Consider the following 140,447-nt stretch of genomic DNA (forward strand, 5'->3'; position numbering starts at 1 on the left):
ATCCTGTCGTTAAGCAATAAATCCTTTACAGAGGAATTAGAAATGTGTTTCAGCATTGCTTCATCTTCATGCAGCCCTACCACACACCACCTGAGCCCCAGTTCCCCACCCAGAGAAGACACTGGGACTGGAGAGCTCTGCAAGGTTTCCTGCAGTTTCTGCCTGGTTTCTGACCATGCCTTGCCCCTCTTTGCCCCCAGTGTCTCACCCGGGTGCAGGAACCAAGCCGCAGCTGCTGGTCGGGCAGGGTGCCTGGCACAGGGCTGGGTGCACTGGGGCACTGGAAGCGATGCCAGAGGAGGGATTAGGAGAGCTGGGCAGGCTCCATATCCACGGCAGAGTTTGTTAAATGGCCCCAGCAGTCAGGGAAATCCTGGCACTTTGTCTGACAAAGACTGGGAGATCAGGCCCTCCCTGTGACTCCACTCAGAGTCTCTCTCTGCCGTGATTTTGGTTCCACAGAGGATCCATGCACTTTTCTCAGAGAAAGCTCCCAGGGGCAGCAGCTCCCCAGATCCCAAATGCCTCACCTCTGTCCAGCCAGGGAATTCTGCCAGGCAGATGTGCTGGGGGCTCCGCAGTGCTCACCCCTGCTCCTCTCACAGAAGACAAAATGCATTTGAACATTCTGAGGTGCTTTTTGTGTGTCTGTACCTGGTCAGTGAGGACCATGGCACTTCTCTGTCCCCCACCTTGGAGGAACTGCTGATTTCAACAGATTTGTATTGGTTTTTTCAGAACAAATTGTGTTTTCTTGCAGTAAATTTCAGTGGCATTGATGGTGGTTCAGGCATCCAGACCCCAGCTCAGCCCACACCCCAATGCCTGCCTTGCATCCCTGGTTTTACTTGTTGTCCCAGATAAACGTTGCCTTTATCCCAGATAACCTGCCCTGATCTGGGGGTCCTTAGGACAAACAAGCTTGAGTCAAATGTTCCAGCTTTCTCTTTTGTGATCAGGAAAGCTGGAACCCCCTTAAAATGGGAGCTGAGGGTGTTTCATAGTTACAAGACGTCAGCAGCCAAGAGGTTTAAGAAAAGCAGGAGGGAGAGAGGCTTCCAACAAAATCCTCAGGGCTGGCAGCCTTGTGCCTGTGCTGCAAATATCTTGTCCTGTGGCTCGTCTGCAAACTCTTAACATCCACATGACTTGGCTTATGCCATGATTACCTTACCTGCCAGCCGGCTTCATCTTAAAAAGAAACAGAGAAGTGCAAAGGCATTTCTGCACCAAGCCCTGCAGGAATGCTCTGGGCTCCCTGTTCTGCCTGTGCTGCTAATCACCAGGGGAATTTGTACCCTCTGCCTCAGCTGCCTGCTCTCAGCAGCCCCTGGAGGATTTAAATTGCAGATGGAGTTGCGAAGCTTTTACCAAAGTTGGTCTGACCTACAGAGTGGCCATTAAGCTCCCAAAATGCCGCTGGCTCTGGGCACGAAGTGGGACAAGAGAGGGATTTGTGGTCACCCTCGGGGTCACAGGCAGCGCTGTAATGTCACTGGCACCGTGGCGTGGCCGTGGCTCAAGGAAGGGGCAGCTGCTCACCACAATCGTTGGGTTCCCTTTTTTGGGTCTGTATCCAGGGCTGGCTGAAGAAACAGGAATCTGTAACTCTCCTCTTGACCTTGAGCAGCCTCTAGGTAGCTACAGCGGCGATCGGCAGCAGGCAAATCCCTCTCCTCTCCCAGTGCACACACAGCCCGGGCAAGCCAGCCCTCCTGTGCCATGGTGTGGCACTGCCATGCGGGCACAGCCCCCAGCAGCTGTGCTCCCCCAGCCTCTGGGGGCACAGCAAAGCAGGATAGGGGCTTCCTCCTGTTCCTGTGGCACCCAGAGCCCGGCCTCAGTCCCCAGACAGGCTGTTGTGTCCCTCCTGTCACCGGGCAGGAGCCTCGTGCTGCTCTGCAGCCAAACTGAGCCAGAGGCCGCCCTGTCCCTCCTCTCGAGAGTTCCCTCCTGTGCCAAGGTGGGTGCCTGGGACAAGATGCCATCACAGCAGCAAGGGGCTCATGGCTGTGAAGGGGGGAACATGAACCCCAGGAAAGGTCCTGAGGAGCCACACACACCTCAGGCTCTCCAGGCTCAGGCACCACAGGTCCCAGTGTGCAGGATTTGGGGTTACTGTAGCTCCTGCAAGCGCATTTTGTTCTGCTCTGCTATGCAAATCCTGTCCCTGCTGCCAGTCTGGGGGTGCCCCAGCTGTGGCTGGTGAGGAGGGTGCGCTGCTGCTCCGGGAGCTGTGCCGCGCTGGGGCTGGGGAATCCCGTTTGCAGCGAGCATGGCAGCGAGCCAGGGAGGCACAGGGCGCTGCGGCGGCCAGAGAGGCTGCGGGGGGGAAGAGGGGAGGAAAAGACGAGCTAGAGAAAAAGCAGTGACAGAGGAAACAGGTTTATCATCTCTCTGCAGGGCGCTGGGGCACAGCCACAAGGGGTTTTCTGCGGCAGGATCCAAAATTGCACCGGGCTGCTGCATGTAGCCATGAATGAGCTCTGGGAAAGCCTCGTGGCCGGGCCCAGCAGCCCCGCTGGGGTGGGCAGGGGAGCAGGGACTGCCCAGCTTCTGCTTTGTCCCCTGCGGTGGGTTTGTGAGCTCAGACGTGAATGCAGCAGCTGGGAGCAGCCGTGTGAGCTGTGCAGGGCTCAGAGCTGCGGGCAAACCCCGGGGCAGCCCTGCAGGGCACCCAAACGCTGCACAAGGCGGGGGAGAAGGGGACAGGCTGGGCAGGAGAGGTGGCATGGCTGCTCCAGAGAAAGCAGAGCCAGGAATACGTCTGGGCAGAGGGGGCAGAGACTGTGCAGGAAGTGCAGGAGGGTATCTGCGGGGGAAAAGTCCAACCCCACCTCTCCCCAGTGCAGGATGCTCAGCGACCCTCAAAGAGCTCAGACGGGGGTGACCAACAGGGACAGGGCTCGGCAGGTGCCCCAAACCCTGCCCTGGGGCTTGCTGGGTGCTCAGGACCAGCCCAGCTGCATCAGGGGACAGGGAGATGGCCCAGCTCGGGGTGCTCTGGGGCAGGATGTGGCACTGACTCAGGCCACTGCAGGAGGGCTGGTCCCACAGTCAGCTGTCCCTGGCCAGCTGCCAACCCAGCACCCCGCCCCGGAAAAACCTTCATTTTTGGGTGGCAGAAAATCGACATCCTCCTTTCCAAAAGGTCACATTGAGGCAACACAGCGAAGTGTGAGGGGCAGAGGGGACCTCCCGAGTCCTCAGCCTGGCTCTGTGGGACATCCCCGCTAGCCCTGGTGGGATTCAGAGCCCTCCAGAGCTGTGGCAGCTCACAGTGGCCAGACAGGGAAGGAGAACAAGGACCAAGGTGTTCAAAGGCTGAACTTCAAGCCCTGCTGCCCTGGCCACTGCTGTCCAAGCACTTCTCTGGTGTGGAGTGCTCTGGGCAGGTGCTGCAAGCACAACCCTCCACACCACTGGGACATTCACCCACGGCAAAACAGCTTCCAGAAACCATCTGTGGCCAGACTGTCCCTGGGATCCCAGAGGAAAAGATGCTGGAACTGGATCTTTCTCAAAACCTACTCAAAAGTGGGGTTTACAAGTGTGAGGAGCTGCTTCAAAGCAGAAGCAGCTGGTGCCCAAGTCAACACAGAAACTAAAACCCTCCTTCTCCCAGAGTGGAGCCAGTGCAGAGAGCAGCCACAGCCTGTGCCAGGTGAGACCTGGTTCATACCTGACAGAGTGGCTGGAGCACCCAGCCGGCTTTTGCCATCCTGGTGCACTCTTCCTCTCCACTCGTGCCCCACCCCTGGTAGGTTTGGCAGCCTCTGGGAACCAGCTCTGCCTGTCTGCTCTCGCTGTGTCACTCAGGGAGGAAACCCCCATCACCCAAACCCGGCGTGCCCAGTGGTGTAACCCCCAGTGGGCAGTGGGGCACACGGACACAGCCATGTCCCTGGTACACAGCCCCTGCTCCCTGCAGCAGGCACTGTCCCAAACAGCACAGAGACACCCAGGGGTGCCCCGACCTGAGCTGAGGGGTGTCAGCCGCCAAAACTGACAGCTTTTGACCTCCGTGCTCACATGATGAGCAGAGCAGCTCCCAGGACACCCTGCACGAGCATTTTCTTCTTTTGCACTCTGCGTGTACCCCGTGCCAATATTTCCCCAGTGCCAATGGGCACAGTGCAGGAAAAGGGAAAGCTGAGCTCAGCTCTGCTCTCTAAACCCACCCAAGCAGAGGCTCAGGTGCTGCAGAGCCGCCAGGACGTTGCTCTGCTCCCAGATCGGCCCCCTCTGCTCCGCGTGTGCCCCACACGGGACAGAACCCCTCGTGTCTGCCAGGCTGGGGGGGACAGGCGCAGCAGCTGGGGGATTGCCCAGCGGACAAAGGCTGTTCAGAGCCCCTGGAAGCACAGGGGGACCTCAGAAGCAGAAATCGACATGAAAAGCGCTGCCTAGGCGGTGACAGGCAAACGCCCTGCGGGAAGCGCCTCCCTCCGTGCCGGCCGCAGGGCGGGATGAGGCCGGGCAGCGCCGCCCGGTGCGGGGCCCTCGCAGGCACATCCCCGGCCTCACGGGGAGGCTGCGGCTCTTTGGGGACGCCAGGGCATGGCAAGGAGCTGGGGGTGCCCTGAGGAGGAGCTCCCTTTGTGTCCGCAGCCCAGCCCCGCGCAGGCACTGCCATCTGCAGGCAGAGCCGCGGGCCGGCTCCGGCCCCGCCGCACCGCGACCCCCGAGCCCCCGGCAGGACCGGCCACTGTCCCCAGCGGACCGACCACCGCACATGCCCCGGCACCGAGCCCCTGCTGCAGCGGGACCTCCATCCGAGAGCAGCCCTCACGAAACACACGGAGAAAAGGGCAGCGGCCTCTCCGCCCCTCTGCCCGAGCAGCCGGACCGGAGCTGAGCTCACACCTGGCTGCGCAGGAGGTGCAGAGACCCCAGCAAAGCAACACCCTGTGCACACATCCCTCGCACGGAACAGTATCAGCAGCACCCTCCCCATTAGAAAGGGGGCTCCACGTTTTGAACGCAGTAAGGAAATTGCTCGTAAGGTGTTCCCTGGAGGCCCAGGCTGGCCTGTGGGAGAGGAGGATTCCTGTCACCCCTCTAAGCAAGCGGCACTCGCAGTTCCACTCGCAGCTCACGCTGGCACAGCCCACGGGGGACACACATCCCACTCATTCACTCCCAGTTTGTGCTGCTTGAACAGCGTGGCCACAAAACTGTCCCCATAAAACTCTGCCTGTGCCAAGGAGGTTTCCTGGCAACAGGCAGAGATGTGCCAGCAGGGAGAGACCCCTGCTATAACCTTCTCTGGCACAAGATGGTCAAGATCATGTCTTTCAACTAGCCCTGCCTCCAAAAGGGAGCCCTTATCCCAGGTGGTTCCATCTATGGGGTCTTCACCCTCCTGAGAAGGAAGGAAAGCATCCCCCAGGGTCACAGGAACGAGACACAGGACACTCCACGCCACAGAGGGGATTTTTCAGAAGCATTTATTTCCCTGCTGACACTGGGGCTGCAGAGGGCAGCGGCTCCCTGAGCTGCCCCGTGCTGCAGAAACATCACCCCCTCAATCACAACAATCCATGGACGGTCGGTGTCTGAGCGGTAAGACCTTCCAGCACCTCCCTTACACAGACCTACAGCACTGGGACATTCACCTGCTAGGGACACCACTTAAAAGGACTTAAAATCATTATAGTAATTAGAATAAAGCAACCTACAAAGTAACACTTAGAGGCATCATGCAGAAACCGGATTACTTTAGACTATGTGGCAGCTCAGAGTTGCTGGGTTCATCGGTGGACGAGTGCTTGACTGCATTCTGCCAGTCCAACAAGGTGCCAAGCTGGGCAGCATTCCCAGACAGGACAACAGCTGTGCTTCCCATCCCGTGGCAGGAAACACTTCCAGGTCACAGTTTATACATCCAGAACTACACAAGGTTATGTGCTTATAAAAGGTGCTGGGAAGTCCTGACACTTCCTTCTGTGACACCACCTGCTTCCTCTACCAAGTGGCAGACATTTGAGTGCAGCAGAGTGCCTGAGTTGTGGGGTTTCTTTTTTCTCTCTCTCCTTTTTGGTTTTTTTTTAATAAAACCAAAATCTGCTAAAATGTTATTCTCAGCACAGGTGGACCAAAAAAAAATTATTAAAAAAAATCACATTACACTGGTGATATAGAGATTGGCCCATAAGAAAGAAGAAGCTCTATACTACTGCCCCATAATGAGTTTTTCTTCACCTACAGTTTCAACTTCCCAAGTGAGGTAGGGAGAAGATGACCACGGGTAAAAGAGGTGGTGTTTCTAAAGGATTTCACTGTTTTGAAGTTATCTTAATCCTTCATGTAGTGTTCTTTACAGGAACACTGCCTTTTCTTCACAACAACATTCAGAGTTTTGGTTTTTTGGTTGTTTTGGGTGAGGGAAAGAGGGAGAAAGAAAACAAGGATCCCAGAGATGAAATGCTGGCAGTTTTGACACATTTTGGAAGGAAAGCACAGTTATAAAAAGGAAGGAAATAATGTAGTGAATCTGCAGCTAGAAGGGAAAAATAGAGAGTGCTGACATAGTTTGCACTGTGCCCGTTCCAACGGCATTGAATTACACACCCTGTTCATGTGGAAACATACTGTCACACACAGCTGTCAGGAGAGGGAGAGTGGACACTTAAAACGTGGAGTTTAACTTTGCAGAACCAGTTAATACAGAAGCCTTCCACTGCCCCTCCTAGTACTGGACAGAATGTGTTTTAAGGCATAGTTTAACATCCATTTCTTCCTAAAGCAATTTAAAGTGTAACAAGCCAGGATGTCAGACACAAAACACTCAACAGGTATTCTGACAGAGGTGAAAGCTGGTTTATGTACAGTGAAATACTTGCCTGCAAACAGGGGAGTCTTGAAAAAGAAAGAAAGAAAAAGAACTGCAGACCCAGATTCTAAAAAAGCAAACATTACCAACACAAGGAATGTTCATTAGAGTCCAGTTCCCACTAGAGCTACTCAGCAGGAGGATGTACAATATGATTATGCTAAACAGCACTGATTGACTGTTCCCAGAGTGCCCCGGGAGGGGGAAGAACCTTGGGAGGCCAAATTCTGCAGTATCCCAGTGCAAACTGCCTCAGAGGAAAAGCCTGCACTCAACAAGCCTTCACACCTATTGTTAGGCTCCACTAAGAGATGCAGTAGCCAGGTGTCACCTAACAACTCCAGGACACTCCTGCGAAGGTGATGGTCCTGTGTGGATTCTAATGCACATCCCCCATGAGCAGTGTCCTGCACACATTCACCTGCCAGGCCACTGGCTTTCCCTCTTCCATGGCTGGGCCAGCTCACAGCCACCAGAACCTCACATAGACAATCAGCATGATGAAGAACACGGCTACGGCCGCCAGCTTGGCGTACGTGGAGCGCATGTTCAGGTACTTGGCGTCCTGGCGGTACTTCTTGGACAAACTGGACAAGTTGTTGGCCTTGGAATCAAGAGCTGTTCAAGGGAAAGGGGAGAGGGTTTAGGTTTAACTGAGCATTCCCCAAATGTTACATTAAGTGTACAAGTTTCTCTGGAGCAGCTGGAAGCACAGCAGTTTCACGTGGCAGTGTGCCCTGTGCCCCCTGTGCCCAGGGCTTGTCCTGCTGGGATGAGAGCTGTCCGAGCTGGAGAGGGGCTGGCGTCCCCCACAGCAGCACCAGCACCCGCCAGCTGTTTCAGAACACAGCTGATCCAGCTGGAACACCCACTGGGTTCACTGCTTTTCTCAGCAGGGTCAAGCGTTTCCCTCAGGACGCTCTGCCCACCCAGCTGCCCCAGGAGACAGCACTGTGTGCCAAACCCTGGCCACTCCCAGTACCTGACAGGGCCTCTCCTCGCTGTAGGACCTCCTCAATGTTGGCCACCATAATCCTCTGCACATCCTGCAGCTCTGTGTTGATGGAGCCCAGGTTCCTCCTCGCCCGGCTATCAATGTAGAGCTTCTTGGTTTTCTGGATGTAGGTGTCTGGAAGGAGACAGGGCTGTCAGGGGGAGTCTCACCTAGCACAGAGCTGCCTGGCTGCAGGAGTGGGAGCACTGCTGCGACAGCCAGAAGACTACACGCAAATATTCACTTGAATGAGGCCAAAGACTAAAAGTAGGAAATCTGAATCTAAGGACATGCACCACTTCCATACCACTTCTCTATTCTCCTGCTCAGAACACCCATGTCTCTAGTGCCAAGGAGAATTTGAGCTGTCAATTCCACAGGACAAGCTGCAGAGAATCCCATGGCCACTGCTCCCTCCCAGATGGAAGTTTCCTGACTAGCCACAGGGAGAGGGACCTCACCAAACTCGATGAAGGAATAGGGCCTGGAGACTGTTGGAACCTTCTTGCCATGCTGCTCATCAAACTCTGAGTGCAAGTCTTCCAGGTATGCAAAGGCCAGCTTCTTGGGGAATCCAGCTTCACACAGGACCAGGTAACACACTCCTTTCTCGATGATGTAGCTAAAAGAATGGCAGACAGAGCATTAATCAATCAATTTTGAACCTATCCTGTCAAACACCACCCTGCACGCCTCTATTCCTATGAGGTGATGAGAACTGGGTACAAGAACTTCTGCTTTTCTATGTCTGGATCAAGTGTAAACCTTTCTGCAAAGCAATGGCTTATCTTTTCTTTAGCCAAAATAAATTTTCTTGTAGCCTCAGACCCTACACCCATGCCAACAGTCCTGGGCTTTGACTTCAGCTGAACAAAAGCTGGTCTGTGAATACCATTAGCTTAACAAAATACGAGCAACAAAAGAGTTGTAATTTTGGAGTATAAAAAAGAGAACACCCTGCAGTCAGGAGGAGGGGCAGCACAAGAAAGTTTGCCAGCAGAGTAGAGGGGAAGGTGGCCAACACATCTCTAAGGGGCAGCACAGCCAAGTACCTGAGGCCCAGGAATGGGAAGCTGAGGCACTGACATGAGGAGACACACACAGGAGTTTGGTCTCAGTGAGCTGGGAAGGCACCCAGTCCCTGCCAGCTGTCCCTCTCCATTTCAGAGAGCTGGCTATCCCCTTCCTCACCCCCACCAGCCTGCTGGAGGCGTGCTGCCCTGCACATGCATCACCACAGGGGCAGCTGGGGAGGGGCACTGCTGCTAGGTGGGTGCTGGTGACCTTACAGGCTCACCATGGGTGGGTGTGACCATGCCACCAGTTCTCCAAAGAACACAGTGACACTCATGCTGCTGTGTAAAGCTGCTTGGTTTGCCCCCTAGCTGAGGGCAAAGGGGTCCTCTTCTCACCCACCACCAACCCTGAGATTATTTAGGCTTCACTTTGTCACTCTGCTGCTCCACATTCCCAACTGAATTTTCCTCCTCACTTAGCCAATATAAAAATAAAGGCTACAATACTCCCACCAAAAGCAAGGGGGTGGAGACAGTAAACAGCCCTGTAAACACTTTTGAATGCTTATCTATATTCTTCAGGGTGGAGTGTGAATGCTACTTTTAGGTTACCTTCCTTTGACTTTCTGCATAATGCCATTAAGCATTAGTCTGGTTAGCATAAAGATTAGCAGTGTACTAAAGAAAAGATCCAGTCCTGAGGGCACTGTAGTAAAATAAGCAGCTTAAAATTTTGTTAGTAGACACATCAGGCTTACAAAACAACTTCACCCCACTTCCCACTGTTTTTCCAGATACCCCAGCAGGGCCATGTCCTTTAAATTAGCCATCCTGACCTTGTTCCTGGGCTCAGGACTATCCATTCCTCTTGCCTCTATATGGCCCATGTGTGAACCCTGGCAGCCTTCAAACAACAACAGATTCACCCCAACCAGAAGAAGAAACTCCAGCTGCCATCATCCATTCCACAGTATTTCCCCATGTGCCCGTGGCCTTTGGTCCTTTTTATGTTCCTCAGCTTGGACTGCATCACTTCCCTTACCCCTGGAGACCTGCTTGCCACATCGGGGTTGCTAAAGATCATCACCCAGAGCTTGATTTAGCCACTGCCATGATGAGTAAGACTTGAGCAAATCTATTGAAATGAGGAGAACCAGTGTCAGAAGGGAATTCTGGCAGCACTGCTGGAGCAGCACTCTCCAGGTGAGAGCACTCTGAGGAACATGTCCCTGTTCCTGCTCTGTTTATCTCTGCCTGGAGCTCTTCAGCTGCATTTCCCACTTGCTTCTCCCTGGTGTGATATTCAGGGTGCTGGGTTTAAAGTTGGTCTGGCAGCACCACAGGGAGCCAGCTCACCTCGCTCTGCCCCAGATTCAGACAATTTTGTCAACTTCAGACCAGAGTTCCTGCACAGCTGAGCCTCTCAGTTTCATACTTTGTGTGCACCTCCAAGCTTCAGCACAGCACCTGGCTGCATGTCCTCACACAAGGGGCAGATGTGGCCACTTGCCACTGTTAACTCTGCTCTGAGTGCAGCCAGCAGGCCTCCTGTAATCACACTGGGCATTTTGAGAGAGAAAAGCTTTATCCTGGTAACAGTGGCAAAGGCCAAGGGTTGCTTTTAAATGACAGGTAGGAGTCACTTCAGCCATTCATCAGGCAAAGGTCACCTGCTCCCTGAGAGCACAGCAGAGCTGTCGGTGCTCCTGTAGCTGCACAGCCCCAGTGCTGCTGCTGCAAGGCTGACACAGCTCCTGCAGCTGCAACCTTGGCACAGCAGTTGGCAGAAATCACCCAAGGGCTCACAATTTTAACTTCAAGCTCCAGGAAGGCTCGGCTCTGCTTTGAACTGATGAAGCTGAAGATGTTCAGCAGCACCTCAGCAGAACAGCTTCACCCCACTCCCCAGCAATACCCTGGGCTGTGCTGCTGACTCCCCCCAGAGCTGAATGCTCTGTCCTGCTTTGTGCTGCCCTCAGCACTCACAGCTCTGGTCTGGCACAAGAAGATTGGTGAGCAGCCTGGCCATGGGTCAGCGTTATTTCAGACTAAATCTCAAATTCCCCTGTCAGCTCCCCTCCCTGCAGAGGAAAGTTTCTGACCTGAAATTGCTCTTTCCACACAGGTCCTGCTGTAATGTCCCACCTCAAAGGAGGCAGAAGCAAGTGCTCTGCAGCAGCAGCTGTCAGTGGCCAGCAAAACCCATCCAGGGACTAACTGAGGCCAGGAGGAGGAACACTCCTGTCCCAGCCAGGTAACCTGGCTGCTCCTTTGGGACAGCTGCCCAAACAGGCCTGCCCAAGCCCTCCCTCCTCTCACAGCTGCTGTCAGTACAGCCACACTAAGAGGCTTTGATTTCCTGGGCAAGTGTTGCCACCTTCCCTGCTTGCATCATGGAGGTAACTCAAGAAGGGATTTACTGGGATCTACACAGGCTCTTTCCCAAGGCTTCACTGCCAGGCAGAGCTACACCCATGCTGTGCCAAGGGGACACTCAGAAACGAGGCAGCTTTTAAATTCTGTGAAGATTTAACTTCAGGAAAAGCAGCAGCTAGCACTTAACTCCAGCAACAACACCCAAGTCCAGCAGGAGATAAGGGTGGCCAGGCTAGGCAGGGCCATGCTCTGACACTGTAACTCCCTATCAAAGGCAGCCAGAAGCCCAGAGAAAAGATTTTTTTATAAATCTTGTCGCAGTTAGCAGACAAACGACAACCACAAGAAAAGCATCACCCCAAACCTCACGGTTTTTGCCAGAGATTGCCCATCCAAAAACCTCCTGTTTTCATCTCTTCACACCCCTGAATCTCTGAAGAAAGGGTCAGGGTGGGAGGTTTTGCTCCCGTTGCTGGAGCAGAGGCCCAAAGCCAACCTTGCCCTGCATTCAAAGGCCACGTCCCCCTCACAGACACACACCCTGCCACAGAGGGATCCTGCTGAGGGTGGCACCGTGGGGATGCTGGCACACCCCTGCCACAGCTGCACAGCTCTGCCTGGAGAGCTCACCTGGCCCCTGAGCCCTCCAACAGCCACTCCTGTCACGGCACAATGCTGATTCCCACAGGATCCTGACCAAGTGCCAGGCAATGACATGGCACAGCAAGAGGCATTTCCCTCCTCACACACGGCCTTCCCTGCCTTCCAACTCCCCCTCTGTTCACCCTGCTATTGAGGAGCAAGGATGTCTGAGCTCTGCAAGATTTCCTTGTTTCATACCCAAGCTCTCTTGCTCTCTTCCATACTACTGGAAAATGCCAAAAGTGCTTTCAGGTCAAGAGCTCCCAAAGAGTTAAGGAAATTCATTAAACACACCCAACAAATCTAGCAACAATAAGATTGAATTTACTGGATGAGAGAAAGAAGTCTGTCAGGTATTAAGACAACAATAATAAAAATATTCAGAGATGCTCGATGTGCTTGTAATTCATGAAAAGCTGAGCTCTCACAGGGCACAGAGAGGACAGTCCTGGGCAGCAGGAGGGCACAGTACAAGGACAGATCTCTTTAAACACGAGACACAGGCCGCCCAGAAGATGCAGTGAGGGCACAACAGAGAAAAAGGCAGGGAGGGAACAGAACCTGCACTGTCTGCGGCACAGGCAGAACCACGAACCGGGATGAAAACCAAGCGCCAGACACCTGTGCCAAGCAGTGCCAGCTCACACGCTCTCCCTGGGCAGCAGGGCTGACAGCAGCCCCGTTTCCAACAACGCCCAGCCCGGCTCCAGGAGCCCCGGCCGGTTCCCGGGAGCCGCGATGCCGCAGCGCTGCCGGTACTCACTGGAAAGCCATGGCTCCCGCCTCCAGCGTGCACCGCGTCGGGGACTGCTCGTTCAGCTTGCGGAAGAGCTGCTTGGCCTGGCTCTGGTACTGCTGCAGGTCGCGGCCTGACTGAGGAGGCAGGGAGGGAGGAGAGCGGCTGCAGGGCCGGTACCGGACACACCGGGGGGCTCCGGGGCTGCCGCCACCGGCCCCACAGCACCGGCGGGCTCTGCCCGTCCCACCCGCCACCACCGGCAGGCAAAGGCCGGTGCCGGAGCCGCCCTGCTGTGAGAAGGGACTGCGCGCCTCCCGGTAGGTCGCCCCCCGCCCGCTCCTCACGGACACACCGGCCCCTCCCCGCCCGCGCCCCGCCGGCCCCACCTGCTCGTCCTCTTGCATGGAGGCGGCGAGGGGGAGCCCGTCCGCCACGCGGGCGATCATCGTGAGCAGCACCATGGTCGCGCCCGCCCTGCCACGGAGCCGCCCGGAAACTGCCACCGCCGCTTCCGGTGCGCGGCCGCCGCGCCGGCGGCACTTCCGCCCGCCCCGTGCGCGCATGCGCCAATGCGAGACCACGCCCCGTCATAGCCACGCCCCCCCCGCGGGCGCGCCTCCTTAGAGCAGACGCGGCCCCTCCGCACGGCCGCGCCCACCAGGCTCGGCATGGCCACGCCCCCTCGGCAGCACCGCCCCGTTCCAGCCGCGCCAAGTAAGCCCCGCCCCCCGCCCCTCCCTCCTCCGCCCGGCCCCGCCCCGTGACGCGCCCCCCGCGGGCGGGGCGGGGCGGCGGCGGCCCGGCGCGGTGGGCGCGCGCCAGGGCGGCGGGCACAGCCATGGCGGCGGCGGCCGAGCGGAGCCGCCTCAGCTTCCCCGGCGGCACCGGGGCCCTGGGGCGGCCCGTGCCTATGAACCTCTTCGCCACCTGGGAGATCGACGGCTCCAGCCCCAGCTGCGTGCCCAGGTAACGGGCGGGCGAGGGCGCGGACCGCACCCCCTTTCCTCCCCGGCTCCGCGGCTGCCTCCTGGAGCCCCGTTCCCATCACCTGTGCGAGCCTCCCGCAGCCGCAGGGCCCTTGCCGCCCCTCGGCGCTGCCGCAGCGGCGGGCACGGCTCCTCCCGTGCCTTTCGGGATGGGTGGCGGTGCGGGGCTCCGGCGGAGGGCGGGGGGTGCTGCCGTGTGTCCGGGCTGTGCGGGGTCACCTTCGCCGTGCGTGTCCCCGGCAGCCCCCGGCGCGGGCCGGGGCTCCCCCGGTACCGCGGTGCCGCCGCCTTTCCCGGGCAGTGCCCGCAGGGATGGGCTCGGGGCGCGCATCCCTTCTCCGGGGCTGGTTCTTCGCCCTCTGCCCGTGTCCCTCCGTTGCCGTGCCTCTGCCGTGTGTACACACGCGGCCGTGCTCCCTGCCCGCGCTGCTTTTAGCCCGCATGGCAGGCATTCCTCTTAGTTTTTAAAAATTTTGCGCTCTTCAAGCCCAGCTCAGAACAGAATGCCTCTGCGGATTTAAACGTGCCGGAGACAAACCTTTGCAGCGCTCCTCTTTATCTTTGTTTGTTTTGTTTTAAACGAGGACGTAGCGAGCGAGCAGAAAGGAAACAGAGTCATCAGGCTGACCTGGCAGGAACGTGAAGCTCTGCAAGCTTTACAAACCCCCCCAAATCCCTCTGTCTGCTGCGCCATCCACACAGCAGGCTGGACTCGGTGGCCATGCCCCTGTATTGCAGGGACGAGTAACTATCACAAACACTGTAGTGGTCTGACATCGTGGGCAGCAACAGAAGCAAACCCGAGTCCTGCTATTGCAGGTAATCTGGGTTTATAGGGGTTTATCTGTGCTAGCAGCGCCTCGGGCAGCAACTTTTTCAGCTTGTGTCTCGTTCAGCCTTTCTTTTCTGCAACTGGAGATCTTGGAAAGGGTCTGGCACCCGGGGGAATGTGCCTGTCTTCAAGGAGTCCCTTTGCTGTGGAAGTTGTCACTTGGATGGGAATAGCTGGAGGAGCAGTTGGTGCTTTTTCATTTTGCACTAGACAAGAAAGTGTCCCTGCTGCTGGCAGGGGGTTGGACTTAAATGATCTTTAAAAGGTCCCTTCCAACCCAAAGCATTCTGTGGTTCCAGTGCAATTGGCCCTGTCCCTGCCATGCAGAGGACACGGTAGCACTGCTCTGAAAACACTTCTCTCCACTGCACCCTTTGCTACAGGAAGGCAGCTGGGTTTCCATCCCACCCAACCTTGTACCAGTGGCTGTTAAACAAATAAAAGCCCAAACCTCTGACACTGTCAAGGACTTTTCATTCTGCATTATCATTTATGCTGATACTTGCAGATCTGCAAACGAGCTCACAACATAGCCTGCTGGTTTGCAAATCTGTGGATGACCAGAAAATGCAGTGTAAGGACACTGACCCTGCCTTGGTGGGCAGCACAAGGGTGGGTCCTGGGCGCTGGAATTGTGGTGGGCAGCAGATGGGAGGCAGCTGGTTGAGGTGCCTGGTGGAATGTGGGGAATGCAAAGCCCATGTGGGTATCTGGGCAGGTGGGGCAGAGCTGGGGTTTGAGGGGGAAAGTCTGGAACTGCTGAAGCAAGCGGTGAAGGAGGGCATGATAAAAGTGCTCAGATTGCCTGCCCTGAGGAATTGATGGAAGAACTGGGGCATTTGGGACCTTGTAGGAACAAAGCTTTTGGTGGAGGGAGTTTGGTGTGGCGGTGGGTCCCTCTGCTCTGGCCCTGCTGTTGCCATTACCTTTGCTTGCTCTTCCTGGGTGCCCTTTTTCCCTCAGCCAGGGGGATGAGCTCCATCCAGCTGCTGCACCTGCTGCTGCCAGCCCTGTGAACCTGCCTGTCCCCAGATGTGGAGTTTTCTGCTGGACACAGAGTGGGCAGCCCACAGGCTGGGCACAGGCTGCTGGGTGGGTTTGTTAGCCCCAGGTGAGGTCAGGAGCAGCTGAGGTTGCAGGTTCTGTGGGGATGTTGGTCCTGTGGCACGGGGAGGTGTGTGCTGGGCAAACACCAAGTTCTGCAGCAGTCAGTGCTGCTGTTTCTGACCATTGATCATCATGCTTTGCATTTCATTACGGGCTTTGCAACAGACCTTTCTGTCAGACAAAGCAGGAGTTTGAAAACCTTAAGTTAGGCCACTGCCTCTGCCTTTTAAATTCACATGGTGATGATTTTTACTATGGCACAATGACATTTAAGGTTCTTTTATCTTAAAGCAAGAGATATTAGAATGAAGTGCTCTGCGTGGGAAACCATATCCCAAGTGAGTTTCTTGTCCCAGCAAATGTCTGTTGGGACGTGAGGGGCAGATGTGGAGGGCCTTGCTGTGTGGTCAGGCACTGTGGAACTGCCTTGGCCTCTTCTGAGATTTCCACCAGTTCCCTTCTGGGTCTCTGTTGGCAGGACAGGCTTTCCAAGCAGAGAAGAGATTTGAACTTGGCACAAAGTCAGAGGATTCACGGAGAGGACCGCGTGCTCGGGGAGGGAATGTTGCTTCCTTTCCTTTTGGTTCAATAAATCTTAGCCCATTTCTAAGGTGTTTCTGCTACCATGGCCTGGAGCAGGAGGGGCTGGGTGGAAGCAGTGCCTGGAGTGGTCCTGCCCTGCTCTAGGTTGTGTGGGGGATGCTTGTGTGGATGTGTGTGTGCTTCAACTCACTCTGGTGGGTGATTTACTGAAAGTCCACTCAGCTTGGATGGGGTGTCAGCAAAATCTGGAAGGCTGCCTTGGTGCATCCATGGAGTTTCCTTGTGTGAGAAGGCTGTGTCTAAACTTAAGGAAGAATAGTAGGGAAGAGTCATGGTGGTGTTCTGCAGTTGTGTGCTTAGTGTGAAACACGAGGTGAGGTGGTGTTTTGCGTTTGTTCTGGCTTCTCTTACTCCTCTGCCATCTGCAGAAGTGATTTTATGATTTATTCTTCAGCACACGTAGCTCCTGGGAGGCTTGACCATGGCATTTCTGAAATGCAGCTACTTTCTTTTAGTCATCCCAGAAATGTGACTCAAAATGTCTCACTATCTGGGCGTATCCACTGCATACCAGAAGGGAGAGATGCCTACCTTCTCCTGCTGGTTCTTTCTTCTGTGCACTGAAAGACTTTCCTTTGAGGAAGGTTACATTACATAAGCTTCTCCCTACCACCTGTAAACACTGAGAGTGATCTTCTTGCTGCATGGCAGCGAGAGAATCAACATCTTTTCCTCACACTGAAAGAGTAGAAGTAAGGATTATTCTGTGGATTTTGGTGTTGGTTTCTTTACCTTCCAATCTTTTGATGAATCTGTGGGTGTGAATGGCAGGCTGCAGTACTGTCCCATGTTGAGGTAGTCTCATGAGGAGATGACACCATGTGGAGATTGTCCAGAGGAAGAGAGGCCTTGGGGGAAAGGTTTGTTGGAAGGGTCTGCTGAAGCAAGGGAAGGCAGCAATAGCCACTATTCCCATTTGGAGTGGGTTTTGTTTCAGGCTACTGCCTTAGCTGTCACAAACTGGTAAAAGTTGCTGCTAAGCTTTGCACAGTAGAGTGGATTGAGAGCAAGCTGGATGTGGGGCAGGTGTGCCCCAGTGTCCCTGGGGACTGAAGGAAGAAGTCTGTGGAGCAGAGCAGTGCAAAGGCAGTGCCAGAGGGCTGGGGCTGCTGCCTGGGCACTGCCTGAGCATCTCCCCTCTTGGCTCACTCTGTAGCTTGCCTGCTGGGTGAGGAAATGCAGAGGGGTTCACACACATGCCCTGGGCCCACAGGAGGCTGGGGGTGTGGGGATGTGACTGCTCAGTGCTGTGGCATGGCCGTGCAGCACTCGGACACACACAGCAGCCCTGATACGGACATCCCCGGGGGCCATGGAAAGGGATGGGATGAGATTTCAGATCCAGGCAGCTGAGTGGATCCTAACAGTGTGCTGGTGCCCCAGGCTGTGTGCTCCTCTCTCTCTGCCAGCTCCCATCTTCTTCCACTGGCCTGTCTGGCTGGCTGCCTCCTGTGGGCTGATGAGTGGCAGAGGGCTCTGTGAGCGTGGAGAGGTGACAGCACTGCACATGTGCGACAGGAGGGACACAGGGAGGACTGCTGGGGCATGGAGCCACTCCAGCAATCTGCAGGTTTGCACCCATACCTGGTAATTCCATCTGCTAGCCAAGTGTTGAGGGGCTTGTGACCTGTGTGAAGTCCACAGCTGACTCTCCCTGTGAGGATTTGCCACTGATTCACCCAGGAGTGGAACACTTTGCCCTTTGGTGTGAAGGATGCATGCCTGCACTGGGAATGGGAACTTCTGGCCAGTGAGAGCATGTTCTGGCCTGGCTTGAGCAGTGCCAGCTGTGCATCATATCATCAGAGAAAGGTGAACAACTTGCTAGAGTAGTAATTATGATCAGGTGATGCTACATAATTAAAAACACTGATTAATTCAGGTAGGGAGAGATCTAATGTAAGTGTATCTTAACCTTCTATTCTGTCGGTATGTTAACATTTAGGAGAGAACTCTTCCTGGTTAGGATAACTGCTGGCACATTCATTGGGAGCTGACAATAGACTTTCAGTACATTTGGAGCTAGGAAAATGTCTAATTACTCAGATGACTAGGTACATTTCAGAAGTGCTTATTTGGAGGCTTTGTTTTGACTTTGTTTGAATAGCATGAAATGCCTAACATTTTCCCTCGAAAGGAAATGGAATACAAATGAGGGCACAGGACAGCCTTTAAAAATATCACTGAGATGATGCTGAATGTGTGAGATGCATGAGGAAAAACATCCACGAGTGAGCAATGGAGATAAACTGCTTGGAGTAAAGCACAGTGGCCAGAACCAACCCTTCTTCTTGGAGCTAGAACATCCTATTTGTCCTCCTTAGTCTTTGGGGAAGAGATCAAACCTGAGGGATCCCTCAGTGTTCCCCATGTAAATCCTATCACTTTGTATGATCCTGCTGAATGTAACTTGGGTGCTTGTCTTATTCAGTGAAAGTGTTCTGTCTAGAGGCTGAGTGGTTTGTTGGAGTCAGAGTTCCAGTGAGACCTATTTTGAGTCTTTTTTTAAGGTGAAGCTTGTGCATGTCAAGAACAGCTCTGAAACAGATCTTAGAGCTGCTAGCCAAAGTCTCTGGATGGGATTTTACATGGTTTTCACCTGGGTGCTTTGTGCATGCAGAAGGGTGGTGGGAGCAGAAGGAATGGGCTGCTCTTTTGAAAAGCCTCTTTCCTTGCCTTCCACCAAGTGAGGGTGCCCAAAGCATCTTCCCTTCGTGTCCCCTGGCAGGTCTGGCCTGTGCTCCTGCAGCCCTGCTTGGCAGGAGGTGACCCTGCAGCTGCTTGTCCAGGAAATAAAAGCTCTTGTCAAATGGAGCTGTTGATGCTCCACCTTTCATCAGCTCTGAGCAGGCGGACAATTTCTGTGGCAAGCTTGTGGCTGTATCAAATTAGCTATGAAATGATTTGCATAATAGATTAATCAACTAGCAACCAAACATCCCTCTTTTCTGCCAAGAAAAGAAAAGCAACAACTCAGCTGTTACAAGAGGCCATTATGTTCCTTGCAACCCTTAATCTTTCTCTTTTCCAAGAGCGCTCCGTGTTTTGGCCTCACGCAGGAAGCTGGCCCTGCTCGCTGCCTTCATTTGCGTCACATCTTGGCAGCTTTTTCCAATTCTTTTGGGCCAAATTTTGCCACCGTTATGGTGACCTTCTAGGGAGGGTATTTCCTATGGAACTAGTGGCTGGCTGCCAGACGACTCTGTGTTGCCAGGTCCTCTATTAGCTTTGCCTTTCCATTGAAATTCCTCTGGGCCCCTTGAGCTCCTTCAGAATTGACCCATTTCCTTGGGAAGTCGGGGAGCAAGTCACCTCAGCACATAACTGTGAGTGGGCAGGAGCTGCTCACTGTGCTTTGTTCCTCCTGTGCTTCTACCTCCATATAAGCCAGCAGTATGGGTTTCCTAGGCTGTATGGTCCTCCTGCTGCTCCAGATGTGACATCTGTGTGTCCTTGCCTGGCTGAAGGATGCCCAATCAGTGTTGGGGGAGTTTTCAGTCCGAATGGATCCCAACGTGCAGATGATAAGAGGCTTAACTGGCTAATTGAATGTGATAGCGTGAAGCTTCTCTCATGGTGAGGTTTAATTGGATTATGATACTGTACAGTGATGTGGAGGCTTGCAGGGCATGCAGCCAGCTTCACTAGGAGAGAGTGGATCCTTGCTAATCACTCATTTGTTTAAAATAATGAGTTGCCTGGAGAGCTCTAATGGGCCTGCTCTGCTTGCTGCAGCCAGTATCCCTGGAGAAGGGGATCCCTAAAAATCCAGGGGCTACCACACATGTAGACCCTGTCCTTGGGCTGGTGCAGCAGTGGTGGAGAGCCTTCAGGTGAGGCTCCTTTTGTTGGAAAACAGATGTGTGGGCTCTGTTTGTGTGCTGGAGCCTGGAACACGCTTCCTCCTCGGGACCCAGCTCAGCCTCTCCCGCAGCCTGTCTGTGCCTGTGTCGTTGTCACAAGCTGTGCCTTTCTTTTGAGGTGGCCTCCTTGTTCCTTCTCGCCTAGCAGCTGCCAGGCTGCAGCCAGGCTGCCTTCCAGCACACTGACTTGCAGGGCAATGACTATTTTCGATCAGCAGCTCAAATGCTTCCCCTGCCCCAATGGGAAAGCAGTCTAATTTTTAAAGTACGCAGCAAAAGTAGAACTGGGAGCAGCAGCTTTTGTATGCTGTGAATTTTGTTTGGTGGAGGCTCTTGTGTGCATAAAGCAAAGCTGGGGTCTGCAGGCCAGCCAGTGTTCGGGGGCTCACCTGGCTCGGGGTGTGTGTGCCAGGACCGGCGTTTCGGGTGCAGTGCCTGGGGCTTGAGCGCTTTATGGAAGTCACCGACCGAGCTGCTGTGCCTGGGAGTTGTTGCACAGAAAATAACAATGTTTGGTTTACTGATGTTTCAAAAGGGTTTCAAACCGTGCATGATTGCTCAGATCTGATTTCAGAAGAGTTGTCAAGGAAAATAGCATTTGTTCTCCTGTAAGCAGATGGATTAGCATAAAATATCAGCTTTGATGTAGTGTGAAGTGTGCTCCTCATCCATAGCCTTTGTACTGGTTTGGAGAGTTAACTGTTTGGCTCCTCAGTGTGGAATGGGCTGGGAAATACCCCAAGGATGATGTGTGCCCTTGGGCAGGGAGCAGCACCTGGGCACTGCAAGCTTTTGATCAACTTGTCCTGCTTCTTGCTGTGGCTCATCCAGACAATCAGATACATGTGATCACTTTGCTGTTTCTGGGAAATGGCAGCTTAGCCGCTTTCCCCCCAGTGCTCTAACGTGTGGGACCTCCCTCCCCGAGCTCTAGTTTGGTGTCATGATAAACCCGCTCCCCTCTCCTGCTTGTTTGCTTTTTTGGCAGTCAGGTGCTCTGGAGCCTGTAGGAGGAAAGTGAAAGGCAATAGCCAAGGGGGAATGCTGGTATTTAACCAACACCTACATAGCTCTCAGGTCCTTCTGGACCTCAGGGAGATAGTTGGTTTTGTTCTAAAAAGAAAAAAAAAATGAACAAACCTGGTGATCTAGGGTGACTTCTTTTTTAATTATTTTTTTAAAGCACGTATTGCTGGGGAGAAGTGGAGGTTTGAAGGTGGGAGGCCGTGAAGGAGCAGGGCATGAAGGGTATGCCTGCATGTGCAGGGTGAAACATGTTCACTGCTCAACAGAGCACTTTATTTTGCTGTTTAAAACCTTCTGGAAAAGACACTGTCTGCTTTCATCAGATCCCTTTGCTCTGTGGAGCTCAATTGTTCAGAATCTTTTCCTGCTCTTTTTATTTTTCTACAAAGCCATTGCTGTGCAAGGGCTTGGAGGCGCTCCTCATTGCTGCTAAGTAAATATCATGGGCAGGAGACGGATTGCTAAAGGCATCTTTACCTCTGCAAGGAGACACGTGGAAGGCTGTAAATGGAGACAGGGGAAAACCATGGAGCTCATAACGTGGTTCTGGCCTGTGTTTCAGGGGTTTCTGGTGCAGGGCTCTCATTGATGGCCGAAGCGAGCTGCAGCTTGCACATGTCTGGTACGTGTTTCCCAACAGGCTCCAGGCCAGATCTAGATATAGAGCAGAGAATAACCCCCATGGGGAGATTCTTAGGAAGCCTTATCTATATATAGTCCATATAAGTCTGTATCCCCTTTCTGCTGGGAGGACAGCCTGCCCGGGAGCGTGGTTAATGCGGACACGCCCCAGCTCCGAGAGCCAGGGCTGCGTGTCCTGGCTCCCGCCGCGCTGGGTGGCACCGGGAATGCTCTGCCGAGAGCCCCAGCTGCGCTGTCCCTGCTGGGGGGCAGGCTGGTGGCACGCTCCTGTGGCCAGCTAGGCTTGTCCTGTGTGGCAGCACGAAGGGCAGAGGGAACAGCTGGGGCACATGGCTGATGGCGCTGTGCCTTCCAGCACGCTGCTCTGCTGGGTGCCCTCATTAAAGCAATGAGGTCGTAGCTTGGCACTGACTTGTCATGAAAGAGCTTATGCAGGGTTCTCATGCCAGTACAGTTCCCTTTCTTGCAGCTGCTTACCAGGATATTCTGTCAGAGGGACCTGCACGGACATTCTGCTGCTTTGGGAATGAGAAGCGATTTGCAGTGCTCAGCCCACCTGCAAAAAACCTCAAACAAACAAAAAAGCCATGAGCAGGTGTCTTAGATCAGAAGTGGGAACACACAGTGAGGTGGACAAGGTGCCCTTTCACGCAGCAGTGTGGTCTCCTATTCACTTCTGTATGGTTTCACCATTAGGATGTCTGAGGCCATTCTCAGCCTTCCTTTCCATTTAGTCCATGACTTTTTCCAGCTGGTGCACCACCATATTTCCTAGCTGTCCTGGCAGCTGCTGAGTGCCAGCCATGGAGGAGCACAGCCTTCCTTCTACTGCAGAGAGTTTGCTGCCCGCTTAGCTGTTCTGCAGCACATCCTGGAATCACAGAAGTGAGAGTCTGGGGAGCTTTGTACCAACTTGAAATGTCAGCAAACAGCTCACAAGGTTCTGTTGGACCAGCTGGAGACGTGGCTTTCTCTTTGGATGCATTTGGCTTTGGGATTGTGGGCCTAGGTCTTCAGAAAGCAGCACCATCTTCTACACTGGAGACATGGATTTCTTTCTCTTTTAGGGAGCTGGTCTGGTGGTGTAGCTCCTATGAATGTAATAGGGTTGTTGGAGGACATCTCCTCACACACGATTTTACAAATATAGCAGGATCGTTTGAGGTCACTCAGTCTTGAGTTTCTTCAGGGATTGCACACTTCAGCTGGAGGCTGTGACAGAGCTCAATTTGATTGCCTCTGGAGGGGCTCTGCTGAAAATGGGTGTCTAGTCTCAGTGCAGTCCTGCAAACTTCCCAGATCTTATGTGTGCAGTGTTCACTTCAGCTTGTTGTGCGTGTCCTGATTTCAGTGCTGCCTCAGCTGTGTGACTGTGATGTGTGTAACAGAGATGGGGCCTTGCTGTTCTCAGCAGAGCAGTTGTGGTTCCTGTTTCCCAGCATCAGGGCTGTCTTCCTCCTGTTCCATCTGGCCAGTGTGTGTTTGGGGCTGTAAGACACAAGCATTTAGCTCTTCTGCCAGGTACAGCAAGGCTCCAGCAGCTTGCTCCCCGAGGAGCTCTCTCAGGTGTGTGCAGAGCTGTTGTGCTATCCTGACACCATCCAGGTAAAGGTTAGAGGTGGCTTTTAGCTGCTCCTCCCAAGCTGGTGTGCCTGGTGGCTTTTTGTAAACTACTCACTTGGGCTGCTGCTGGCCAGCACCTTCTGCCTTGTGCCAGTGCAAGCATTTGAGAGTTCACGTGGTGAAGGGGATCATCAAGGTGGACGTTCACTGGGGGAGGAGGTGAGGAGATGGGCTGTGCTCAGTTGGCTCAGTTCTCTGCTGTGCCTTGCATGATGGACCAAATGGTTGTGCAGTAGAGTCTGCAGGTGAGCATGGAGCAGGTAACTCCCTTAACCCAGCCCTGCACCACCTTTCTAATTCGGTGGAGTTTCTCTTTGGCCAAGGAAATGACTTTGAATGACTGTGGGAGGAGAGGTCCAGCCCCTTGTTTAGAGGCTCTGTGCTGTAAACCCTGGGTGGTCCAAAGGCCTGTGTGTGTTCTCCAGCTCAGGGCTGCTGCTGTCAGAGCTCAGAGCGGGTCAGGCTGAGGAGATGTGTGACCGTGTTCACAGGGGTTTTTGGATGAGGGAAGAGATGAGGATCTGACTCCATGTTTCAGAAGGCTTGTTTTATTATTTTATGATATATATTACATTAAAACTATACTAAAAGAATAGAAGAAAATACTTCATCAGAAGGCTAGCTAAGAATAGAATAGGAAAGAATGATAACAAAGGTTTGTGGCTCAGCTCTCTCTCTGAGCCAGCTGGGCTGTGATTGGCCATTAATTACAAACATCCAACATGGGCCAATCACAGATGCACCTGTTGCATTCCACAGCAGCAGATAACCATTGTTTACATTTTGTTCCTGAGGCTTCTCAGCTTCTCAGGAGGAAAAAATCCTAAGGAAAGGATTTTTCATAAAAGATGTCTGCGACAGAGATGGTTGCAGTGGAGGTGGTCTTTCCCTGGCTTTGGCTCTGCGGGGAAGAAGGCTTTGGGAGCTGGGCTCTTTGCAGTGAGATTGTCAAATAGACACTTTCTAACTTGAGTATCTGACAGTGTAACCAAAGCTACCGGAGATTGCTGGGGATGAAACTGAATCTTTCACACCGATTCTTATGCAAATTTAAACATGTGCTCCTGGCTTCTAATGGGACACCTACAAACACAGCCGGCTCCATTCAGAAACCGGCATCTGTGGAGTGGATCCTTAATTGCTCGTGGCTTTATAGTCAGGCTCACAGAACTGCATCTGTGCTGGTTTCTCAGTGCTGTCCTTCCCTGTACACGTGAAGTTTCCCTGTAGATTCTGCCCAAGTCACCTGTTGTGGTGCTTTGGTGTGTTTGTTGTTGACACTGCCCACTGCCACACTGCTGTGGCTCAGGAGCAAACGAGCCTGAACGTTTCAGTGCTCTTTTCCTCGCTGATGTGTTGGGGCTCATTAGAGGTAAATTAAATGACCTTGAGGTCTGCAGAAAATAATTTGGTGTATTTTACACTGAGTGCAAAATACACTCTATAAGTTTCTATCCAGTAAATCTATAACTGTGAGTTGATGAGCCCATTAAAAAAGTATTATTTATTGGGGAAGATGGGTGTCTGCAAGCTCCTGGTGGAGTTTCAAATTCAGGCTTGTTTTTTTTCATGCATGTGCCACGTGGTAATGGAGCTGTTGGTCAGAACCATGTGGACTTAATTTCTTTAAAGTACAAACAGCCTAGAAATGTTTGTTTACGTACAAAATAATCTGCCAGCGACTGTAAGCATTTCCATGTTTCTGCAAGAAATGAAGGTAATTATATAATCAGCAAAGATTCATATGGCTTAACTTGTCTTCCATCTGGCATTAGTTAAATTGATGTTTTCATCTGCATGACCTTTCAGGGTGGGGAGAAATTATGAAAATGGAAAACATGGCTGAAAAAGACCTTCCTTGCACATTTAGCCCATGTAAAGGCTGGAACAGATCCCCTGAGCAGCCCCTGACAGCTGCTGAGGGGAGCAACTCTTTCTTTTCCCTCTGCCATGGTCCATGTTACTGGGTTGGTGTTTTATGAGCTTTGAAGTGGGTGGTTTCACTTGACTTGAGGAGTTGCCTGTTCTGTATGCAGTCCTTCCCCAGTGCATGAAAGTATGGGCAGGCTAACCAGATTAACTACAGCAGGAAGAGCTTCCTTCTTAAAAGAAAGCTATTGTTAGAGCATCACTTATCATAAATCTATAGCACTTCTAATCCTGCCCTCCTCCCATTTCCGCTCTTCCATCTGCCTGCTGGTTTACAGTTTGCAGGGTTTGCTCTGAGTTTCTTGGGGCTGTCCTGCAGCCTTTCCCCTGTGATCTCTTCCTCTCAGATGGGCAGTTTCCAGCACCAAAAGGATCCCTCCAAAAGGACCCCTTTAATGAAAATATATCTGCGTGCTTTCCCGGTGGTAGAAAGATGATATGCTGCTTTCCCGATCAAGTTGCACCCACTGCCTCAAAATGAAGGATTTGCAAGGAAAGCTGAGAACTGCAAGAACTGGATCATATATATTTCATGTTGCTAGTGGATGGTTAGGGGCTGAACTCCCTTTTATTTGCTCTTCTACCTCTTCCCTATGTGCCTGAGAGTGTGCCACAATTCAAGGTGCTCCCAGTTCTTTCAGGCTGGGGAGATCAGTGTCTTCTTTCTGCCACGATTCTGCTTTATTTTGCTTAATAGAGCTGAAGACCATTAGTGTAGACTTTGTCCTTGCTTCACAAATAGACTTTGGGTGTCTCCAGGTACTTGGATAAGCTTTGCCTGTTCATGTTCAGTCCCAGTGAGGATTTGAGACAGCCACTGGCAGATTCCAAAGCAGATCAGAGGATTTTTCCCTCCCAACACATAGCATTCAGCAGCTCAAGTGTAAAGCTGCTCACTAACACAAAACTTTGGTGGCTCCTTACCCTTGGCCCAGGGGGATGTGCCTGAGGATCAGAAGCCTGGATAGTGCTAGTTCAAGCAAACACATGCAGCTTTTTCCAGGGAGAAGGGGTTTCAGAGCTGGATTTTCTCAGTTCAGCCTTCAGTCAGCATGCTCCTGTTTTTCTGACACCTAAATGGCAAGTCCTGCTGGGTGTCTTTAAAAAAACCATTTCTAATAAGCTTTTATTGTCCATTCAGTTGTTTCCTTGTTCCAGAATCAGAAGCTAAATGTCCGAGTGGCTGTTTGTGTTCCTGCTGCACCTGCATTCAAGGCCAGCTTTCTGCTGCAGGCCCCTTGCTGTGCATGTGTGGAGAGCAAAGCTCAGCTCTCCCCACAGTGCTGATGCACTTGGACCACACATCTGCCTTGTCTGGGTTTGCATGCTGAGGTTTGCTTGGCACCATTGCTCTCCTGCAGGCTCCAGTAGCCTGATTGCTGGTGTTGTGCACAGCCCTTGGGATCCAGGGGATCTCTGGATTAAGAAAACAGCTGCACCCAGGTGCTGGAGTACAGGATCTGCTCTGGAGCTGGGTTCTGGGTAGGTTTAGCCCAACTCCACCAATGTCCCAACCACTGCCTCCAGTGTTCTGTGGTATTTCCTTCTGCCCTGGCCTCTCTCAGCATTGCCACTGGCCCCTGCTGCTGCTTTCAGTCCCAAAAGCAATGCAGAATGGACAATAAACCCACCTGGTGAGCATCAGTGAAGCTGTACTGTTCTTCACAAGCCTTCTGGGGAGGCCTGGAAAGGTGCTTTGGGTTTTGTGTACTCCTATCTTATGTAAACAGCTCTTGTCAGGAGAGCAAACAGGATTCCTGCTTTGCCAGGCAGCGTGCTGGGCCCTGGGCAGGTGCTTGTGTCAGGCTGCCACCACGGTGAGCTCTCAGAGGTGCCTCTGGGCCCTTGGGTTTACACACCCCTGAGGTTATTTCGCTGTGCTTTGCTTTGCATCCACCAGGTTGCTGTATTTCTCTCTGGCTGTGGTCAGATTTGCTGATGGTTCATATTTTAGCTGGGAAAAATGCCCCTTGTTGGGATTCTGGTATGTCTGTATGCAGAAAAAAATGTTGAGTGGGCTGGGAATAGCTTCCAGCAAAGTTGTATCGGTTTCTTGGAGCTCTTTTGTTTGGTAGGAATTCCTTTCTCTTCTCTCCCCCTTCGCATGGCCCTGACAGCCCACCTCTATTCTTCAAGGGCTTGCTGAGGTATAATTCACAATTGAGTGATTGAAGTGAAATATGCACAGCTGCAAATCCGTTTTTAAAATGATGCTTCATGGTTAAAGCATCTCTCTGACCAGGTTGGCAGCTTCAGTGGCCATCAGAGCGCAGTAACAAAAAGGATTTTGTTGAAAACAGCTGACTTTGATTTTCACCAAGCTCTGAGAATGTATTGACCACTTGCTACTTTTGAGTGCAGATAGGAAGTATCTGGAGCAGGGGAGATCTATGCTAGGGAAATATGTTAGATGTGTCCCTGAGAAAAGGGGATGTAGCTGAGTTTTCCTTTGCTCTCCCCACATTGTGTTGTGGAAATCATATGACAGCTGGAGTATGATAAAAGACAAAAGTTAGAAAAATGCTACATGCTGCAGCTTTCCTCTGCTGTCCGGTTGAATGGAGAATTTTTGCAGCTCTGTTTCCCTCTTTGGATCCATCAGATGCTTTTGTGATTCCTTGCTTTTCCTGGAGTGTGACAAAGCCCAGGGAGGGGACTGCAGGCACACAGTATCCTGTTACAGGCACAATGGCCCAGGGCTGCCAGGATTTGTGTGGGGCTGCCTGAATCTCAAACATACCAAGATCCAACGTCTGTTTATCAATAAGGTGAAAGGATTTATCAGTATCTAGGTACTTGAATGAATACTTGGCAGAATTTAGTGTAGTTTAATGTAAACAATTCTCTAATATCTGGAAATTCAGCATTTTGTCCTGTCTCCCACAGTTCCTGACTCTTGAGCAGTGAATTGAGGCTCCTCTAGCTTTTGTTTCTCTGTTCTCTGTCCTCTGCCAGCAGACTGCTGCTGCTCCTGCTAAGTCTCCTGGGCCTATCTTGCTTCCAATATTATCACCACATTTTCCAAGCTATTGCATGAGTAACGTTGGGCTCTTCTCCTGTGAGTGAATTCACTCTCCATCAGCTCTCCAAGAGGACCTGCTCTGAGTGGAAGCTAATCTGTGTTTGAGGTGGTACATCTGCAAACAGAGCACCCCACCGAGGACCAGTCATGGGGAGCCACCTGTGTCTGCAGTGTTCTTCTGATTCAGGGGTGAAAACAGAGAATGGCTCGGTAATTTGTAATTAGATGGACATTTATGTGTGATTACTTAACAAATGATACACATAACACACCATGTCTTAGTGAAAGGTCATGCCACTACCACTGCTTCAGTTCCAGGGTTTCCCTTTAGCCAGTTTCAAGGTGCTTGCTGTGAGCAGACCTCTGCTTCACAGGGATGGAAAGGAAGGCTCAAAATAAACACCCTGGAAGTGGTGGAGGATCTGCACTGGTGCTCTAGAGAGGCTGGGCTCACCAGGATTGTGCTGAAACAGATAATGCACAGAAATACATTTCTGTTGTATGATTAGCCATAGATCCTAATGCAAAGGTTGATGTGCTTGGTATTACCTGTAGTCACTGGTGAAAATCAGAAGTTGAGTGGTCCTCTGAGTGAGGACAGCATAAAATCAAGGAAAAATCCCACCCTGATGTTGTGGTACTCGGCCTTGTCTCATGCCCACTGATGATCCTCAGCTGTTTCTGTGATGGAAATGCTCTCTGACAGGCTGAGTAAGCGTGCCTAGCTCCAGATGTGCCATGCCTCATCCATGAGCACTGCCCAAGAATGATGCTGATATCTATTCCTTGCTCTTAGCATCACTGTCATGTTAGCATCAGCTGATTGCCTCAGCAAAGGCATTAGAGGAGAAGGTTGTCAGGGGACTGAGACTGCTCTGGCTGAGGAGTTTGGTCTCCAGGAATGATCTGATGGTGTGATCTTGTTCACAAATGGAGTCACTATCACTTTCCTGCATAGGCTTCTTGGTAATCCCTCCCTGCAGTGAACCTTAATATCCTGCTGGAGAAGAGCAGCCTCTCATTCAAACTCAGCTTGTTCATGCCTCATTTACCTCAGTCTGCTTATTTTGTAGAGCATCTACAGTTTATCTTGATAAATCCAGTTTCAGTGAGAACTCACAGGCCTGATGAAAGGTTCTGGGGACTGAATGGATTATGATTGTTATAAATTGCTTTTTGTTTTATTGCTTGTGTTCAACATTAAAATAATCCTAGAGGAGTCTGGAACAAGTTCTGAACATCTTGGAGCACCCTATGTCTTTCAATGCCCACTGTTTTGCTGGCTTACACAGGTCACACTGATGTTTTAATAAATATTCTTGGCAGATTGAACTAGCAAGTTCAGGCATTTGGTTTGCTTTGCTGCTCCCTTATTGCTTTCAGGAATGAAATATCACCAGCAATAATGCTGAAGAACTGTAATCTCTACATAATATTGAATTTCTGCTTGCCAGCTCAACTTCCCATGGCTGCTGAAGAGGTTTAGAGTATTAAGGAAATGCAAATGTTTTTCTGGAGCAAACCACTGTACTCTGCCTGCCACAGCAAGTGTTTGGCACTGGGATTCTTCTGTACTTTTTTAGTAAAAATTGTGGTTGCTTCTTTCACTGATAAACTTGAAGGTGATGTTAGCTTTCAGAAAAGAGTGTAAACAGAGTCTGAGTTGCCAGGTTTTCTCCCTTTTTCATGAGGAACACAGAGAAATCTCAGTCATGAGGGGTTCTACAGAGAAGAAAACAAACAGAAAACCTTGTGCTGAGTTATTTCCAAACAAATGCTTTCTTTTTCAGTAGTGATGCTTTAAACTAGAGCACACAGGGTATATTTAGATGTAAAGAGACGTACTGTGGGGGAAGGCATTTTTCAGGTTTTGTTGAGAGACATTTTGAGATCACCTGGAGATGGGGATTTTCCCTAAATGAAGCTGCTCTCACTGAGAGGGGATCAGAAGTGGCCTGAAAATCGGAGCTGTTTGCAAACCAGCTGGAAGTGCTCGTCCTGGCTGTCCCCCAGCCACAAGGCTGGCCTGGTGTTGCAGGTGCCTCCCCTCTCAGGGCATGGGGAGGGTTTCTTGCAGTCTTTGCCAGGGCAAAATCTGCTGCTGCTTCTGTGTAAGGTCACCCCCACGGGTCAGCTTTAAAGCCTACAAGAGATCCCATTTCTGGTGGGTTCTGCAGTTTTCAGGGCTGTGTTTGGAGAGCTCGTGTTGTGCTTGGCAGCAGGCTGGGCACTGCACCCTCTGTGAGCCTTTTTAGTCCAGTTCAGCTGGTTTTGGAAGTTAAAATCCTGCTGCTAGTTACTGCTGAAGTTCCATCCCTGGCAGCAGCACTGGTAGTTTCACTTCAGCCATCTCACTCTTGCATCAGCTGGGGTAATGTGTTCAGCTGTTTGGCTTTCAGATTCTCGCCAGATCCCTTATTTCTGTCCTCTGGTGATTTCCTTCCCAGCTTATCTGTGCTCTTCTGAGCAGGCAGTGTGCAAATGAGCAAGTGCTGCCCAGAATATTTGATGGAAAAAATGCAAGGGATATGCGCTGGAGCACAATGTAGCTTCCATCAGAGGCATTTCCTTGCAAGGAGTGCTGAATGCTTTGGCATTTTCAGACCTTTTTTGACCACTGTTAATATTGGAAAGCTCCTCTCAGTTTGCCCCTTCCTTTCTGGGGAGACAAATCTGCAATGGACAGTACCTTTCAGCTGCTCTACCCTCAGTGTTTTGGTCCAGTTTGAGGGCTGTTCATCAGTGTTTCCAGCAAGTTAATGCTGAATGCCCCAGCTTTAGTGGCAGGATTTAGAGTCCTTTGTGAATTATATTTAGTGCTGATGGAGGCTGCTTTGTCAGCTGTGTGTCGTTGCCATGTAAAAACCAGCACTGTTCAAATAAACTCTTCTGGGAAAGAACCACCTTTCTTTTCTAACTGTTTTAATGTGTTGGGTTTGGGAACATCCTTTGAGCTGTGGCCAGAGAACAAATGGGTTGCCAGTGTTGCAGTCCCACAGTGAAAGCACCTGTGCACAGGTGAGGCAGGGCTGTGGGGCTCAGAGTCACAGTGCACAGCTGAGGTGCTGTGAGCATTACACAGGGTGTTTGGCACAGCTGTAGCAATTCTAGAAATTGCTCTTTTTGGAGCTGGTCTTTCTCCTAACCTTCCTTCTTGACCTGCTGTTGAATGCATTGGGGTTTAGAGTTTCAGTTCTCCTGCCTCCTTCCCTGTAGTTCAAGTTGTTAGTTCTGTATTTTTGCATGCTGGAGAGAAAAAAATTTTGGGGGGTAAATAGTTCTCCTGTATTTTAGGCACAATGGGAATTGTCCAAAACAATTATGTTTCAAACTTTGGTGACTAATTTTGTTACTTCTTTGGTTGTCAGACCATTCATCTCTGGGGTCAGGGGAGAAGGGGGCCAGCATTAAACATGGGGCACTTGAAGGAATAGTGCAGACCTTGGCTCTGAGAGGTGTTGGGGTGGCTGGCTGCACATGCCTGTCTGGAAGAAGGCCAGAATGGCAGGCTTGGACAGCCTGGCTGCAGTGGGAATGGCATTGGGGTCTGTGAAGTGTTCTAGCCTGAAAGCAAGCCTGCCAGCAACATGCTTTGCATATTTGATTGCTGTGCTGGCTAATACCAAACGTACTATCAAAGTTCACAATGGTTTTCACTGCTTACAGCTGCTCTGCCTTTACTTTTACAGGACACTGAGTTCTCAGTAAAGAAGCAAACAGCATTTTGGGGTCTAAATTATGCCTGTATGGCTCTCCCAGCTTGTATATGGCAAAGTTCACAAACAAAAGCCTCATCACTGGTACTTGATGCAGCTGATTTTAATCAAGGTTACAGAAAGTGATTAGGAATGGTCCACCTGCCCTGGCTTTGCTGCCTTGGGTCCAGATGGGTCAGCAAAGGAAAAAAATCAAGCTCAAAACCAACCATAAAACCGATCCCCAAAATGAATTTTAAAAATCTCCTACACCAGTTTTCAGACAGTCTGTTTATTTGTAACGGTGTAATGTGGTTGTCTTCCAAAGAAGCACCAAGTCTTAGGAATTACATGACATCAGGATCTTGGCTTTGAGTGGGAGGCCTGTGTGCCTGACTTGCTAGTGAGCTTGGAATTGTTCTTGGATGGCTGAGTGAGAAGTAATTGGATGTGACCCATGGTGTGAGCCAGTCTGGTCACTGGGGTTCAGCTCACCTCTGTGTCAGGTGATGTTGTGGGAGCTATTGGAAGGGGAGAGAAATCAGGCAGAGAGATGGCACACTGTTCATGCCCTGAGAGCAGGTTCAGCTTTGGCTACACCAAGAAGCCATCTGTTTTTCCTTGACTGCTTTCCTAGCTGGAGGCTTCCTAGTCCTACTTTCTCCTGCTGAAGAGATCACAGTGATGGATAACCCAAGCAGAACTGAGCCTTCCTTACAAGCTCTTCTGGCTGAGCCTGAAGTTCAGGCTCCTCTTGGCATCATTTTTTCCTCTTGGTGGCTGATTTACCGACAAAGGGGAAGATCAGAATGTTTGTGCAGAGTCCTTTTTCTCTAGAGATTTGTAGGCCCTGGGGACAGTGTGCTGTGACTGGGCCTGTGCTGTCTCCTCAAGTGGGACAGGAGTGTGCAGAGCACGGTGGGCCTTTGCTGTGGGCTGTTCAGCAATGGGAACCAAAAGCAGAATGACACCGGGCATTTTGAAAGTAGAGTGCAAGAGTCCTTGGAGACCTGTGCTTCCTGCTATCGAAAGGGAAATACTGAATACTGAGCCAGCCTGGCTGATGGAGTGCTGCCCCCAGAACGGGCCGGCCCTCGGCCCTGGCGGCGGCGGCGGGGAGCGCCTGGGGCAGCACCGAGCGAGGCTTTGCCTTAGGGCGGCTCCGGAGGGAGCGAGCAGCCACAAGCCGTCTGTCTGTCTGTCTGTCTGTCTGTCTGAGTGCTGCTTGTCGCACGGCTGCGGAGAAGGCGGTGACGTGCGGCGGTTACAGCCCCAGTTGCTGTGGAGATGTTCCCGCTCCCGGCCCCGCTGCTGCTGCCGCTGTGTTTGAGGATGCTGTGCTCGGGCTGAGGCGTGGATAGGGCAGGAGGGCGAGGGGTATCCGGGCAAGGCAGGTGCTGAGAAAACTGTGCTTCGAGGCACTTATTTAACCCTTTCATCTGCTGACACCTCTAACAGAGCTGGCTGCCACAGGGAGGACTCCCTTGGGTGTGTGCTGGAAGGCTGGGTGCTGCCTTTGTTCTTGCAGCACTGGCAGCTTGGCAGGGGGATGCTGCTCTTCAGCAAACCGGGGCAGATGTGCTGCTGCTGCTGCAGCAAACCGGGGCAGATGTGCTGCTGCTGCTGCAGGCTGGGGCAGATGTGCTGCTGCAAACCATGAGGTGCATTGGACACGGCAGGAAGCCTTTAGCTCCCATGGTCCTTCTCAGCTGCTGGTGACTTCACGTGGCTCCTGCTGGTCCAGGAGGGCTCAGGGCAGGTGGGAAGGCGGTGGGCAGGCAGGAGGGCTCTGCAGCATGCCTGCAATAGGCAGTCCCGCTGCTCAGTGCTGTGTGACAGGCACTGCTGTCTGGGGCAGGTTGCATAAGGAAGGCACGCAACGTGAGCCAGGCTGCTGGGTTTGTTGTGGCTGCCAAGGTCTCTCCCCTTCATTCCCTGCCCCCTGATTTGTTTTTTTGAGTCTCCTTTCGGTCTAGGGCGTGATTCATTTGCTCATTTGTGTATGTGTTTCTTTGCCAATGTGGGAGGCATGTGGTGGGAGCTGCCCTCCGCCCTGCTGGCTCACGTAAACTTTGTGGGCTGTGCCTTTGTTGCCGACTAGCTGAGAAATGAAGCCCTAGCTACAGAAATGGCTTGTCCAGCCCACATCCTAAAGGCTCCCCCTCCCTGACAGTGGTGTTTTGGTGGAACTCATTAGTGCTCAAATGGGAGATCGGCATTTCTGAGCTCTGCTGCAGTCCATGGGTGTCTCCTGCAAACTTGTGAGTTCCACAGCTGCCCCAAGCCTTTGGTCTGATGGGTGTGGATGTCCCTGGTCTGCCTCCATCTCCTTCCTTGGTGGTGCCTCTGGCTGCTCCAGCTACTACTGAATGAACCCAACAAATATCAAATGTATTAGTGTCATCTGTAATCTAGAAAATGTCATCCTGATGTCTGTCAAAGGAGCCTTAACCGTGAATCAGCTTTTCATTATTTGCTGACTTTATTCTTTAAAGCTAATAAAGCATCTTCCTACTGCCTCAAAACTTTGAAAACATTGGTCAAACCTAATTCACCAGTAGCACAAGCACTTTCAGTGATGCTCACTTTGGTATCAGGATGCTGTGCAGTCCTGTTGTTCTGGATGCTGGGTTTGGAAGAGGCAAACCAGGAGAGATGTATTTAACCACATTTGTGCCCGTGCCTGGCTTTGCAGGCTGCGTGGTGTGAGCACATAGGTGAGTTTGACCAACTCCTTTATACTCTGTAGCCTGTTTGAGAAACAGATTTAATCCCTGTTTTGTCAGTGGTTGGGTTTTTTCCTTCCTCTACGTCACCCTGTAAAGGGATTTGAAATCATCAAATTGAAGAGTAACCAATGTATAACAATGTGTGCAGGAACTGAGATCCGACTGAGCCCAACAGATGTGTGAAGAGCTACCCCTGTATGTGTGAAGAGCTACCCCTGCTCTTGCTGAGATGATTTCCTAAAGGGAGAGGAAGCTGCTGGTTCTCAGTAGCCCAGTTCAGAGCACGTAGCTGGAGGTGAGCAGTTGGTGTCAGACTGATTCCCTGCAGGTGTGACTTGAACATGTCACGTCTTGGCCAGGTGGAACAGTTGTGTGTGACACAACTGCCACAAGAAATTCTGCTTGGCTCTCTGAAGAGTGTGTGGAGCTGTGGAGGTTTGGCTTTAACACCTGTGTGTCTCAGCAGTGCCCTTTCCTTCCCAGATTACTGAAGCACTAAGAGATGAGGAGTGCCAATGGAATATGTAAACTCTGCTTTTTCACTCAGGGTTATTTGGCTTGCAGGGACCCTGATCCCTCTGTGCCCTTGGTGAGTCCCCTAGAGCCAGCCAGCAATGTCTTGACCTACTGAAGGAAGGCATCTCTCAGCATTTTCCAATTGTCACATTGGATTAGAGTATCTAAGCCCAGATGTGCTTTACTACTTGGTCATATTAACTTCAAGTAGCAAATGTGCCCATGTGGAGTTCTAGGATCTTGTAAAAATTCTGCAGATCTGCAAAATTTTAACACGCCCACCCCCTTTTGCTTGCTCAGTTTGGAGTAGGCATATATGTAATTTATTTGAAGTGAGCAGGACAGTATTTCAGGTATAAAAGGATAGTGTCTGGCTGTTCATGTGTGTCCTTGTGAGGTCCTGGGTAGAACCTGTTGTGTAAAATAAGCTGCCATCCTCCTGCCTGGCTGAACAAGACCTGCTTGCTCCAGCATTTCTATAGATCTTAGTCTCCAGAATCTTAAGAGCTTAATTCTCTGTATGAATGCTGGGAAGAGGATTTCAAGATCCTTGAGAAGAAGAATAATGAAAATACTGGCTCTGCAATTGTTCCCTGGCTGCTTAAACCTTACTCAAATGGATCTAGAGCCAGAACAGCTGATTAAAGGTCAGCTTAGTGGGAAATGTGAATGAAGGACTATTAGGTTTCTTTGCAGGTTACTCAGGTTATGTTTCTGTGCCTGACCTCTGCCTCCTCTTTTGATTTCACCTTGCCTGGGAGCTTCCCTGACAATGGGACCAGGATTAGATCGTGTTGAGGGAGTTGTCTCATTCAGCTTTGGAAAGTGAGGAAGCATCTTCCTGAGGCTCCTGCTGCTGCCCTTGACCAGAGCCCAGACCTGGTGTGTCAGTGACATCAGGGGACAGTACTCCTGCCCTGCCTTCTGCCCTGGCTGGCTCCTAGGCCAGTACAGAGCCCTGCCTTTGGCGTGTGAGTGCAGCAACAGGTTTGTCTGTGTGCTGTTCTTTTCTTCCTGAGAAACTGCTGGTGCAGCTGGCTCTTGGTGTGCTGCAGACATCCATAGCTTCCTGAAGCAGCTGTGTCCCCAAAGTGCTGTGCAGGGCTCCTTGCTGGGCTTCTCCTGCACAGACACCCTTAGCTGTGTGCAGAATGGCTCTGTTTGTCTGGGCAAGCAGTGTAGGGGGGTGTCTCCCTCCAGCTCTCCTTCCATGGCTCATGGTTTATTTTGGGACTGATGTGGGTGTAAAGTGTCGGCTTGAAGCAAAACACTCAGCGTGGACATTGAGAGCACCGGGCTGGGAGGCTGCTTGCTGTCCTGAAATGCTGAAATAACTTGGATGAGGTGAAACTGTCCAGTGGCCAAATGGAAACCAATTCCTTCCTTATAGCCATGGGCTGATTGAGGTTTTCAGACCTCAGAGGAGAGTGCTCCTGGCATGGAACACTTTCTCTAGGAACAGTTCTTCACAGCTCTTAACCTGGACAAAGGCTATCTGTGTCCTACAGTCTTCCTGCCCCAGCTCCCATCTTGTACTTGGAGTCTCCTATAACTGTGGTGCATCCTGTTATTATTCTCTACTTCTGTGGGGTTTAATTAAAATGCAGGTCTTTAATTTTTAATTTTTCCTTCCTGTTGATTCGACTGTCTCTGCGTGAACGAGGTCTCGGTGCAATTACTGTGCTCCCCGTGGAGAAACAGACATTTAATTCAGCAAAGCAGACTTTTTCTTGGAGGGGGTTTATTTTCCTGATCTTCCTACTCAGAGGGATGCAAAAGCAAAACATCTAGTGAGTAAAGAATGCGACACTTTATTTGGTTGTTCTGGACACGTTTGCTGCGTCTCAGTTACCAAAATGTTGTGTTCCTTGCAGAGAGCTGCCTCCTTAAGCAAAGGGCTTGTGATGAAGCTGCTCAGCACAACTTGGATAGCAAGGCGAGTTGAAACCATTGGGGCAGGTGGAGGTTTCTCTTCACAACTCTGTTCTTGCAGCAGTGATGTAAAAATATGGAGTTTTATTGTAGCATTAAGGTGTATGATTTGCTGACCTGAGAAGAGAACCAGGCAAAAGTACCTTGTGCCTGCTTGTTGTGGGAGCCAGAGGAGACAGAGGCTCCTGCTGCTGTTTGGGACCCAGCTGAGCTCCTGGCAGGGAGATCGACTCTGAACTTTCAATAAAGGGTGGAAATCTTGGCTCTCCGATTTCCATTGTCCTTATTTAGGTCTGCTTCAGCTAACTTAGTGCTTTTGCTAACTGAACTCTCCTTGTGCAGCTGTAGGTCACTGCTGAAACATGCAAAGACAGGATTTCTCTGCACCTCCTGAATTGCTGTCCCAGGCTTTCAAAATACTTCAGGTTCTTTCAGCTCCAGATCTGAGGCTTCCTCAGTTCCCCTTGTGTGTGCTAGGTTATTTGCTCTGTGTTCACAGAGATCATATCTGTAGGTATCAGACCCTTCCAAATGCAGCCTTGTTCTTTCTCCATGTCTTTCCAGCTCCAGCCGTGTCTGTTCTGTTTGACTTACCGGTGTTTAACCTAACAGCCTTGTTGATAGAAGTGGCTTGTGAGGCTGATCCCTGTGCTGACCCCTGAGACTTGCAGGGAGCACAGTAAAACCTTGGTGGAAGATAAGTGCAGTGTTACCAGAGGCAGTTCTGGCACACAGATCCTCGCTGTACCTGTGAGTAGTTCGGGATCCCCATGCTGGTGGCAGGGACGCACTTGGCATGTGCCTTTTGGTTGTGATTTGAGTAAGGTGTGGCCCCTTTCTGCCCATGTTCTGAAGATTGCTTTGATTTGTAAGCTGCCAACTTAGACTGAAATAGTGTGTTGAGGGTAAGAGTGATTTGATGGGATTTAAACAGATTTTTATCCATCCCCCACACACCCTGCCCCCCGCCGATGGAGAGGATAAACATTCCATTGTTTTTTGTGTGAAGTGCCTTTTAGTACCAGCAGCCCAGCACTGGGGGATGAAGAAAGCAGATGTGTCCCATGTCTTTTTAAACTGCTTTTGTTTTTCTGATCACTGTAAAGGAGGCTTTTAATTTTTTTAATTTTTTTCTCCCCCAAGCAGCAAGTGCTCCACAGGGTTTGATCAAAGCTCATAAATGATGAATTGAAGGAATGCCCGGCGGAGAACAGAACGCCCTCCTTGTGCTCTGCTCTGTGTGCTGAGAACACCATTGTTTCTTCCAGTACCTTTTCCATCCTCGAGCTCGGGGCTGCACAGAAAAGGCCTTTGTTCCTTGCCTGTCAGCTGAGACAATGCCAGTGTGTTGTCCTACCTCTGCTCTCAGCACCTGACTGGCCGGAGCTCTGTGGGTTTGGGCAGGCTGAGTGCAATTGTCCTCCAGCTCCAGCATTACAGAGAAAACAAACGGCTTCACAGCCCCCCTCCTCCAGATCCTGGTCCACGTGTGTGTGTCTGTGCCTGCTGTTTCCTTTGGGATGCACAGGAAAAGCCAGCAGCCTCTCCCGTGCTCCAGGTTGAGAGGTGCAGCTTCACCTGTCTCCCAGTGCACTCAGGGGGACAGGAGGGGACAGAGGCCCTGCCACTCCTGGTTTTTCCACCTCTTTGTAACTTCTGCAGCATCTCTGGTTGTGCTGTCTTGTGATGCAAAGCTCTGCAAAGGAGAGAGCTTGTAGTCCTCTCTTGTCTTGGTTTTTGGGGGTTTTAGCAGGAACAAGAGCTTTGCGAATGAGAAGGGAGAACAGATGGCATGGGGTGGAGAGGAGAGCAGGGACATGTTGTCCTGGCAGGGACATGTTTGGGGAGATGCTGGAGTGCAGACCATGAGCCTGGCTCTTCCCTGCTGCTGGCCCTGTGTGAGAGACCAGAGTTCAGGCAGAGCCACGGGTGCTTCAGGATGAGAGCAGCAGTGCTTGCTTCAACACCTGCCCCCACTCCTGTTGGGAGGAGCCTTTAGCTGCATCTCTCCTGCTGTTTTACACCCAGGCTGATCCTGCCTGCCCTCGGGCATTGCAGCAAATCAGTGGAAAAGGTGGTGGAGGTGCAAGTCAGCCTTGCAGTGCTGCATTGCCAGGCACCTGGCACCAGGGTGAAGTACTGTAGTTCAGGTGCAGGCCTCAGTCAGTGGCACTTGTGCCAAAATCCAGCATCAGCTCCTCTTTCATTCCCACCTCCTGCTGGACTTCACCCCTGCATGAGCAGCCCTGATGTTTCACCTGATCTGGGAGAAAGAGCTCGGCGGTGGGTTTGAGAGGAGCAATGCTGATGCCTGCTAACATTCCATGCCAGAGGCCAGAGATACCCATGCCATGGAGTAAGGACCTGACACAAAGGCAGTGCTGGCTCCGGGCCAGCGTGACAGATGATGTCTAGTCACTACAGCCCGCCCAGCAACTTTCTCTGGCCTCTGCTATCCTCAAACTGAGCTGTCTTGGCTTCAGGTTTATCTTTTTCAGAAGTTTGTTTATGGGTATGCATTCTGAATTCCCCCAGCTGGTGGTAACTTCTGTGAAACTGTGACAGCCCCAGTGTTCCCGTTACCCAGAGCCTGAACTGGGCTGCAGAGACCAAATTCCATCTGCTCCCAAGCTCCCCGTGCTGGGAGGCAGAAGTGCAAACAGCTTTAACCAGAACAATGTAGCATTGCCTGGGTGAAGAATGTGATTTACTTGCATATGTGTGGCATGTGAACACCAGGGCCAGAGGGCACCACTCGAGTCCTTTCCTTTCTCTTTCCTTTTTTTTCCCTGCCCTTGCCTGAGCCACTTGCTAGCACTTTTGTTTGGGGGTGAGCAGAAGAATGTGTGGGTTGACAAGAAGAGGTGGGAGCGAGATCTTCAGGAGCCAGAAGTCTGAAACTGAAAAAGCCAACAATCTAGGAAAGCCTTGTAGACAAGTTTAAAATTAGATTGACCCTATGCTTTCATATTGCTGGAATTTAATTCCTCTGACCCTGAAGCTTTTGGTCTGACTCAAAGCAAGGGTTCCCAGGCTGTGGGCAGTGGAGGCCAGTGCTGTCTGGGGCTCTCGTGTGGCCGTGAGTCTGTATCAGAGACAGATGCACCCCCTGGCCACCTCCTTGTATTTATGAAAGGTTGGAGAAGTTCAGTCTTGAGAAGCCAAGGAAGCCTCATCTATTTCTGCTCTCTTTGTCTGTATCAGCATGGGGCTTGTGTCTGGAGCCTGTTCTCCCTCAAACTGGGATACTGCTGTGTGTAAAAGCTGATCAGAGCTTTTCCTTTTTCAGACATGATTTCTGTAACTGTTTATCTTCTGTTCCTGTTTGCAGGTTGTGCAGCTTGACATTAAAGAAACTGGTAGTCTTAAAGGAATTGGATAAGGAGCTTATTTCCGGGGTCATTGCTGTCAAAATGCAGGTAATTACTGCCCAGGTCTAAGAATTGTGTTGTTTCACTAAGAATACTGGCAGGTGCCCAAACTGAGCTTTACCCCCACGTAAGGATCCACAGACTTCTTCAGCTTCTGCAGCTTCCTCGTTGCATCCACAGACTTCTTCCCAAGTCCATCAAGGAGTTCTGGATCTGTGTAGACTCTTTTCTTACCCTTCTCCCACATTCCAAACTCATTTCACTGTTGTAAGTGAAGAATATTGTTCACCGGTGGCTCAGCATGAGCTTATCTGCATGTAAAAATGCTCTTCACAGATCACAGGTCCCCTTTTCTTCCTGAGCTGGCACTAAATCCAAGCCTGGATCTCTATTTACCAGTCTAGGGCTGAACATCTTGGTAACTGGGTCTTGCTTTGGGGGAGTCTGGGCCTTCCCCTGCTGCTGGGCAGCTCTGCTGTCGAGTCTGTAGCCAAGACTTGTCAGTGGGTTTGTAGGGTGCCTGTGCAGACTAATTGCTTTCCTAAAATACAGTTGTCATCCTAAGTAAATAACCCACTTCACAGCAGATGTTTGTTCCATTTAATGAGGTGCCTCCATGTAGGTCACTCTGCCTGGAGGGGGGAAGGAAGGGGCCCACGTGCTCCCATCACTGCACACCCTAAAGTGCTTAACCAGGAAAAGCCTAGCAGACCTATAAGTAGAACATTAACTGGGCTGAGAAGCTGCTGCTTTTCAAATGAAGAGCTAGGCAAACCCCTGCAGAGAGCTGGTTGTGTCAAAGCACGCAAAGTCTCGTTTGGAAGGTGAAATCAGAAGGAAAAACACATAGCTGAGGATTTAATTGGTGTCTCTCATCTCTGAGTGGTCCAGCTGGGATAAAAATGTGCCACTCTTAGGTTGGAGGGCATTTGTGCACCCACAGCAGAGGGCAGAAAGGCAGGGAATTGCTTCACACACCTGGATTTGTGGCAGCCCCAGAAGAAGCACTGCTGTGGGTTTCCAGGCTGTCAGATACTGCTTATCAAGGCTGAAAGCTTTCCATATGTTTGTACTCCTAGATGATGAATGCATCACTGTCAGCACCTGAGGCTTGTCAGAGACTGATCTGTGCCCAGAGAGTGCCAGACTTGGGTTGAAGAATTCAGAAGCTTTTATTAGAGCAAGACCTTCTTTTCCTATCCAGACTACTGCTGCTTACACTTTCTGTAGTGAAAGCTTGTCCAGACCCACAGATCCAAAGGGAATTTTAACACATGGGAGTTTCACATCCCATTTTGTGTGTGGGTTGTGGTCTGCATTGCTGCAGGGTTCAGACACTGGAACCTGAGCAGTCCTCTCCACACCAGGCCCTGCTATTAAAAATCCCTTCAGAGCATGCAGGTTATGGTGCTGATGCTGACAGGCTTTTCCAGGGATGCTTTATTTGCCAGCACTCAGGTTTCTGACATGGCTCTTGTTTGAGGCTGGTGGCACTGGATCATCAGATACAAGGTCTCTGTCAAACAACTGCCTTTGTGTGGGGAATTGCACTCGAGTTGTCAGACACCAGAGCCCTTCCAGAGGGGATGACTGAATTCAGACCTAATGAGAGCATCTTACCTGCATCTCCCATGTTTCCTTGCAGCCTCCAGAGCGGATATGTTCAAAGAGTTGTCAGCTGTGTTTCCCGAGCCGTTGCTCTGTTTATCTGCTGCAGTCTTTTAAAAGCAGCTATATTTGGGCTTTCATTAGGTTTTGGTTGCGTAACCAGCAAAGCAAGATCGCTGCCATCAGGAGCTTTGCACAAATGGAGCAGCTGCTGCTGCTGCCAGCGGCCAGGCTGGCTGTGCTTCACTGGCACGTGTGCTGCTTGTCCTGGGGGCAGCCCGTGGGTGCCTGGCTCTGCTCTGTGTGTGCTGTCACATCTGCTGGGGCTCAGGCACCTCGGTGTTCCCAGAGAGGAGCTGGAGCTGTGCAGGGCTGAGGCACCGCTGCAGATCACAGCCTGAGCCGTGCCTTTGGGGAGGAGGGGATGGAGACGAGGCTCTCTCTGCTGCTGTCTCATCTCCTGATGCTCTCTGAGGCTGATGGGGCAGACCACATTTCCCCCTGGATGTAGCTTGGAGGTGTTTACCCCCCCAGTCTGTCTCTGATTTCCCAGATGCTGCTTTTTCGAGAGCTACAGTTCTGTGCTTCTGGGAGATCAGCCCGTCTGGACAAAGCCAGATCTGCAGCCTCAGCAGAACGCTGAGCCAGAGACCTCTGAAACTTGCACTGTGTTTGAACAATGCAGAAGGGTTTGCTAGGCAGCAGTCTGTCATGTTTTCCTGCTAGTTTTCCTTCAAACATTGCCTGAAATGAAATGCTCACACAGTAAATAGCCTGGTAACTCTGTTAGCATAAGGCAACCCACACACAGGGTTGATTTGGAGTTGCCCTGTGATACATTAAATCTCCAGACTCCACTGAGATGCTTAGTGAATTTTTTCTTTAATATCCCTAGCTACTGGCAATTGTTTAAACAGGTTGAAGTCCCCATTTTCCCCGGGGAAGGGTGTGTGCACAAAAAGAAAAGCCCAGTCTGCCATGGCTAACCCCAGAGATTTAAGCATGATGCTGCAGCTCCAGACCCAGGAGACGAGGAGCCTTGTACCTATTGGCTGAAGTGAAAATAGGAGACTTCGACTCCGGGGAGGGGGGTTGACTCGCAGCTTTTCAGTGCTGGGGTTTGGCAGAACAAAAGCTGCATTGTTGCAGTTAGGGACAGTAAATATGCCCAAATCTTTATTAGTCAAATATCTCCCTTTCATCTCATTAATATTTCACAGAAGTACAAGGTCAGAGCCATCCGTTCACTTCTCTGTGGTAGTCCCTGACAACGTTTCCTGGTGTGCAGTAAACAGGGCTGGGATGGGATGTGAGAGGTGCCTTCGGGGCAATTCACCCGCTGCTGCTGGACTTTGTTTCCCTGCAGGGCTCCAAGCGCATCCTGCGCTCCCACGAGATCGTGTTGCCCCCGAGTGGACACGTGGAGACAGAGCTGGCGCTGACCTTCTCTCTGCAGGTAGGGCTGGGCAGGGCTGCTCCTGCCGGGGCTGCTGCTGCTGCTGCTCCCCCGGGCTGGTCTGCAGGGAGCAGGGCTGCCTGCTGGCTCCCAGGTGATGCAGGGCTGCCTGGTGGTTCCCAGGTGATGCAGGGCTGCCTGCTGGCTCCCAGGTGATGCAGGGCTGCCTGGAGGCTCCCAGGTGATGCAGGGCTGCCTGCTGGCTCCCAGGTGATGCAGGGCTGCCTGGAGGCTCCCAGGTGATGCAGGGCTGCCTGGAGGCTCCCAGGTGATGCAGGGCTGCCTGGTGGCTCTGAGGTGATGCAGGGCTGCCTGGAGGCTCTGAGGTGATGCAGGGCTGCCTGGTGGCTCCCAGGTGATGCAGGGCTGCCTGGAGGCTCTGAGGTGATGCAGGGCTGCCTGGAGGCTCCCAGGTGATGCAGGGCTGCCTGGTGGCTCTGAGGTGATGCAGGGCTGCCTGGTGGCTCCCAGGTGATGCAGGGCTGCCTGGAGACTCCCAGGTGATGCAGGGCTGCCTGGAGGCTCTGAGGTGATGCAGGGCTGCCTGGAGGCTCCCAGGTGATGCAGGGCTGCCTGCTGGCTCCCAGGTGATGCAGGGCTGCCTGGAGACCCCAGGTGATGCAGGGCTGCCTGGAGACTCCCAGGTGATGCAGGGCTGCCTGGTGGTTCCCAGGTGATGCAGGGCTGCCTGGAGGCTCCCAGGTGAGCAGGGCTGCCTGGAGGCTCCCAGGTGATGCAGGGCTGCCTGGAGGCTCCCAGGTGATGCAGGGCTGCCTGGAGGCTCCCAGGTGATGCAGGGCTGCCTGGAGGGTCCCAGGTGATGCAGGGCTGCCTGGAGGCTCCCAGGTGATGCAGGGCTGCCTGGAGGCTCCCAGGTGATGCAGGGCTGCCTGGAGGCTCCCAGGTGATGCAGGGGCTGCCTGGAGGCTCCCAGGTGATGCAGGGGCTGCCTGGAGGCTCCCAGGTGATGCAGGGCTGCCTGGAGGCTCCCAGGTGATGCAGGGCTGCCTGGAGACTCCCAGGTGATGCAGGGCTGCCTGCAGGGCCCAGGTGATGCAGGGCTGCCTGGAGGCTCCCAGGTGATGCAGGGCTGCCTGGAGGCTCCCAGTGGCAGGGCGCTGGAGGGTCCCAGGTGATGCAGGGCTGCCTGGAGGCTCCCAGGTGATGCAGGGGCTGCCTGGAGGGTCCCAGGTGATGCAGGGCTGCCTGGTGGTTCCCAGGTGATGCAGGGCTGCCTGGTGGTTCCCAGGTGTTGCAGGGCTGCCTGGTGGTTCCCAGGTGATGCAGGGCTGCCTGCTGGCTCCCAGGTGATGCAGGGCTGCCTGGAGGCTCCCAGGTGATGCAGGGCTGCCTGCTGGCTCCCAGGTGATGCAGGGCTGCCTGGAGGCTCCCAGGTGATGCAGGGCTGCCTGGAGGCTCCCAGGTGATGAGGTGCAGGGCTGCCTGGAGGCTCTGAGGTGATGCAGGGCTGCCTGGTGGCTCCCAGGTGATGCAGGGCTGCCTGGAGGCTCTGAGGGGGCGGGGCGCCCCTGGAGGCTCCCAGGTGATGCAGGGCTGCCTGGTGGCTCTGAGGTGATGCAGGGCTGCCTGGTGGCTCCCAGGTGATGCAGGGCTGCCTGGAGACTCCCAGGTGATGCAGGGCTGCCTGGAGGCTCTGAGGTGATGCAGGGCTGCCTGGAGGCTCCCAGGTGATGCAGGGCTGCCTGCTGGCTCCCAGGTGATGCAGGGCTGCCTGGAGACTCCCAGGTGATGCAGGGCTGCCTGGAGACTCCCAGGTGATGCAGGGCTGCCTGGTGGTTCCCAGGTGATGCAGGGCTGCCCGGTGGCTCCCAGGTGATGCAGGGCTGCCTGGAGGCTCCCAGGTGATGCAGGGCTGCCTGGAGGCTCCCAGGTGATGCAGGGCTGCCTGGAGGCTCCCAGGTGATGCAGGGCTGCCTGGAGGGTCCCAGGTGATGCAGGGCTGCCTGGAGGCTCCCAGGTGATGCAGGCGCCTGGAGGCTCCCAGGTGATGCAGGGCTGCCTGGAGGCTCCCAGGTGATGCAGGGCTGCCTGGAGGCTCCCAGGTGATGCAGGGCTGCCTGGAGACTCCCAGGTGATGCAGGGCTGCCTGCAGGGTCCCAGGTGATGCAGGGCTGCCTGGAGGCTCCCAGGTGATGCAGGGCTGCCTGGAGGCTCCCAGGTGATGCAGGGCTGCCTGGAGGGTCCCAGGTGATGCAGGGCTGCCTGGAGGCTCCCAGGTGATGCAGGGCTGCCTGGAGGGTCCCAGGTGATGCAGGGCTGCCTGGTGGTTCCCAGGTGATGCAGGGCTGCCTGGTGGTTCCCAGGTGTTGCAGGGCTGCCTGGTGGTTCCCAGGTGATGCAGGGCTGCCTGGAGGCTCCCAGGTGATGCAGGGCTGCCTGGAGGCTCCCAGGTGATGCAGGGCTGCCTGGAGGCTCCCAGGTGATGCAGGGCTGCCTGGAGACTCCCAGGTGATGCAGGGCTGCCTGCAGGGTCCCAGGTGATGCAGGGCTGCCTGGAGGCCCCGAGCTGCAGGTCCTGGTGAGCAGCAGCAGCACAGCTTCTCTGAATCTCCTCTCAGGGCTGGAGCAGGGTGCTGGCTCCCAGCTCCTGCACAGGGCATCCTGGAGCAGGAAGGCTTTGCAAGCTCTCCTATTCAAGGCATAGCTGTGGCAAGAGCTGAAGCAGAGCGAGCTGGCTCCTTTTTGCCTTTTGTTGCCCTGTTAATGAGCAGGCAGTGGAGGATGGCAGCCGTGAGGCTGGTGTGGAGTGTCAGGCTGACAGAAGGCAGTAGTAGGAATGAGTCAGGTGAGTCTCTGGTTTGCAGTTGCTGAGGGAGGCACCATTTGGGGAAGCAGGAGCAGTGTGCTTGTAGTTACTCCTGGCTCTGGAGGCACAGGAATAGCTGTGACTTGGAACAACTGCATTTTTTGGTTCCTCTTTTCTTCAAAGCCTGCTGCCCTGGTACTGCCTCCTGAGCAGGGAAATAAGGTAAATAAGGGCTGGCTTGCTGAGAGTGAGACAGAGGATCCTGCACACATAGAGCAGAGCCAGACAGACCTCAGGAGCATTCATACCTGGATTATCTTTGTTTTGTGACTGTGGGTTAGAGCTTGACTTGAGGACTTTGATGTGGTAAGGAGAAAGGCTCAGGTGATGATGTGAGGCTGGTTGTTGCTCAGACCTGTGCAGGGCTGCAGCAGGAAAGCTTTCCCTGCAGACAGATGATAACCCTGCAGCTGCCCAAGCAGATGGCTGGGTTAACTGCAGCATTGCATCCCCTGCTTTGGGAACAGGAATAACCAAGGATGCCAGGAATATCTACCTGGATCCTGTGGCTGCAGCATTTCCATGGCTGGGAGCAAAGCTGTAAGACAAGCCAGGTCTCCCTCTGCCAGTCCTGTGTCAGCAAGGAGCAAGTCTGCAGCTCTTTTTGGAATTCATTTGGATTATGGTGTGTTGGGTTTTTTCCTGGGGCTCAGAGCAATGCTGCAGCAGGATGCAGAGCACTGCCTTTAACTCTGTTTCCCCTGATGGGGCTGGGGATTGAGCCAGAGCAGGGGAGAGGAGTCCCTGTGACGCTGAGCCTGCAGCAGAGGTGAGTGAGCTTAAAGCAGAGAAGTGCTGCTGGTCTCTGACTGCAGGAAGGCTTGGTGGTCTTGGATGCAGTAAGGCCTGGGAAGCATTCAGGAAACAGCACAGCTGGATTTTTATAGCAACTTTTACTGCTACTTAATTGGACAATGGCTGAGAGCTACTTCTAGCTAGCAGCCATAGCTTAATTCAGCTAAATCTGAATTTAGTGCCTGGGATATATTTGAGAGTGGTGATGGGCCACAAAGTAAAAGCATGTGGGTGTCACAGAGCAGGGTTTTGTGTCTTGCAGCAGTCAGGATCTCCATATTGCACGGTCAGCTCTCGACACCGTGTGCCTGGCTCTGTGCTGCCTGCCTGGATTTGCAGCCCCTGTGCCTTTGTGCTACCTGCCTGCTCAGTTCCTTCTCCTGGGTGACACTGCTGTCCTTTGCAGGGAGGGTTCCCTTGCCAGAGCTGAGCTAGGGGTGTTCAGCTAGGGTGAGCAGCCCCTGGTGTCTGGCCTGCCTGTGCTCAAAGTGAAGGGAGGAGTTCCCTGCTGCCCTGTCACACAGCTGGGGCTGGAGTCTGTGCCCTTGCAGTCCTGCTTCCCCTCCCAGCTAGGGCTAAAGCTGAGCCAGCAGGTGAGCTGTCATCACCCTTCCTGCTGGGATGTCTGCTTCTCCTGACCCACGCTTCTGTGGGTTCACAGAGCCCAGGGAAATTCCCCTCACATTCCAAGCACAACATCACAGCTCTCTGGCATTAATTAAGAGCTCTGCACTTAATTCCTGTCCTTAATCTAATAAACCTTTCCAGATGGGAGAGATTACATTATTGGGGCTTCAGAAAAAGTCTTGCCCTGACTCTCACTGTTCTGGTGTGTGCATTTTCTCATCCCTCAGAGGTGCCTTGTGGTGTTTGATGCTCCCTCTAAAAGCTTTCAAACGTTTTGAGCCAAACTTTTCCTCTCCAGTCTCTGTCATGGACTGACAATCACTGAAAAGTTTGTGTTGAAGCAATTCTGGAGAGTTGGTAAGTCATGGCTGGTGTTAAAAAAGCTGGACTGTGCTATCAGATAGCTCATCTTTTCTTCTGGAGGGCCTTGCTCTTGGTGGAGGAGCTCAGTGGCCTGAGTCTCTCTGTTCCTTCCTTCACCACCTCTGTGAATGCTCATCAGAGGAGGCCAGGCAGCCCAGCTGAGAAAAACAGAAACTTGTACATCTATGGACTTGGGCTGTTTAATCCCAAAAAACTGGACACATTCAAACTGAGCTGGCCTGGCACCAAGGGTGACTTGGGACGTCAGTTCTAGGTTTGTACTTAGGCAGCCTTGGTGTGGCTCAAATGCTGTGAACTGAGAGCAAGGAGTCCCTCTTCTCTTCCCTGCTGCCCTTCCGACATGTAGAAGGGCCCCAGAAGCAAGGAAATGGTAAATTTGAGTGTGAAAGGTGCCTCTGGCCTTTTGAGCCCCTCCTGCCCCTTCTCTCCAGTAACTTTATTCCATCCTTCTTTAGGGATGTTGCACATCTGTGGGGTCACAGGCTCTGTGTGTTTTGGGATTGTCTTTTAGTCGGGTGGATTGTTATTCCTGTCTTTGCAATGCCTCTGCCTCGGGCAGTGAGCAGTAGATCCTGCCCTTGCAGGGCAATCAGCTAATTAGTATTCTTCTTGTTTGGGTGTCACTGCTCCCAGCTCCCTGCAGAGCAGTCAGGCTTGCTCTGGACTGCAAATTAGTATCTCAGGGGTTTCTGGGGATGCTTGCTATTTGATTTTATCAAGTGTTTTGGTGGGCAGGAAGTTAATTTTCATAATGCCCCAAGGAAAAAAAAAGAAAGTAGTTCTTCCCTGCAAGAGAAGCATCCTTTGCTTGAGAATGTCCTCTTTGAGATGCCAGCAATTAGGTTCTACTGTCTGCTGGCTATTTAGTACTATTTATGTTGTGTATTTCGAGCACATGTCCCAGTCTCCTCTCTTCTTGGGATGAGAACTGGTCAGGTTGCTGCTTTATCTTTCCTTGAAGACTTTTCTTCCTTAGGACAGCTTCTCCTTCATGGTTATGGTTATGGTTAGCCTTACTCATTCCCTAATAGTCTCTGCTTGGCTTCACAGCTTTCTCTTCCTGGGGGCTTCCTGGAGGAGGTGTGTAAACAAATGTATTTTCTTGTATGGAACGTGCCTTGGGAGGATTTATGTCTCTGCAGCATAACCTGGCAGTAGGACAGGGTTTTTTTCTTGACTTAATGACTTAAAATACAACCAATTGAGAAGTGTCTTTGTGCTGGAGGCAAGGCACTGTCCTGCCAGGAGTGTGGGCTCTGTGGCTGTCCCTGCCATGCTCGCTGCTTGTGCAGGGCAGCACTGAGGCTCCACTTCTGGGCATCTTCTGTGCAGCTCTTGGGGAAAGTGTCTCCTGGAGGCTGCTCATCTCCCTGGGCCCAGCCCTCCCCAAACTGGGCAGCTGCTCTGTGTGCCTGGCTTGTGTTTTTGGAGTGCCTGTTGAGCTGTTTGAGTCTTCCCCAGGATAATGAAGAGCTGTGCACTGAGTGTGAGTGAGCTGCAGAAAAGTCCTGGGGCTGTTCCTTAGGAATGCAGGTTATCCATGAAGCTTGGGAGATATTGCCAGGAAGCAAAATGAACTTTTCCACTGTGTTTCCCACCTCAGTACCCTCACTTCTTGAAGAGAGAAGGCAACAAGCTCCAGATCATGCTGCAGCGGCGGAAGCGCTACAAGAACAGAACCATTTTAGGCTACAAGACCCTGGCTGTGGGATGCATCAACATGGCTGAGGTGAGCTGCTCTTCACAGGCTTTGCTTACACACCTGGACATCTTCCCTTCCCTCCAAACCCACTCTTGTCACTTGCCTCATTGAGAAGGACCTGACAGGATTTCAAATAGCTGCAATCTTAATAGCTGCAATCAATATTCACAGGGCAATATTTTAACCAGATTTTATTACTGAGTAATAATATCGAGCATTTTCTGCCTCATCTCTTAATAGCTAAAGCTTTCACAAGGATAGCTTGTGACCTTTTGAGGGTTGTGTTATTGTTTTGTGGCTTTGTTAGAGTTAGGGGGTCCAGATCAAAAGTGCAGAACGAGACAGAGTCACTTGGGCAAGTCTTCCAACCCTGGGAAGTGGTAAAGTTAAAGCAAGATTTGCTGTGCTTCTCAGTGCCACAGTATGAGAGTTCAGGATTAAGCAATTTCTCTCATTTTGCTTGAAAAACCCTTGGCCATTGTTATTTCATGGCTGTTGGTAATTTAGGTGGAGCTCTATTCATGAGAAGTAAATGATAAAGTTAATGCTGGAGTCAAGTATGGATAAATTATTCACAAAGGCTTTCTGAATGGCATAGCTCCATGCTTTGTTACTTCATGCCCTGTTTAATCTCTGCTGTTTCAGTGTCTGAGTGTTTAGAAATGGGCTTAGCTGTAGCAAGTTCAGTTTCACACCAATATTTTTCATCAGACTGCATTCTGTCAACAAATGACTTTTATCCAAAATAAGCCAGTGTTACTCTGTGGTGAGTTATTATTATATGAAATAATTCACTCTAAAGAGTGCTTCTCTTGTGTGAGTGCAGCTTCCCTCAGCCTTGCAGTGAATGGTGAGCTCCTTGTTTGAGTTGGCCAAGTGCATGGTGTTGCAGCTAACATTTTTCCTGCACTGTTTGATTTGTTGGACAACCAGAAAGTAAATACTGCTGTAAGGCAGAAAACATGTGGGCCCATTAATTAGAGTCACTGGTGAACTTCTAAGTGTTGGGCATTTGCTGCTGCTACATGTGGTTTTTCTTATGTCTGTTTGTAATGTCAGCTGACTGGGGTTAGAAGGTCAAAAACGTTCAAAGGTTCACCATGTTAGGAAATAGTTGTTTTCCAGCTCATCTGGAATATTTATGAAATTGAAGTCTTCAGGAAAACTGATTTTACAAGCCTCCCCTCCTCTTTGGACTTTATAGGATGATGACCCCTAAACTCCACTGACTCATTTCTTAAAAAAAATATAAAAAGTTCTCTTAAGCTGTTGAAACAAAGCAGTGAATTGGAGTTGAGAGTGAGCAGTGTCAGAGCAGGGGGACATATGTTCCTCATCAGCTCGGGTCTGTTGAGGTCCCTGTGAGGAGGCACAGAGCAGCCTGGTGTGTGCTGCTGTGCAGGTGAGGGGATGTGCTCACTCACTCTGGTGGGGCAAGAGAAGATCACAAGATTCTGGGGAGAAACCTCTGAGCTGGGAGTGGCAAAGGAAGGAGAAACCTGCACCAAAGTGTCCCTCTGCCTCCACCACTGACTTGTTTTTCATGACCTGCTGCTTCATTGTCCCGGGATGGTGGCCAGTTCCTCTGAGATTTGTGTGTCAGCTCTCCACAGCAAGGATATTTTGCTTTAGGAGGCATTTTACATCTGTATCTCACCAAGAATTTTTGCTTTTACCGGCTCTTTTGCTTGGTTTTAAGACAATATCAAGTTCCTTAATTAGGTGTTCAGAAGGTGGGTAACTTGATAATTCAAATCAGTACTGTGCTGGGGAAGCAGATACATAATAATGAGGTAGTCAAGTACTCTGCTTCCAGGGTGAGCTAATCAGCTCTTAAGCTCAGAATGTTTTTTGTTTCCTTCCATCACTTTCATTAACACTTAGATAAAATCTCAGCTAGCCTCGTGGATTGCCTGCAAGTGGCTCCTGTGGTTACAAGGTCCTGGAAATGTAGGGTAACTCCATTAACATAAATAACTCTTGTAGTATGCAAATGATACAAGTTTAAATACGCTTGAATGCAGATTTGTTCTGCTTAATTTCTGTCCCAGGTCATGCAGCACCCTACAGAAGGTGGCCAGGTTCTGAGCCTTTTCAGCAACATCAAAGAGGCTCCAGTGAAGGTGGCAGAAATCTGGATCTTCTCCTTGTCAAGTCAGCCAATCGACCATGAGGACAGCACTATGCAGCCCAGCCAGAAAATCAAGTCTACAGGTGAGACTGCAACCACGTTCTCTGAGGACCAGTGTCTTCCTGAGCTAGGTGGAGTTAAATTACCCCACCTGGGCTTGGATGCTTCCTGGGACAAATGAGGACTGGTCTGCACAAGTTGCTGTGTCTTTAAGTGATCAGTGCAAAGAAAACCCACTTTGCAGAAGTGCTGCTGTGCAAGCAGGGAGTGTGACAGGGGTACAGGAATGAATTGTCAGAGCTTTTCCTGCATGCCACACCACACCTGAGCCATCCAGCAAGGGTTGGCTGTGTCCTCACCAGTGCTCTCCCAGCATTACTGGTGGATGTTTAGAGAGCCTGTAACTTCTCACCTGGCTATCAGTGTTCTATTCAGGAGATTCACATTTAAGCTACTCTTCCATCTTCTTTTTCCTTTGAGTATACTACAATAAATCTCATTAACTTTAGATGAGACCTGCAAGCCTGCAGCATGTTTTGCAGGAGGTGATGGCCTGGCTTAATGAGTGTAAATCCATGATGTTGTGCACTGTATAGGGAAGTCACTGGGTTTAGATTTGTGGTGATGTTTTTATGTGGTACCAGCCCTCTGCTCGCTGCTGGAAGAGTGACCTGCTGAAGGTAGTGCAGGTGTGGTGTTTGTTGCTGCCTGGGGCCGGGGAGCTCACCTGAAGGGTCATTTCCATAAAGTTTTGTCGTGTTTCACTTGCCTCTTTAAGTCAGTTATGCACATGTTAGGGGGAAAAGTAATTTCTCTTGTGGAGAAACCTCTTTACTTGCTGCTGTCTACCAGGTGGTTGGTGCTTTCCAATGGGAGGAAGTTTCCTCCTCTTATTAAGAGGAGGAGGAGCCTTATCTGTGTCCTGGTCCTTCTTTCTTACTGGGTGTGTTTCTTCTCATTCCTTTCCTCCAGACAATTCCCATCTCGCTGGTTCTAGCACGGATAGATGCCTGCTAGTTTATCTTCTCCTTGTGTGCCTCCTTTCTTGATTTGTGCCTTCAGCTGGCCTTTTCTGCTCCTGAGATGAGAGCGTGCCCTCACCTTGAAGGAGTTTCACAGGATCTTTCCCCTCTTTCCTTCCCTTTCAGACAACTATTCCGAGGAAGAGTACGAGAGCTTCTCTTCTGAGCAGGAGGCCAGTGATGATGCCGTACAGGGCCAGGTACTGTTCAGGGCATGGCTTCTCCCTGAGAGGGCTCAGTGGAGCATGTGCACTCCCAGCTCCTGCTTGAAACTAAAAGCCTATTTCTGTATCTAAACCACGCCAGTGTGAGACTGTTACCAAGTGTTCAGCTGCACTGGAGAGGGCCTGCACAGTAACCCATTTCTTCTACCATGCTGTGATTTATCTGTTCACGTGTTTGGACTTGAGCTCCCTGGAAAAACATTGGCATCCTTGTGCTTCTCTGCTTAATGGTCAGGGAGTCATTTAATTGCTTCTATAGTGCTCATTGGATTCAAAGAGCCCAACTGGATCCCCAGCTGTAATTAAAGGGCCAGTGGGGTTTGAGGCAGCCTTTAGTCTTTAATACCTTTTTCACAATAGGTCCTTATGGAGAATCCCTGACTAGATGTGAGATGCTTTTGAGTTTGGGTCTTACTTGCCTTCAGACTCTGGCATCACCTATCAGAGGGTACTGAGAGAGGGACCCACCAAGATGTGGGGCTGTGACTGTCCTTGTTCCTTAAATGTAGAGCTAGAGCTGTTTTGCTTCTCCAAGCTGTTATTCCTGTCCCTGCAGACCTGTCTCACTTCTTTTTCCCTCTACCATCATAACTGCAATTAAGGCAAATGCTGGATGCCTGGAAGACACAGCAGCAGGTTCATCTACATAGAAAGAACATTTTGACATGCTCATGTGTCTCAGAATGACGAAGGTAACACGGGAATCCTCTTTCTGTTCAGGATTTGGATGATGATGAGTACGAGATGGGAAAGCCCAAGAAGCAGCGGAGATCGATAGTAAGAACGACGTCCATAACCAGGGTCGGTGGAAATCAGTTTTACTAACACTGATGGGCTTTGGCCAGGATGTGCAGTGCATGTGGCTTGTGGGACACCAGGCATGCTGGCCCAGCATGGAGCTTGGGGGCATGGTCACAGCATATGAAGAGCTAGAGAAAGCAGCCACTTCAGGCAGGGGGACCGTGCAAGGTGTGTGCATGTCTTGAGTGTCCCTTGGCTGCAAGGTTAAGGAGCTCCAAAAATCATGCAAGTGTATGAAATTCCATCCCCATGAAGAAGGCAGTGCAGGATCCATGCTCATGTAAGTCCTGAAAGTGGCTCTAAGTGGAGGAATGCTCTCCTATTTGTACTCTGCATGGGAGATGCCAGTGGAAAGCTCTCAAAATGAAGTGGCTTAGTCAGGGGTTGGAGCTTGATGTACAAACTTCAGGTGGTGCATGTGGTGCTGAGGCAAAAGAAGTAGCTGGAAATGATATATATAGAAGCTTTAGAAAGATGCATGTGGCTGTCCACCCTCCCCCACAAGCATGGGTGTGCCTGCAGAGCTGCACTTGTGTGGAGCAGAGACTTGTACTTCACCACACCATGGTCTAAAGCTGTTTCTGAAATCCACGTTTTGATAAGGTCTGAAATAAACCCTGTTTTGACCTGAATCTGTCACTATAAAGACCCTTCCTGTGAGACCAGGAGTGTGCTAGTTCATACCCTTGGTGTCTGTATTGCTTTGAACAGTGACCAGGCAGGACAAAATCCACCACTTGGTATTAAGCAAGGAACCCATAAGAGGAATGCCCTTCCAGCCTTTCCTCTGAACTGATGCTGGAGGTCCAGCTGGTGCAAAACTGGGTTTGGTGATGCCAGTTAAGTTACCATCAGCCCAGCTCCAAACCAGATCTGCTCTCTATGAAACCATTCAGGCCAGCAAACAGCTCTTGCCATGTCCCCCTGGCTGCTGCATGCTGAGTGTCCCCCCTCTGTGGGCTGCTGAACTGGCCCCAGGTGTTGTCATGGATGGGTTTGCTTGAGCCAGAGCAGAACTGTCACTCTTGGGAGAGCATCTCCGCCTCAGGGATGCACTGGGGATGGAAACAGGGCTGTCTTGGGACAGTGTGCTGGATTTATTTCACCTAAGCTTCAGCTGTGTGGAAGGTGGCTGCAGGATAGGAGCTCAGAGATAAAGGGTGCAGTCTCTGTGAAGTGTCTGAGGCCAGAGTTGGGAGTTGGCAGTTGGACTTGCAGGACCTCAGGAGAGTCAGCAAATGAGGAACTTTCTTCACCTCAGAGTGGCCTGGTGCCAGCCATTTCCTTCTCCCTTTCTCCTGACCCAAGGATGCCACCTCAGATGCCCTGTACCTGCACTGAGACCTGGGCCCTTCTGGAGGATGTGCACAGCAGGTTTGTCAGTGACAGGCAGAGGAGGGCTGGGCAACCTCAGCTCTTTGATCCTGCAAAAGGGGGAGCACCTGGGGGTGAGCAAGCACAGAGGGAGGGCAGCAGTTTGCCTGGTGTTGTTCTGGCCTTGGTTCCTGCTGTGCCCAGGATCTGGGAGTGTGACTCAAAAACATTTGTGTGATGGGGCAAGTGCTGAGGATAGGTGCCACAGCTTTTCACCAGTGCTGCTAGTGAAATAAATGAACCTACCATGCAAACTCCTGCAGAAAAACCCCATGCTTTGGTGGTAAAAATCACATTTGTTCTTGGGCTCAGTGGGTAGTTGTCTGTGTTGGCTCACCCTTGGTAAGAATCAGAGAAGTTGCCTGTCAGGTGTTTTCCAGGAATATATCAAAAAGGCACAGGGAGGTGATCTGGCAGATAAAAATTGTTATCCATTGTGTGTCCAACCAAAAGTGGAGTGCCATCTTTCAGATTTACAGTGCTTGTTGGAGTGGGACCTACCATTGGTGGTAATGAAGTTATCCCAGGTGTGGAAAAGCTGCTTTGAGTGTAAGGACAGCAGGGAGGTGGTCTGTGGTGCCCGGTGGTGTTTGATTTTAAACAGCAGAGCAGCACCACTGTCAGATGTGTCTGGCTTCTTGCAGGCTGGGAGAAAACAGCTCACTTAATGCTTTACTTATGTAAAAGTGTCTTTAACTTGCAGCAACAAAACTTCAAACAGAAGGTTGTGGCATTGCTGAAGAGGTTTAAAGTGTCTGATGAGGTGAGTAATTCCTTCTGTAAACCTCCCTGCCTTGTGTGCTGCCCTCTGCTTGGTGCATCTTGCTTTAGTCTTGAGGAACACTCCTGTTTCCTTCTGTTCCTTTCATTTTGTTTTCAAGTCCACAGTGGATGTGACCTTTCCCTACACCCTGGCCTTGCAGGGAGGCTTGAGGGCCAACTTCTAAATGTCAACAAGCATTTTGTAGATGCAGTTTTATCAAAAGCAGATTTTGGCAGCTGTGTGTGTACCCATTAGTTTTGCAGATTACTTTGAAATTGTCTTTGACCCGTTCAAAGGCAAGCAGTCCAAATGGTGTGTATTGCTTGTGAGGTTAAAGCCCAGCCTGTTTGATCATCTTACTAGAGCAGCCAGGCAAGACATGAAAAACTTGGATGGGGAGCTCAATCTACAAGAGTCAGCTGCTTGGTCAGAGCAGGAAAGGATGAAACAGGTCCAAAGCCCCAGAAACCTGTGTAACAATAAGTATCCAATAAAAACCAGTTAACATCTCCTTTGGCTGCGGGGCTGTGTGCTGATTTTGTGGCTTGTGGGAAAGAGTGAGTAACTCCTGGTGCTGCCTTCCTCTTCCAAGCAGTCCTGTTGGCTTTGCTGCTCTTCCCAAGTCAGCTCGGCAGAGTCAGCACCCACAGCTGGGAGCTCAGGCAGCCGAGCTGCTGCTGCTTTTTCTGGAGCTGCCCCTCCGAAAGCAAGCTCTGAACAGGGCACAGCCCCCGCTTGCTCCGGGGTGTGTGCAAAGCGAGTTCGGTGGGAGGTGTTTGTTCTCCCTGCCTCGGCCGTGGCAGCCGATCCTCCCCCAGGATTCAGGCGCCTCCTGTGGACATTTCTGGGTATCAGATCAGGAGGGGTCAGGGCAGCTTTTTCAGTAAAAACCAATACATGCTACGCTGTTGGAAATAGTGGAATTTTGTGCTGGTTTTAGGAAGACTGAGATTCCTTTGGAGCTTTAAAGCTTTGTTTATAGAATGGCGTTGAATAGTGGAGATAACCAATGGCAGGCTCATGGATGCCTGGTCCAACGTGTAACTCCTGCTTAACCAGGCATTGACAGGCTTGATCCAAGACAAGCATTTCTCATGTCCTTAATGTTCCTTGGATATAGTATCCCAGCACCAGGAATAGAATCTTACTGCCAGGACTGGTGTCCTGCAGTCCTGGGGGGAGCAGGGGTGGTGTGGGATCAGTCTGGCTCCTAGCAGAGCTGGTGATGCCTCTTTTTGTCCTGTGTAGGTTCTGGATTCAGAGCAGGACCCAGCAGAGCACGTTCCAGAGGTGGAGGAGGATTTGGACCTTCTGTATGACACGCTGGATATAGAGAACCCCAGTGACAGCGGGCCAGAAATGGAGGATGATGACAGCGTCCTGAGCACTCCAAAGCCAAAGTTAAAGTAAGTGGGAGGCAGCTTATGCTGGGCCAGAGAGATGGCTGGCAAACCCCATCCAGTCTGCTGGGTAGCTTGTAGCTTTGTCAGCCATGTACAATGTCAGGTGTTGGTTTTATTCCCACTCTTCTGTGGTTTTTTTTCCCCCTCCTGACGTGGTGGTGTTAGAATGGGAGTGATCTAGAGGTGTGGGGGGTCTGACTTCCCTTCAGTCCCAGCTCTTCCTTGCTCCCTTTGCAGGTGTTCTGCTGCCCTGCCACCTGAGCACAGGGAAGGTAGACACAGGAAGGAAATGTGTGCTAAGGCAGGAGTAGAGGCAGGGATGAACAAGGCACACTGTCTTTCTGGAAAGACCTTTCCTGTAATAACACCCTGTGTGGAAAGAGAGTCTTTGCAGGGATTAAGGAAGCAGAGCTGCAGGAAACAAGTGGATTCCTCAGGGCCCAAAGGCATTGGCTGCAGCACACGTGGATGTGCTCCAGCCTGCTCTTAAAGAGCTCCTGTGGGTCAGTCCCAGCGCTGTGGGGCTGAGCTGGGGGTTGCTGGCTCGGGGTCTCGAGCAGATGCAGAGCCCTGAGCTAACACAGCTGTGTCACACTGTGCTCAATGAAGGCTGAAAACGTGAGACTGAGCTGACTCCTGCTTCTGGCTGAGGTGTGGTTGCAGGCTCAGGCCCTCAGTGTGTGATGGCTCTGAAACAGAGAGTTATGGCACTGACCACTGCAGCTGGTCAGTACAGCATCTGCTAAATCTGCTAATTACCAGGTGTCATTATGGCCTCATTAATGTTGAATAACCTCGTTGGGCTGGGAACAGATTCTGGGTCTGGAGAGAGCTGTTCCCTGTCAGTGAGCCAGGAGATGCCAAGGATAGACTGGGGCAGCAGTGGAGATGGTGGGGCTGCTGGCATGTGAAGGTGTTTGGTGCTTAACCCAAGATTCCAGCCAGCTGGTTGGCCCTGCCATGAAGGGATTTGAAAATAGATGTGTTGTGGTAAGCACAGCTTTGGAACAAGCCAAAGTGTTCCACTCTGCACACAGAGAGTTCATATCCTGTTCCCTGGAGCTGAGGAGCAAACTGTGCTGGGCTATGTGATTGCTGGAGTAAGAACTTGCTGTGTGTGGTCCTGGGGAGACGCTCTGTAGTTTCCTAGGTCCAGTTCTGGTGTTCATATCTTGAAGAGGATGTGATAAATGTTGATGCCTTTGAGGCAGGTTTTTCCCACAACAACAAAAAATCAGTTCCTTACGTTGTAATTGTCTTGTAGCCTGATGTGATGAGCTGCCTTTGGAGTGGAAGCACAATCTGATTGTGTGTGGTACCTTATCTTACTGAGCAAATGTGTAATTGGAGCCTAGGGCTGGCAGCCAAATCCAGATGCAAGCTGGAAACAAAATGTATATTAGCCCAAGAATCACTTACCCAGGAGCAGAGTGTTGGGGTGTGGGGGAAGCAGTAATTCTACTTGCTGTATGTCAGTCAGAAGCTAAATTCAGTAATGCCTGGACTTTCTGGCTTTTCTTACTGTCCTGGACACCCTCCTGACCTTCAAAAGTAGCCTATTTTACTGGAACCATTGGGGAGCAGTAAGATGATCTGGGAACTGTTGTGCTGCTTTGCTGTGAGTGTGGTGGACTTGCTCTGTCAGTGTTTTTGGTAATGAGAAATGGGTTTTACTTTTCTTATTCAGACCTTACTTTGAAGGACTGTCCCACTCCAGCTCTCAGACAGAAATTGGGAGCATCCACAGCATCAGGAGCCAGAGAGAGCCACCAAGTCCTGTAAGTCACATTTCAAGTGTTACCTCTCTGCACTCTCTCTAATTGCATGTGTAAATTGAAACACCCTCTCTGACACCCCCAACATCCCAAAGATTTGGATGCAGAGATACAAATTTTCTGCTAAGAAAACTCATTTGGACTTTTTGGGGACTGGAGATTTTTTTTTTTGCCAGTTTTGGGGGGGGAGTTTGTTTGGTTTTTTGGGGTAGTTTTTTTGGGGGGGAGGTTGTTTGTTTGGGTTTTTTTTTTCATTTGTTTTGGGGTTGGTTTTTTTTGGTGTGTGTGTTTTGATTTTTGGGTTTTTTAACGCAAATATCATATTAACTCAGGCATGCATCTTCAGGTTATGTATTGAATAGTTGCTGATGGTGTAAATAGCTTCAGATTCCCATGTGCCTGAAATGACTGCCAGGATGGGAGATGTTGCCTGGGAGTTTTAGGGACTTCCTAGCACTCTGTGGAGGAAGCTTTTCTTTGCTGATGGTATTTTTCCTGGTGGCTGACAGTGAATGGTCAGGGGCAGCTCAGCTGCTTTTCCATTCCCTCCTGAATGGGCATAAAGTGTCAGTCCCATCCCAGAGGATTTCATTGCCTCTCCTGTGTGTTGTGCATCAGCTTTGCCACATCCCACGGTGATGTGTGCAGTCCTGGTGTGAGCAGGGAGCACTGCTGGCCATGCTGCAGAGCTGTGTGATGTTTAAAAGGAGAAACCTCTCTTCTGAACAGCCTGACCCAGAGAGCATGGCTGGAAACTGTGCTGGTGCTAAACCTCCTGAGGATTTTTCTTCTCTCAAGCAGGTAGAAGTGCCTGAAAAGACAAAGAGTCTTGGAACCAAACACGCAGCGGCGACAGCGTTTCTGACACTGTCCCTTATGTAAGTTGAAAATGCACTTGTTGACCTTCCTGCTGTCAGTTTGGTGTCAGCTGTGGGCTGCATTCTGTGGGGTGCATTTGTCTGTCTGTATAGCTGCACATGCAACACAACTTCCAGAGTAAAATCAGCTGCAGTGAAGATAGCACTGAGTTCTCCCGCTGGCCTTAGTTTGGAGCTTCTTGTCTTTCAGCCTTTTGCAGGTGAAATGCTCTATTTGACCTTTTGATCAAACAGCCTGAGGAGGAAGGCTGGCCCAAAGTTTGCTACTGAGCACGTAAAGGATGCTCAAGGCATTCCATTTGATCAGACAGAAGTATTACTTTAAGCTGAGTTGGCAGAAATAGAGCTGGTCCTGGGGTAGAAATCCCAAAGCTCAAGTTGCTCTGCTGGGAACATGGGGTGTGTAACATTTCTCTCATGTCTTTCTCTCTTAGCTAGTTCATTTGGGTAAGATGAATTCATCTGCATTGCATGAGGAGGCATGTCCCTGGCTTTGAGCTGTGAGAGTGCCTGTTCCAAACAGCAGATCTGAACACCTTTCCTCCCTCCAGCTCCCTTGTGAGGCAGAGCTGGGAACAGGTAGCCCCAGACAGCCACTCCTGGTTCCCCCCTTTTGGCAGTGAGCAGGATGTCTGGAAGAGGCAGGCTCAATGTGCCCCAGCCAGAGCTAAGCTCCCAAGGTGAGACAGAGGGGAGGGTTTGTTCCTGCTAACTCTGTTCCCTGTGTTTTTGCAGGAGTCTAACCAGCAAGCTGAGGTCCAGGAGGCTGAGCTCCCCACTCCAGATGTGTTTGTGGAGAAGCTCCCACCCAGTGGGAAGATCACAAAGACAGAGTCCCTCATCATCCCATCCACCAGGTAAAGGGGTCAGGGCTGTGCCTGCTGCAGTCATGGACAGTGTGCTAGGACTTGGTCAGGGTGGCCTTAAGGCACTAAACTGCAAGGATATCCTCCCTGTGCTTGGGCACTTGAGTGATGGGTCTGGAGCACTTGGTAAATGATTGCCCAGAGGTATTCTGGGCTGCTTTGGGTGTGTGACTGCACTTTGCCTGGCTGGATCTTATGATGCTGGTGTAGCAATAGCAGAGAGGGGGTGTGGGTTTTAGCACGGGCTGTGGAAGTCATCCTGGACTCCTGGGAATGTGCTGAGCTGCGAGCTGTGCTGTCAGAAGCAGAATCAGCCGGGCTCAAGCTAGCTCAGATCTCCGTGCAGAATTCCCCAGTGCTGGCATCACTGAGGCTGCCAGACGGGTGGTGGGGCTCTGGGGGCTGTGTCTCGCTCAGAAGTGTGCCTGCCCTGGCAGTGTGAGTCTCCCAGCAGGTCTGAAGGGAAGCAGACGGGGCGCCGGGGCAGGAGCACGTCCCTGAAGGAGCGGCAGCCGGTGCGGCCGCAGAACGAGAGAGCCAACAGCCTGGACAACGAGCGCTCCCCGGACACCCGGCACCACCTGCAGGTCAGCTGGCACTGCTGCCCTGCAGCCACTCAGCGCTCCTCTTCTCCACTCTCTCCTTGTCCTTCTCGTTCGGGCTCTGTCCCTGCTGGGAAGGAACTGGCCCCCACAGTTCAGGAAGGAGGGAATTTGTCTTGGCTAAAATTTTATCTTCCATCCAGTCTGCTGGGGTTTGCCAGCTTGTAGCTTTGTCAGCCAGCCATAAACTCAAAACACTGGAACAGATTGTTAGAATGAGAAATGAATAGGGGTGTGTTGAGGAATTACTCTTTTGAAATAAGGCAGATTGCTAGGGACTGTCTTGTGCACAGCATATGTGCTGTGCTTTTGTTAGCTGTGGGACTCACTTATTTCCCTCCTTGAAGGAGATTGTTCCTGGCTTTTATGAATCTTAAGTTCCTGGGTTGCTGTTAGTTGGTATAAAGTGATGTAAGTAAAAGTGCATGGCAGAAAGAGTAGTGGCCCACAAATCCATGGTGGCTAACACTGAGGAAGCTGCAGAGTGTCAGCAGCCCAGTGTGTCTTTGCTGATGGGGTGACTGGCCAGCATGTACATAAATTGCAAACACTGGAGCTGGAGGCTTGATGGCTAAAGCTGACACCTCTTACTGTTCCTTCTCTGTGTCCTTATTTCCAGATCCCCAGGAAAACAGTGTATGATCAGCTGAATCACATCCTGGTTTCTGATGACCAGCTGCCAGAAAACATTATCCTTGTCAATACATCTGACTGGCAAGGCCAGGTAAGGGCAGGAGACATTACCTGGAGCTCGGTTCTCCTGCACTGTTCTTCCTCAGGAATGGACAGGCCTTGAGCTCTGCACTAACCAAGCAGGGTCTGCTGCCTGCAGAGTGCTCAGTGCCCACAGGCTGGATTTCATCTGGCCAGGAGATGCTGGAATCTTATAAAACTTTGCCACCTGAGCCTTTCCACAGAGGTGTTTTCTCCCCCAAGCATTGCCACTCCTTCTGGTTAGCAGCACACTGAGAATGTGGCTAAACCCTTGCACTCAGAAGCCCCCTAAACTGTGGTAGGCTGGGACAAAGGAAGGTCTGACCTTGTGGTGGTTTAGGCTGAGATTTCTGAGCACAGGTGGTGAACAGGAGAAAATATTTTGGATCAGCTCTGTAGCCATGTACACGTGCCTGTGGCTGTTGACTGCAGGAATCACCCCGTCCTTGCTGAGTGATGGTTGTTTTAAGGAGAACCTGAGCAATACTTTCTTTTGCTGACAACATGTTTGTTACGAATTTGGAACAAATTTTGCTCGTTTTTGAACCTTATTCTGAGAAAGCAATGAAATATGTATGGAAGAGGACCAGTGAACATGTGCTGGGTGGCCCTTGCCTGGGGAACTTGTGCCAGGCTTGTGGAGTTACATTGTCTGCTTTGGCTTTCTGTTTCTGGAAGAACTAGGGTCTCAATGTGTGAGAGAGCAAAAAATACCATCTGAGCTACTGGTTCCACTTTCTCTATTCTTGGAAGACACAGGAATGCCTTCTAGAGATGGACAGAAGATGATGTAGATCACCTTCCAGGGGTTCTGGCAGCTTGTGCCTGCAGTATCAGAGGGCATGAGGGATATGGACTGGGGTGTATAGATCAGTCATGCAGAAATTGAAAGTGTGAGATAATTACTGAGTGCCATAATTATGTCCATGTGTACCTGAGGTGTGTGGTGCCCCCATCAGCTCCATGGAGGGGAAACAGTCCCTCACAAGGAACATGGGTGTGGTAGCACCCTTCCCTTTCTTCAGTGTTTAAGGGTGGGCAGAGCATTGCATTTCTTTAAAATGGAAATCAGAGAGCTGCAGCTGCACTGCCAGAAGCAGGCAGGTGAGCAGTGTCTGCTCTTTCCCAGGGCTGTCTGCTCAGTGAATGCTCTGCTGGCCCTGCCCTCTGTGGCTGTAAAAACTGTGCTGCATCTTTGGGGCATGGTGTTGTGTCTGTCGAGAAGATGCTTCCATTTTTCTAGGAGAACTTTCCTTTGGCTGCTGTGCAGGGAGGAGGCATTTTTGAAATAGCCACATCACCTTCAGACACAGGGAGAGTGCCCAGGAGTGGGTGTGAGAATACCCAGGAGGTTGGGGAAGGCACATTTTCTTCTTGTGACAAACTCTACTGAAAAAAATGACTAAAAATGTTCTGTTCTCTCCTCAGTACCTTTCAGATGTCTTGCAAAAGCACACCTTGCCAGTGGTCTGCACGTGTTCCTCTGCTGATATTCAGGCAGCTTTCAGCACAATTGTCTCCAGGATACAGAGATAGTAAGTTCTCACCTAAAAGCCTCTCAGCTCCTGTGCCCCAGGACTCGGCGAGTTCATTTCTCAACTGCTGCATGAAACCTTTCCAGTCTGCTCTCCTGAAGTCAGAATTGAATTGTGTGGCTCTTCAGCACTCACCACCTCTGCTGTTCTGCCTTGTGTGGGGCATGCAAGTCACCAGCAGCAGTGATTATCAGAGACTGTGCCTTGGAGGCTGCCTTGGGGGTGTAGTGCGTGCAAAACAAATAAAGGGGTTTTAAATAGTTCTTGGTCTCCCTTCCAAGCAATTCCCAGAATAATTCCTCAGTTCCTGAAGGCACTCCCTGCTTACCTGCTGGGGGCTGTGGGTACCAGAGTGTGTTCTCTGACCCAGCAGTTAGTAGGTACATCCTAACCTAGACAGTTGAGCCCAGCCCTCTAGAATATCAAAATGTGCAAAAGAAGGAGCAGGGAGACCAATTAAGGAATTACTGAAGAATGTTGTATTTTATTAATAATGTTTTAAGCTGCTGAGAATTGTTGCAATATTGCCTTGTGTATTGAACAAACTCTCTTCTGCTATAATTGTTATTAACCAGTTTTGGGTTTTTTTGCTGCTTGTTCTGAAATACGTGGTTGAAGGCACAATTACAAATATGTTTCCTCTTTTTCTGTCTAGCTGTAACTGCAATTCACAGCCTCCAAACCCAATTAAAATTGCAGTGGCAGGAGCCCAGAATTACCTCAGTGCTGTGTTGAGGCTCTTTGTAGAGCAGCTGTCTCACAAAACCCCCGACTGGCTCGGCTACATGAAATTTCTGATCATCCCTCTAGGTAAATAAGGAATGGTGTTTCTTCACAGGGAGGGGAATGGGTGAAATGTGCTGTGTTCCCTCAGGAGAAGCCTTTCTGGAGCTTTGGCTGTAGGTTAAATGAGGCAAATTGTTACATGACTGTGCAGTGCTGGTGTTGCTGCTCTTGTGGGAGTGAATTTCACCTCTAAGTTCCTGATGGCAAAGTCTGCTTGTAAGCCTTTTGTTTGAAGCAAGGGGTTCTGTACTTCCTCCCCATACAAGGAGACTCTTATGCACAGAATTGTTCTGGAAACCCTTTTCCCTGGCTGAAATGTTAAATTCAGTGGGCACCACGTTTCCCAAAGCAATAACTGTTCTGGCCTCCCTGGGCTTGATTCAGAAAATGTTAAGAGGAGGGGTTGAAAATTTTTAAAAGGCTCTGAAACTGCTGAGAATTTGAATTATTCAAATTACATGCATCTCTTGACCTTTACTTTTCGTGCTGGTCTGCTCAGGTTTTTCCCTCACTTTATCTCTGCCCGTTCAGCAGCTCAGCAAACCTGCCTGGGCTGGAACATTCCCCAGCTTGGATTGCTTGTGGTGAGGGAGGTAGAGTGCACTGATAGCAGCACCAGGGTCCTGGTGTAGTCAGGAATGTGATGGTGGCAAGGCCTGGGAAGCAGGGGAGTCACTGGTGCAGTGGGCAGGGACGTCTGGGCACTGCTAGTGGGGTCCAGGCCTTGACTTGTGTGGACAGAGCATTTAAGAGATGTAAGCCACAGAACACTTGAAAAGCACTTTTTTGCCAGTGTTTTTCAGTTTTCTGGGTTTGGGGGCAGCTGATGGAAGTTCCTGTAGGAATCAGAACCTGCTGCCCAGCACCATGAACACTGGAGTTAGGCTGTCCATTCAGTGGTGGCATTTGCTAAAGTTAAATAAAAAAGGCAGAGGAAAAGAACTGGATCCTTCTGTAAAAAAAGGCATTTAGTTTCCAAAGTGGTTGGCAGGAAGAGAAGAGAGAGCCCTTTAGGGAGTAAAACCAAAAAATATTAATTTCTGCAAGGTTAAATGTGCTTTGCATGAGAATCTGTGTCTGAGACTTTGCTGCTCACTTGCTGACTGTCTCCTGGCCTCAGAAGAAGTTTTCTGTCCTGCAGTTTTTAATGATCTGAAAATACTCTCTCTTTGAAAGTGAAACACAAGGTTTAGCTAGTGTTTGGGTTTAGGTTGGTTTTTTAATCTTAAAACTTTGTTTTGTAATCAAAAAAGAAAAAAATGAACCAGGCACTTTGATAATGAAATGCTTTAGAACTGCGAATTCTTTTTAGATTCTACTTTAAATATAGAACTTCTCTAACAGGATCTTTTCCACAGAAGTCTGCAGTATTTCCTGATTGGATCAAGTGCTTATTTCTGGCCAGCTCTCTGGCAGTTCATTAAAGTGATTGAGGAGCCACCTCTCATGTCTGACAATTGAAAAAGCACCAAAGACAGAATGGTGACCATGCCATAAATGTCTTAAAGGAAAAGCCTCTCTGCTGCTTGCAATACCTTTGAAATGGGGTTGGTGGTGAACTAGGGTTTTTCCATGGATGGTTTTACCTTCTGAGCCCACAGCTACACACTCTGGTGGCAGAAGGGTCAACCCTCAGTGGTTTATTAGCAATCAGAAATGCTCAGTGTCTGTAAATACATGAACTGGGAGATTCAGTCCTGCTCCATGCCCCTGATTCCATGGCTGTAAGACTCCTCTGCTGTCTAAAACACTGTATCATAGCTGAAAAGGGGAAAATAAAATGTTGAGGGGTTATTTTGGCTGTTTGGGGTATTTTAACATTTTATGTAGATCCCATGGGTAGGACTTCTTGGGAGCCTTGCTATGATTGCTTGTTCCCATGTGCAGTGTGTGGGAAAGCTTCTCCAGCACAGGGTGCAGAGCTGTGCTGTGTGCCCTGCTCAAAACTCCCCTGCAGGGGAAATGTGGGGTCCCAGCCTCTACAGACCCTGAGGGCAGCTCAGAGGCACCTCCTGCTTTCACCTCTCCTTGAAGGCTGGAAATCAGCTTGGAGGGTTGGAGCACTGAGACAGTGGGTTTATTGTTTGGGGTTTTTTTTCCACCAGAAATTTCCTGGGCCATGGTGAGGGCAGTTAAGCAACTGGGGTTGTCTTGAAGGGATTTGTCAGGTTTCCAGTTAACTCAGCTGTCTGGAAGTGTGGCTTGATGGGCAAATTTGGTGTGCAGGAAGGATGAAAATAATGTGATTTAGAGGAGTTCTGAGGCTGCTTCGTGGCTGAGTGTAATTGTACAGGGCTGGTGCTGAGCCTGACTGCCAGGTTGGCTGGGCAGGGTGATCCTGGCACACCTTTTGTCCTGTGTTCAGAGACTGTAGAGGTAGTGGCTAGGGGATGATGTCTGTTTTGGGGACACAGATGGCCTAAAAGGAAGGTGGCCTGACACAATGAACCCTCCCAGGGCAGAGTTTGTCACTTGAACACCTTCCCTGTCCTGCTCAGTGTAAGTATGCAGTCAGATCTCCATGCAGGGCTGGAGGCTGGACACACAAAGCTTCTGCAGGAGGTCTTTCCGTGCTCATGGAGGAGCTGGGCCACGAGGCTCAGGCAGAGTAAGCAGGGACCTGCTGCACGTGCCAGTGTTCACTGGGTCCTGTAATCCTGGGCTCTGCTTCCTGCCTCAAATTGCAGCCTATTTATTGAGCTTATAGCCCTTCTCCACAGATTAAACAAGCCTCCCTGGGTTGTTTTTCCTGCCTGGGGGCAATTGCCTCTTCTCAGTGTTGCAGAACAGCTGAGGGGTACAAATGGTGCTTGGAGGAAGGGGTCTGGCCCCTCCTGGCAGAGGTGCAGCCTGTGGGCAGGAAGGGCTGTTTGGGAGAGCTGCTTGCAAAACTGAGAGACATGGAGAGCTGTAGAGCCTTTGTGCCTTCCAAATAATTTATTTCCTCAGCAGTTTCCTAGTCCCGCTTCCTATGGCCTTTTAAAATTTAATTTGGTAGGGGGAAGGTTCAAGTGAAAGATAGCAGAGTGTTGAAGCAGTCTGCACTGGGAAGTCTGTTTGCATGCTCCTGTAGAGATAAGCTGGACTAAATGACTTGGTTATAATTGAAGAAGTTTATTTCTGAGGTGTCTAGTGTGGTTTTGATTTTGGGGTTTAATTCCTTACCGATCAAAGCCATGCTTGTGTTCAGTGCTGGAGAGCACAGCTGTGATGTTTTCCTTTCTTTCTTAGGCTCTCATCCAGTGGCCAAGTATCTGGGGTCTGTAGATTATAGATACAACAACTTCTTCCAAGATCTAGCCTGGAGAGATCTGTTCAACAAACTTGAAGCACAAACCACTGGTAAGACTCTGTGTCTGTCTGGCCTGTGTGGGATGAAAAGCTTGAGTGAGTAATTTTAGCAGAGGTCAAGTAAATACAAGAGGAAGCAGACAAGTGGTTTTGTTCCTCTTTTCTCCTCACTCCACCACATTCCCATTTCAGATGCTGACCTTTCTAAGTCTTGCCCACGGTGGTTTGCAATCAGTTATGGGCTCTCAGAGGCATTAACTAGCTGCCTGTGAGTCATGCTGTTCTTACCTGGCTCTCAGCTTTGTTCTTTGATGTGGAGGTCTTGCTCCTAAGTTCAGTACATTGCTTTCCTTCAGGAACTGTGCAGCCTAAAACGTTTGGAAAACTGGAAGCTCTGGGAAGATTAACTTCTGTTAGTTATGTATGAGAAAGATCCTGCCAGCAGACTTGAAAACATTCTCATTAAAGAAGAATTTTGTTCTTCACCAGTGTGGTAACAAGTGGGAGCTGCCCTAGGTCAGACCAACAAGTTCCTGTTCTGATCTGAGTTTGTTCTAGGCCAGATTAAAGCCTTACTTCAGTTAAAGTACTAATTTGTTTAAAATATGAATGCTTACAGTTTCTTCCTCCATTTCCTCAAGAATGGAAAGGAACAGGAGAAAGGAGGATTTGCCACATTCAGGGCTACATGAAGGCTTGAGATTTGATGCTGTTGTGGGCAGCATTGCCCACACAGAAATTTCATTAGAAGGAAGAAGTTTTGAAGTTTGTGTAGCACCATGAGTGTTGCAATGTGGTTCTCCCTGTTGGAATTGCAGAGTTCCTGAGACTCCCAGGATGCTCCTGGAAGTCCTCTAGCCATGAGAGGAGGAGAGAGACCTCTTCAGGGATAATTGTTCAGAGCTGTTTCCAGCAGATGGGGACATGGCTGGACAAGGCCTGGGGCACCCTGTTCTGAAGGTGAAGTCAGCCCTGTTTGGAGCAGGAGGCTGGATTAGAAATCTCCTAGTGTGCTATCCAAGCTACACTTTCCCTTAATCCTGAATTCAGGGAAGAACTAGTGTATGGAACTGGTTTCCTTTAATTACTTGGTGCACTTGAAAATGCAGAACAATGTCAATACAGACTTGATTTTTGTGTCTGAATTAGGAATACTTCATTGCCTGTAGAAACCCAGAAAGAGCCATATCTGTTCCTTAGTTGATTGCATGCTATAAGGAAAAGTCCACTTCATTTTTGTATAGTGCAGACTTTGTACATTCTGCATTTTTGTCTGTGTGGTGGCAGCTGCACAGGAACTCCATAATGGCACAAGAAGATTTGGCAGAGAACCATAAGTCTTACCAGTTCACTGTTCAAATACAAAGAGTCTGGGTTGAAATGCCCATTTTAAAGTATGGAAATGCCTGTTGAAGGTCACTTGTGTTCCTGGGATCTCACAGTTGAGGCTCTTTGCTTGAAGTATGGAAGGCATTTAGGAAATGTCTTTGTGTCAACTTGAATGAACCACAGTCTCACAAAATCACGGGATCTTTGTGCTCTTCCTACCCTTGTGTGCCCCTCAGTCTTTTTGCCCAAGTGAGCAGGGCCATGAGTTCATTAGAAGAAACTCAGGTAACTCAGTGCTGGTGTAAGAGCAGCTCACCTGGGAGACATGGCCAGGCACTTTCTTCAGCAGACACCTGCAGCCAAGGCATGAAATGTCTAAAGCTGACTCTGGGCAGGGACAAAGAAAAGCTTTTAATAAATCTAAAAGACCCCAGATTTGGTCAGAAATGCTGAGTACAGATTCAGCTTTACTGCGCTCTGGGATAGGCAGAGCTTCTTGTGCAAGGTGCAGAGCTGGCTGGGCAGCACCAGCAGGTGAAGAACAGGGCTGGCAGTGGTCTGAGGGAGGCCAGGGCTGGCAGTGGTCTGAGGGAGGCCAGGGCATGGTCTGAGCAGTCACTTGAATGCTTTTCCCTGTGTTCTCTGCAGTTTCGGATGCGCCCGACGTCGTGTCCCGGATAACTCAGTACATTGCAGGGGCAAACTGTGCTCACCAGCTGCCCATTGCTGAAGCCATGCTGACCTACAAACAGAAGAGGTATGGCCCCCTCGTCCTGCTGGCTCCCAGCACGAGCTGCTGCTTGACGGCAAAGTGCTGTTCTCATGTCGTGCCAGCAGTCTGAAAACCAAACAGCAAAGCCCTTGGGAGCCTGCACCCAGCAGTGTGTTCCACTCAGGGAATCTACAGCAGCAGGGTTACTTTAAGTGCAGATATTCTGCTTTTTTTGAAGATGTAAGAGGTTTGGGGAAGTGCAGGCTAAGCAGGATGGGGATGGACAGGTTTTATGTGCTTAGGTTCCAGAGATCTCTCACCACAGAGACCTCAGGTGGGTCAGACTGGACCTTGGCATTCTCCCACAGAGTATCTTCTGTGAGACCTGACCTTTTTTACATTGGCATTTAGGAAACTAAGCCCCTTTCTTTTTGGAGTGTAAATAGCAGAGCTTCTTGCAGGAGAGACAAAATCCTTGTTGATTGGCAGTTGCAAGCTACCAGGACTCCTGCTGGGGAGGGCTGACATTCACCAGATTTCATTTCAGCTTTTCTTAAGGGATAAGCAGGCTGTAGGAGGGAGGACTGGGGCCTGAAAACAAGACTCAGGAGTAAGTGGGGCCTCCTGTGGCCATGGTCCAGGAGGAAGAGTAACTGTCACTGAAGGGTAGAGAAGCACTGTTATCAAGGGACAGAGGAGAATGATAGACTTGAACTCAGCTGATGTGAGTTTCCTCAGTTAGGGACTAGCAAGTCCCTGTGAGACACGGATGTTGTTAATTTTTAATTAATTCTATTTGATTTTTCATTTTTGGTCCATTAACATCCCTTATTAGTGTCTCCTTTGCCTAAGAATTGGGAGAAATTGAAAGTGTGGGTAGCATCACTTCTCCCCCTTCTTTTTGGAAATTCTCATAGTATATTGCTTTTGCATTCCTGTGGAATTCCTGTCTGCTCTCACATTACTGTGCAGAAATGATTCAGTGAAATTTCACCCATTCTGCGTGTTTTTCCTGTATTTCCAGACTGACTAGTCAAGTAAAAGACACTAGTCTAGTCTCTTCATGTATTTGTGGACTTCTGTTAAAGTTAACATGATAATAAGGATGAAATTTAAAGAGCTACAGAGCACTTGAAGCTCTTGCCTTCAGTTCTGCATTTAGTTTTTGGTGTGAAGGCTTACCTTGGTTACCAGCAGGGAGCTCAGACACCCCAGTGCAGTGGGAATCCCTTCTGAGGCTGCCTGGTTCTTCCTCTGCACCCTTCAGGTGCTGGGTTCTGCACTGCTTTCCACTGCCCCCTCCATCCTGTTACAGCTTCATTTGTGTCATTAAAACACATTTAAAGGTTTTGACTTTTTAATGTGTCCAGAAGGTCAATTCAGCACTTTATTGGAAAACAGCTGAAATGTATTTGAGCTGTATCCCTCCCAGCAGTGTGCAGGACTGCTTTACCAGGCTGATCTGATCCATTTGGGTTTGACACCCTTTGGACTCTGGTGCCACGCCTGAAGCTGTTCATAGTTTTCATTTAGGAGGTTATTGGGAAGAGAGATTGCTGAAACTCAGTCAGACTCTGGCATAACCTGCAATCTCTCAGTATTTCTGTGTGTCTGCCCTAAAATAACTTCTGCTTTCAGGTCAGTGCCCCGAGAGCAAAGGAGGGTGAGTCAGAGGCTCTCAGTGGAGCATGGGCAGTTGTCTCCCGTGTGCCTTCCGTTAGGAATGGGGGTCTCTGTCCCTGGCAGCAACTTAGGGAAGGGTATTGTTAAATTGTGTCTCCATTAGCACTATTTAAACAAATGTATCACTTTGTTGTAAGTATAATAACACATTTATCTTTTTCTTTGGTTGCTTGCTGAAAAGGAAAAAGAGCTTTCATTTTGATTTTACCATAAGGTATCAGTTCCTTTTAGGTTCCCTCTCCCAGCTCCTCTCTCTTTTCCCAGTGAACTGGTGATTTGTGCCTTGTTTAACAGGTCCTGCAGGTCTGGGATGCACAGTTTGTGCTTTGGGTTGAATTCTGCTCACTGCTTTGAAACCATGGCATCTGCTGGCAGAATGCAGCATTGAAAGTGACTGCTGTGCCTTTGGACCACACATTTGGGTTCCCAGGATGTCAATTGAGTGGGAATGAAGGGGTTGTTCAGAGAGTAGCTTAGAGCAGTGCAGCATGGAGAAGGTGGGTTTTTTTCTTGCCTTTTCCCTTAGCCATCAGAATATAGAGCATAGCTCCAGAAGGATCAGGATTGAGAAAAGGCTTTTCAGTTCCCATCTGTTGGAGCTGGAGTGCTGTAGGTGGCACTCAGTGGCTCAGGGTGGGGATCAGCTGTGCAGTGTCCGAGCGCACACCAGCAAATCTCCTCCCTGTAATCAAAAATTTGAGAACCGGTCTCTTACTGGCAGAGAACCCCAAACATATGGGACTTCTCTGAGCTTAAGAAAGAGAAGACAGATGTGTGCTGGCAGTGGAGCTGTGCTCTCTGAGCTGCCTCCAAACCCCCCATGCTCTGCAGGGTCCCCTGCTTTGAATCATATGATTATTGGGCATTTTTTATTTTGTACTCAGCACACAAAGTTACTGCAACTCCCTCCCCCCTGAGGTCAGACTTCTCCAAGGCCAGCTTTCAAGGCAGTGGTCCAGGTAGAAACAAGCAGCACTACCTACAAATTCATTGCAAAAGAATTCTCCCAGAATCCTGGCATTTGCTCTGTTAAACAAGTCCTAGTGGTGCAAGGAAAGCCCAGCCAGTCTCTAGGATGTAGCTGTATGTGATGAGCTGCTTTACAACTCTCTTGCCAGCTGTCCCTGTTCTGACCCTGCTCTCTCCCCGTGCCCTTGTTCTGTTTGTCATGGCAAAGGTTGGCGCATGAACTGCCTGTGATGGACTGCAATGGTGCCAAAGCTTTGTCCTGGTCTTCTGCAGCATCTGCTGACCTTACCTGAAAGCACAGGGCCTGGCTGTGAGGAAGGGGGTTCACAAAGGAAATGAAGTGCCATTGCAGCTCCTCTGAGTTACACTGGGTGACTGACTATCTGTGAGCTCTGGGAGAAGCCCTGGTTACTGAATTCTGAAGGAGCAGTGCAATCCAGGCAACACCTGGAGAGCTGAGACCCTGGGGATGGGGTGGGCCTCTCACCAGGACGGGCATGTCACTGATGTGTCTCTGCATTGCTTTCTTGAAAGAAACCCTGTGGTATCTGAGGCCTGAGAATCAGCTCTCACACATTCCCAGTGCAGCTGGACTGCTGGGCTGGTGTCACCCACTGTAATTCAGTGCCCAGCACAGCTCATGCCTTGTGGCTTCTGGATAGCCCTTGCATGAATCTGGGGAGCAGCCTGGCTGCTGGAAATGGAGGCATTGGTCACTTGTCAGGGCAAGGGCTGGATCACTGCCTGCCTGGTTGTGTGTTTACCAAAAGGTTTTGGGAGCACTTCCCTGCTCTTGCTCCCAGTTCCCTTGGATTGGAGGGCTCCTGGGCAGGAGCACAGATTACACTGATCCTGCCTGCTGTGTGTCTCAGTGGCTGAGCAGTCCAGGTCATTGCTCTGAGTGCTTCTCCTCAAACACACCCTGCAGCAGCTGCTGGACCTGAATCTGGCTGGCCAAGAGGGGCCTGGTCCTTCCTCTGGCTCAGCAGAGCTCATCTTATCTTGCTGGTTACTGCAGGAGACTCCTTGGGCAGCTGCTGGAAATGCAACAGGAGTGCAGCAGAGGAGAGTCAAGGCTCAAGAAATGATGGATGTCCTGTTGGTTATGTCCAGCCCACCACAGGAAAGTGAAGATGCTGGAAAGGAGGTTTTTGGGAAGGCTAAGAGGAGACTCATGTGATGTGTCATGAGGACCAGGTGTTGCTTTGTCCCTTGTTTGGTTTGGCCCTGGTGGAAGCAGGACAGTGTTAGCCAGCTGACAGCTGGAGTTGCCCAGGGGGCAGGACAGATTTCATGTCATAGGTGAGTGGTGGTGGTGCCTGGCCTGAAATGGCCCAGAGTCCTGACAGTCCTTCAGTGACAGAAGTCCTCTCTTTTCTGTTGCCTTCTTCAGGACTTGACTGGAGTAGAGGTGGTGCCTGAGACCCTCCTGGTTAGAGAGATGACACATCTGTTATTGCTAAAAATCACAAACTTGGGCCAGGTCTGGCTTTAAATTACCGCTGAGGTACCAGGGCCTTCAGAAGCCCTGTGGGTAAAATTAAAAAAAGCCTTGGACATGTGGAGTTAACCCTCTGCAGCCTGGGAATCTGTGCAGCTGAGGTAATGAGGGGAAGCTGCCTTTCCAGAGATGGGAGATATTTTAGGTGCAGGGCTGTGATAGGAGGAAGAATCGAAGCAGCTGTTACTGAGGTGAAGGGATTCTGAATTCATGTTTTGGGATCTTGAGATCCTGAAGAACAAAAATTGGGAAGAGCATCAAGGAAGAAATTAAGAACAAGCATGGTCATCTCATCTTTTCTCTCATCCACAAGAAGAACAGCTGTTTTGATAAGCTGCATTTCCAGAGACACATGTGCAAGAGCAGAGTTCCCAGGAGGATATGTGACAGGACTAGGCTGGCTGAGCTGAAATCCAGCTGGATTGCTTCAGGAACAGCCTGTGCATCTCTGTGGGCCCTGATAAATGGTGGCTGAAGCAAATGATGTATTTCAGAGTTGCCCCTGAGCTCTCTGCAGTGGGAATCAGAGCTCTCAGGGGAACGAGAATGAGTTTTCTGCTGGAACTGGACATGGTTGATTTGTTCAGAGCTCGGAGCAAAGCCATCCAGTAGCTGAGAGATGACTGGGTGGCTGTGGTGCTTCCCTAGCTTGGTGAGTGGGACTCACTTTTTGCCAGCCTCCAAGCCCAAGGAGCTGAAGGAAGGAGAAGAGAGCTGAGCCTCTGTTCTGTGCCTCTCCCAACAGCTCTGTGGTTTTCTCCTTTCCCTTTGCAAACCTGGAGCTGGAAACATCCTGTTTGTAGGAGATGTGTTTGCAGAGGTGTTTGCAAAGATGGGACCTTTCTGCCTTCCAGCACGGAATCAGGGACTTGGTCACTTTGTCCTGTGCTTGAGGAGAACAGCAAGGGTGCAGTGCCTGAGGGTGTAAGGTAGGAAGGGAGCAAAGGCCCTGGCTTTGCCTTAAGGATGGATCAGCAGAGCTGAGCCAAAGCGAGAGGCTGTTTGCAAAGTCGTGTTCTGCTTCGGACCAGAGGGAGCTCTGGCTGAGTCATGTTCACTGCAGTTTGATGGCATCCATTCCTTGGGGCTTAGAGCAAAGTGTCCAACCTGTGCTGATCACACAGGTTAACAACCTTTGTGCATTTGGTGCATTTCTGATCCATGCTGGAAACAGCACAGAAAGACCTGCAGTATTTATGCTACTCCCAGCTAAATTCTGGATGAAAGCAGTGCTGGATGGATTTTTCTGAGCACTGGGGGATGCACAGGAAGAGAAACACGAGAAGTGTTTGTGTGCTTCCTACCTGTTTCCTGTGCTCAGTCACTGAGAAATGTGTGTCTTGCCTGTGCAGTCACTTCCCTCTGCTGAGCTGTAGCTCCTCCAAACATGTGGATGTGCTCCTGTGGTCTTCTCCTCACCCTGTGGGTCTGTCTCTGACCTCTGTTGCCACTGAAGGGAGCAATGGCTCTGCAGGCCCTTCTGGCCTGCCTTCCGCCTCGCTCATCTCTTCCTCCTCTTGTCTTTGCCCCCTAATTCCTGCTGGGTTTGACTCTGCTTCCTGGCGGGGCCCAGAGCAGAGTGGCTCTCCAGATGTGTGTGGTGTTGTCTCCAGCTGTTTCTGGGTTTGGTGTGCCCTTTGCTGGGCTGGGCCCGGCTGTGGCGGCGTGTCCCGGTGCCGGGGCTGTGCCCGTGGAAGCTGCGGCAGCAGGGAGGGCCTGAGGGCGGGGCCCTGAGGGCGTGAGGGCCGTCCCGGTGCTGTGGCAGAAATGGCGGGTCCCGGCTTGTAACGGGGCAGGGGCACGGCTCCAAGGGGGATGTGCCGGCTGTGGCACAGGCTCCATGGGAGATATGCTCCATGGGGGATGTGCCGGCCGTGGCACAGGCTCCATGGGAGATGTGCCGGCCATGGCACAGGCTCCAAGGGGGGACACTGGGAGGCCGCGCGGGCACAGCGCCCCAGGCTCCAGTAACACCCAGCACTGTGTGTTGTGGTGGCACAACAACAACGCACTTGAAGGGCTTGTTGAAGAGATGCCAGAAAAAAACAAGTGTAGAAGGTCTTTATGCCGAAATAATGAAGTTAGGGAGGAATATTCAACCGACCACTTGTATCTGTGAAGAGCAAAGAGGAGGGATTGAAGCAAGTTGTGGCCCTGAAGTTACAACCAATAGCGCAAAAGACACCCATCGCTCTGTGTTGTGGTGGCACAGATCCGTTTCCTTGCAGTTGGAGGCCGTGTGTCTGTGGTGACTGCCATGCCATACAAGCATGTTTCTCTGTGGAGCGTGAGGGAGTGAGGAAGAGCCTTCCCCCCGAGAGTGCCGTGGGCTGTGCTCCCCCGCGGGCTGTGCTCCTGCCGCCCCTGCAGGCTTCCGGTGCTGGCAGGGGCCTCGAGAGGAGGCTGGACTGGTGCTTGCATCCTGTCCGTCCCTGCTGCATGCTGGAATGCCACCTATGGAGTGAGTATGGTGCGGGGTGGAGGCGAGCTGCTAACAACTCTCTTCTCTTTGCCTTTAGCCCCGACGAAGAATCTTCGCAGAAGTTCATTCCCTTTGTCGGGGTGAGTGTTGTCGTGGTGATGCTATCTCAAGCAAGCTGGAATATGTTCTCAGGTGTTAATCTAAACTTACCAGGTTTCTGGAGTTGAGCAGAAGCCATTGGGTGCTCTAAGGCAGATGATCAGCATGAAAATCTGTCTCGTGGTTGGATGCAGCTGCCTGATATTTAAGCAAACCTCTAAGACACTTCAACAAACTACAGGGTGTATTTTACTTCTCAGGCAGGAATGTGATGTGTCCCTGGAAACCTGATCGTAGGGATGCTGTGCCCAGCATTGGTCTGGTTGATTGCTTTGGCCAAATTTGCTATTCCAGTGTAATTTCTCTGCATGCTTGTCACTTATGGTCTCCCATCCTCTTAGCATCCCATCTGTTCCTGGGAAGTAAAAAGTACATCCTGACAGGAAGGAAATTGATACCCCTGTTATTTATTTGGGATAGTTCTTCATTTTCCCCTTTTGTCCTTAAGTGTTCCCATCTGAGGTGCAGAGTGTCTGGACAGGGCCATGTTTGTTCTTCTGTCACTGTATTTTGTGCACTGTGTGCTCTTTGCTTTTTCTAGCCCCCCTCCCCTTATTTGATCATGCTCTTCAATTCATTAAGTTTTAGGTGTAAAGTCATTGACCTGCAGCCAGAAGAAATCCCTTGGCTGCTCTTCAGCTCTGGGATGTCCTCTTCCCAGTTCCTGCTGCTGCCTTGCCCACTGGCCTTGCTGTGCCTGCTCAGTGTGACCCTGACACGTCCCCTCTGTGTCCCCTCTGTGTCCCTCAGTGCATCAGAACTCCTCTGAAATCCCAAGGCATTTAAAGAGCTTAGTCTCTCTTGCCCTCAGGCTGACCCTGCTTTCACTCTGGTGTCTCCTCAGTGAGAGTGTCTCTCTGCAGTATTCCTGAGATGACAATCTGCTTTTGTTTGTTGATGGAGAGAGGTCTTCTGCAAGGGCAGAGAGACACAGCTCCCCAGTTTGTACCCTGCTGATGAGCTTTGCTGGCAACTTGTATCTCCCATGAACTGCAATTTCTACTGATGGACTGTTCTTACAAAACAGCTGTTGCACCTTTCCCACTAACATGGAAAGCCTAGAGGACTTGGAACATCCCAGACTATTGTGGGGCTCTGCAAGCTTTTTTTCAGAACTGATTTAGTCCTGTATTTTGTGCAAGCTAATGGGGCTCAGAGTGTTTATCCAGTTTCTCTGAAATGACTGTCATCCTGACATTAGCACTGCTTTTCCAGTCTGGATTTGGTTACCTGAAAGTGGTGGAATTGCTTTGTTGTGTACATACCATTGCCAGCTCCCCAAAAAACTTGCCTTGAAAGAACAGACAGACTTCCTGTGTCACTGGTGATGAGGGTCAAATCAGTGCTGCTTGCTCCTGATTCTGAAGCATTCCTGACACAGTAATGCCCTGTGGAACACATCTGAAGGGAGTGAAAGGCCAATTGCAGGTGTCTCACAAAGTCTGAAGCTGGACATGAGCACTGAGGCTCTTCCCTTCAGCTGCAGCCTGCTCAGAGCTGTTGGACAAGGAAGAGAGGGAGCCAGTGACTTCTGGGTTTGCAGCTGATGTTGGCTGCACTTTTGGGCTTTTGGGGTGCAAAACCTGGTGTCCTGCAGCTGGACTGTGCAGTCTCTGACCCAGAAATGGGCAGGGCAGTGCCACGCTGCTCAGCTGGGCTCACAGTGCTGGGAGTGGAGCCTTACAAGGGCCAGGCTCAGGCTGCCTCGGGCTGACAGCCAGTTGCCAGGAGAGTTAACAGGATGTGCCTCTTCCTGGAGGGACAGGGGCCTGGCTGCTGCAGCTTTCCTGGATGGAGGCCTGCTGGAACTGCAGTGTTGTCGTGCATCTCCCCGAGTGGAGGGAAGGGAAAGTGTTTAACCTTGTGTTCCTCCCATGTGTCTGAACTTGAGCATCTTCAGTCAGCCAACAAGGAGGAAAAGGCCAGAAGAGATTTCCTGCCTGGCTTGCAGATCAGGGTGGCTGCAGGCAATTTTCTGTGTTGTTTGTCCCTCCCCTAACCCTGTTCCCCTTGTTCACAGCCAGTGACAGTTTGTGGAATATCCTCTTGGTGTTCAACACATACAGCACAAATGGCAGCTGCACTGCAGAGCCTGAGTTGTTTGTTGCCTTTTGGGTGGAGACTGGCCAAACTGAGCTGCAGCCTCCTCTCCCAGGCCAGTGAGCCCTCAGGGAGCCTGTGTACACACTGCTGAATTCATGGTGGCTTTTTCAAGACTGGATCTAAATGAGAATCCACCAGAGAGCCTGACAACTCTCCAGGATCTACTGTTGAGCATATGTCTCCCTGCCCTCCAAACTCTGCAAAGCATTTTGCTTCTAAGAATTAACTTTTTTTTTTTTTTTTTTTTTTGGACCCCATATTACAGAAATGTGCTCCCTAGAGATGTGGTCCAGACATGGTCATGTCTGAACTTAATGACCTTCTGTTTTCAAACCACACAGCCTGTGTGACATCGGTGCTCATTCTAAAGCAGTTTTTATTGACCTGAGCTCCCTTGGCAGCTCTTTCCCATTTGTCAGCATTTGTGTAGGGTAGACATTAGCCCTGGAGACAAGTTTCTTAAGAACCCTAAAAAGGCTCTCTTCTCTGCAGTGTTAAGAGTGATGATCCCTGTGTACCATAGCAGATTATCACTGCAGAAGGTCTCTGCTTTTATATCACCAAGGGCCACTTTATCTTTCTAGGCATAGTGTGTTCTTGGGAGTTTGTTTGCAGCATGTTCTGTTCCACAAGCTCTTGCCAGTGACATTTATCATTAATCTTGATGTACCAGCTGGTGACTGGCCACACACATTTGTGCCCTTATTACAGCGTGATCTGGATCGCTGTGACCTGTCCATGTGGTGGTTTGTCCCTGTCTGCCTCCAGAGGCTTTGGTAGGGGCTTCATCTTCTTTGTTGGACACTTCCCTTGTTTAGAGAATGGATAACTCTGATCAGAAACTGTACTTTGTTGCTTCTGTGGTTTCCTCACAAACCCCAGCTCTGCTGCACCCTGGAAGTGGCTGCTCCTGAGCAACGGAAGCAGCGTGTCTGTAATCAGCAGGTGCATCAAAGCAGTGCTGAAGGGATGTTTCTGACCCTTCTCCTCCCTGTAGTTGGCATAGCTTGGAGCTGATGGGCTGCAGAGCTGGGCAGGTCTGTGGCAGCCCTGCAGGGTCTGTGCTGTCCTTTGTGTGGGTCAGGGCAGGGCTGTGAGCTGGCGCTGCTTGGCTGGACATTGCCAGGACCTGCTTGGCTCTTAGAGGGCTCCTTAACGACTCTGACTGCAGGGACAGTGCCTTGGGGAGTGCAGAGATGAGATCAGGGCTGGGGTTTGGGGTCCTGAAATTCAGGGGGCTCTTGTTTGATAGAGCTCTTCTGTTTTGCCCCCTTTAGGTGGTGAAGGTTGGAATAGTGGAACAATCTTCTGCAACATCAGGTAAGGACCATCCTGTGTGTGTTTCCTGTGTGCTGCAGCACGGGAGCCTGAGGTCATCAGGCAGACTGTCCATCACTGATGCCTTGGAGCTGGGAGGTGGAGTTGGATTTTATTAGCTCCCAGTGGTTTGTCTGCCTGCAGAAAGAGAGCCCTCCCTCTTGGGAGAGGCCCTTTTATCTTTGTTACTTTACACGGAGCTTCAGGCCAGCTGAAATTCTCACACCGACATCCAGGAAAGCTCTACTCTCACGTTTGTGAAAACACCATTTTTCTAATGTTGTCAGTGGGGTGGATTCGCTGTTACACTTGTTTGAGGTTCCTGCTTCAGCCTGAGGAGGCAGTTCATCAGAAGTTCATGCCTGTCTCCCTGCAGTCTCAGGTCTCAATTGCTGAATGAAATTGATCTCAGTGCCTGAGAACTTCAGGATGGGCAAAATATTAGGCCCATTTATTTTTTACTGGAGGAGTGCAAAGCTGATATGCAGAAGAATACTGTCTGCTTACACACACAGGCATGGAGTGGTGCTGTTTTGTCACTGTGAACTTATTTTTTTCCCTCCATATGCACAGGACTATTGATTTCCTTGTGTTGGGATTGTTTCTTGTTTTGCTTCAGTGTCAAACCCAGATTCTTGTGGCCTGGGTGACCCACAGGATTGTGCATGGAGGCAGCCCTTCTGTGGGTCACTCCTTGCTGCCACAGTGCTCCCACCATCCCAGAGGGCCAGCAAGAAGGGGATGAGAGCTTGGTTGTGGAGGGTGGAGGCAGATGGAACGGGGAGATCCCTGTGGTTGCCCAGAGGTGCTGGATTCCAAGAGTGGTGCTGCCCTGCAGTGGTTGCAGGGGGAGCTTCCCTGTAGGAAGGAGATCAGTGGGCTGGGCTGTGGCTGTGCAGGAGGCTCAAAATCAGCTGGGAGCAAACCCTAGGAGAGCAGATGCCCAAGGAGGAGCCCCAGGAGTGTCAGTGTCTGTGCCTGCCTTGGACCCAGATGCACAGAGCCCCTCGGAAATGGGGAGCCAGTCAGAACTGATGGGCCAGCTGACCTCTGGATTGAATCTGAACAAAACCTGTGCAGCAGGAGCGTGGACAAAGAGATTGAGCTTTATCCCAGTGTTCTGTGCTGTGAGACAAACCCAGACAAACAGTTTGGCTTCCTTTTTTTAAGGTGACTCTGATGACGCAGCTCCCTCAAGTTCCGTTGTGCTTTCTTCCACCCCGCCTTCCGTGTCTCCTGCTGTGAAAGAAGCCTCCCCCACGCCCCCTTCCTCACCATCTGTTACAGGCAGCTTCTCCTCCCCAAGGTAAACCATGTTTTGTCTCCTTACAGCTCCATTGGCTGGCTTATCTGGCATACACGTGGCTGAGAACTCCAGAGGGAAACCAATAGTTCTTCCTTCATCCCTAGCAAACATTTGGAGTTGTCACCTTTCTCCCTCACATCTTTTGCCTCTGGAGTGACTGTGTCCTTGTTGAGGCTGCCAAGGGGCTGGGGAGGGCAGGGGGGATTTTACACTTAGTGGGAAGGCTCCATGTCTCAAGGGCAGGATTCTCTTGGGAATATATGTATTCAAAAAAATTACTGACTCTTAGTACATGTGGGTGCCAGGCTAATCCCTCATGATTGTTGTGTTTGTAAAGGCCAAGTGAGTGGAAGGTCAGAGTGACTTTTGAAGGAGCTGATGACTTTCTCTGTGAGGGTAATGCTGGCAGTTGTAAGGTGGAACTGCAGCTCCATTCATGTGTGTGCCTAAAAGCACATCTGAACAGCAAGGGGATTGCACCTACAGGTAAGACTAAGCCCTGGTTTAGCTGCAAATTTTAGAGGTGAAGGGAGAAAACCCTTAGAAAACTGCCAGTAAGACTTGGCCTGGCCAGGACTCTTCATTTTGTTGCTGCACAAAATGTTGGTGTAGCTGTCTAACACTCTGTGTGCAGCTCTGATACTCAGAGGCACTTGGTGAAGTTCCCCTTGATTTTGTTAACTCCCCTGAGCCTCTGAGGGAACATAGCAGCAGTCTTGTGAGAAGGGGGAACTAGGAACATTGGGACTCTGCAGTTTAGGAGAGGAGAGGAAAATGATAAACCACTGAAGGTGTGCAAAGTCAGGGGGGTTGGGTTTGTAGAGGGTGGCAGAGCACTGGGACAGGTGCCCAGGGAGGTTGTGGAGTCTCTTCCCCTCTGGAGACATCCCAAACCCACCTGGATGCATCCCTGCATCACCTGCTCCAGGTGACCCTGCCTTGGCAGGGGGGTTGGACGGGGTCACCTCTAGAGGTCTCTTCCCCAGCAGTTCTGGGGTTCTCTGAGAGCTGGGGGCACACAGTGACACTGCAAGAGCTCAGTTAAAAGGGAGAGAGGAAGGACCACATCTCTCCCTGCTGCTTCTGTGGCAGCAGCATCAGCAGGTCAAAGAGGGGTCAGACAGATTCACAGACAGCAGATCCATTAATGGCTACTAAGGGATGTGTCAGGAACCTCCCCTCTAGCAGTGCTGTGGTTGTCAGGCTGTGGAAGTGCCAGAGCATGCTCTGAGGCTGGGCTAATGTGCTCTCCCTAAGCAGCATCCCCTGCTGCCCCTGTTGGGGACAGAATGGGGACCTTTCATCCCACCCCAGGGTGCCCTGCAGCGACCTTTAACCTCTGACCTCTTAGAGTGGCTTAAGAGTTCCCTTTGAACAGGAGGCAATGGAGATGTGAAAGTGCCAGTTTGGGTGCCCAGCCCTGGAAGGTGTTAGTGCCCATTCACCTGTGCCAGGGCTCAGTTCCCAGGCCCCTCTGGTGTGTCCCTGTGCTTGGATGGCAGGAGAGCCCCTGTGCCCCAGCAGCAGCTGGCTGGCAGTGCAGAGAGCTGGGGCTGGGCAGGCTCCAGGGAGCAGAGCTGAATTCTTGTGTGTGAGCTTTGTGTGGGGGTTTTCCAAAGGTGGAAGTGGTTTGGAAACTGGTGCCCCCAAGAGTGTAGGGTATCAAAGCTGTGAGCCATGGATGTGATAAATCTGAACCTGATATCCCAGCTCTAAGAATCTGGTACTTTTTGGTTTCATACTGTGTGGCAAAATCATCAAGAAATAAGGAATTGCAGGTTCAACATTGTTCCATCTCCCCTGATCTCTAAGTGACAGCACAGGGGATGGAGGGTGACCCAAACTGAATGATTGAGCCATGTGTTTAACTGGGAAGGGAACATAAAAATCTTGCCTGGGCCTGGTGAATATTGGGATGCTTTGTCTTTATGACTGAGTTGAGAAATGTGATGCAAAGGAGCCTTACAACTCAAAGCAACATCTCCAAAAGCATCATCCTTAAAGAATCTCACTTCTGAATATTGCCCTGAGAACCAAAACCCTGGTTTTAGTCATCAAAGATGAACTCTGCTTTGCAGTCTGACTTTTAGCTGAATAAATGGCAAAGAAAAGGAAATGATATGCTGAGAGGACTGTAGGGATGGGGTGTCCTTGTTTTACCTTGAGCTCCTTATTAGACGGGTGGTGCAGAGGAATGCATATTTCATTCAAGATCACAGATTTATCTTCCTTAACAACTGCCATTTCTCAAACTGGGGACACAGACTGGTAGATAAATTTAGGTTTTTGTCTAGTACTTGTGTATTATTCAATGCTGATTGTCACTGTGTAGGAAGAAGTATAGGCTGTCACTTGTAGGTCTGCTCCCCTCAGGGTTGTCAGTGAGAGGCAGGGGCAGGAAAGGGCTGGAGCTTCCCAGGCTGCTCATCTTACCTTTGCTGGCTGAAGAAAGGGCTGGCAGCATGTTTTGGTGATGCACAGCTGCTACCACATGATGCAAGGAGTTTTCAACAAGAGAGCATATCCTGAAATCTGCTGTTGTTTAGCAGACATCACAGGGCTGGCAGAACTTTTTTTTTCCAGCAGTGGAATTCCCCAGCAAGTGGCAAGGCTTGGGGATAGGCAGTTGCAAGAAGCAAGTCAGGGAGAACTGGGAACTGAGTGCCTGATGTTGATGGACCTGCCAAGTCCTTGTTCACCCCAGCTGAGAGTTGTTTTTGGCAGTGCTGTGCCTGGATAAAGTCACTCCTCAGTGCTCAGGGGGCAGCAGCAAGGTGCTTACAGCCTCTTTTCTCCACTCAAAGATGAAGTAATCTGGGCCACCTCAGGAGCTGCCTTTGCTGCTGTGTCACGGGGAAAGTGCTTGTGTGTTCCCTTTCCCACTGCTTGCCCTCGTGAGTGCAGCAGGTCAGCTTGTCTTGGCTCACTGAGGTTCTGTGCAGTGCGACCCAGCCTGCATCTCTCAGGGGTGGCTTCTTGGGCTTCTGTAATTGCTGAGTCTCACTATGAAATGTCACTGCCTGACTGCCCAAAGAGCCAGCAGTTTATCCTTTGAGCAGCAATGCAGCCACTCCAACAGAATCCTGCTGAGAGGCATGCAGGAATTACCACCTCCTCTTGTTTCCCAGCCAGGGCCTCGGTGCTGAGCTGATGGGCCTGCAGGTGGATTACTGGATTGCAGCCCCACCCGTGGACAGGAAGAGAGACCCAGAGAAGAAGGACCCCTCCACCACCAAAAACACACTGAAATGCACTTTCCGGTCCCTGCAGGTCAGCAGGCTCCCTGCCAGCGGCGAGATCGCCACCACGCCAACCATGTCCATGACTGTGGTGACAAAAGAGAAGAACAAGAAAGGTACGGTGTCCTTCTGTCCCTGTCGTATTTCCTGAAAAATCCCTTTGCCAGGATTTCTTCTCCTGGGAAGCTGAGAAGCCTCAGAAAAGAATGAAAACAATAATTATCTGATTTCTTCTGCTGTGTTTGCTGCTTTGGAATGTGGTATGGAGATCGTTTACCAACAGGTGCATGTTTAATTGGTTTCCTGTGAATTGTTTTTACTTATTGACCAATCACCATCAGCTGTGTCAGACTCTGAGGAGTCAGTCACGAGTTTTTATTATTCATTCTTGTTAAGCATTCTGTCTGTATCCTTCTATTTTTATAGTAGTTTTAGTATAATATGCTATGATATATAATATGCATATGCTATGACATAATATGATATATAATATAATATCAGCCTTCTGAGAACGTGGACTCAGATTCCTCATCTCTCTCACCTCGTCCTGGGGACCTCACAAACTCAACATCCTTCTGTCCCTGTCCTGCTGCTCCAGGGCTGCCTGACTTGTCAGTGCTGGATTACAGCATCTCAGTCCTATTTTTATCCCCAAAATCCGAATCAGTTGATGAGGAGTGACTGTGTGAAGTGATAGGGTTTGGAAGGGTGGTTCCTCTGCGAGAGGTGAAAAGGAGATGTGTTCATCCTGGTGGCTGAAGCCATCACCCAAAAGGGCAAGGTGGGGACAGAGCAAGGACATGCAGTAGGCCATGCCTGGACAGTTTGCCTGTGTTCCTTGGGAGCCTGCTGGTGCTGTGTTGGGATATTGGATTGGATAAGAGGCAGCTTGTGCCCCAGCACCAGTGAGGGTAAATGAGCCCCTCCTTTCTGGCAGTGTGCTGGAAACTTGGGATAACTTTACTTTCTGGGATGATATCCCCGTCCTGTGAGCCTTTAGCTCAAAAGAGGCACAGAGAATGAAAGAGGCATGTAAGGGAAAACAAAAGCCCAGCAAGTATCACAGATCCCTGTGAGGTGACAAAGCAGGAGTACCTCTGAACTGGAGTGTGGGGCCTCCCTCTCACCTCCTGCACCCCACAAGAGCCAGCGAGGGGATTCAGAACCTGGAGCAAAGTCCTGGGAGGAGCAGCTGAACTGGGGGTGTTCAGCCCAGAGAAAAGGAGGCTCGGGGTGACCTTATCACTCTCTACCACTGCCTGACAGGAGATTGGAGCAAGGTGGGAGTCAGTCTCTTCTCCCAGGTAATGAGAGACGGGGCATGAGGAAGTAGCCTCAAGGTTTGCCAGGGGAGATTTAGATTAGCTATTAGGAAAAATTTCTTCACCAAAAGGGTTGTGAAGCCCTAAAAGGGGCTGCCCAGGGCAGTGGCCAAGCCACCATCCGCCCATGCTTGAAGGTATTTAAAAGATGTATAGATGTGACACTTGGGGACATGTTTTAGGGATGCAGTTGGCAGTGTTAGATTAGCAGTTCAATTCAATGACCCTGGAGATCTTTTCCAACCTCAGTATTTCCATGATTTTAGAATTCTTATGCTTTTGCACAGAATGGTTTGTGGGTCAAAAGGAAGTAGAAGATAAATACTCTCCTGCTCTTAAACTCGTGGCTTTATTTTCTCAAACCAAACGAACAAAATGGCATTTTGAATGTTGTCAGTGATTTTGTATTTGCTCCTGGCCTTGGTAATGTGAAACATTTTAGAAATTGAGAACAGCTCTGCAACAAATTATTTTCAAGGAAGCACAAGGCAGTTCTGCATTTATATTTTGCCTACCAGTAGTTGTCCTTCACAACATCCTCTGCCAGTAGGCCTGGGAGTTGCTCCTGGTGGACTCAGAGAAGGCTGGCAGGGCCTCCTGGGCTGCAGGACATGGGTACACAGCCCTGCAGCCAGGTCACTGCCAGGCCAGCACAGCTGTGGCCCTGCTGGGGCTGAGCTGCCAGCCCTGGTGACACCCTTTGGGAGTGTCCTGCTGGTGGGAGAAGCAGTCCTGAGACACTCCAAGCGTTCTTCCCTGGGGTGGCCCAGCCTGCAGCAGAGGTGTTCAACACCACCAGCTTTTGTGAAACCAGTTTGTACATCTTTGCTTATGCATTTGGACAGCTCATGCCCTTTGGGGTCAGGATTATGAGCTGGGAAGGCTTCACAAAGAGACATTTAGGAATAAGATGCTCATGTGCATCAGTGATGGTGCTCAGCACTGACAGACCCCTGCCAAAAAGGGAGGATCTTAGGAGTAAGAATTTTCAGACAGGAATGTTTAAATGCAAAAGCTCAAACAAGAATCAGTGCAGCTCCTGTGAGTGGCACAGATTGACCTTGTGCTGGTTTGCTTTTCTTCCAGTGATGTTTTTGCCCAAGAAAACAAAGGACAAGGAGGTTGAGTCAAAGAGCCAGTGTATTGAAGGAATCAGCAGGCTGATTTGCACAGCGAAACATCAGCAGAACATGCTGCGTGGTGAGTGCCTCCCTTTGGGTGCTGGGGCAAGGCTCACATGCTGTGATTGTCCTCCAGGCAAAGGGCTGGGCTGGTGTCCTGCCCTGTGCCCTGCAGCTAGCATGGTGGGGATATTCCTGGGGAATGGACTTCAGTGTGCCCAGTACGGGGGAAGACTTTAATAGGTCTGGGATATGGGAAAATCCTCCTTTAGCTGGCTCTGAGTCAGTGCTCTGGATGAGGACAAGGGTTGGACAGGGCTCCATTCCCCTCTCTGTCATCCCCTGCTTCTCTTGCACATCTGGTGCAAGTGTTGGTTGGTGGCAGGTGGTGACATTGTGGCTGCTCCTCTGGGCAGGACACTGGCACATGCTCATGCTACAGCAGGAGCCATATATGCATCTTGTAGACATTCCTGGAGTGTCTGTCAGTGGAGCTGGACACCCAGGAGCAAAAATACCCTGTAGCCTGTTCAGTTAGTAATCCCCAACAGAGGGACCTGCTTGGGTCCTTCATCCTGGCCCGGTCCCTGTGAGACTGGCGGCATGAGGGGTGCTCACAGGACATGTGTCACCTCTCTGGGAGACATGGATGTCCTGGTGAGAGTGCCAGTGAGGAGAGACCGATGTCCATCTCTGTAAGAGTGCATTTGCCCAAAAAAGAAAATGAGGTGTGCTGAGGAAATCTGAGAAGCTGGATCAGGTGACACTGAAATCAGCAGTCTGGGGAGCTCTGGTGTCAGTGAGTGCTGCTGGAACAACAGCCTGAGCTCTTCTCCCCAAACCTGGTGTGCTCCTCAGCCTTTCTCCCTGTGAGTGCAGCTCAGTGGGGCAGAGCAGCTGAGCGTGGCCGGGCCTCCCTCTGCCGACTGCAGGGGAATTCTGGCAAAGCTGCCTCAGGCTGGCCACTTCCCCTCAGCATTTCTTAACTCTGCTGTCTTTTTACCCTCCCCTGCAGTCCTGATCGATGGCGTGGAGTGGAACGACGTCAAGTTCTTTCAGCTGGCAGCACAGTGGTCCTCTCATGTCAAGCACTTTCCCATCTGCATATTTGGACACTCCAAATCCAACTTCTAGCTGTGCTCGGCGCAGGGACCTTCTGCCCATCCCGAGGACTGCACACCAGGAGCCAGGAACTGCGTGCCAACTCTGACTCGTGTCGCTCTGCCCTCTCCTGCAGAATTAATTACAGATGTGCTTGGATTACTTTTGAATTACTTTTTTCTATTAACTCTTAAGTTTACTACAAAGGAAGGAAACCCCTTTAAACAAAGGCAAAAAAACCCCAACCAACCAACCAACAAACCAGTCTTAAATATAGATGTGCTGACAACGTGAAGTCGTGGGGGAGTTGGCAGGAGCAGGCAACCTGCCCAAGAACACCTACCACTTACGAGCAGATAGCTGAGTAACTGCACTGCTTATTAACCTGAGACCTCATTGGTGTGAGTGGGCTGGGGGAGCCGTGGATCAGCTCGAGCAGATTTTGCAGAAGATCGTGTGCATTACGTGCGTTTGGCCCCCGCTCTGTATTTCTAGGAGAAAAGGATGGCCAGTCTTTCTTCCTGCTGCCAAAGGATGAGAGATCAGCGAGTCTGGAGGGAGTTCAACTGTCTGGTGTGGAAAGCAAAGCCACTTGCAGAGTTAGGGAGGTCTGGAGAGGAGATCCCCTTCGGAGCATGAAGCCTGCCATGGGGACAGGCAGGTGTTGGTGCTGAAGCGATGCCTGAGGAGGGTTGGGCAGGAACAGGAATTAGGGAATCACTAAGTATAAGGAAACTCCCGTGTCCCAGGTCTGTGACAATGACCAAACCTGGCCAGTCTCTGTGTTCCCCAGCTGGCTGTGCTGCTGAGGGGCACCACGTCAGTGGGGTCGCTGCTATTACATACTCACACCGATTATTTACCTGTCAATAAAACCTCGTCCAGCCTCGAAAGGGAAAGGATTTTTTTCAACAGCTGCAGATATTTTTAATGCTTTCTAAAAAAATAAAATAAAATAAAACCAAAAAATAACAGGAAAAATATTAATTTGCCAAAAAAAACCCCACAAACCCCGGAAGATGAGCCGTTGTCTGTGGAGTGATGCATCACTGTAGTGGCTGGACTGGGAGCCAGCCAGGCACTCTGTGTGTCCAGCTGCCTTCCTGCCCATGTGTCACACTGCACACCTGAGGTGGCACAGGCTGCTCTGTCAGGTGCTGGGTGGGGTATGGGGAGCAGGGTGTTGTTGTCGTGTGGAAGAAGAGACATCTCTGGCATTTCAGGCTAAGGGACTGAAATTTCTGATGGGGGCCCTTTTGGGTCCCCCCTTGTGGGCAAGCCAGGCTCTGTGAGCATTTCCAGAAGGCACTTTCTGAGGGCAGTGATGCTTTTCAACTGTTTTCTTCTTTTTTTTTTTCCCTGATCCCTTACATTTGGGTTTCCAAAGGCTTGGGGAGCCCGCTTAGTGCTGCACGGCAGGTCCTGCTCTGCCTGGCCACCAGCTGGCTCCCAGGGCAGGTACTGGGGGTGTGCTCTGCTGGCAGGGAGCTTCTGAGGTGAGAGCTGCATCTTGTGCCTGTCACAGCTTGGGCTGCTTCACCAGCTGATGTCATGAAACCTTTCCCAGCACAAGGGCACCCTCCATGGCCGGGGCCTGGGTATTCCCTTCAAAGCACGCGGGGAGGAGGACGCTGTCCCCGGCCTGGTGGCACGCTGCTGGGTAGGACACGCTGCTGGGTAGGACACGCTGTCTAGCTGCAATACTTCGTTCTTCCTGCCTGCTGTGGGCTGGCTCCTGGCTGTGGCAGAAGCTGGGCTGTAGGGGGATGTTGTTGTGTCCCTCAGCTGATGTTTTTGGGTGACCTGAGCTGATGCTCTGGGGCTGTACAGCGTTGCCTAGCAGCGGCAGTGTGGGAGAGGGTGTATAAGCACATCACATCTTTATCGAGGCTGTTGCATCAAAAAAAAAGCTTTGTAAAAGGAGATTAGTCAGTGTGTGATTTCTCCCTCGAATTTCACACTGGTGTGACAAGGGTGATTGGGCTGGGTTCCAGCTGTGTGCAGCCTGGGCAGCTCTGGTGGTGCTGCTGCAGAGGTGGGTTGGACTGACTGACTGCAATAACTTTGTTTACTGGGGGGTGAGGGGAGAACCATCACTGTGCTCCTCTTTGTATTTCAACCTACTGTAAAGAAGAAATCTGGTAGCTAGGACAGGGTTTCCAGAGTCCTGCCTATCAAATGTGTGTTGCCCTGCTGTACTCTGTGTGTGTGTGTGTACGTGTGAGAGAAACACTTCTGCTCGTTGCATTTCATGTTGGTTTGTGTTTTGTTCTGACTTTATACAAGCAAATTCATCGGGAGACTCTCTGTACACCTGAGGGCTTGATTTCCCCTGTGTGGAAAGCTGTAGTTGCTCTGAACTGCGTCTTCCACGCAAGAAAACATCCTGACTCCTCAGCCTTGTTATCCCAAAGGGAGTCCAGCATGGCAGGCTGGGCCTGCCTGTGGGCAGCTGTGTGCCCAGGGGTGGCTGTGGTGTTTCCTGGCCCTGGAGGCAAGGGCTGGCATGCAAATTTGGTGGCACAGCTCTGATCAGGTTGTTGTGCCTCTGCTGTTTCTCCTGTGGAGCCACTTTGTGCAGCTGTTTCTTTCCCTGTCTGGAGTGGAAACAGTTTTCTGTCTCTAAGAAAAATGAGCGTCAAAGCACATGGCTCAGACTGCTTTGGGAAGCAGCTTTAGATCTGGTCCCATGAATAGTGACTGATCTCAGGTTTCCCAACTTCCCCACAGTTTCTGGGGAAGTTTCTTGCTGGGAGTGAGCTCTGCTGGCCTGAAGGATCACCACTGTGGGATGAGGAGAAGTTTCTGGGGCAGCAGAGGGCCTGTGCCTGCAGAGCTGTGCCAGCCTGTGGGGTTGGGTTGTCGTGGCCGTGTCAGCGAGTGCAGAAGGATGGCTTAGAGCAGAGAGCTCTGTGTTCAGCTCTGGAGACTTTGGGCAGGGAAGGTACATTTCAAATGAAGAAACTCAGGGGGGCTATCTCCCTCCTGCTTGCTTTGGAGCTGTGTGGTCTGACAGCAAAGGCAGGGCCTGGGGTGAGCAGCACCTGAGTGGATCTCTAGCCAGGAGGTGCTTTGAAGGTGGTGTCCCCTGGTGTGTCCCTTTCTCTGTGTCCCAGAGCTCACCCCAGCCCGGTGAGGGCCGGTCTCTGCTGCCCCTCTGGCTGTGGCTTCTCCGATCTCTGGTTTCTTTTCCAGCTGCTGTGGGCAAGGCCCCCGGCTGGCTCGGGGGTGAGCTCTGGGAGGGGCTGGCTCCATGCTGGGCTGACCTAGTTTAGCAGCTCCGGAGAGCAGATGAAAGATGGAAGGGGTTTGTGGCATCATGTTGCACCCTGAGTGCTTCCTGCTCCTCTGGCTTAAGTTTCCTGGAGACAAAGGCTGGGCTTCAGCCCTGCCAGCGCTCAGCCAGGCCGGCTCTGCTGTGGTGCTGGCGGTGTCAGGGACAGCTCGTGTGGCTGCTCCAGCTCCGTGCTGCAGTTCCCATCCAGCCCAATTGTCACTTCCCATGGCAGTGGTGACTGCAGAGCCCTCCTGAATTACACATGAGTTCAGGGAGACCCGTGGTCTCTTTGGCTATGTTTTGCTGCTTTAGTTAGAACACGAGATAAAGCTTGTGGCTTTATCCTGCAGAGAGGGCAGGGGTAGGTGGCTGGCAGGTTTCTGGGGCTGACGAGATGTGCTTGTTTGCTTTCCATCATCACACTCAGCCAGGAACCACACTGCCCTGTGCTTAGCCTGTGATTGCAGAGAAGGCCCTGTCTCTCACCAGCAGCGTGTGCTGGTGGGAGCACTGGAGAGCCAGGGCACAGGATGTTGCACCTGGAGTCTCCAAAGTTAAGAGGGAAATCACGTCAAAAGGCAGCAGAACCCGTGGTCTTTTCCTGCTGCTTGGTGTGCTAAGGGATTGGGAAACTGGGATTAGGACAGTGGGGCCATGTTGCTGTAAAGGGCTTGGGGCCCTGGAGCTTTCTGGAAATTAGGTTGAATGTGTCTGTCCCCTTCATCTGGGGGGTCTTGATCTCAGCAGATATTTGAGTGGTGGCATTTTAATGTAGCACTCTCTCTGGGCTTAACCTGGCAGGAGAAGGCCAGAAATGAGCAGCAGCATATCCTGGAGGTTTCCTGGAGCCTCTTCAATGGTATTCTCATGGGAGATGTTCCTGGCAGGGCTGGCTCCTGCAGGAAGGATCACTCTGGTGCTTTGGGACAGACTGGGGCAGAGGGGGATGTGCCAACTTGTGAAGCAGCAGGTTGCTGGTTTCCTTTAGGAAGAGGGCCACTGTTCTGGGGTCACATCCAGCCAGCTGCTGGCTGCAGCCCTGGCTGGACAGTGGCTGGAGCGTGGCCTGCCTGGCTGTGAACGTGCCCCAGCCGTGGGGAAGCGCCTGAGTTCCGGGGCTGCGTGCCACCAGGCTTGTCGGACCGCGGCGTGAGAGGGGACGTTACCACTGTGTAGATTCCCGAGCTGTCCATCTGTTTCATTGTTGTATTGTTTGGGTTCTAGGGTTGTTTTTTATGAAGACAGATTAAATGTAAATAGCCTTTTTTTTGGAACAAACTGCAACGTGCTCGACCTCGTCAACTATTTTATGGTACACTAATGCAACACTAATAAAACTGGACATGAAAGCACACACCTGTCCCCTGAGTCGTCTCTCAGCAGGGGCTGCTCTGGCATGCCCGGGGCAGTTGTTTGCAGGAGGAAACAGCAGCATGGCTTTCTGCCCTGGGGGTTCTCTTGTGTTATTTATCCAGCTGCCACTTCCAGGGCAGAGCTGGTGGATTGGCACATCCTTCCCAGCACCAAGCACTCCTCTGGTTTCTGCAGCCCTGCTGCTCTCCCAGCTGCCTCCTCTCCCAGAAGGATCTGCACACACCTCCTGCAGCTCTCCTGGATATGACAGCCCTCTCCAGCACTCAGTCCTCACCTCTGCACAGCAGGGAAGGACCAGGCTGGTGCCTGTTTCTCATCTGGGGGCTGCATTGGATGGACACAGTGGTGTTGGGGTACCAAGGGGGGCATCTCAGGGAGGAAGACTGAGGCTGTGGGAGCCTGAAGCTGTGTGTGCTCCTGGGAGGACTGTGGGATGGACAGGGATGTGTGGGATTCCAAGAACCTGGGCTTGGTGCTGGGGTGTCGGAAGGTGAAGAGATGAAGGAAAGAGGAGAGCTAAGCTGTTGTTTTGAGGAAGGAAGGTGAAGAAGAAATTGTGAGAAATGGGCCTATGGTCCTTAAGATCCAGGGTGTTGGAGGCAGAAATGGGAATGCTGTGCTGGAGCAGCCTTATTGTGCTGTCCTGACCCAGGGGTGAGGGATGGAGAGGTGACAGCTGGTGGAGCAAAGAGCTGGGGTGAAGGGAGCCCCTCAGAGCAGGCCAGGCTGCTCTCAAGGGGCACGGCTCTCTGTGGATAGCTCAGATGCTCTGCGTGGCCCGGCCAGGTGCAGATGCATTTATGGCCCAAGCCCTTTCCTGGAAGAGGGGACACAAAGCCCATGCATGGTGGCACAGAGCAGGCATTGGATCATTCCAGGGAGGAGGAATGGGGCTAGCTCAGGAGAGGGCAAGATCAGTACTCTGGAGTGCAGAAACAGCACCTAAAGCCATGGAGGGGGTGGTGAAATGGCTGGTGGTGAAATGGGGGGGGGGGGCACCATGGGAGAGCTGGGGGAGACAAACATGTGAAGGCTGTGTTCTGGCTGTGTATTTTCTGCACAGGTTCAGCTGTAAACTTGCACTCATGGCCTGGCTCTATGAAAGAGGCACATCCTGAGCATCACCTTTTAGAGCCCATGGAGGAATTTGTCTCAGCAAGTGAATATGGGTGTGAGTGGAGAGGACTGGGGTGGTGGGAAGGCTCGTGTGCTGCTGGGGGAAGCAGAGGACCAGCCCCACATCAGCAGGGACAGCACCAAGCCAAATTCCCTTGGCACATTCTCCTGTTGCCTGGAAAAGAGGAGAAAGAAATGAGGGCTGGGTGGAACAAGAATAACATTGGGTTGGAGTGTAGCAGGTTGCATGCGATGGGCCTGGAGAGCCTCCCTCATTCACACGCACTGGGACAGATGAATTTCTGCCAGGCAGCCTAGGCTCTCAAAGCACTGGCATCTTTCTCTTGCAGGTCTGGGCCTTTCTCAGACCATGTGCTCAGACCTTCACTACCATGGGAGAGGTGTCAAATGCAAGTGCTGCCCTGCCAGGATGCACCAAAAGCCCTCTGGGAGGTCTGGGTTTGCACGGTGGGAGTCGGTGGCACCCATGGGAGTATGGTTTGGTGGTGGCAGATGGGGCATTGCAGGAGCTCGCTCCTTCCCAGGGTGTGTGGCAGCTCCAGCTCGCCTCCCTCCCACTGCACAACACCCTGGCCCTGACCACAGCTGTTGCTTAACCTGGGAGAGGAACAGCAGGGAAGATCCAACACGTTTTCCTCGCTATCATTTAAAACACGATTTAGCATTTGGAAAAAGTAATCAACGCCGTGTGACCGTCCACTTCTCCGTGTGCAGCTACTGAGTGCGCTGGGATGCCATTTGTAAATATTTGTTCTGGATAATTTTTCTGTGTCCTACTGGAATATTTTGAGCTCGGCAGAGCGGCTGCAGCGGCGGCCTGGGGAGGCCAGCCCTCGTGTCCTGCGGTGTGCCCGGCGCCTGTGCCGGCACGCGCTGCCCCGGTGCCTCGGCAAGGAGGAAACATCACAGCCCCGCTCCCCGGCGCACTGACCTTTTTTGGCTGACCGATTTTCACCCCCAGAAGTGTTTTCCTCGCTCAGCCGTGCTCCTCGTGCACAGTGGGAACATAAGAGCAGAGCCCTGTGCCCTCCTGGGATCTGAGGACTGTCAGAAATTTGGTGATTAGGGTTGTTTTCCTAACACACAAAGCAAATTTTAACAAGAGCCCTGTTCTTTCTGAAAAATATATGTATTTTGGGCAGTCTTATGTAGGTGTTTCAGTACTTTGTGAGAAGTGTGTTTAGATGCAGGCAGCAGCTCTGCCCAGCCCATACTCAGTAAAGGGTATGACTGTTTGCACTGTTGATCACATACTCCAGCAAAGAGTTTCATGACAGATATTTTTTGGCCATCCTCACCAGTGTGACTGTGTGGAGAGGTCCTGGGGTGTCACCTGGTTTGGGTAACACCAGGTGACTCTTGAGCTCTGTGCTGGAGCCAGGGGTAGTCATCCTGCCTTGCCTGAGGTGAGCAGTGCTCCAGGTGTGCTTTTGCTGGCATCAGAGGGGCAGCTTTTCACTGAGCTTCACCATCCAGCCGTGGCCACGTGCATGGAGAAGTCCTTGGGGGGATGGTCTGTCGCCTTCACTGCTGCACTTTGTCAGCTCCTGCTGGGGAACCTGCTGTAAAGGTGTTATGTACCACAGAATGGTGGTTTCTTGGGGTGTTTTCTGGCATCAGCCAGTTCCTGTAGGAGAGGAAGTGGCAGTGGCAATGTTCAAGTTTTGCAGAGTGATCTGGAACTGACAGCTGTTCAACAACTGTGTAACCACTGCAGGGCTGCTGAGGAGACACCTGGACAGGAGCTGTGCAGGGCTGAAGAAGGGCTGTACCTGTGTGGTGCAGCCCGGGTGTGCCCAGGACCAGTGACACCCACAGGTCACTGGGCAAGGGAAAGCTCAAGCCATCATTTCACCTCTCAGGCTGACACCTGAGGAGGGGGGAAAGCCCCAGCGTGGCACTGGGGGACACAGAAGCACAGAGGGGACCCAAGTGGGACAGTGCAGGAGTGGGGAGTGTGAGCAGGAGGGGTGTGTAGGGCTGGAGGGATGTGTGTGGGAAGCACACGGTGTAGGTGTGAGCAGGAGGGGTGTGTAGGGCTGGAGGGATGTGTGTGGGAAGCACACGGTGTAGGTGTGAGCAGGAGGGGTGTGTAGGGCTGGAGGGATGTGTGTGGGAAGCACACGGATGTAGGTGTGAGCAGGAGGGGTGTGGGAAGCGCAGGGGTGTAGGTGTGAGCAGGAGGGGTGTGGGAAGCGCAGGGGTGTAGGCGTGAGCAGGAGGGGTGTGGGAAGCGCAGGGGTGTAGGCGTGAGCAGGAGGGGTGTGCACCAGGAGGGCTGTGTCCATGCAGGGACCTGCTGTTCCTGCCCTGCGTGTGCATGGCCTGTGGCAGCTGCGTGTATGTGAGGAAGATTCTGTGTGTGTGTGTTTGTGTGTGTGTGTGTGAACAAGGCAGCGTGAGAGCCGTCCAAAACCACCAGTGGTGCCTGTACATGATGGAGGCTGTGTGTGAATACCAGTGGATGAGACAGACTGTGAGTACAGGCACGCATGTGTGAGCACAGGTGGTGTGTGTGTCAGTGTGTACCTGAGGACAGTCTCCACTGTGTGTGTGTGTATCAGTGTGTACCTGAGGACAGTCTCCACTGTGTGTGTCAGTGTGTACCTGAGGACAGTCTCCACTGTGTATGTGTGTCAGTGTGTACCTGAGGACAGTCTCCACTGTGTGTGTGTGTGTGTGTGTGTGTCAGTGTGTACCTGAGGACAGTCTCCACTGTGTGTGTGTGTCAGTGTGTACCTGAGGACAGTCTCCACTGTGTGTGTAGGGCTGCCCATGCCGTGTCAGGGCAGGTGCATGAGGAGAGCAGAGCCTCTGTGGGGCCCAGAGAGCTGCGTGAGGAGGGTTGTGTGAGGGTAGGAGTGTCGTGTGTGTGTGCCACAGGTGTGCACAGGCGGTCAGAGTGTGTGTGTGTGTGTGTGTGTGTGTGTGTGTGTGTGTGTGTGTGTGTGTGTGTGTGTGTGCCACAGGTGTGCACAGGCAGTCAGTGTGTGTGTGTGAGGACAGGCGGTGTGCGAGGGCAGGCGGTGTGTGAGGGCAGGCCGCGTGCGTGTGCAAGGAGAGGCTGTGTGTGAGCAGAGGTACAGGTAGTGCGCGTGTGTGTGGAGGCCGTGTGAGGAGGCCGTGCCGCTCGCTCCCGTCCCTCCCCTCGCAGGCCGGAGCACCGCCCTCACACGCCGCGGGCGGCTCTGGCTCGTTCCCCTCCTTCCTTCCTTCCTTCCCTCCCGCCGCCGCCGCCGCCGGGCCCGGGCCGCCGCCCCGCCCTCCGCCTCGCTCCCTCCCCGTCCGCCGGCGCGGCCCCTTTAATTCCCCCTCTCCCCTCCCCCGCCGCCCGCTCCAGCCTCCATTTTCCAGCGGATCCGGCACCTGGAGGCGGCGGCGGCGGCGGGAGCGGCCCGCGCCCCGCACCCGGCCCGGTCTCGGGCATGGCCGCCAACATGTACCGGGTCGGAGGTAAGAGCGGCCGCGGCGGCGCCGCCCGCCCGCGCTGCTTCCCGCGCGCGGCCGGCGCTCGGGGCCCGGCGGGGCAGGCCCGGGGCGGGGGCCGGGGCGGCCCGGGAGGGGGCGGCGGGCGCGGGGCAGGGGCCTGGGGGCTGCCCGGGGAGGGAGGCCTGCCTGCCGCGGGGTTACGCGGGGTGAGGGCTGCGGGGCCCGGCGCGGGCCGAACTGGGGCGCTGTGCCCGGGGCTGGGGGAGCCGGGGCGGGGGGCGCAGCGGGATGGCCGAGGCGAGGGGGGGCAGCCGCGTGGGGCCGTACGGAGCACGAGGGTGCGGGGAGAACCAGGCGTGCGAGGCTCGAGGCGGTGGGCGCTCGACGGCTGGGGCAGATGCGGGCTGGGGCAGGGTGGGATGGGTGAGCGGGGCTGGAGCAGAGCAGCCATGGGGCCGGGCCCCGGGATGGGGCCGGCGGGGAGAGGCTGCTCGGATGGGGGTCATGCGAGGTTCTCGGGGTGGGGACCCAGGAGGAGTTGCTGCCACAAGGAGCACAAAGATGGGCAGAGGCTGCTGGTGGACCAGGGGGCTGCTGTGAGGCACGTCCTGCAGATCTTGGCCTCCCCTTCCACTCTTGCTGTTTTGTTGTGTGCTTTCCCATTAGTCTTCTGTTCAGGGTTGTGCTCCTGTCTGATTGTCCTTTGTTTTGGCTCACGTGAAGAGAAAGGAGAGGGAACGGGGTTTGGGACTGTGTTTTATGGAACATAAACTGAGGGTGGTCTGGCATGAATTTGTGCTCAGCCATTTTCCTTCATAAAAGCTGTTCTGTGGAGCTTCCTTCTCCCCAGGACTATAGGCTGTACAGGAAGATGTTTTTGTGGAGTTCCCTCCTTTTCAAAATGCCCTGTTTCTTGTGGAGTTCTGTAAAACCGAAGTAAAGTAAACACGAGAAAAAATACAGCGAAGGTGGCCAAGCCATCCTGTCTGGCTGCTCTCCATCAACAACTACTTTCTGTTCTTTCTGCTCTTCTGGCCTACCCTTACTTTTTGAAAAATGCAGCTGCTTTTGTCGTGTTTGTACTTTTTTTCTGGTTGCACCTGGTTTCACAGAGCTATAAGAGCTGACTCTTGGCTGTCCCAGGTTGTGTCTTCGGTTGCCCAAGCTGATAGTGTGCCTGTAGCATTATGTTGGTTTGGAGGTGCTGAGAGTAGGATGATAGGCAAGATGAGTTGTGGAAATTCACCCTGGTGTGACTTGCAAAGGGAATTGTTTCCTGGAAATTTTTGTTCAGCATTGAATGGCCAAGTCTTGTGGGGAGTGTCATCTCTTAGCATTTTGTATGGCTAAATCTGTACTGTGGATCCCACAGAAGGTGGGAAAGCACCTCTGGAGGTCTCTAGATTGACCTCCTGCTAGAAAATCTCCTGGTAGATCCGAGTGCTCAGGGCTGTATCCATCCCAGGCTCTAAGAATGGTGATGCCACCCTTACTTTGGGCCCTATCCAGTGCTTGACCATGCTTTTGGAAAATATTTGTTTCTATGTGCCTAGATGGATTTTCTCTTGTTCCAGCTGGGGTCCCCCTTCCCATTATCCCTCATCCTATCCATTCTAAGCAGGGCTGGCTGATCCTTGAGGGATGCCATTAGTAACCAGCAGCCCAGTGGAGGTTGCAACTGCTGGTTGTGATCCTTTAAACCTGATGTTAGTTTTCCCCCTACCTTTATCATCCAGTTTTTCAAGCATTTTTGTTTGAAGGATGCTGTGGGAGGCTTAGCAGGGCCTTTGACATGAGTCAAGGTGTCCAACACCCCCTGCTCTCCCCTCAGACACAGAGCTAGTCTCTTCATCCCAGATGGGGCAGTCATGTTGGTCAGGTGGGATTTGCCTTTGGAATATCCATTTTGGCTGGTCTCAGTTACCTTTTTGTCCTTCCTGCACTTGGAAATGTTGTCTAGCATTTGCTCCCGAGCCTTTCTGGGCAGAGGGCAAGGCAGCTGGCTGATAGCCAGGGTTGCAGTGCTCTGTTGTGGTCCATATGGATGGAGTCTTGATTTGATGTATTACCAAGATCAGCATATGGATGGATGCAGCTGTTTCTGTGTGAGAGCTCTGTTCAGCCTGAGCCCAGGAGTGTGTGTTATCGAATTGTTTCTGACCTCTGCTGCTGCTATCTCCCACTAATGGTTTTGTGCACTGAAGTTGTGTGTGAACTCCAGGGCAGGATTAAATCCAGGATGGGATTTGTGCACAGTCATTTCATACACTTCCCACTGGAAGACAAACACTCAGCAGATAATCTCTTATTACACTTGTGACTACCGGATGTGCTGTGTGAACTCCAGACCTAACAGCTGCCAAAAGCAGCTTGCTCACTACAGATCAATACTGCTCCTGGAAGTCTCTGTTCACTCAGAAAGGATGGTCACTGCTTTAGGCCTGGGCATGAAGCACCATGAATTGTTGTTTTCAGAAGCCAGTGGTGTGTTGACAGCAAGTGGACATGAAGTGTGTTATTCTCTTCATGTGTTCCTGGGTAGAAGAGCTGAGGAGCCTGTGCTGTGGGGGCTGGAGTCTTCCCCTTTGTGATAGAAGCAGAGTAACCGTGCTGGGGAGCTTAGGAGCTGCCCCTTGAATGCTTGTCAGGCTCTGTGGGTAAGTTGGCCGGTGGCATCCAGTTGTTTGGAGAGAGCAGCTGGCTCTGCTGGATCCTGCCAAGTTTCTCCTGGTTGGTTTCTGATGGGAAGGGAGTTGGTTTCCAATACAAATGGGACTGTCACAAGCTAGCACAGTTCAGGGGGGATGTAAAACTTTGGAAATGTATGGGGAAGAATGCCAGGGTATCAAATTCCAAAATGGAATGGGGGATCTTAGTTGTTGGCCTGTAGGAAACCCTGGAATCGCCTGCCTCCGGTGTAGCAGAAGTGAAGATTTTCTTAACAGCTGCTGTACAGCCATGAAACAAATGGCAGCATGAAGAAAGTGGACTGCTTTCACTTGGAAGGAGTCATGGTGGGCTGGTTTGCCTCTTCATGGAGAGGGCTGGCAGCCTGCACAATCACAGACCGTATGGGAATGTTGGATAAACACCAGATCGGAGAAGCTTGGGACCTCTGAGCTGGAATTTGGGGCCTCTGATGAAAAAATGCACGTGGGAGAGACATGTTCATTGTTCTAGCTAGTGCCAGGCTCTGCTTTCAGGAGAGTGCTGTGTCAGCTGCCTGGAAGGGAACAGGTCATCTTGGTATCAAGAGACTTTCCAGCAGGTATTCTGTCTCCACCTTCTCCAGGAGAGTTTAACTCTGGTGTGACAAGTACTCCTTTAGTGCTGGCAGTTGACTGAGCCCCACTGCAGGTTTATGACCCTATGGCCTTGCCTTGATGCAGTGAAACAATGATTTTTTGCATTTTCATCTTGCACTGATTTGAGGAACTTAATTTTTTCCACCTCCCTCCTCCTCACTTTTTGTTTTTTCCTGGATTATTTTTAATCTTGCATCAGCTACCCAATCTGGTTCACTGTGGGACTGTGTGAACAGCTGAATGGGCTCAGTGGGAGGGCAGGGAACAAGGGGATGGGGAAAGAACGGATAGGAAGGATGGAGGAAAAACTACTGAAGACAACACTTCTGCTAAGATAAATGTCAGTTAATACTTTCAGATGGAGTCTTTTATGTGTTTTTGGCTTTTATGGGTTACCCTCTTTTTTGGGGGCATGCTTAGCTACAAAATTATCACTGTTTTTTGAGTCTGTGGTACATTTAAGGTATGTTTAAATGGCATGGGGAGATCTGATCACAAGTCAGTTAAGCATGGAGGTACTTGCTGCATCTAATACCTTTGAAATGAGGGAAGTGATGACCCACAGTGCCTGACGTGGGCACCCAAGGTTCACAGCAGCTTTATTCCAGTGTGCTGGAGGCTTACGCTCCAGAATTTACTGGCTACTACTTTATAGCTGGTGGTGGTGTGTCTGCCTGCCTGTGCTGCAGTCACACATCTTTTATCAGTGTAGTCCCCCCAGTTTTTAAGGATGGCAATATGACATCATCTCTCTGCTACCACAGGGTGCTGTGAATGCGTGGCTGGGGACTGTGGTTTGACCTGCCCCCATCCCATTCCCTACTCCCCCTTGGCGTCCAGCCTACAGCTCTTGGCTTCCTTAGTGCTGCGAGAGCTGTGAGCACAGGGATGGTGCATCAGTCCTCTTGACATCACAATAATGTCAATAATAATTGTTTGAGCTTTCCTGGTAAAGACCTGAGGGCTGTTAAGGAAGCTTGCATAGAACATGTTGCTGGAGTCCGAATCTGGAGCCAGTTCAGATCATTTAACTGCAGGATCACTTGTAAACCTTCTCCTGTGCCCTTGCTTTGCTGTCAGTGTGTGTGTGTTTTGGGTGACAGGAGGGCTTCCTGTGCAATATCCTTGTTTTGGTTGTGCTTGATGGGTTTTTGTTTTCTAACTTTGCAAGTAACCTGAGCTGGGAATGGATTTAGTAGAGAGGTATTAAATAACCTGTAAAGATAAAAATGAGAGTTTATTCTTGAAAATTACTAATAGGCTTCTGCAGTCATTGGCCCTAATAAATTTAGGACAGCTTCTAGCTTATCACCTTTCAGCAACAGTTAGGCAGTGGGTTTCTTCATCTTTTCCTTTCATTGTTTCTAGTTACACAAGTTTATCTCACACGTTTTGCAGTCTCCCTTTCCTTCCCTGCCCTTTCTCCTCTCCCCCATATCAAACTGCTTCAGCATTGGTTAGCCTTTTATTGGGAAATACTGCATGGAGGAGAGTGCTGTCAGCCAGCTTAGGTGTGTTGGGGACTAGAGCTGTGGCAGCTCTGGATTTGTAAAAGCTGCAAGCCATTTGCAGCTGGCACAATGGACTGACAGGGCTAAGTTTTGTTTCTACTCCATTGGTGAGTTGAGGCTGTTCTGGGCTGGTGGGCGGGAGGCTGTGCCTGGGCAGAGTTCTGGGAGGGCTGGGCCGGGGGCACCGCTGGAGGTCTGGGGAGTGGCTGGGCACTCCTTGGCAGTGCCTGCTTTGCTCCTTGGTGTTTTGCCTTTCAGTGATGGTGAAGAAAAGACACTTGATTAAAAAATATGGAAAAAAGACTTTTAAAACTTGTTTTGTTTAACTAGTAAAATTTTGGTGAATGTCAAAATGTTCCTTTCACTTGCATCCAGTTTTTTTCAAGCACCTTTTCATGTTTAAGCATCCTGATTTCCTTAAATAAATGGGGTGTGTAGTCTCCCCAGTAGGATGAGGAGAGAATGAGATGGTTGCTGTTACTGTTTTTACTTTTATAAACCACTCCTGAGCAGTTTGGGGTCGCTTGAAAGCAAAGGTATGAACTGTTGGAGGCTGGCTTCTGGTAGTTCTGGGCATCTGCTGGCAAAAAGTAACCTGTGAAATCCGTGTTACTTCTGCACCAAGTAAGGTGTTTTTTACACTCTATCTTGTTGCTTTCCAAGCGCATTATTTTGTTTAAATCCCAAGCAGGTAAGTGACCAAGCCCTGCAGCTGCTTTGCCTCGGTTTCCCATGAGGTTTGGGTAACGGGAACTGTTGGGAGAGGTGCTCCTGTAAGATATTATGGTTCTGGGTCTTTGGAGCTCACCACCATAAATGCAGTATACAAAGAGGCCCTGCTTCAGAATGTCTTTGAAGGTCTGGAATGGTTCCTTGTCCCCTCTTTACTTGTAAAATCAAATCTGGAAGGATCTGCACAGTACTGGTCAAGCTTTTGGGCTGTTGCCCAGCCTCAAAGAAAACCATTCACATGTTCTTCTCTTCCAGCTCTTTGGCTGGACCACCTTTAGGAAGGAGAAGCATTTGTGAAATAATTTTTACTTGGCATTGATCAGTGAAGCAAAGCAAAGAAGTTAGTTGGTGGCTTTAAAGTGAGTTTGCAAGTGGAGGAAAGACTTGGGCTTCTCCAGTCCTTTACACGTGTGTTACTTGCAAGCTGTTGAGTCTTCATGGTGCCTGGGCTTCTGTGGCTCTGGTTCTGTGCATTGCCAGATCATGTGTCAGATGTGGCCCATGGTCATGTTTCTGTTCAATTGCACACAATGTGCTGTGATTAATTTGGGGACTTTATGCTTTCATGCAAGATGCAGGAGGACAGATGACACTTGACCAAGCATAAAGTTAGTATGGTGTGAACAGATGATTCCTGATTTAGCACAGGGCTTGTCCTTACAGAGTTAAGTTGTCAACATCTGAGCAAATTTGAACCAGCCAAGTGAGACAGTTTCTGTAGATGTTTCTTTTGGTAGAGTGTCCATTGAAGCAATTGTAGCTGTTCTCTCCTTCCTCTGCCAGGCTTAACACAGCTTGGCGTGGCTGTGCGGTGGAGCTGGGCAGGGCTTGGTTGGTTGGAGACAGTTTTTGACCCATGTGAGTGCCTATGTTTACCATGTGCAGGCCTCCTGCCATCCAGGGAGAGGCTGTCACAATTTGAGGGGGTGGTATGAGAGGGTGGAGGATGAATCAGCTTCACTGGCACTCTTGTTTGAAGAAACATCTGCAGGAACGCTGGCAGGAGTTTACGCTTTGTCCGTGTTTTGCATTGTGAAGCCATGATGTTTCTAATCTGGCACTGAAACCCCTACCTTTGGACTTAATATATTGTCATACCATGGCCTAAGCAGTTAATTCACGTTGACAAACTGAAGTTCCATGTTGCCCTTAAAGAAGCAAGCAAATCCAAACAAGAAACACAACTTTTTTTAGTTTGTTTTTTTCTCGAGGTGTCTTGAGTACTACAGAGGTTCTTGTTTTGCAACTCTCCAGATTCTTGCAGGGAACACAATGCTAGTTTCTTGTCGTCTTTGCTGCCTAAATATCTTTTGGAAAAGAATGCTTTTCTTATCTGTCCTTAGCAATGACAATTACAACGGAACAGGCTGTTTTCTTGGCTGCTACAGATGGTGATTTTTGTTAGGGTGTAGCATGAGGATACTCCTCTTCCATTCCCCCTACCCCCTCCAAATACTCCCCCATGATTTAAGGAACTCTCACTAGTTTCTCTGTCTGCTCAAGTGGCTCTTCTGTAAATTAGACCATCCTGGCCTTCCCTTACAACACGCCTTTGGGGAAAGGTTTTTCTTTTTTTAAGCCTGAACTATTTCCATGGTATTGACGCACAAAGAATGGCACTGGATGCAGCTGAAATTACATAGGCTCACAACTTTGCTGCTGCAGAAAATATTTGTATGGCTACATTCTTGGGAACTGAAGTGGCAGAAGAGGCAGTGCAGAAGAGGCTTTGTGTCCAGAGGCCTTCAAATTGTGCTTCGATGTCTCCCGTAAAGCACAGAATAAAAGAAGCTGTTCTCCAGGAATGTTTAGCATAGGTTTGTCCTGCAGGAAGCTGGAGGGAGTTGACTCAGTGAACCTGAAGTGTCAGTGCCGCATGCAAATGTGCCTTAGTTATAGCTGGAATATTGGGAGTGGATTAATTGAAATTGGTTTTCTTGAACTGCCATATAATTGATTTCTAACAGTAAAATTGCTTCTTTGTCCTCAGGGTAGTGCTTTGGAAGCTTAATTTTATTTCTAGGATTCTTGTAGTTTCTTTTCTAGTCTTTTTGTGCAGACTTTTTGTCTCCTTTGGGGTGGCATCCCTAGTAGCAGTTACTCTAGTATGGCACAGTTCTTACCTATGACTGACCCATGAAGTACAGCTGGCACCCATAATCTCTTACTCAAAAGCACCAGCACACTCCTGTCCTTTGTTTTTTCTCCATAGATGCCTTTGTTTTTTCTCCATAGATGTCTGCAAGTGAAAACAGCCAACAGTGCTGTGAGGAACAGAAATAAGGATATTGACAATCCAGAAGTTGTGGGTTTTCTTCCATGAGGTGGTTCTTCTCTTTCTTCTGTTCCCCCTACTTGGGAATTATACACTTTTACTGGGAAAGGTACCACCTGTATGAGCTTTGGGTCTCATGCAGAGCTGAGATCTTCAGTCCCTAGGTGATTGCTGTGGGGCAGAACCCTGCCTTCTTCCCTGGCAGAGAGGGGAAATATTTGGGAGCACACCTGGCCATTGTGAATCAGGTTAGAAGTTAATTGAGCCCAGGACCTGCCTTGAGCAGCACTGACAATAGGGGAGTTGAGGGGTGCATCAGAAAGCAAGGACTTCTGATAATTCCTCCAAACACTGTGGAATCTCCAGTGACTTGCTTTAAAACCCAGTCTATTAATTGTTTCTGAAACAGGAACCATTTAATATCTCTGTCTTACCTTTCTCACTTGTAGTTTTTTTGTATCTGTCTTTTGTATAGGCAACAATGATCAGAACTTAATTATCTTTGAGACTTCTGTCCATTTGTGAAATGTCTGAACAAATGGTTCAGGAGTTAATAGGGAAGAACTAATGCATGAATAATGGAGTTGCATAAACCTTGTTTCACTACGAATCAGGCAAAAAAATGATACTAGATGGCTGGACAGGAACTTTTCTTGCCCCCTTCCTTGACATGATAGAAAACAAAGAACAGAAGACATCTGGAAAATTCCAAATATCACAATGTTTCAGAGTTTAAAATGGATCAAGCAATCAGTGGTTTGTCCAAGCAAGTTGCATGTCATTAACTTTGATTTATTTTTCTTTTGACTTCAAAAATATAGGTTATGTCTTACCTTGAATAGATTTCTGTATTGGAAGGTACTTTAGGTTTTGTTTCTAGCTATTGCAGGTCCTTCAGAGTTTGGTGTTTTGGTGAAGGTTTTTTTGTTCTTGTTTGGGCTGTTGTTGCAATAACTCTTGCTATAAGACCTGGCATGGATAAACAACTGTATCAACTTTTTTATAGGCCTGTGCATAATCTGTTGTCCTGTTGCATGGATCTTGCCATGAATTGCTTTTCCTTTGACTTATGTTTTGGGTAATATTGAATCTGGATTTTTGGAGGCCTGTCAGAAAAAGTGATCCATAGGTTCCATCTCAAAACAGCCAAGTAACATTGACTGTCCCTTTCTCATTCTGCACATTTGGAAGAAAATGTAACATGAACATTTTGTTTACCTTCTGAATGTGTAGATAATCCTTGCTCAAGAAACAGAGCAAAGCTGGCTTGATTTAACTGGGGTACTTCAACTTACCCTTGCTAAATTTAGTGATGGTTTGCTGTTAACTGTGTGGAGGGGAGATGTTTGCTTTTGCCATGTCCCTCACTAGCTGGCTATAGGTATTTATACATCTCTTTTAAGGAGTTGGGTGGTAGTGGTGGTGTTTCCCATAGCATGTGCTGCCTCATCCTCAGCTTGATGCATCCAGTGCGTGCAGTAGCCACAGATACTGCTGTCCTGTAAATACAAATTGAGCCTGTGCTGGCAGTATATCTTTAATACCTTTGTTGATCTGTGAAAGACATTAATTTGTGAATACCTGGTTTGTGTGCATTGCCAGATGTATTAGACCCCATAATTCCTTTTGCAATAGAAAGAACTGTTTCAGTTTTGCCTTTCTGGTAATGAAAATACTGTGCTGGTGAGGCTTTCTCTATTGAAACTCTGTCTGCTCTGTAACTAAACATTTCATTGGGTGACTGCTGCTGGGAGTGTTGCTGCTTTTTGAAGAGCCAGAAGGCAGTAGGACTTGGGCTCTGCCAGGTGAGATTGCAGGACTTGTAGGGTTGCCTCTCCAACCTCCTCTTTCATACCAAGAGGGACTGTGTTATCCAGAATGTAAAATAATTGACAGGTTAGGGACAAAGCTGGTGAATAATTTGAACACTGGAACTTAATGAAGGAAACTGACCCAAAGCTGGAGAGCCCAGAGTATGAGGAGCCACATATTTCCTGTAAAAGATGTCATAAAATAAGCAGATCATCAGAAGTTTATGCACTCTCTTGATGCTCCTCTCTAATTCAGGGCAGCAGCTTTGTGGGTTGGGGAGGGGAAATAGTTACAATTGTGAAGTTACTTCTTTATCTCATGTCTGGAATTGCAGATTGTACCCAGCAGTGGCAGTGAGTGTGGGAAGAGGAAGGCTCCAGCCTCCCTGATATCCTGGGTACATCTCTAGGCTGGTGCAGTACTCACTGTGTAAGACTTCTGGGGGGTGAGGTAGGGAATACTCAGCCAGGTCAGTCCTCAGAAAACACTTGTAGCTTGAAAGGCAAGTGTGCGTTGGGAAGGATAAAAATACTTTTGGGCATTTTTGCAACTTGATCACCTAAAAGCCCATAAGGTTATTAGGTAGCTCAGACATGTCTAATCTTATAAATATATGACCTCTAGACAGAGTGTGTTATTTATTTTGCTGTACCCCGTCCTGATTTTCTTTTCCATGGACTGATGTAGACATAAGCAACAGCTGAACATGAAGAAGACAGAGGAAGAAACTCTTTTGCAATAATGTCTTAAAAGCATATGAGAGCAAAAAGAAATTCTGTTGTGTTAATTGTGAATTGAGAACTGTTATCTTACTGCCTTTATGGAAAATTTTCATCTTCTGTGCTCTGTAGGCTGTCGTTCTAGTTTTAGCTGCTGTACTTGTGTCTGTGTGTTCTAGCAGTTCAGTCATTACCTGTGTAATACAGCATTGCTTTCTGGCAAGTTGTGTTGTGCATATTCAGAAAAAGTATTATGGGATATAAAGCCCTTTTTTGCATAGATTTCTGTATGTGGGTGCTTCTGCTCTGTAACAGCACAGGCAAGGGGAAGAGCTACATGTTGAGTTTGTCAGAGGGTGATGATCTGTGTGATGGTCCTTACTGCCTTTTGGTATTTCCACACTCCTCAGTGATTGTTGTAGCCTGATCACAGATAACTGTAGCATGCATGAGTGATGCCATTAATTATGGCCGTGGTATGGATGCACAGCTGATTAATTCGGGGATGGTGAGCTGAAGCCAACAGCTGTTGTGAAGGTATGGGGTTGAAACTCACTTCAGGCTGGGTGGTGAGGGATTGCCTTCATGTGCTTTTTATGGTGGTTAGGGGGCATGTCATGCTTGTGGGATGCAGAGTGGTTTTAGACTAGACCTTTTCTTCAATTTTGTAAGTAGGAAAGCAAATAAATCAACAAGGATAGTCAATTGTGTTTGAAGGGCCTGACTTGGTTTTGTTTGGTGTCAGGCTCTACTTTTCTGTCCCCAGACCTTATATTTTGTTTTAGTGAACTCTTCCATCCTGTTCTTAGTAGGAGTTGAGATGTGTATCTCTCTGTGGTCTAGAGAGTAATTTTGTCTCCTTCCCCATCTTGCTTTCAGCCCAGGGTAAGGACCCCTGGCAGCTGTGCGCATACAGGGTATCTCCATTGACAGCTGGATTGTTGGGAGTCTGTGGAAGGTTTCTCTTTATTGTGTGTGTGTGCACAGGCATCTGCAACTGTAGGCACTGCCCTGAAAGCAAACTGAGAATCACATTAGTTGGGTAGGCAGTATGAGAAAGGGTGCACTTCCATGGCATGGGGGAAAACTGGAGCTGAAGTGGAAGAGCTACTCAAGGAGAAAGGTGGTGTTTTGGAGTGTAGGGCCCAGTGGTGTGCCTCCTTTAACCCTGCTGTGCAGGAAACCAGTCTTCTTGGGCTTGGATGCTCGTGGAGTTTCAGAACTGTTGTCACCAGCCCAAGCATCAGTTTGGAGAGTGGTTTGTTGAACTTAAAATTTCCGTGTCGTACGTGTGGAACAGGAATTCAGACCATTCTCTGTGAAGGATAGCATTTTAATTTTAGTTCTGCTATTTAAAATCTTTATGAAAAATGCAGACACTTTCCTCTGATATGCATTATTTTGTGTTATGTGGCTTGCAGTGTGCTCTGCATTACTTGCAGAGAGGAAGAAGCCCTTTTCCAGGTAATTTGAGCAATGGGAAATAGGTCTCCATTAGTTGCATGGTTACTGGTGAAATGCTTAGCATAGTTGTGGAATTAGTCTAAAACATGGATGAGATGTACTGGACTGTGGATTTGACATGGTGAAGTCATCAAGCACTGGCCCAGGAATGCAGCTGTGCACTGTCATGTGTCAGCTCTTGGAGCATCCTGAGGGCCAGGTTTGGTTCTGCCTTTGTGCCAGCAGCATGCAGAACCTGGTGGTTCCTGTGAGCTTGGGCTGCAGTTGTTGGTCACACACTGTGGGTCTGGGGATGCTCCTGCTGCTGACCAAGACAGTGGTGGGGGGTTTATTATTCAGTACTGTTGGATACCACTGTCAGCTGTTCTTTGGTAAACCATTCATCTGTGATAAGCTTTCTTTAAATCCATGCCAGATTTTACAATCAATAAACTGTAGTTACATAAATAATGAATTTCATGTTCACTTGAGGTATAAAATGTGTCTCTGAGAATAATATGCGTGTACATGCACACAAAAAAGCTGATTAAAAATGATGTCAACTAGGAGCATTTGTAACAGCCACCTGAAACCCATGGGATTAAAGTCAAGGTTATATTTTCAAGACATAAATTGACATTTTTAGTTTTAATTTATAATTTTCAGGCACAGTGCTTACAAAAGTAATATTTTTTGCATCTGCCTCAGTCAAAGTACCTGAAGTGAGAAGTAGCTGGTTGTCTTAGGAATTATTGGAGGATTGGAGGGAAAGAGCTTATCTTTTCTTCAATTGTTGGAGCCTTCCAGTGAGAAGTGGCCAGTGAGCTTGGAGAGGCACCTCGAGGCTTCGGCATCCTCTGCTGCAGTGCCCTTGTAGGTTGTGGGTGGTTCAGCTGTAGGAGAAATAATTTCTCTTTACTCTGCTGATCAGTAAATTGCTTGATGCCCACCATTGTTATTTCAGTCAGCAGTTGTTATTGCTGAAGCTGCCAAATATCTGTTTGGTCTTGTGACTCTGGTAGAGTTGGTCATAGTAATGTTGAGCCTGTTGTTTCCTGTTTGATGTGCTGCACAGAGCCAGTGTTTGGGAATGGAAATTTAGGATCTAGTTACTTGGGTGTTTTAACCATTTCTGCTACCAGCCCACAAAGTTTTCTACAAGCCAGATGTCCAAGCTCTATTCCTCACCTGAGACCTTCCACCAGTTTAAAGACTGCAGGGATGTGATATTTAAGAGGAACTGACTCTTGCAGTTAGGAGTAAAGTTTTAGAGTCGCTCAGGTGCTTGTTGGTGTGTGTGAAGATGGCTGGTGATCAGCCTGAGAGGCCTGGAGCACAGAATGCACAAAAATGTCAGAAACTGAGCGTGCTATTTCAGTGCTTCTTAGCCCTGGTTACACTCTGTGGCTCGGTAACCCAAGAGTCGTGCTGAGCATGACCATTGGAACTCTTCACTTGTCACTCCCACCAAGACCAGGCTGGCACTTCACTATCAAGGTGTCTTGACAACAACACACTTTTTGACAAGACAAGAGCTTGGAAAATAGGTTTGTTAAGAATTGTTGCTCTTGGGATTGTAACCCCTGGGATTCCTGGTTAGTGAATTGCTCCTAAGGCAGCCAGCCCTGCTGAAGGAGCAGGAGGGTACTTGGGATTTTTGTAGGTAGTGTAAGAGCAGCTTCCTTGGGGTCATTTGCTTGGTGGTCAGTGCTGTGCTCTGGCGTCCCATGCAGCAAGTAGGTGGGTCTGTAAATCCAGGGAGACCTATGGATAACAGGCTGTGAGCAGCAGTCTGAAAAAAGGTGTGTCTGCAGCTCGAGTGGTGTTACACGGGGCAGGTGGAAGGGCTGTGATGAGTAAACGCCCTGAGGTCTCTCTGGTCAGCCCAGAGATAAAAGGGTCCCCTTAACTCTCCTGGTGCAGTTTTTCCAGGAGCAGAGACCTTTGGGGGATGTCTTCCTTCCCTGGGCTGGTGAGGAGGGGGCAGTATCTGTGCTTTCCACAGCCCTTTTAAGGAGGATTTCAGAGGGGTTGAGGGTAACCCTCAGGAGCTGTCCCTGTTTGGGCACTGCTGAACACCCGCTCATCCTGGAGCATCATGCTAACGCAGGCATTGCAAAGGATCACCTGAGGCGTGCCCAGGGGCTACGGGTGTTTTCCTCCAAACACAAATGAGCTGGGAAGTCTGGAGGGAAATGTCTTAGCTAGTCCTGGAAGGAATTGTTGTCAGATCTGTGTGCAAGGTCAGCACCTTGTCAGCCGGAGGTGGATTCGGTCCCTCTTTGTCGCGGTTCAGACTTAGGGCTTCTGGAGTACTGGGAGAGACAGGCCAGTCCATTCAGAACTCATGAGCATCTGTTTTCTTCGAAAGTGCTGAAGCTTGGAGTTCCCTAATACCAAATAATTTATATGGCGCTCATGCATGTTTCTGTGGTGTTTTTGTTTTGGTGGGGTTTTTTTTTTGGTTTTTTGTTTTTTTGGTTTTTTTTGTTTTGTTTTGTTTTTTTTTTGTTTTGTTTTGTTTTTTTTTTTTTAAGGCACTACCTTTGGTAAGAACTTGGTTTTTTCCTGTGACTTTAGATGTTTATCCCACTTCAAAATACAAATATTGCTGATAAGTCTGGACAGCGATATGGAAATTTGTTGAGGGCATTCTAGGATCACATAAGTGTAAAAGATCAAGAAGTAGAGAAAAAGATGAGAGAGAGAAACTGTTTGTGTTCTAAGTAAATGAGCTGTACTTCTAAACTGGAGGGGAAGAGAGAGATCACATATTGCTGGTGAGGAGTGGCTGGGTTTTGATAAGAACAGGAAGCAAGTAAAGACAACAGCGTGGTCTAAGTGGAAATAATCTGATCAGAGAGAGGAGGAAGATCACGTGCTTTGCTCTCCAGGCTCATAAAGGTTTTGATTTGATTTTTAGCAGTTCGTATTTTAAATAGTCTTTTTTCTTTTTGTCAGATTATGTCTACTTCGAAAATTCTTCAAGTAACCCCTATTTGATACGAAGAATAGAAGAGCTCAATAAGGTAAACATTTTTTTCCATCAAGTCTTTGAAGTTAATTGAATTTATGATCTGCTTGATTTGATTAAAATCAAAACAATTCTTTAGCAGTTCTCTGGTAATTAGAAGCTTAAAAATACATTTGTTCTCTGATAATTTTCTGGAATGCTTTAAGACCTTTTGTTCTCCTTTGGTATGAAAGAACTGAGTATCAGGGGCATGTCATTTTAAAGGTGATGATGCCCACCTTTAGGGCAGGTTTCTGCAGTTCTTCACTTCCATGCCAGGATTGCAGGATATGAAGAAAATACAAGAGTTTGCCTATGGAGAGCTTTAATTTGGTTTTTCCTGTGGGAGACTCTTGCTCAGGAGAGAGGTTTGCAGCTCTGATCTGCTTGCTCAGACTTTGTCTTTCTTTGCTGATTGTCCTTTTGGGCCAGTGAACCTGATCTGCCAAATTCCCTTTCAATGGATTGAGCAGGGAAGCGTGATGGCTTCTGTGTGGGAAGGCAGCTGAAGTTTGACCTGGCTGAGGGGGGAACAGGGTTCTGAAGCCACTGGCTGTATCCTAAACACACCATGTGTTCAGGTTTAACACGTTGCCCTGACATTAGGGCAGCCCTTACAGAAGGAATGTCACATTGCTGGCTTGGATTTGCAAATTTGGTTGGTATTTGCAATACCTGATACCTGACTGGTGTCAGATGTTCTTCTTCAGCCACCAGTCATGGGAAAGCATGTAATTCTCAAACAGATGCTTGGAAGAGAAAATGTATCAATTTCATGACCGGTTGAGTGCTAGGACATCCTTGGTAACCCCATGGAGGTCTTTTACTGAAATACCTTTAAGTCTCATTTGCCTTAAAGAAACATGAGTGAATTCTTAAAATGTTCCCAGTGGATCCCTATCCATGAGGTATCACTGTCTGTATTCCAGTCCATGACAGGGTGCAGGTTTGTTGATCACTTTCCTGGAAAGTGCTTTCCCCTCTTGCTCTTCAGTTTCATTCTTCCCCTCACCTTTAAAAAAAAATGAACTTTCAACCTGGATCCCCCATCTTGGTGCAGCTCTTGCTTGAGCTGTGATTTCTCTGACCTACACTTTAAAAATGGATGTTTCAGGTTGAAATGAATCTTAGCTCATTAGCTCATTTATTTTTAACTGAGTGTAAATGAAATTTTGGCAATTAAATAAACCAGATCAATTTACATGGAAGCTCTCTGTGTTTGAACAAGATGGTTCTTGCCTTTGTATTTTAGTTTCTCAAAATTTAAAAGTTCTGAATTATTTACCAGAAGATGGTAGAAATTCTGAGAAATCAGTGAAAACTTTTGGTCTGTAAGGGAAATATCTGTGCACGTATGTCATGTCTGTGGTTTTGGTTTTTTTTTTTTTAATTTGTGTTAGGAAAACGGGTATTACAAAAGTTGAAATTTTTCGTTCATTCACATCCTAGAAATGAGCATGTACATTAGTTTTTATTTTGTTTCCTTGTGGACACGTTGCTGGTTTACTGCCCTTTTTTGGAGACTTCCCTAGCAGGGAATTTGTATCTTCTGCTTTTGGGAACTGTGCCTTCATTATGGTTTTCAAAGTCTTCAGTAGTAGGATACAACTCTTGAGTTACTTTTGCATTATTTGATTTTAGAGATAGTAAATTGGCTGGGGCTGTTACAAACCAGTAGGTTTATTTCCCCTAGAGTTTGTAAAAAGCCACTTGCACTGTTTGACAGGTGCCATCTTACATTTGATCACCTGTCTCATTTTAAGAGTGTTAAGTAAATAATCTTTCAAAAATTCTGACTTTATTTCAGTGACAACATACAAAAAGAGTTTATTGTCTGGTGCAGCTTCCTTGATTCTCCTTCTGTAATGATTTTTTTGTGTGTTGGTCGTTATTTAGCTCACCAGTGCTGTCAGAAATCTCATGTCGTTTCTTTTGCAAAAGTAAAAATGGCTGGGTTCTTTCCTGCATTTCTACTGCCCTGTAGAGTTTGGAGAACAGCCTAGATCTGAATTCTGTTATTTTTCACAGATTTTTTAATTAGGTTTTTAAAGATTCATTTGAGTTCTCTTTAATATAGGCTTCACCTCAAAAGTAGCAAAGGGGCTTGTTAATAGGTTGCAATGGCAGGTAAGTGTGGTTTTCTCTGCTTGAAACATCTGGAACTTAAAAGTGGTGATTCCTCAGGAACCATTACCAGGGCCCAACCAAACTGCCTGGAATTTCCCTACCCTGGGAATGGATTATGCAGGAGTTTGTGTGTGAGGTAATGTGTGCAGCTGGAGGTGCTAAAAGCAGACTCTGTGTAGCTCTTGTGCAAAATTCCCGATAATTTATCAAGTTCCTGGTCAGGGGTCAGTTTTTTCTTGTGTTCCCCGTTTCAGACTGCCAATGGAAACGTGGAAGCAAAGGTGGTGTGTTTCTACAGGAGGAGAGACATCTCCAGCACGCTCATTGTACTGGCAGACAAACATGCAAGTAAGCTGCTTTGTGTTTAAATGACATTGCTTCTGCGCAAAATTGTCCGACCTGGGGACAACTTTGATATTTCAAGTATCAGTATCTTAAATGTATTTTTTTCTGTAGTCATCTTTAGCAATTTGCATTACTTGTTTGGCTGACTTTTCTGTCTTTTTACCTGACTCTCTTTTTTATTTGTTTTGTTTTGTTTTCCCCTTTCCTTAAACCTTTTAATACCTCGCTTGTGTATGGTTGGATTTTGGTGGGGACAAGACAGAAGGTTTCAGTTAGGGCTGAGTAAAGACATCTTATTTGCTCCACAGAAATGAATTTTTTAATTTTTGGGGTGAGAGAATGTATTCTCCCTGTTAATATAACTTCTCATGAATTGTTTGGTTTGTATATTAAAAAACCCCTCAAACATTATTTGAGGGAATCGAGTAGACTGATTATGGGAAAGCAACTTGAAACATGGCCAGCTTGAAACCTGACTAACAGGATTTCTCTTTGAATTTCAATATTAATAATATTTCTTGCGGTGACACAGCTTTTGTCTGAACATGCTCAATAAATAGACTTTGAAAACAGAGAATCTGAGACTCTCCTATCACTATTTTGAATACTTAAAGCTGTTTTGTTGGGAAGCAAGTGGAGTAACTAGACTGTTTTTCTCTCGTAAACAGCGAACTGTGTGAGGTGTAGCTGTTCAGATTGCTTAAAATTTAGCAAAAAGCATGGACAGCCTTATGAATCCTTGTAATTCAGGGCACATCTATAAATGAGAGGGAAGCAATCAGATGGGCATGTCTGAACTGTGATTTAGCTGGCAAGCATCACTGTCTTTAATGTGCTTCTTGGTGTGTGTATCAATAGAGTGATCTGGGGATTGATTCAATCAGATATTCAGTTTTAGCAAGGAATACAATGGCTTGCTGTGTTCTCACTGCTTTAATGCCATTGGGGAAAAGATGCAGCAAAACGAATCCCTTACTGATAAATTTGAGTATTTTCTGTTATAGTCTGTCCAAATAATCCCTCCATTGCAGCCATACCTTGGTAAGAGGGAGAGTTTGCTGTGTCACAGAATTGTGATGGCAGGCAAAGCTTTTTTCACATCTCTTCAGTGCAGCAGTATTCATTTTATCTGAGGATCCTGAAGCTCAATAGGAGCTTCATCATAAACAACGTGGCTATTGATTCCTTCATCTGTGTCTCACTTCACTAGGTTCAGTAAAGGAAGCAGGTGGGAAGGGTTCACAGAAACACAGAGCTGAGACTGAAAATGAAAAATAATTTGAACCCACATAAATGCTCTTTGGACCTGCAAATGCTGATTTCTCTTTGTGATAAGAAATCTAAGTGGGGTTTTTTTTAATGCAAACAAATAATTCATTGTTCATATGTGTTGTTTGAAAGATGGGAAAATTCTTCTATAGCAAAATCCTATTAATAGAGCAACCAGAGACAACTGAGTCTGCCTCTTAGAGTAAATTTCATTAGTAACTAGCATTTTCTCCAGTATCTTTCTTTCTGGTGCAGAATAAAATTGCTCCTGAATGACTTCCATTTATTTAGATAGATGTGCTGCTCTGTGGTTTCCGTTCCTCATAAGAAGGGAGAAGAGAGAGCAGAATTAAGCTTTTTGGACAGCCATTAGTTCTTTACTCTGAAAAAAAAATCAACATCCTGCATGATATAATGAAATTAAATTTATAGATGTTAGGATTCTAGTACAGATATTGCACACTGTCTCTGACTTTGAGTTCATTTCCATGAAGTCTCCTGTTGCCTCATTTTGATGCATTTGCAGTAGATGTACGTGTCTGCATCGCTGATCTTTTAACTGCCTTTGTTCAGCTGATTAATGGAGCTTTCTGACTGCAGACATTTCTGGATTCACACAGTCTTCTGTTTAAGATGCCTTTATTTTAGACCTACTGTTGAGATCAGTGCAGTGAGAGAGCTAAGCAGTGGGGAGATACAGCCAGGGCATGAATGGAAAAATTGTATGGATATTTTGTTATTTTTTTATTCTTCCAGTAAAGGAAGGAAAAAGATGTAATTGTGCAATCAATGTTTTGAAGGTTTTTTTTTTTTTAAAAAGGTCACTTTAGCTTGGGCGATCCATCAGATATCTGAAACAGGGAAGTCTGAAATATTGTCTGTTCTCATAAGTCTGTATACAGAGAAATGTGTTGGAAGAGCCTTATTCTGTAGTTGGTGACTACAAATTGGTACCTGATGTATGTAACCTGATTCTTGGATTTAATCTGTGATCTTACTATTTTTGTCATATGATGTAAAGCTTGTCTGGGCTGTCCTATAAATCTTTCAGCCTTATGATGTCTTCCATGCATTGTTAGTGCTTTTTATTCATAAGCCTCTTTAATCACCTCACAGATTATTCTAGGGAGTTTCTCCAACTGTTTCTGAAATGAACTTGCTTCCACCAGTAAGACACTGTTTTTAGTTCTTGCTGAGAGACTTAGAAAACAAGATTGCAGACAGGACTTGATGGAAGAGAAATGGGAAAGATACTTCACTCCTCAACCTATTGTTGGATGCTGTCACTATGTATTTTCTTTATATAATGTCTTACACAGTTTTTCATAATTATTTCAATATTTGCAGCCATGACTGACCGGTTGGTAGTGGTTGGGGAACTGACATAGCACTGTCTGGATTGGCAGATTTATGGTTGGTTTTCAGCAGGTGCTCTGGCACACAGGGCAGCTTGGTTTTGGAAGTACCAAAGCTTCTGAAAATAGATGTTTGCATGATACCTCTGTGCCTAAACAGGTAGGGAATTTATTGAGATTTTTGTTTACATTTTAAATAACACCAATCTAAATGAAGTTTGACAATAGCTTCATGAATTAGCTGTTTTTATTTCTTCCATTTTATTCCCCTTCTCTATTTTCTCCCAGCCCTACACATGCAGATTTAAGAGGAGTCCAGTTCATATATCCACTAATGACACCTTGACTCAGTTGTTGCTGAGAGGAGGGAACTGTGTCTTCTGTCTTTGGGAGTGGTGCAGTGAGGGAAGATACAGGTGTCCAAAATAGTGTCTGTTTGCTACCTGACACAGTGGCCATGGCTGCAAGAGGTGACCACCAGAGCTTCATGACAGGGGATCCACACTGGTTCTGTGGCAAACTCCTTCTCAAGTGTCAAGGTGTAAGGATTCCTGCCTGTTAAAATTTTCTCCATGTTTTCTACAGCTATGAGTCAATATCTGGTGTTTTGTAGAGAAAAAAGGATTAAGGCTGCAGCTTCATACAAGCCATTTCAAAGTGAACCTGGAAGAAGGAACCTGGTGTTGTATTTTAATTTATTCAAATGCAACATTTCTAGAATGTTCCTCTGAGGTCCTTAGTTAAGCTGTTAAAACAGCCAGAGTTGCAGCTTCCTTTGCTGCTGAAGGAGCTATTGTGCAGGTCAGTAGCACTGGTTTTACTGTTTCCCAATGATTTGGCCCCACTCTTTTTCTTTATTCTTTACATTATTTTGCTGGTTATAGCCATGCTAACTAATTTTTGTGTTACTGCAGACTGTTTCCCAAGCTGGTAAACCTTGTCTGCTCTCTAAACCTGATTTCTGTGTCTTGTTTACCTTTGTGCATTTCTGAATTCTGTCATGTAACTACTTGTATGACACCCAAAATGCAGAGAAAGGGCTGCTGCTTTCTGCTTTTGATGCTCTGGAGAGCCCAGTCTGATCTATAGCAAATTGCTGTTCTTTCTCGTGTCTAGCAAATATTGATGTTTAATTTCACATCTCACACACCCAGTCATTTTAAATTACAATTACTGCCTCTTGGGTTTCTCCTGCCAACTCAAAGTTTACTCTTTCTAATTATTTTCCCCATATATGTTAGCTTTCACACAAGTCGTGCTGTTTGTGCCTAATCTGCCTCTCTCTTGTTCCTAATATAAGTCATCTTCAAGCTTTGCTAATGTGCTATTAATGATTCTGCCATTAAATATCAAATAATACTTAATCTAATACACTTCTTGCAGCATTCCACTGGCTACTCCTGCATAGCTGATATATTACTGTTTGTATTAAGATTAAATGTTTAGTTTCAAATCTGCACAGGCCCATCTATCAAGCAGAAAGATTAATTTGAAGTAAGGCTTTATGAGAGCATTGAAGTCCCAATGTACTGCACCTCCTGTATTCCCATACCACTTATTCCACAGTACTGTAAAGAATGCAGGCAAATCTTTCTGAAAAGATTTCTTAGATATTTTATAAATATGTGTTTCTATTTTTTTAAAGTTTTTTTCTCAGATGCCACCATTCTTGATGGTGGTGTTTGCTCCAGTTAGTGAGAGTGGGTGAGCTGTGGGAAGGTGAAATGCAGATATGTCAGACTTGTCCTGGAGCTGGGGCTGGGACAGCCCCTGTTGTGCTTCATGGTCTGACTCAGCCTGAGCTGTCTGGGTGAGGTGTTGCTGGGGGTGAGGTGCTGCTGGGTGCTGGGGCTGAGGTGCTGCTGGGTGCTTTTTGTTACTGGGGGTGAGGTGCTGCTGGGTGCTGGGGCTGAAGTACTGCTGGGTGCTTTTTGTCCAGCAGCTTTTGCCTGACCTCAGTGAGGGAGAGGTTCCTGTCCTGTATCCAGTCCTTCTCTCCTTCATCCCTTGGTTCCCAGTACATTGGTCAGGTCTGTTTTTTTCAGGGTTAAATCATGCCTGTGAGAAAGGAGGGACAATGTTCATATGGATGTGCTTGTTATTTCTTGGAATGTTTCTGCCTCTGTCTGGGGGTGCTATGACAGTTTTACTGCTGTGTGTGGGGGAAATGTTTGTTACCTGTAGAAATGTCTGTTTTTGAAAAGAAATGTATTGTGCTCTTTGGTTTTGAGAGGCTGTTCATAGCAGAGCTGCCATAAGAACATGTGTGCTCTCCACCTTCTGTATTTTATTACAAAAGCAAGACACATAAATAAAATACTGCTTGGAAGGCAAGCCTACCTGAAGGGATGCAGTCCCTGGGATCAGTTTGGTTGTGCTGGGTGCTTTCCTTTTGTCTGTAGATTTCATTGGCACAAAGGGCTTGACATACTTTTTAGAAAAATGTAATTTCTAAAAGCTGTAGGCTGTCAAATACACTGAAGATACAAACTATTTTAGGTTGCTCCTTGTAGTATTTTCCCTACATTATACAGTGCATTACTGTCATTTCCAAAAGCTGCTGTAAGTACAGGCATGAATTCCCTTTTCCTTTGTGCATCCTTCAGTTTTCAGGCAAATGAGCTTGCACCTTGCTGGATTGTTTGTGGTATATTTACAGTGAAGGATAGCAGTCACAATATTAATTTCCAACTAAAACAGAATCCACTTCAGTAAATTGCAGACCCCATGAGAATGTGCAACAAATGTAAATGTGGTGTTCTAGTTCCCAGGAAAATATTAAAAACTTAGTACATGCTGCTGTATGGTTACCAGCTCATGTGGTGTAGCAGCTATTGTGTGTTGAAGTCTGGTTTAATTATGGTGCTCTTTTTTTCCTTCCTTGCTGGAGCAGCCTACCTGACGAGCAAATAAACTGCAGGTCTTTTTTTCAGGGCAGTAAAATGGTGATAAATTGTGGGTAACTTGAAGGGTACATAAATTTTTGTCACCACCTTTGGCGTAATGGTGGCCTGTTTAAAACTAAGTGCAATTTTAGTGTTTTATAAAATGGAGATCTTTGTTTGCTTTATTTTTGGGATAACTATGGGGATTTTAGTTAACTAATCTTAAGGGTATATAAATCATAACTGTGTCTGTATGTGTTTCTCATTAGAAATGTTTTTTGGCAACAACTGTTGAATTAAGCTGGAGGCATAAGTCTGCTCTTTTAGAGTAATGCTGATGTAAAATTAAGAATTTTACAATTCATGCATGAGGCTTTACAGCTCGTTCTACTACAGTCTGGGAAACTTTGCCTGTGGTTTTGCAAAATACCAGTAACTGCCTTAATTTCTTAGAGAAGGGAAAAGTCTGATCTCTTCTTTCTCAGTCATTTGTCATGGAGGATCTTTGGAGGTTTTTTCTTTGAGTATTTTGCCCTTTACAGCTTTAGCTGGCTTAAGTGGCAGAATACTTCTTAACAAATACAAACCATACAGTTTATTTCCTCAAAGAAAGATGCTTGAAGATGTTTGGGATCAGTTGCATGTCAGTGTGGGTGGGATTTCATGTATTTACTTTGGTGTATGTTTAAGAACTGGTTGGATGGAGATTAGGTAGCTCCAAGGCAGAGGTGGTGGATCCCGGCTGCTGCAATGCAGGAGTGCTGCAGTTGGGTGTGTGTGGTGTGGGGTGGGTAACCAGGGTGGCAGGAGTGGCCTCAGGCACTTGGTTACATTCCAGTTAATCCTGTGGCTGTGGTTGGGGTGAGGAGAGTACAAAATAACACTACTTAAATAAACTGCCCTTTCCAGTGGGCATTTCCTGCAGAAGCTGTTAAAGCTGGTGTGGGACAGTGTGATGTCCTGAAAGAGGAGTAGGGTTTATAATAACTTGTGCCTGGCAAAGAGGAAAGAGTTCAGTATGCCTCACTTGTCATATGTCAGCTTTTACCAGATGAATCTGATGGTCTCCAAAAGCAGCTCTCTCTCTCTCCAGAACTTCTCTGTTGGTAGCAGATTTGTGTGCCTTTCAGCTTGGTGTGACCTGTGTGTGCCTGGGGTAATTTGAAGGTGGTGGTGAATAAATGAAATTCTTCACAGGCATAATTTCAAGAGTACTAATCATGTAATTGTTCAATTGGCCAAAATGTTACGTTCAATCTGATCAAAGTTTGTTATTTAGCAAAGGTTTTGGAGCAGGTCATTGTGACTTGGTCAAAGTCAATCCATGTCTTGTTCTTGATCAGTTTTGTCTCTTTATGACTAGGAGAAATGGAAGAGGAGATGGAAAATCCAGAAATGGTTGATTTACCAGAGAAACAGAAGCATCAGCTACGACACCGTGAGTTGTTTCTCTCACGACAGCTGGAATCTCTGCCAGCCACACACATTAGGTAATGACTGTTTTCTGCCATTTTGTTAAAAGATCACACAACACTGTTATTTTTTAAGTGCTCTTCAATGTAAGATCAAGTTCTGTGTACAACTTCAGTGATACCATCTTGTGAATCACACGAGCATTTAAGATGTACTTTTTCATGAGATGTGTTTCTCTTTTTTTAGAGGCAAATGCAGCGTTACTCTGTTAAATGAGACAGAATCCCTTAAATCGTATCTGGAACGGGAGGTAGGAACCATTTTGTGCATTGTATAGCTTCAACAGTTTTTTCTGGCACAATTTAGGTTTGGTGCCTTTTTGCAAGTCTTCTAAAAAGAATTCTTTCATTTCTGCATGTACTGGGCATTGACAGTGGGAAGCTTTAGGCTCTGTACAATCTTCATTGTGCATAAAACTTTGTGGGTTTGGGGGCCAGACCTTGTGTTTATATCCCTGTGAGCTGCCTCTCATTCTGTAAAGTGAACCCAACTTGCTCATCAGTGTGGCAGGGCTGAGAGCTCCAACCTGGAGGCTGATGCCCTGGGAGATGCAGTAACTGTAGAGGAGAGAGCAAGCTGTGCTTCTCTGTATTTGCTTTATCCTGAAATCATACAGATTTATGTTAATATGCTTTAAGCTTGATCTTGCCTCAGATTTTTGAGGAGCTTAGTTCCCTGTTCTTTGAGTCAAAATACTTATCTGGACTCCTTCATAGACCACCACTGACCCTTAATCCTTGAAAAACTGCTTGTCAGGTGACATCTGACAGAAATTTACCCAGTCTCTTTTTAAAGGTATCTCAGACCAAAACTTGAAACTGAATTGTCTTGCACAGCTAAACACCATTCAGAATATAAATACTGGGCTTTACTTTTTAGGTATTTTGTGATTTTAAATTATTACCATTGTATTTTTTAAAAGTTGTATTTCTATACCTTTGATTGTGGCTAGACCTCTGGCTGGCAGCTGGGTTAGACAGTCTTGGAGTCTGACAATCTGTGAGAGATTTACTGTGGAGATTAGCAAAGAAATTCAGGATATTATTATTTGAACACATCTGCAAGCAGATAATTTGCATTTGAAAACACTGAAATGTTATACAAGAGAGGAAATCTTGTAATTAAAACTAGTAGGGCGATGGCCGTTACTGGCCTTTAAGAAAGGAGAAAAGAGGCCATTTTTTGCAAGGAGCATACTGCAGTCTCTCTCATAGCTGGGCTTTCTTTTTAAATGCTTTTGTAGCTTTCTTCAGTATTTATTTAAGTATAAGATTAGTTTTAATCTGATACTTTAGTTTAAGAGAATTTTAAACAAGGCACAGGGATTAAATAGTTGAGTTTCTCTTTGGAATGTGAAACCAAAAAATGTCGGCTCTGCTGCAGGCTGCCAAATGGCAGAGCATCAAACAAGGGGCATGGTATTCAGCAGTGCTTGTAACCAGCTAGCAGCCCAGGATATGCCAGTTTGAAAGCACAAGTTAATCAAACTGAAATGATTTCAGATTTCTTAGGACCCAGCTCTTAAGTAGTGTGTGTTTTCAGTTGCTCCCAACATGTTTTTATTATCACTGGTGTTACAGGTAGGTGTACAGAGACTGAAGAGAGATGCTTTCCTCTGATCATGCAATGCTCGGCTGCAGATGTATGCACAGAAAAATAATTTTTTTCCCATCCTTTTGAACTTCCAAAATGCAAGATGAGTGATGTGGGTTATTTTTAGAACTGAGCAGACACTTAGAGATTTCACAGAATGAGAGAGTTCCCTGAATGTGTCCTGTCACTTAGCATGGCATTTTGCTGTGGTGCAAACTAACTTGGACAGATGGTAAAGAAATTAAAAGCTCAGGAACACAAATATGCTTGGGTGGAGGGTAAAGAGATTAAGGAGATAGTTGTTGCCCAATGGGTTCCTAACACTTCGTGGTATTGTTTTGAACTGTTTCTTCTTTCACCATGCCTCCTGTTCTTAATCCAACCTTTGCTTTCAAAATGTTTCAGGGTAGTTCCTTTTTTTCTAACGTGGCTTCTGTCAATAAAGCCTAAGCAGTTCTAGGGAACCTGGTATTTGATTTCCTAAATGTTATGACCAGTAAAAGTAGGCTTTCAGCCCAAGGCTGTCTGCCTTGAAGCAGGTTAAACATCCAGACAGAATTTTTTAGGGAGATAGTAAGCAAAGCAAAATTACATTTTTGCTATCTCTGTTCTCCTCCTCCACCCTCTCTCTGTCATCTTCCTCAGGAAGATTGCCTTGCACGTTTGGAAAACAGGCTGGAGGGGACCAGCACTGACTCTTTCACTGTGCCTGTAAAATTTGTAGCAGGAGTGAGGAATAGCAGGAAATAGAGGGAAAAAAGGGAACTAGAAAACCTGAATTTTCTATAGACACCTAATTCCCATGGAGATCGTAGCCAATTATGGCAAAAGCACTAGATTTCCCTATTCTGCAGGAAACTGTTTTGAATGTACATCTATTTTACTGCTCTGCCTGGCTATATCCAGAGGCTTGTGTGAATTTGCCTGCTGAGCAGATGTCTGGCATATCTGTTCCTTTTGGTAGCCCCCTAAAAATAAAATGTTCTCTAGTTAAAATAGATCAAATACATGAAAGTAAGTTTGCAAGCTGCAATGAAGTAACCATTATTTCTGGTGTACTTTGGCTTTTCTTTCTCCAGTTTCTTGGTGACTTTGGTTCTTGACATAGCTATGGGTAGCTTAGGGGCTTGGGTAGGGGAGCTCTGAGCAGATCTGTCTCTCTAGCAGTTGAGAGAAGCAGAAAGTCATGATTCAGTTTTAGCTCTTGGCAGGTCATGTTAATTTTTCCTGAGTGTGTTAGGCATTTTCTGGGATCTGTAATGAAAAGAGAAAACCCTTCCCTTTTTTGACTGCTGCAAACCCAGCATACACAGTTTGACAGCACAAATGAGTGTGGAGGATTTTGAAGAGCAGTGTTATTTTGTTGTGAACATCACTCTTGTGAAACCCTTGTGAAGAATTGTTCTCATCACATAGTGCTGGTCAGGAGTTCATACAAGCTTCAGAGTGCACGAGGATCTGGTTTGTTCTTGGTTTGCATTGGCACTAAGCTGATGTGTATTAATGTTTTCAGCAGTCCCACTCAGTCTGCAAGAATGAATCTCAGTGTCTGTGAGGGAAGATGGCAGTGGTGTTGTATTACCTCTAGGGATTGCAGTCTGTAGAATTCACACTTGGGCCCCCAAGCTTCCATCTCTCCTCTGTTGAGGAGGCTCTGGATGGGGAGAAGAGGCCAGAGGATTTTCATTCTTTTGTTCAACCTGATTGATTTGAGACAGAACTGGACAAGACATAAATGGATGACCTGAAACTAATTGAGATTTTGTAGATGTAGACAAAATTCATAGTGATAACCAATAGAAAAAAAGCAGTAGGGCATCTAACAATCAAATATCATGGGAGAAACCTCCTCCACAATGTATGACTTGCCTTGGACAAAAAAGACTAAAGAAATTGCCTGTGGCATTGGTCTTCTTTGGGGCTCACTGTGTTGTTACTCTGCAGTGTGTTGTATATTTGCTGGGCAACGTGCCTGTAAAGCATTAATGTTGCACTGCATATACTTTGTCCTGCAGTCAGGTATTTTGGAGCTGGAACAAATTAAACACTGTATTTATAACCTGGAAGCCTGTGAGACAAAAGCTTTCCCTACGTTTTATTTCCACAGTGATATATTCTCAAACTCTTGCAATATCTTGAGCTTTGAGTGTGTCAGGGAGCAGGAGACCCAGATTTCTTTACATAGATGTGATATAAATGAGTTTTCATATGCTCTGAAGTTGCCTTCTGCCCATGGTTGATGTAACTTGACCCTGGTGTCCGTGGGAGTAGGAGTTTTTTCAAAAGTATCATTTGCTTAGGATGCAATCAAATCCTCTGACCCTAAACCCAACTACACACAACCTTTCCAGTTGAAGTTCAGTTGTCTTCCAGAATTTTTGCCATGTTACTGTGGAAACTTGCAGCAATTCTCCTTTTCTGGGGCTGTGCATGACAGATTGGGAGACTCTCTTTTCCTTTGCCACCTCTTCATAAAGCTGAACAGGGCTTGAAACTCTTGCTGGTTTTGTCCTAATTTTTGTTGCATGCTGTTGACACGTACAAATATAGGGAAAGGGAAAAATGAGGTGAGCATGAAATGAGATGTATTTAAACAGGGTGCCTGCTAGTACCAGAGAAATAAGGGGAGTGAAAAAATAAGCCAGAAACCTGAGATGCGGAAAATGGCGCACTGCACATCCTGTTTCTGTTCAGACAATTCTCCTTCCTGATGAACATGTTGCTGTGGACAGAGGTTACAAAAGGTCTGTTGTTCCATGTCCTGCCAGAGCTTTAATCCTGCCCAGAACTGCACACTATACTTTGATGGAGCATACCTGGTCAATAGCTATAGCTCAGTACTTATCCATGCAGAAAAGTTTAATTACTTAAACTGTACAGTTTTAGGTAGTTAAAAATTTTGGCTGTTTCCTTTCTCTGCCCTGGCAGAACATTCTCATTCTGGAATGCCTTCTTGCTTTAATTTTACACACCAAGGTAGCGGAAGCCAAGCAGCTATTTTAGCCTTTTCCACATCTACTTGAACAAAAGCAACAAATTAGTGGATTGCCACCTGCAGCTAATTACTGCTGCTGCCAAATCTGCTGCCCCTCTCCTAATAACAAGCAGAAAGAAATGTGGTGCTTTAAGCTTAGATGGTAGCAGGCAAGAAGTTGGTCAGCAGCACATCCCGGTCTGTATTAGCAGCAGTGTAGCCAGCAGATGGGGGAAGGGGGTCATCCCCTCACTTCATCCCTTGTGAGACCACCTGTGCAGGTTTTTGTCCAGCTTTGGGCCTTGCAGCATGAGAGACATTGACAGATTAGAGCAAGCCTAGCAGAGGCCACAGGGTTTGTCTGGGGCTTCACACCTCTGTGGGGTTGCATTAGTGTGGCTGTAACATTCTGAAGTTATGCTTCAATATGTGCTGGTATTTCTGTGTGGATAGGTCACTGATGTCTAATCCTCCTGGTTTGGAATATGGAAATTGCATGGGATGTGGCAATTTTGTGTTCTGAAACAGCTGATGTGACTAAAAATTGTGTCCTGGCCCTTCTGAGCCTTGCCTGTGCAAGAGGAGCTTTGTTCACTTCAATTTGGGAGGCTGTATGTTAAGAGAGAGGCTGCTGTTGACAGCTAACACTTGCAATATAGAAGAAAGTAGCAGCAGTTAAATGGAGTTTTTAAACTGGTGGTTTATTTACTTTTTGTTCACCCAATTTTAAAATCTATATATACACATAATGAAACCACACTTAAACTGTAAAAACGTGGTAGTATGGTTGCAAAGCTGAAAGTAAAAGCTTATAACACTGTTTACCTTTTTGCTCTTGTTTTATTTGTAGGATTTCTTCTTTTATTCACTAGTGTATGATCCTCAACAAAAGACCCTGCTTGCTGATAAAGGAGAAATTCGAGTTGGAAACAGATACCAGGCAGATATAACAGACTTACTAAAAGAGGGTAATTTCTGTAATTTATTTAAATTGTCAAGAGTTCATGTTGAATGTGGCCACTTCTCTGTGTGAGGCCTGCCTAGGTGTGGGAGATGGTTTCCACTGCCAGGCCATGTGTGCAGCAGTGGCTGGCTTTGTGGAGGCTGTTGCCCACTGAAGGCAATTAGTTCTCTTGCAAATGGGTCTTTAAATGGGCATTGGTCCAAATCATAAAAGTTGTTGAAATAAATTTAATTAATGGGCTCTCTCGGAGCTTGCACTCTTTTTATTAAGAGATTTCAGAATTTCCATGGGAAACACAAATTTCCATCACATCTGTAAAGCCTTTTGTGTTTTTAATCAAGCCTCACTTCCCTATAAGAGCCCCTCCCAAATTACTGCCAATTAAATGCTGTCTGCCCTCATCAATTTGCCCATTACTGCTGGGTGCCTTTTCCCTGGAGCCTTCTCCCCATCCCAGTGTTGGCTGCCAGCCTAGACTTCTCACCTGCAGAACAGGCAAGAGGAAGAATTTGCTGGCTGGAGCATGCACTGAGACTTCAGCCTGCCCCCACTGTGTCATGGAGCAGTGGGACCATGAGGAGCTGAGGACAAGGGAGAAGTAGCAGGAACCAGGAATATTTATCAGATAGTAACTAACTTTAGATTTGTCTCTGCACTACCCTACAGATCCTAAAGTGGGTGGAAAAACTGAGAGGGATGAGGAGTGTTGGCATCTAATTGTCCTTTCCTGAGCCCTGTGTAATGCAGAGGGAAAGGTCTGTCCATAAGCTTCTCCTAGGAGAGAGAGGGTTGTGACCTGTGTTGGGAAGACCACATCCAGTCTGGATGGGCCAGGATGTGGAAGCAATGATGTGCTTCTCTCTTTGCTTAGAAGCTCTTCTGACACCGTTAGTCTCATGTTAAGACAGGCGAAAAAAAGGATCAGGATTCTTGTTTAATTTGTCTATGAAACCAGTATTTGTTCAACAGCTGGGCAAGTCTCCTAAGTGAGGATGAACTAATCTGAAAGGCATCCTGTTCCCTCAGTGGGCCAACATGGGGCTTCAGAGAAGGATAATTGCCAGATGTTTTAAAGGAAGCAGAAAGAAAAAAAGTCTCAGTAGCTCCTGTATTTTGCCAGGGTATTCTGGCTTGTTTAGACTCTGGAAAATGAAGTGTGTCTGATACCATGGTTTCCCCTCTAGAAAGCAGCTGAGATGGGTTAAACCAGCTACTCTTTGCCTGCTCAGAGCAGCTTGGAGTGTGTCTGTTTTCCTGGAACTGCTGCAAGATAAAGGAGGAAGACAGACAAGCTGGGGAAAGAAACTGAAAAGTAACTGTCTAGTTTGGAGAAAGATGCACTCTGTTTTCCGTGGCATATCCTCTGACACCAGTTTGTGAAAATCTGATTGCCCAGTTTGGATGAGCTGTGTTGCTGTGTCTGTCAAGCTGAAATTGTCACATACAAATAAGTGAGTGAAATTTTCACAGTGGCCTGTCAGGCAGAGTAACTGAGATGGGCTAACAGTGACATTACTGTGAGATAAAAAAAGAATCTAGAAAGTACTCATATTTTAAAAGAGCCATACTAAATACTTCTGATTTGTTTTTCAACCAGGTGAGGATGATGGAAGAGATCAGTCAAAACTTGAAACAAAAGTCTGGGAAGCCTTTAACCCACTAGTAGACAAGCAGATAGACCAGTTCCTGGTGGTAGCACGGTAAGAGTATTTCACCTCTCCTTTGAAGAAGTAGGCATAACTCTTCCAAGCACTTTCTTGGGTTCTTTTTTGTTTTATGAGCATGCATGCTGGTTCTGGTTGCTTGATTCACTTGCTGCATTTTAAGATGAGGTACATTTTACATGTCTTCATAGGAACAGCATGACTTTAGGAACAGCTCCTCAGATTTACAATTTGGTTTCATAAAAGCAGAGCAAGTTGCCTGTGAAAATGATCCTGTAGTTGGTGGGGTTTTTCTAATACTTTAGTCAGCATGCAGAAGACTTAGTGAATTAAATTCTTGGCAGTTCTTTGCTCTGTCCATTTACTGCTTTTTTCAAAGCCAGTGACACTTTAACATCCATTAATGGTTTGCTAAGAATTCTGGTAAATGCTTATGATGAGCTGAAGATATTTTCTAATGCTTAGATTCCAGGAGGTAGGCACAATAAAATAAAACCCTGCAAATCTCTACTGATGTTTTTATTTAAGCCCAAAGCAATCTTTGTCGATCAGCTCTTCCTTTATAAAAGGTTCTTGAACTAATTCATTGGTATCCATGTCTATAAACAGAAGCCTCTATTAAATTTTAGGCTCTCATAGCAATTGATGACTGAATTATTTAGGGAAAAAAATACATAGTAACACTCTCCAAATTCTCTGTGTTTTAGGTGATACTTTTATAGATGAACCCTGGTTCTGTCTGCCTTTTTTTTTCCCTTCCCCCTCTTGGGTTTTCACGTGGTTTAGTTTGTAGTGACTGTGGAGCTGCTTTGTGATGGGTGTTTCCATCTTCTGGTGGCAGAGCTGGTTTGAGTGGCTCTTTCTGGCAGTCAGTGCTGCCCACTGGGTTTGCTGCTGCAAGGTGCAGGCTGTAATGAGAATCACTGCAAAGATGAGTGCAGGAATTGCTTCTGTTCAGAATCAGCAAAGCGTTCCAGTTTATAATTAGTTCACACATACAGAAGTATCAGTTCAGCTGAGGCTGGGCTCGGGGGAGTTGTGGGGCAGGGATAGTGACTGGGAGACTGGGAGGAGGGTGAGGTGTGAGTCACCACAGACACTGATGGGGGAGGCTTGTTTGGATTTTGGCCAAAATTAGATGTTTGATGACAACTGCTTCTCAAACATTTACCTTTCCTGCTCCTGCACTGCTTGGCACCAGTGTGTTTCTCTGTGCTCTCAGCTGCTTTGGGGAAGTGACCTGAGTGGAAGGGGAAAACCCGACCCACCTATTTTGTTGTTGTAGTTGCTCAGAGGAGTTCAGCTCCAGTTCACTGTGCAGCAGCACAAGTGTTGCGCCCATGTGGTGTAGCAAGCAAGCGGGGGAGTAGGAATTTTGAGAACCAATGCTTGTTACAGGTTTCTCCAACTAATTTCTTTAGGAGTAAGGTGAAGAGCATGGGGCTTGTGGTCTCAGATGCAGAGATGATGAGTTGTGAAGTATTTGAGAATTGCTGTTATGCTGGCTTTATGAAATATATATAATACAATGTTAAGTTGTAAAATAACATTGTTTCAAATTTTCTGAAACTTTTAGAAAAACTCTTTGGTTGCTGCATTTTTTGTCTGATCTTGGCATCTGTCTCTGTACCTTTTGGACAGTGCAGCACTGCTCTTTGCCATTGTGAAGAAGATTATTGTCATTCATAAAGCTTGCTTGTGCTCTGTTCCCCTTGCAGCTCAAGTCTGTTGGGAGATAAGGGATAAGGGAGTAGCTCAAAACTCCCCATTGGTGACCCCTGAGTCTTTCTCTGTTTCCTCGGCCATGCCTAAGCCTCTTCAATCATATGGACTAAGTAAAGTGCTCTCAATAACAAACCACATTTGGAGAGAATGGTCTCTGGCTCAGAATGAGCGCCAAACCATGTAATCTTGTAACTGGGAAATGGAGTCTGCTCATCTCAGAAAGTGCTGGCTGGGTGTTTATATTTATGCTGGGTTTGCACGCGAAGTTAACGCTGTGTTTAATTCCTTTCAGGTCTGTTGGTACTTTTGCCCGAGCCCTGGATTGCAGTAGTTCTGTCAGACAGCCAAGTTTGCACATGAGTGCTGCAGCAGCCTCCAGGGACATCACACTGGTAATATTTTCTTTAGAGGACCTTAAGTTTGTGAGAGATGCAAAATATTCACCTCAGCATTAACAGTTGGCAAAGAGGAAGGGACAGATGGATTGTAGTTGTGGCTTGCTGTGAAGCAGACCCTACTTTTGTAAAGGAATCCTTTAGTTACAGATGAAGTAACTTCTTCTGGCCTTGTGCCTCTTGTGATCCATCATGGATAATACTATGAGGCAATTTTTTTTTTTTGCTTAGTTTTATTAAAATAGTCTGATGACATGCTTGACAGCTCATCCCTTGCACGGGCTCAGTAGCTCTCTTGAGAAGAGCACAAATTATTGTCTGCCTGTCTGTAATGTTACAATGCCAGAATGCCATTCTTCATCACTTCCCCAACACCAGATTGTCACTGGCATCCTTGGGTGAGATTGACCAAGGATGTCTGGGGGAAAAGCTTGTGGTCAGATAAGAAATGTCAGTTGATACTGTTCTCTTTGACTGCCAGTTTAGAGTGCCTGAGGAGTAGTGATATTGTTAACATTTCATAATCATGAATATTGCTGCGTAGATTGAGGAAAGGGAAAAAACTTGAACTTTTATGGTACAGAAAGTTTAATGAAAATTTGAATAAAATATCTGACGTCTCCAGAGAACTGTTATTAAAGCCTCACCTCATTACTGGAGTAATGTAAATTTCTACGTAGAACAAATTCTAGTCTAGAACAGTGTAGGTTAATTATGCACATACACAAAACTGGTATGATGAAAGGCAAATAACATCCTGATTAAAACTGCAGAAACGTGGAAATAAAGCCAAGCTTTCATTTACTAATAGCAATTCCTCCCTCTCAGCATGTTCTCAGCCCTTATAAATCACAAGTTGCAGACAGCCGTAGCTCGGCTTTCTGAGGAGTAATTGCCCCTGAGAGTCATTCTTTTTTCCTATTCAGCTGTGATGTGTGACTTAATGTGAATCTTTGTTGAGGTTTCTGCCGTTTGGGGGGGGATGTATACATGTGTTGCTGCTCTTGTTTTTCATATATGAAATTTTTGTGGATTATTTGACAAAGTAAATACATGGCTATGTCTGTGAGGAAACGCCCTTGGACCTCTTATCTCCATGCCCCGTCTGGGGATGGTAGCTCAGTCCTGGGGGGAGTGGATCTATCCTGTGCATCTTCTCACCAGCAGTGCTGCAGTGGTGCTGCTGGTGAGGAGCTGATAGGAATAATTGATACACAAGAGCTTGTGCTCCACAAACCTCACTATTAATGAATGTTAGGTCTGTACACTGACAGCTGCAGTCAGTGTGAGGTTGGAACCAGCTTTTACTGACTTTTCCTTAGGTACAGAATACCACACCTTCACATCTCAGTGCAGAATTTGTCATTGCTATTTCACTGTTGAACATTTTTCCCCCCAGATACTTGTCCTAACGTTTCTTTCTCCTTTCCAACCCCCTAGTTCCATGCTATGGACACTTTGCACAAAAATGTCTATGACATTTCCAAGGCAATCTCTGCACTTGTGCCACAAGGTGGGCCAGTCCTGTGCAGAGATGAGATGGAGGAGTGGTCTGCTTCAGAGGCAAACCTCTTTGAGGAAGCACTAGAAAAATATGGAAAAGATTTCACTGACATTCAGCAAGATTTTGTAAGTATATAGAAAGGTGCCCTTGTGGTGACCAGCTCTGACTGGTGGCAGAGCTGGCTTGCAGCTTGTCTAAACTGTGTTCTTCATTGTGTGAGCAAGGGGGCTTTGAACTGGAACCTGTGTCGTGCTGTGAAGTGGGGAAAGGGAGACCTCATACTAGTGACAGCCTGGTGTACAGTCAGAATTTCAAATCACAGATGATAGTTTTTCCTGTAGAAACGTTAATTTAGGATCATCTGTTCCACTACAGCCGAGGGAGGATGTAGGAAACTGTTGTGACAGCCAAACTGCTCTAGAGTAATTTGTGTTTGAAGGAAGATAAGTATTCGGCCTTCTGAAACATGAAAATGTAGTCACCTTTACAATGTGGTTTCAGAAAGGGCCTTTTGAAAGTTTTCAAAAGAAATCCTGGGCATCCAAGGGAAGTGTCCTGTAGTTTGGCCAAAGCACCACCCTAGGTGCTCAGCCTGCAAATTGAATGGAGCACTGTAAGAAGAGCCAAGTTTCACTGTGTCATTGTTCAGATGCTCTGGAACAAAACAAGTAGTTTCAGTGTTGTTTGTCCTGTGCTCTAATCTATTAGAGGGACTTGGAAACAGCAGCACACTCTGTGGTCCTGCTGAAATCCTCATGCTTCTCACGCAGAGAACAGAGCTGGCAGGGCACAATTCTGTTAGCAGTTTGTTTTGTTTTTTTTTTTTTTTTTAATGGGCCAGCTCCATTGAAGCCAAACTTATCCAAACTTATCAGAACTGTGATACTGTAGTTGTGACTCTTGCTTTAACTGCTGCTGTAGCAGAGTCTGAGCCTCTGGGATTCCTTCCACATTGTGCCTCTCTGGAATGGTTTGCTGTGAGCCAGTGCAGCATCAAGATTTACCTGCAGCTTGTTCCACTTTTACACTGAAAGCTCAGAGTATTTTGAAAGGGCATTTAATTTAACATGGGTCCCATGTGCATCTAGTCCCCTTTGTGGATTCACACTGTCTTTTTTTTTTGAGGAGGGCTGTAGTTGCAAGACTGCTGCAACCATCAGTCAGAAGAATCCTGTGAATTTCAGTGAGACTGTGTGCCAACTCCCTTCAATAAATGCTGTTTTTCCTTTGTGTCCCCAGCTCCCATGGAAGTCCTTAACAAGCATTATAGAATATTACTATATGTGGAAAACTACAGACAGATACGTTCAGCAGGTAAGAGAGTCAGAATCACCTCCTTCATTCTAACAGAAATTGTTTTTCTTGCCTGTGAAACCAAGCCTTGTTTCTCTATTCTCCCTCTCAGAGTTCAGCCTTTCTAACAGGTGAGTTTTGTTATGATCAGAACAGTCTCTTGTCCCTAAACTCATCAGCCCTTCTGTGGATACAAACAGCATTGACAAGAGTGCATTCTTTTCATGTTTGCTGCTGCTCTGTTTGCTCAGAGCTTTCTAATGTCTGGTTTGGAATTCAGCAGAGGAGGGAAGGCAGGGCAGTTGCTTTTTGACTGTGGAGTTCAAGGTTCCCTTCAGTGACTTCTTGGAGGGGCAGTTGCTGTGCAGGAGGCCCCACCCTGGTTCCCCAGCACTGCTGCTCATGACTTGGGTGGCAGATGCACAAGGCTGCCCCATGTAAGCTCTGTGAGTCAAGTGTTTACCTGGGAAGTGTCACTGGCTCAAATTCCCAGGCTCGTTATACTTGAGAATCAACTTTTGAGTAGTGTTTACAATCATTTTTATCTCTGCTTGTTTAAATACAAAGGCTGGCTGGTCCCTGCAGTAAAGCAAGCACAATGAAAGTAGCATGCAAATTCTTGCAGAGTATCAGTTGCTGAAAACTACTCACAGTATTTGACCGGAAAACTGAGTAAAAGAAGGGAGAAATTTAGAATGTGTTTTTCATTATAATTATCAGTCCTAAGATGAGGCATCTAGTTGAAGTATTACAAAAAGTGGAATTGTGACAATGTCCTGCCTTAACTTGTTTCCTTGGAAATTCAACCTGGGGTAAAGACTAGGTGCCTGAGGCATTGCCCAATGTTTGTCATGTGCTGTAATGTGATTTTTACCATTTTCTTTCTGGCTGGGGCACTGTTGGAGCTAGAGGTTCCTTCGTGACAAATCAGAACTCTTTTTGGCATCAATTATATTTCACTTTTAATAAAAGTATTAGTGGCATCCTCTTTTCACTATTTCCCCAAGTTCATTCTTTGACTGAAATTTTTCATTCTAGTTAGGAAGTGGGTGGTAGGAACATGAGATGGTGATGGAAGCTGGCATGGTTGGGAAGAATAATGCTCATGGGTTTTTTTCTTCCCCATTGTTTTCTCAATTTTCTTAAAGTTTGTTTTTGCATAGGCAAAATTGCAGAGGAGATAATTATGTGAAGACTTTAATTATTTGCTTTTGCAGCAGTTAAACTCACTAAGCCTAAAGTTTCTTATACTGGTTTGTTCTGTTCCTTGGCACTGGGTTTTCTCTCATGGTTATGCTGCACCTTACATGTGCTGCCCAGGAGTTTACCAGGGTGTAGGATTTGGGGAGAACTTCCAGTTAGAGACTCTGCTCTTAGGGGACAGTATAAGCTGAACAGGTAGAAGCTGCAGTGCAGAGACACCACATCAGTTAGGTCTGAATTGAGCTGAAGACCTCATCTCAAATTCCCAGCTTGTACAAGCAAATAATACCATGAAACATTTATAAAAAGCTTGAGAGAGCTATCTATATGTAACCACAAAGAGAAAGCATAGGAAGTTGTAGTTCAAATAATGGTGTATTACATTTGTATTTTACTTGATGAGTGCAGTGTCTTTGACAAAGTACATCTGTTGCCATTTTTTCCATCTGTTTCTTCATAGTGTTTGGTCTATGCAGACTCTTCCCTTGGTCTAATACCACAAAATGTTTCTGAGGGCTGAGAGCATTTTTGTATATAAGATATAGAAAGTATCCAAAGTAAGGATATGCAAAGTGTGTACCTCGAGTTTTTGCACTTCCACATCCCCTCTTTCCAAGAGCATGATTGAATTATATTGCAAATCTGTATGTTACAGGGTTTAATAAAAGTATTAATCACTTGCTTATTCTTGTAAAATCTTTGGTTGAATGAACATTAAAAGTGCATTTAAATTGTCTATTTCTGTGAGTTAGAAAACATAGCAATGAAGATTTATGTCACCAACCAATTGCCTGCTTGGATGAAGAAGCAAGATTTAGTTGGGAGCTGTTTGCATCCTTCTGGATTTCTGTGTTTCCCTTGATGTTTTCTTGGCATGGGGGAGCACTGCCATAGTACTGAATCACAATCTCTCTGTTTCTTGCCATTGAGGAAGGGACATTTTGAGTTGCCTTTGACAGAAGGCCCATTCTGAGAACTGAGCAGTAACTTGTACTCCTGCTTGGTGTACCTGAGATCAGCAGGCTCAGTGCAGCACTGCCTTGTTTTGTGAGCAGGACACTGAGATGATGTGTGCAAATTGGCTTCTTTTGGAGTGTGCACTTGGATCTCTTACCCAGTAGTTTTTATTTGGCTTTAGCTAAACCATGCTTTTGAAGATTACCAGCATAAGTAGGAGCTCAGTCATCTCGAGAAGGACTGACCCCAAGAACAGAGCTGCTAGGACTGATTCTACTACGATGTCAACACAGGATTGGTGTTTCAGTGCAGGCTCCTGAATGCCTGTCCACAGTGATCCCAAGAGCTGTCCTGTCAATAACAGCCTTTCAGAGCTGTCATGAACAAAACAAGGGTAGTGCATTCCAAATTCGCTATCCCGAGTCTCCTTTGAACGTGTTCTTTTCCTGGGACAGACTTTCTGTGTCAGTACACAAGAGTGTCTATTTCTGATTAAGGAAGGTTTGAAATGGCTTTGACTGGTTGACAGCTGTTTGTTGACTTCTCCCAGTGATTTGAGAGCTCTGAGGGTTGATGTGGTGTTTGGCTGTGCCTACATTTTCATTCAGTTAGAGGTTGAGTTCTTGCATAGTTGTGAATTCCAGGGTGATTTTTTTTTAAAGACTAAATGCTTCTACTGTTGTGCTTATCATTAGGGGGAGTCCTGAAAACTTTAAAACGTTAAATTTTCCATAGGTTGAGACAAGCTTGGGACATGGCAGTGGCAAATAACTGTTTGAATTGATCACATTCTTTCTGAGAGTTAAAGCTTTAATTTTCTTTTTCCATTTTTATTTGTTTCTGAGGAGCAGGTAACTTCAAGGGGAAGATCAAATACTATCAATTTCTACTGTTATATATATTTTTTATGTGGAAGTGGCATTAGAGAAGTATAGGAGGAATAGACAGTGAAAGTTGGTTTTAAGTTCTGCATGGTGAGAACACACTGGGGAAAGTGGAAATGCCCTTACATTTGACTCCACAAAGTTGAGATCTCTGGGGCAGTCTTGATGCAGATAGAAAACATCTTTCTGAAGGGATGTAAGCCTGCTTTGTACCTAACCCAGAGCTGTGAGTGATGTCTTAATGTACCAGCCTTCATAAAGTTCTGTGTGCTGAAGTGTAGAAATAACATAAATGAAAGGTTTTTCCACGTTTGTGGGATGTTTTATCCCCAAACACCTCGTGTTAAACCTGTGGTAGTATGGAACTCAGTCACTTCCTTGCCAAAACTGCCAGACACCATAGGTACAACCCATCCATTCTGAGATGTGTTGCTGGAGCACAAGCAGCTGGGAGCATTTCTCCCAAATACATCACAGACTAGTTCCCTCTTCTGTCCCACCTCCCCGACCTCCATTGTGTGTTCAACACTTGTATGCTCAGAGGTTTGAAAAAAGAATAAACAGTGTGGAAGTTCTCCTCTGAACCCAGAAGGTGTAATTTGTCTTTCCTATCATAAACTAGTAAAGGCTTAATATTTGAGTATATCTTAGGCATCCCCACGCTATCCACCAACCCAGCTCTTGTGCTGTGGCTATTGAAATATCCACAATGTTCCTGGATTACTTCCGTTATTTCCTCTTTGTAAGTGTTCACTCTTTAGAAAATGACCACAAACATTTGCTCTGATATGTCACCTATTATAAAACTCTTTCAAGTGGGCAGGATGGCAAATCTGGGAGAGGATATATAAAAGACAGATGTTTGCACCAACTTGAATATACAGTGCTTAGTATTTTAATCCCTTGTTCCCTGTGGGATAGATATGTTGGTAGTATCTTCCTTTTATAGATGGGGAAAATATGATGAGGTAAATAAGAGGATATACTTAAGATCTATGTATATAAATAACTCAAAAAGATTTTTTTTTAGGCTAAACTACTAGAAGAAGTTACAGATGTTGTGGGTTTTTCTTGGGAGTGAGGACATTCATAACTACATCAGACAGCATTAAGAATTTATAGCATAAATATGCTTCAGGCACAGATCAATTAATAACTGGCAAAGGACCTAGCAAAGCACTCTCTCAGGGAAGGGATTATTCTGAAATTGTGCACAGTTACATTTCAGGCACCTTTCTTTTGTACCTTCTGGGATCAGTCACTGCCAGGAAATAGGAAACCCATCATATCTCTATTGATTGCCCACAGCCACAGGTACTTAGTGCAGAGCCTCTTCTTACCCAGGACATTGTGGTGCCTTCTGGAAACCCTCAGTTTTCCTGGTGTGCTGTTTATCATAGGGGTGTGTGCCCTTTGTTGTGTGCTGTGCTGCTCCCCAGGCAGCAGGAGGAGAGGGGAGGGTGATGTGAGGTCCAGGTGACTTAGGGCACTTCTTAGCTCAGGGCTTGCTCCATGGTCATCAGTCACAAAGGAAACCTGTGGGGTGAGGTTAACATTCATCACCCGTTTACCAAAATACTGCTTAATACCCTAAATTAGCCACTTCCCCAAGGCAAGTGGCTTTATGTTGTGCACAGGAGAGTATTGTAGTTACTGGTAATGTTTTGTGCTTGGATGAAGCTCTTGCATTCATACATTTCCAAACCTGTCATAACATAATGATGCCAGACAGTCCCCTTGGGAGATGTTGTCAAGAAAACTGCTGCTTTTTCCTCTCACAATCTAGAAACTTAAAAAGCACTACAGTCCTCTAGCAGTGTAAGTTTCCTGAATTTCCAGTCTCAAGGAAATTGGATTCTGGTACTGGTCATCAAGCAGTATTTGAAGCTGTTTGGCAGTGCCTGGTGTTGGATTTCCATGTATTTCCTGGGGGGACTATGAGCTCTGGAGCTGTTCATCTGCTAATGTGAGTGCCTGTGGCAGTCTGTGCCTGGAGCATGAAGTCCTCTTTTTCAGCTGAGGCTGTGTGTGGAACAGGCTTCAGTTCCTGGGCTGAAGGGCATCTGAGCATGCATTTTGTTAAAGGGATGATTTTTTCTGTAGTGTCTCTGGAAGGTAGAGGAGGATTTCTGGTGCTGTTTGGAGAACCATGGTGACAGCACTTCTTGGGGCTCCTCTTTGAGTGCTTTTGTTTCTTACATCAAGATGCTCAGTTATGGTGTCTTGAAAACATTCAGTTTGAACCTGCAGTGCATTTTCAGGAGAACCTCTTCAGTTCCATCACTGATTGGCAGTGAGGTGTGTGTTATTGATTCCTGCACATCTGTGGGATTGATAAGGATTGTCTCCAGCAGGTCTTTGTTTGGATTCTCTGGAGGCCAGTTTTCAGGCAGCAGTTCTTGTCCTAGGTGAAGTTTAACAGAGGCAATCTGGGAAACTGGCCCATGCCAGCAGAAAGGAGTCAGCCAGGAGTGCAGCTCTCTGTAGGTGTAGACATTAGGATAACTTTCAGTGGTTCTGCTTTCTCATTCTTTGCTCTCTTATCTGACAACTTCACTTTGGTTTCTAAGATAGGGTGACTGTTATTTGCAGGAAAAGGGAAGCGGGGAATTCTTCAGTAGTCCAGAGGGCTTTGGTGAGGAACTGTCAGTGTGTCCTATGGAAAATGGTTGTTTAAAACTGTCCTGATAAAAGCTCTATGCTTACAGGAAACGTTTACTTTGGTGTTTCCGCGTGTGTCTGTGGTGTCTCTGTAAAAACAATTTTTATGTTTGTCCAGCTCCTCAGTGACACACTCTTCAATTTTATTATGTTTTCTGATGCTTCCTGCTTCTATAGAGATACTGACTTGAGCTTTACAATTATTTTCCTAGGCTGTGCCTTGAGGCTGCTGCATAGCAAATGTTAAGCTAGCCTGTTTGTCTGGAACATCCCCATGCTGCTGGTTTGTCTGGAGAGCAGTGTCACAGCTTTATGCAGACAGCTGGCATCAGCTTTGAGCAGAGCTTGAACTAGACACCTCCAGAGGTTCACCCTAAATTTATTTAGCAAATGTAATAAAGAGAAAACTCGAATCTCAGAATGTCTCTCTTATTGCTTAAATTGTGAAGGTATGAGTTATAAAAGAAGTTATTGATCTTCCTAATGTTGAAAGAAAAATATCCTGTGTCACTGAGCCTTCAGAAATGTAGGGGTATTAACATAAAAGTCTTACTTGAAACTTTGAATTGGTGCAGCTGTTGAGGAACTGTGATGGAGAGGTTGTGTTGCTGTATCTCTTATTGTCCAACTGGTGAATGTTATCATGGAGAATTGACAGTGACGTGTCAGGTTTTCTTCTGCAGGGGAAATGAAAACTTTTTAAAAGAGGAATTTGATTTGAAGTGAATGGGAATGAAAAGTTTGTCCTCATTTATATTAGCTTGACATCTCTTTGAATTTTTTGAGAAGCTACATAGTTATGTGATGCCCACAGTTGTCTTCA

General features: G+C 48.7%; 3 protein-coding genes across 6 annotated transcripts in view; 2 read left to right on the forward strand and 1 right to left on the reverse strand.

Annotated features, from left to right (window-relative positions):
* Nucleotides 1–5,427: 5,427 nt before the first annotated feature.
* SEC22B (SEC22 homolog B, vesicle trafficking protein) lies at nt 5,428–13,143 on the reverse strand. Its single transcript, XM_030953809.1, has 5 exons — nt 12,989–13,143; nt 12,627–12,736; nt 8,291–8,451; nt 7,818–7,964; nt 5,428–7,453 (listed from the first exon to the last, which is right to left on the reverse strand). Exons 1-5 carry the CDS (start codon nt 13,061–13,063, stop codon nt 7,299–7,301), a joined length of 648 nt encoding a protein of 215 aa, XP_030809669.1. The 5' UTR covers nt 13,064–13,143; the 3' UTR covers nt 5,428–7,298.
* Nucleotides 13,144–13,411: 268 nt separating this feature from the next.
* On the forward strand, nt 13,412–88,565 carry PACS2 (phosphofurin acidic cluster sorting protein 2). The gene is given in 25 exon segments (XM_030953188.1): nt 13,412–13,568; nt 40,439–40,526; nt 43,453–43,542; nt 49,779–49,904; nt 51,929–52,091; nt 53,157–53,230; nt 53,975–54,055; nt 56,133–56,192; nt 57,441–57,598; nt 59,283–59,373; nt 60,172–60,213; nt 60,216–60,248; nt 60,984–61,105; nt 61,569–61,701; nt 62,336–62,440; nt 63,859–63,965; nt 64,621–64,775; nt 67,983–68,093; nt 70,020–70,128; nt 76,756–76,798; nt 80,198–80,240; nt 81,408–81,543; nt 84,672–84,898; nt 87,191–87,304; nt 88,241–88,565. Coding segments are annotated over 25 exon segments (2,658 nt in total). The 5' UTR covers nt 13,412–13,440; the 3' UTR covers nt 88,360–88,565.
* An 8,806-nt stretch (nt 88,566–97,371) lies between these two features.
* MTA1 (metastasis associated 1) overlaps nt 97,372–140,447 on the forward strand; it is a 75,136-nt gene continuing 32,060 nt past the window's right edge. For all 4 annotated transcript variants that reach the window (XM_030952942.1, XM_030952943.1, XM_030952945.1 and 1 more), the window contains exons 1-10: nt 97,372–97,567; nt 112,302–112,369; nt 114,735–114,828; nt 121,698–121,824; nt 121,994–122,057; nt 127,225–127,342; nt 128,936–129,038; nt 131,020–131,119; nt 132,563–132,751; nt 133,866–133,940. In XM_030952942.1, the coding sequence (XP_030808802.1) occupies nt 97,540–97,567; nt 112,302–112,369; nt 114,735–114,828; nt 121,698–121,824; nt 121,994–122,057; nt 127,225–127,342; nt 128,936–129,038; nt 131,020–131,119; nt 132,563–132,751; nt 133,866–133,940 (966 nt within the window). In that variant the 5' untranslated portion in view covers nt 97,372–97,539. The remainder of the gene's footprint in view (nt 97,568–112,301; nt 112,370–114,734; nt 114,829–121,697; nt 121,825–121,993; nt 122,058–127,224; nt 127,343–128,935; nt 129,039–131,019; nt 131,120–132,562; nt 132,752–133,865; nt 133,941–140,447) is intronic.

This window comes from Camarhynchus parvulus, chromosome 8 (assembly GCF_901933205.1).
Source record: "Camarhynchus parvulus chromosome 8, STF_HiC, whole genome shotgun sequence".
Classification (NCBI taxonomy): Eukaryota; Metazoa; Chordata; class Aves; order Passeriformes; family Thraupidae; genus Camarhynchus; species Camarhynchus parvulus.

Excerpts from the sequence above, each read along its gene's own strand:
- SEC22B (XM_030953809.1), bottom strand. The coding sequence starts at position 13,063 with ATGGTGCTGCTCACGATGATCGCCCGCGTGGCGGACGGGCTCCCCCTC. Across the intron at positions 12,737-12,988 it reads CCATGCAAGAGGACGAGCAG|TCAGGCCGCGACCTGCAGCA; the intron begins GTGGGGCCGGCG and ends CTGCCTCCTCAG. Across the intron at positions 7,965-8,290 it reads CTATTCCTTCATCGAGTTTG|ACACCTACATCCAGAAAACC; the intron begins GTGAGGTCCCTC and ends GTCTCCTTCCAG.